This window comes from Anas platyrhynchos, chromosome 1 (assembly GCF_047663525.1).
Source record: "Anas platyrhynchos isolate ZD024472 breed Pekin duck chromosome 1, IASCAAS_PekinDuck_T2T, whole genome shotgun sequence".
NCBI classification, from domain to species: domain Eukaryota; kingdom Metazoa; phylum Chordata; class Aves; order Anseriformes; family Anatidae; genus Anas; species Anas platyrhynchos.
This window is the reverse complement of record NC_092587.1, coordinates 28,382,508-28,504,403: the sequence shown is the minus strand read 5'-3', so window position 1 is coordinate 28,504,403 and position 121,896 is coordinate 28,382,508. Positions and strand designations below refer to the sequence as shown.

Sequence of the window (121,896 nt, the reverse complement as noted above, 5' to 3'; positions counted from 1 at the left end):
GAGGGAAGTGGAGAAGTCGGAGAAACTGAGTTTATAGGGGAGAGAGGGCTGTTACCTCTGACTGTGTACCAGGATCCTGCAATTCCTGTCCTTCCGCAACATCTGAGATTAGACCTCTGTGCTAGGGGCCAAGAGAGCTGCTCAGCCTCCAACTTCCTCAGTCACCTTGTCCAAGACCCCATCTCGAGCTAGCTGAGGAGGGCATTAGACACCGCAAAGCAACCTTCAACTTTTGCCAGGCACTTTTTGTTTTGCCGGTAAGTAATAATGCTGGCAGGCCCCAGCTTCCTGCTTCCTCTGCAGGTGCTCGGCACAAAAGCAGGCAGCCAGCTGGGGGCTGGAGGCTTGGACCTGCCACTGAGATTCAGAGCTTGTTCTGTGCTCACCAAAGTTTGAGCTGTCATGCTACATTAGCCATTCTGGGAAAATTCCCTGTAATTTCATATTTGAGGGTATCCATTTTGTTTTGGCTGAGCCATTTCACTGGATACCATTAACGGCCTCACAAAAGTGTCTTGAAGACTACTTTACAAAACAGTTCAAGAACAGGGTATAGCAAATAAATGCTCAGAAGATCCATTCATCATTTTAAAATAGCTATTTTCCTGTGGCACTGCAGCAACTTCAATGAGATGACAACTCCAAAACTGAAGGTGCATCTTCACAGGGGTGTTTATTTTGCATTTAGCTTAGCTGCTGCTCATGAAAGCAGCTGCAATAACAATGCAATAATTAGAGTGCACTGACTGCCAAGACAGTGTTTGTTCCTCACTCTCTTTTGAAGGTGCTCTAAGTTCACTGCTTATTGATGCAGTACAGACAAAAATACACCTTTAAAGTATGGCAGTCCTTCAGTTTTGCTTCACACCAGGAACAAGCAGTCCTTTTGCCATCAGGTGTTATCCAGCTGTGAAGAAAATTACGGGCATTACTTGCACATTCCTGAAATCATCATCACCAGAATATGGCTGTGGTACTCTAGGACTCTGTCAGCCAAAGAAGGGGAAGGAAAGGTTCAGGATGGGCTCTAGAAGTATTCCTTGAAAGGTTAACTGAAACAAGATGCATCTGGCTAGCCAGCAATGTTTTATTAACACAATGAGCTAAAGGCAAATTATAGAAAACCCAAAGAAATTAAAACTGAGATGTTTCATGAGTTCAAAAAGGAAATGAGTTACCTGTGGATTTGAATTTCCTATTTGAAATCTCTGTTTTTTAATGACACTAGCTGGAATTCACACTCCAGCTATATGGGCATTCATGATGCATTTGCTCCTGTGTACGGTGAGGAGTACCCTTCATTGATCAGGGATGCACACATATGGGAGGTCTCTTTCCATCTCCTCTGCTTACTTCCATAAAACCTGTAGGAACCAAATATCTTTAGCATCTCTGCCTTGATACAAAATTAGATTTATATTGGCCACTGTGTTACTGGGAACATATGCAGGCACAGAAGGGGTTATTATATGTGTCATCTCCTTAGGAAACTGTCCAAAACCCAGAGCTCAGCAATATTTTTATTGTATTCCTGGTCTGACAAGCTGGATGGAATTTTGTCAGAGAGCACCCAGCAGAAACCTCTCCTAGCTGCCAACAAAGCTGAGGACAGCTTCTGGTTCACAAAGCTGGCAAGAGAGAAGTTCAAGAGAATTCTGGCATCAACAACCAACTTGTCTATCTTGGTGGTGTTTTTAGTGTGCACACACCTTAGATTTGAGTAATAAAACCTTAAAATAAATGAATTTCTGGAGCAGTCTAGAAGCAACGCAACAGTTAAAGTAGGTTGATTCAGTTTTATCCCTCAGTTGTTGAGATGATACTTATGGCAGATGACTCACAGAATTATGCCATGGTGATAAAGCATTTAATTGCCTAGCTCTACAAGGATTATTGCAACCGTCAAATGAACTTTGTACCTATCTTCAGGATAGGCTAAAGGTACAACTGTAACACTGCCAGACAGCCCTCCCTTCTCATCTGCTCCAGCACATGAAACTACATCTCTGCATGCCAACAGCATTTTGTGAGGGATCAATCTGCCTATGTCATGCTGAGTTCCCACTTACCTTAAATCATTTGTACTTTTTAATACTAGATACAGTCTGCCAATGGAAACCACTGCACAATTAGTACAGTTTACTTCCTGAAGGTATTCTTAGCATGAACTTTCTTCCATGACTTTCCCAAGTATTTCCTGGCCAACATCCTCTGAAAACTCTTCTTCCTTCCCCACTAGATGGGGATGATTGCTGCTGATAGCTCTTCTTGGTCAGAAGTCCACAGCAAAAAAAAATAAAAATTGCCCACCTGCCCGGTGGCCATGCATTGCAGGAGTATACAGCGAGTAATTCTGACCACAGGGTGTCAGATGTGGGGAGAACAAGGAGGGGAACCATTTATTGCCTGCAGTCTAGGGAAGAGGCAAACATCTCTTAACTGAAGGGGGTGGGGAAGTATATCCTTTAAGACACCAAAACAAGAAGTTCATCTTTGTCTTACTGCCTTTCATAGTAATCGAGCTTGATCCATTAGTGTTATCAAGGACTAATTCCTTCTTCCTTGCAAATCTGAATGAGAAAAGAAAAATCAGAGGATAACATGCTTGAACAATACCTAGTAGTTCAATATGCCTGATAGCAAGGATTTTTGGGACTGAATAGGATCTCAGGATTGGAAAGGGAAAGACGAGGAGTTAGCCATGTTATAACCAAAGATAACCACACTATCAGCAAGACTTTGGAAAACAGGGATAAGTGAGGATTCCTCCTGTAGATGAAGGCTTTCTCCCCCACAAGATCTTGGTCCTCAAGATACCTGAAACAAAGAGGGCAGCAAAATGTAAAACTGGAAACTTGTGATCTCTTGGACTTTGACAAATCCATGCAATAATTTCTATAAACATCAAAATTTGATGACTTACTGTTTTTAAGTTTACAAACTTCCCTTTTTAGTGCACTTCATTACAGCAAAATAATTTCTACTTACATTTTTGACAAGAACAAGTGATTTGCATCACATCTGCATAACTGAAAAAAGTTCTACTAACAAGCAACCTTCAGCCAAAGGAGTTCTGTTCTCATATTCATTTCATATTCAGTTTTTCTATGAACTATCTAAAGCGTTTAAAGGCTCCCTGATGTTTCCATGAAATATAGGTGCCAGTGTATAAAGAAAATAATTAAGATCTTAGTGAATTACACTGTATGTTGAAAAGACTCCAAGAGAACATACGCTCAGTTTTCATGAAATTGTATGTTGCATTTCATTAACTGTTCAGGCCCCATATTTTACAATATTAATTAAGTTTCATAGCAACATTCATGACATTTAATAGCAATGCTCATACAATATTAAACAAAGCATTAAAAAGAAATAACAGCCATGAGTTTAATAAATTACAGGAGTGAAAACTTCCTTCCGAAATTTAAGAGAACAGTCATCCTGCTTCATTTGTGTTATATTTCATTAAAGAAAGATAAGCAATGTTTCATGACAGATTTGCAAGATAGGTCTTAAAATTCTCACCAGCCATTCATAAGCCAGCCATTCAAAATTCCACAAAGCGTAAAGACAGCATAGCCACAGCTTAAGTGGAATTTATTTTAAATTATTAATAACAAAAAAATAGCCCCCTCCTGTCATAGCAGGAGTGCTGCTTTGACAGCCCTTGTCAGAGGCCACATAATGCTCTTCCCGTATCTTCCTAGCTGCTCAGAATTTCTACTTCCTTGTCTTGAAGTAGAAAATCTTACCCCTCAAAGACTTTTAAACAGAAATCTCTAGTCTGGCAAGTTGCCTTTCAGATTTCCAAATTCATACTTCATTGTTTCCTTGCAGCTTGTCAGTCAGTAATTCAGCAGTCATTCAGGAGAGGGCTCTGTTGATCAGGGGAGCTGGGGGAGGCAAGGTGGGGCTCCAGGGGGAGGGCCATGAGCTCTACCGAGTACAGTAGCTTCATGAAGAAATGGATACCTTCCAGCACAACACATTGGTGACAAATGGATCACTGTGATAAACCCCACTTTGGAGTACCAAATCTATCAACAAAGAAAGGCACATAGTGCAATAACAATGAGAAAGGTTCTTTAATCACTCCTACCCTATTAAAAACTGGTCACCTCCTACCTGCACCAGCTGTGTTGGCTTTACATCAGTGGAGCACAAGCACAAAACGCAGCTTAGAGCTACCCAGTGGAGGCAGCAGTTTTTGGGTGGTGCTGGTGACTGGCTTCTGCAGGCTGGTATTAGGGATCTGGTATTGGGGTGCTGCTTTGCAAGCAGCTTGTCTCTATGGATGTGATCTACTCAGAGCAAAGTTCTTCAAACAGGGTAGGTTATCCTGAATCTGATGAACCTGTTTCTCCCTTCTTGAGCCATGAAACACCTTTAAGGGGCAGCAAGGGTGTACAGGAAAATTCACTAGAGGATGCTGGCCCATGGCTCCTTGTCTGTCATCTGCTGGAACTGTTGGCAAAGCTGCTTCACTAGCAAAGTGGGGGCTGTAAGGAGCAGCAAATACAAGACCATGTGGGTATTAGCAGTGCTGTGGAGTGGATCACTGTGCCTGACACACACACTAATAATGACCTAGAAACAACTGGCAAGCTCAAGAGGAGGGAGGTCATGGAGAGGTGTTGGTAGTCTTATACCCCACAGCCATTCTGTGCACTCACTTCATCCCAGGGTACACTGTTAACTGGACCTTCATAAGCTCTACAATAAGCTCTAAAATAAGTAGGTAAGCATTACCTTCTCTTTTTTCCCTTTGTTTTTCAATATTTTGTTGTACTTGGCTATCAGTGCTTGTGGATGGTGATATAGTATGAAGCATATTATATAATGTAACTAGTATGGAGTATTTTAAATAATCCTACCATAATGTTAAAGCCCTCAGTCAGTAAGGTTTAATACTGAAGGAAAGTGTTGTGTGTGCTGGACAATAAGAATATCTTCCTTAGCTTATTAGTTGCTTAAGGAAAGCTTCTTCTAATGGGAATTTGTATGAGGCTAATTCGTAATTTGGCCATGATGAAGAAATTAGTACAGTAAAGGGAGTACTTAAAACTAATTTTTTGGTTCCTCCAAAGAGGAACATACTTATTCTTCGTGAGAGGCCTTCACATATCCTCAGATCCTCACGTGGACAAGTTAGGGCTGAACGAAGTCTGCTGTGATTCCTGTGAGCATGAAGCAATTGAATCCCACACTGTTTTACTATTTTCTGTGTATGAATGAGAGGTCTGCTGCTGACATTTGTGATTCAGACTCTAACACTGACCGCTTTCTCTATCAGCGACCGAACTGCTTTGCTATAAATATTTAATAGTAATGTTTAATATTTCCAGACATGACAGAGCTGAAGCACTGAAGTGACCTGATTCTTTTTTTCTTCATTTTTTTTTAATGTGTGTGGTGGTTGAGAGAGGAAATTCTCCTGCTTACTTCTTGGAAAAGAGTAGAACAAAATGACAACCACATAAATAAATAAATAAATAAAAAGATAATAAAAAAAATAGAGTTGTCATAAGGTACCACAAATGCCTGGAAAGCACTGCTGACTGTAGGATGTTCCTGTGAAACCATTTTGTGCCAGCTCATTAGAGGGCTTTGGCAAGGATATTTGGCATAAAATAGGTTTTATTTAGAATTAGGAACTCTGCTGCCCTGTTCTTGGCAAGAAATGAACTTGCAAATTAAACTGTCTTGTAATATAATGACATTACCTTGTGTTATGAATCATTGTAGAATTAGAAACGTTGATCTGAATAAGAAATAAAACTTCTTACAAAGTGGAGAAACATGGACAGCTAACATTCAGGGAAAGCACATAGATACAAGTGACGAATGCATTGCTTGCTGTCACAGATGAAAGCAGTTCTTGAGGTCTAAGCCTGTGTTCAACACTTAAATCCTTTTTTTGCTAAGGCTTTCAGTTACTCCAGTGGTTGCTTCAGTGGTTATATTTTTTCAGGTTCACTTTCTTAAAAAAAAAAATAAAAAGCTTTCTTCACTGGACATCTCAGGTGACATAATATTAAAATTTTATATTTGCCAGGGGCTTACTTTTCAATTATAGCAAGTTTGAAAAGTCTAGGTTAGGTGGAAGAAAGTTTCAAATGCAGGAGGACAGAGGCTGGGCATGTGATGCCTCTCTAAATGTTTGATGAAACATAGGGCTCAGTTCTGGCTACCCATGGGGAAAAAACCCACAGGGATGGTTGTGAATTTCTCGAGCAACTCACTGAGTATAGCTTTGCTTTAGTTTCTGAAGTGAATTCAATGCTTTTAAATCAAACGTGCAAAAAGCCTAAATCGGTCTTCAGGGTTTGTGCCCCCTTTATAAGAAATGGATGCATTTTAGGTGTGATAATCTCATCTCCCTCAGTGTGCCTGAGACTCATAGAGTTACAAGTGGAGAGAGTTTCCCTGATATTTTCTTGCAAATCTTTTTCTCAGATCAAAGACAGCATCCAGTGCCCTGAAGAAAGCCAGGTTACGGAGCACTACAGCTATTTTCCTCTAGCCTGAGCATACAGGAGCGCAGTATGCTTTCATGCAGTTGTTGTGCTTTAGCATTCATGAGCGTCCTTATGAAGTCAAGCTGTGAGTCACATGCTGTGTCACACTACAGGGAAGAAGAATATCAGTTGTATAGCATTCTTAATCATGAGGAGAAATGGATTTGCCTAAATGAATATGCAAATATCAATACAGAATAAAATTGAGTTCTTCCTGATGTGCAAAATGCCCTGGTGAAAAACATTTTACTGTATCGATGCTTGACTTCAGGAGATTGTCCCTTATGAAAGGAAGAAGAAGAAAGAAAGGGTAAAGAAAAGTAATTAAATTTCTTCTTACATTATGTTATTATTGAAACTGATGGTATTTTGCTAGTTTGGAGAAGTGTAGCTGACACGAAGCTTTTACAGCATACTTTGACATTTAAAACACAGCTTCCTGTGTTTGCATTCGTGCATGGTTTCCTGAGATGAAGGGTGGTAAATAAATACTTGCTGCTGTTTTCCTGCATACACCATGAGGATGTACCGGATGGGATTTGTTCTACAAAAAGGCAAGTTGCTTCTGGAGCCTTAAACACCCTTGCCCTAATAAATCAACAGGTGTTTGGCAAGGAGGCAGGAGTTTTCCTTCTGACCCCAAACTTGGCATTGAGAGCTATTTACCCATGGTGTGGGAGGTCACAGTTTGCTGCCTGCTACTACTCAGTGAGAATGGATGCCACCACCCCCAGATGTCAAAGTGCTTGCTGGAACATCTGTTCCATGCCTCATCTCGATATTTCACTTTGGCCTGGTAGCATGGGCTGGCTCAGGGAAAGATGCTGTGTGATGTCCTGAGTGGGGAAACCTCCTCCCAAACAGCTTTAAACACTGTGCTGAAGTAACTGGAATGCTGGCAGGTGAGGCCAGATTTCCAGCACCCTTAGTGAGCACTTGAGCCAGTTGTCTAGTCAAATGGCAACATCTTTCCTCTCTTACCAGCTCGTGTCTAGAGCACGTGTTTGAAGGTCTTGTCTGATCAGACTCATGAGGTCAGGTTTTCCAGGAGGAAACCCTTGGACCGAGAGGAGCTTGTAATGCTGGGCTGGGTGGTTTGGTACGCAGGCCCCTGTGGACTGGGGGCTTCCAGCCAGACACAGCAGAAGCATAGAGGGGATACAGAAGTTCCTTTGACAGCTGCAGGCATTGGCAGAGTTCAGACCTTGGGTCTCAGGATAGACGAGGTGTAAGCAGTGGCACTGCAGCAGGGATCTGAATGTGGTGCCCCTTCACAGCAAACTGCTCTGCCTGCTACCCCTGCATCCATAGCCACCTTACTGCCAGCAGTGCCACTGTATCTCTTGTCCTCTTCTCCTTCTCTTTCTCTCAGCATGTTTTCAAAATGCCATTTTAATGGTGAAACGGAGCTCCAGGCGCTAACTGAAATGTTTGGCTCCAGAACAGGCTTCAGAGATTCCGGTCTCAACCTGCTCACCTGCCTGTGGCTGGGCTTTCGGCACTTCCCCGTGCTCCGTGAGTGGTGTGCTTCTTGGCCTGGGGCCTGGGAGCCTGCCTGGGTGCCTTGTTTTCCTCACACATCTGTGACTTGAAGCCCTGGGATAGGGCAATGCTACACCTTCACATCACACACCAGGAGCGTGCAGAGGCCCTGGCCTGGCCCTCCTTCCATGTGAGCTTGGTGGGCAGCTCCTCTCCAGACCCATTGCACGATATCTTTGGGGCTGGCAAACAGCTCTGGTAGAGAAAGGTGCTGCTTCTGCACATGGAGGAAGGCCATAGTGGTGGATTTGCTTCAGTGGTGGAATGATGAAGTGAAGTGCTAGCTGTGTCCTGCTGCCTATCTCCTAAACACCCAGTCTTAAAGTATGTTACAGCTGCCATTTGATATGGCTTTTTGGTAAATATACCAATGTCCAGGTCTGTAGGATGCATAGTTGGCAGAAGCACCTGTGTGGCTCTACTGAACAGTGCTGATACAGGATGACCACACTCATGTGAGCAGCAGGGTGCTTCCACCTGCTGCAGGTCAGCTTGGAGGATGTTCCACTCCTGCTGGCGTTACCATTCCCTTCTTGATGTGGGAGGGTGTTTGGGGTAAGCCTAATGGCTTGAAAGAGGAATTGTAGCTGATCTAAGCACTCAAACCAAGACCTGTGGTTTGAAGATAACAAGATAAATATATGAAAAATGACAGATGGATGAGTTGGAATGTGCTGTGAACTGACAGCTTTGTGACCAGTTCTGACTTATTTCCCTTTTGTGGTCTGAAGCTGAGTGCCTCATAAATCCTAAAGACATCAAAACTGTAACTAACATAGCAGAAACTATTCAAGATCTCTGGAAATTTAAGGAGCAGTTACTGTAACTAGAAAAGAAGAGAGTGAATGTGTAATGACTTCCCTCACCAAAGTGATATTTTGGGTATTTATTTCAGTTTCGATGTTGTAGGTTGACTCAGCACACTGGCACAGTTGTGAGCACTGGCGGTCACACAGTGACTGTCTGAAAGTCTGACGTGGACCCGAAAATGAAAGTCATTTCACAGTTTATGGTTCTGTTTTACGGATGAATCTTAAAGACCCTGTTAACCTCCAGCAGATGGCTGATAATGCCCTCATGCTCTGCCAGCCATGAGGCACGTGGCTCCCCAGGCAGACCGGAGGGCTGCAGGCTCTTCAGGTGGGAGGAGAACCTGAACTGACAACAAGAGGAGTCCTGGCCTTGGGTTACCAGCTTGGTATTTCAGAGCCCTTGGTGCAGCTGCTGTCCATGAATCTGTCCCTTATCTCTTTAATTCAAGTATCTGCAACAGGCTCTGGTAGGACTAGCAGCCTAACTCCCTGTTAAGGTTACTCGGTGAGGAGCTGGGGAAAGAGTCACAAAATGAACTACAGTAATGCTGCCCAGCTGCAAATTAATATATAGCATCATGCAGTGACCAACAAACCTTCTCTCCAGGGTAAATGCTAACTTTTCAGTGGCAGTTCTTTGCTGTGCATAGCAATTTCCCAGTTGTCATCAACTCATTATTTATTTATTTTTTTCTCAGAAGAGCCACAGGGCACCTGCTGCTTAGCAATGAATTCCAGACAAGTACTAAGGTCTAGCTATTGAAAAGTGTTTTTATTGTTTGTTTTATAAAAACAAACAAAACCCACCAAAACTCCAAAATGGAATTAGAAACTTCAGAAGAGGTTCTTGGGAGTACCACACATGCTAAATTTAAGTTTGGCATCCCCGGCAGGGCAGTTTGCTTACCCAGAACTGAAGGTGCCTGAATACTCCGCATGTGTAACAAGTCTCCGTCAGCTAATTCTGGTGTGTGTGCACCCTTTTTTGTGCGTCAGGACCAGGCTGGTCTGCTTCCTCCTGTCTCTGGGTGGAACCTGTCTGCTCTGCCTTGTCCACACAGGAGCTCACCCCATTGTGCATTTTCTGTACTTGAGATGAGGTAGACGGTACGTCAGCCATCGGAATCCTTCCTGATAGTTATCTTAGCTATGCTGTTTTTATCCACCTATGCCACACAAGCAGACACTACAAAATATAATTTCACTTCCTGCCCTAAGCCAAGCCGTCTTCTGGTACGTCTGGGCGCGAGACAAACAGGATGCGGGGCACTTGCTGGACGTCCTGCCCCGCTTCCCGCCCGGCTTTCAATGGGGCTGTAGTTCATGTACCTCATGCGTGTAGGCCAGCGCTGCGCTCGCTCTATGTTCATAAAACCTCTTGTCAGAATGTGCTAGGCCTTTAGAGAATCTGTTTCTCTGAGGAATGTTAGGTATTAGAGACCTGGCTTGAACTCAGCAGGGAAGGACGCACCATTCAGGAGAGGTTCAGGTTGGAAATGAGGAGACATTTCTTCTCAGAAAGAGCAGTCAGGCACTGGGACGGGTTGCCCAGGGAGGTGGTGGTGTCACTGTCCCTGGGGGTGTTCAAGGAAAGGTTGGACGTGGTGTCCACTAAAGGGTTTAGTGGATGACATTGGTGGTAGGGGGATGTTTGACCAGATTTTCTCAGAGGTCTTTTCTCTTAATGATTCTGATTCCTTATCTAGAGAAGCACATGGAGCCTGAGAGTAAAAATGAGTCAGAGACCCGGCTTAAATAGACTGAGCCACCTTCCTTGCCAGTGATGGCAGGAAATGGGAAGGTTCCTTGGTGCTACAGCTGGCATTTTGTGCACAAACACTACTGTGCCTGAGGGTATGGGTCAGCCACTGTTGCCCTTGTACTACACAAACCCCACTAGCTAGGCCAGCTGTTGCTGTATAGCAATTACTGGTTTCAGGCACTGTATTTAAAAATAAAACTTATCTTTTTTTTTTAATAGAAACCTTCTCTATAGCAGTAAATAAACAGTGTCCGGACCCAGAAATGAAATGTGACCACCTATCCTGTTGGTGTGTAAGGCTGGGCCAAAACTGACCAGACCTGAAGCCTCTCTGTAGCTGTAGGTCTACGAAGTCTGTTCTAGCCACAGCTCTGGATCAGGCCCAACTGTTAGTATTTCTTTTCCTCCAGGTTTTCCTTTTTTCTTCTGCCATTTCCTTTCTGGAAAATAAGTAGCCTTTCTCTAAGGATAAAATCTTCATACTCTTTTGCAAGGCAGAATAAATCTTTAGGGCTTTCAGCTATATAAACCTGATCCGTCAGGTTCCCCCCCAAACCCCCCCATCTCTCTTAATGGATCTCATGCATTTATAATACACTCAGTACCATGGTATCTAGGGACCTTATGCACAATTTATAAAGCAAACATTATTTTATTTTTTTTGCAAAAACTTTCTACTTCTCTTCTGGCTCTTGCCAATCTCCAAATCAGGCTGTTCTCTTTGATTTGCAAAAGAAGTGAGTTGTCTGTTTTATGGTCTGATACAGACTGTTCTCCAGTATCCTGGCCTCGTGTTTGAGGGATGGCAAAGTCAGGTTCAGGTTGCTTTGTTTTACCAGCAGACATTAATTATAGAACTGTCTATCTTAAACAGAGCTTGATATGTTTCTCTGTCAGCTTCAGCATGGGCAAGTCAGTGCTGGCAGTCCCTAGCTCAGTTCAAAGCAGTAACTGAGGTAGGACCCCAAAATATTTCAATGTACCCTGAGATGGTGATACTATTACTACAGAGAAAACAGTGTTAATGAGGACTGAAATTTTAAATTGCCATATCATTGGTTGGAGGCAGCTGCATGCACGGATTTGGAGCAGCTTCCTACTTGGTAACCTAAGCAGTTTGTCACCTTGCAGGGTGACTGACCCTTCACAAGTGCCTGACGTGTGCATCTGGTTGTGTGCGGACATTGCACCCAGTTTGGACCTGAATCTCCAAAGGTGAGCTCTTTAACACTGAAGGCGTTTGTTTTTAGTTTTTTTTTTTTGGATCCAGCCTTTTAATCTCCTGGCTTATGAGAGCATGTTTGTATTTCACTTTGTAGTGACTGGTGCACAATGTATTCAAGAGCTGATGAAGCCCAGCTGTGGACAGCACTGGATCAGTAGGAACAGGGATCAGAGCCTTTGTATTTGTTCCAAATCAATGTGCTTGATTTTTACTTGCTAATTTATTTGCTACAAAATGTTGTGGGCTTTTCTTAATATTAGCATTTTTCATCCTACATACTAGTCAAGTGCAACTAAATACTGTATTATCGATGAGTCTGTTTTATCTTTCTTCCTAACCAACAATTGCAGGATTTCAACAACAGAAGGCTTTCTGAAAACAGGTCAGTGTTCAAGAGAGCTGAATTTAAAGAGCTTTTTAAAATTAAATTCTTATGCCACAGTAATGGCATAAATAAAATCTATTTACTAGGTGTTCTAGGTTACTTTATTTTCCAACAAAAATATGTAACAGCACCAAAGGAGAAACATGATTTGAACATTTTTAAGTTCATAAAAATCTTTGAGTCAAATTTGATTTATTTTTTTTTTTTGGTGTCTTAACACTGCTAATGGTGCGGTGACTGCCTCCACAGTTCTGCATACCAGCTGGGCACTGCTGTGCCCATCACCTGCACCTCACACTAGCAGCTCTGCTTCTCTGGCATTTCCCCCCGTAGTCTTCACTGAGAGGGTCACGGCCCAGCCCCAGCTTGTTATGAGTGACAGTAGGAGTGTTTTGTGAGGAGGGAGTGCAAGAACATCCCTAGCAGTAATTTAAGATTTGACCTCTTCAACACTGCACACCATCACAGTTTCCTTCTGCTTTGTTTTCCCAGGCTTGATCTAATTCAACAGGAACCCTCCATTAACTTTAGAGTCTGATCTTACCGGAGATGGCAAGTTTGAATAAATACAAATACATCAATGAAATCTTCAGTTAAGATTCTAAAAAGTAATACCTCAAAGCACAAGGAACACTTTTACTAGCTTGTTGACTAAATTATAAAAAATGAGAAGGTAAAGGGTATGTTAATAATTTAAGTTAATATTTATCATTTCTATCGAATTGTTAAGCTACAAATAATCCTTAGTGTTTTCAGAAAGCCCCATTGTACCTTCTATCTAAAAAAACAACCCTGAAACAAGATGTACACAAAAAAGAACAGACTTAATTCAAGATGGAGCACAGAAGTTTTGGAAGTGACAAATAAAAACATGAAATGGAAATGAGCATCCAAACCAGCAAAATATATTTAAGCAATATCACAAATACACAAAAAAATCTATTTACAGATTTAAAAACAGTATCTCCAATAAAAATCTTCCCAAAGAAAGGTATTTATACACAAGAAATTTAACCGTTACCTTGTCCACTGCTGGCACCATAGATGCTTACAGCTAGCACAACATTAATTATGTCTTTGCAAAATAAAGGGAACGCTTAATAAAACTGATGAAATTTCTAGGAAAAACTGAAGGCTAGACAACAACAATCACAAGGCATGCAAAGCATAATGAACAGCAAATACTTAACTCTCGTAGTGCAAAAATTAAGAAGATGGCTTTTATTCCCATACTTGTTCAGAGAAAAACAAAGACTAAAGTTTGTAGGACTTTGTGCATTTGCAGCAAGGTTGATAATGTATGGGAAGTAAATGAAAAAAAAGTCAACATAAAATTGATATAAATTTATAGCAACCTTTATAACAAAATTTCTGAATGTACAGTACAAACAAGCATCTTGGAAAAAAAAAGTTTAGACCTCAAGCTACCCTTCTTAATCCATATATATAAATCCATATAATAAATTCTTGAGCGTGTCACCAGTAGATAAAAATAACTTGCATGTCAATGATAATATTTGTAACATTCTTTGGAATTAAGTCTAAATTTCTCTTTCAGGCTTTGCCCCCGTATTTAATACTTAGCACAGCAGAGGGATAATCCCTCGCTGCCATGAGGAGCTTCTGGTGTGTTGTCTCTCACAGAGTGCACATGGGGCTGGGCTGGGGCTAGGCAGAGACCCATGGAATTCCTTGAGTACCAGGCACCAGAGGAGAGCTCTGCCTTCACCTGGTCCTTGCCTGGGAACATGGGCAGTGGTAGGATGTCTTGATATTAACTAGTATAGAAGTGGTGAATTAATACTGCTGAATTCCTGAGGCTCATCATCCTATACCCTGGATTTTGAAAGACAAAATACAGTCTCTTTGTCCAAAAAGGCCTCACAGTTTTCAATGGCTGTAAACATATATTTCAGATTAAAAAGGTATTTTCACCATGCCTTTGCTTTAAAAAATAAAATCAAAAGTAGGAATAACCTTAGTTAATGTTAATATTATTACAAATTCAGAAAACTAGAGTTAATTGTGAAAACTGAAACAAATCTAAAAACACATGATTGGTTTTGCAAATAATCTTTTTGCAGATTGAAGAGCTGACTCTTCGTTTAATTTCTAACAAACTGCTAAAGATCACACAGTCCATCCTACAGAAAAACCTAACAGTTTAATAAATATGCTGGAAACCATTTAATAAACTGAGGCAAAAGATCAGCACCAAATGTTGTGTTTGTTCTGTACAAAACTGTGTGTCACGACACTGCAGAGCAGATTTTCACTTTAGTCTACTTACAGTTCCCAGCACAGGGCAGAAATCCCACGCTTTTCAGTTCCTCTTGTTGTAGAAAGATACAGACAATGTTCATAAAGATGTAACAGCAGAAGAAAGAGAGCAAGATGTACCCGTTGTAGTTAACAAGAAGTGTTATGGTTGATGTTCCAAACTTTTTCAAAATAAAAAGGACTAATTTCTTGATTTTCAAATGTTTGGATTGTACACACATGTGCAACACCACAAAGCGTACTACAGTGCTGGCTTATGGGAATAATTTTCCTGACAAACTGCTTGCTCACAGATTTAATACTTTTGGGCGTGAACCCATTTGTCTAATCCCAGACTCAACATTTTACAGGACTGAGGTCTTAGGCACAGCAAAGACTTCAGATGTGGAAGCAAGGCAGCATTTGTATTTCTTATTTTTAATCTATAGACTAGTTTCTTACTTAAATTCCTTGTTTGTTTGTTTGTTTGTTTGTTTTTTTGTTGTTTTTTTTTTTTTTTTTACTTCAGAGTAGCTTTTCAAAAATACAAACAGGTAAGAGCCTGAAAAAGACAGAACCACCCTGACAAGTGAGGAAAAAACCTCTCAGTGCACTTTTAACTCCATCAGAACGTTACAAGATTGTCTGATTTCCTTGTTTTCTGTAGCAAATTTCCACTGATGGCAGTAGAGAATGATGCAAGAGCTGAAGATGCAAAAGCAAATAAAACAAGATTCTTGGTAGCTACTTATCTACAGTGACCATTCTTCTCTTTTAATTTTTGGCTCAGTGCTATTTCATAATAGCCTTGATCCCACCAAACAAATTCAGGAATATAAATATTGATTTTAAGATTAGCTTGTTTCCCTTCCCGTATTTGAACCTTACACAGGATATAAATGACAAGTAAGCATGCTCTCATATTCATAGGAGCTCCTGTCTGTCACACTGGTGGTTCTGAAAAAAGGCTGCTTAAAGTAACACATATGAACACGCAAACTGCCTCCAAAATGCATGGTCATATTAAATTTCTTACATATGTACATACAGTTCAGTAACAAAACGCAATTATTATAGTCCTAGCCTCTTCTGTTTAAGACTGCAGTTTTCTAACTGTTGCATATACTTTAGCTGTTTAAAGAGCTTAACAAAGTGAGTGTAGCAGATTTATTCAGAGAAAATAGTCATACAAAAAGTTGCAAATACTTTAAAGTGAGAAAGTTCCCAGAGCTCTCACTTCGTTTCCTCTTTGGTTCCTAATTAGGATTTGACGAGTTTGAAACCCTGTCCCGTGTCCAGCACTGCGGGAAGAAACCAACTCATTTTCAATCTTTTCAAGCACCTGAAACATGCTTTACAGACCCAGAACATATTGAGACCACAAAACCAGTTTGCCAAATGCACTAATGGATAGGTAATACGTGGGAAATAAATCATCCAGTGTTTGGCAATATCGCTTCCCGTTGGCAAATGCAAAGTGTAGTCACTCCAGTGTTTTGACACGCCATACAGGGCTTTCACTGTACGACCCTTTTCTGACCAGCTGATGTTGCTGTCAGGGTTACAGTTGTACTCAACCCATTGCCTGGTGAAGTCGCCAAGCTGTGGAGGGTCTGCTTCCTCAACGTCTACAACCTTGGCCAGTTCTGCTCCTTGCACTGCAATGTACTGGTCGTTTACTTTCCTTACTTCTTTAACCCAAGGCTGAGAGTTCTCGCAGTCTAGCACAATGATGAGTCGGGAACAGAAACTGCCGTTCTTTTCTCTCCACCACTCCAAAAGTGTGTCAAGCCGTAAAGCATCACCACCTGCAACAAGGAAATGTATTTAACATTAACATGAAGAAACTGAAAACTCGATAGAATTTTAACTATGACACTTGCAATTTGAGTGTCCAATTTCTCATGCTCCATCTCAGCTCATGCTCCAGCTATGCTGTGAAAGAGCACGTTTTTATTAAGCAAAGTTACCTATAGTGGGGATTCCTTCTGCCTAGTGTAGCGGATACTTCAGAATCTACGTAGCTTTGAAAAGCAGACTCAAGTGCCCAAGGAAAATATCTTGCAAACAAGTGAATAAAACTCCCCTGGCTCCACAGTGACTATTAATGTGAGGAAATTATGTCTGCGTTTTAGCAAGTTGGAGCTATGATACAGATTTACAGCAAAAACACTAGTTTGAAAATGTCAGCTTTAAAAAAAAAAAAAAAAAAAAGATGACTTTCAGAAGAGGTAGAAAAACATTATTTAAAATAACTGCATTTCAACTCCATAGTGATTTTCATTGTGTAGCATAAGTACATTTAGCAGTGTTTAAAATCTTGTTACTAGCAATTGAACTGCACAGATAAATCTCAAACAGAGTAGCTGCGTATTTCAGCACTCACATTTCTGTCTATAAGGGGTGACAAAAAAAGTGCTTCAAATTAATAGCTTGGAGTTAAGGCTTTGAGCACGATATTGCAGTTATAGTAAAAGCAAAATTACAGGGCTACAACTTTCTCCAAAACAAATGCAAACCTGCAAAAATAGCATCAAAGAAAATCATAATATACAAACGTACAGTAATGACAGTCTTGGTACACGATCCCCAGATTGCTGTACTTACAATATTTACAATAGAGGTTTGTATAGAAGCCAGTTTCCTTTTTTTTTCCTAGGTAAGCCTTCTGTGTCAATTATCAGTAAAATGGATTTGTTAACATTTGAAAGGCTTGTAAGTAAACTTTATTTTGGTGTAACTATGCAAGGGTAAACTGTCCAAAGAAAACCAACTCAGCCTTCATATGCACACAAACACACCCTCCTTTCTAACCCTACCGACATCAAACACATGCATTGATCAGCTGGCAAAAGATTCAGGCACCAAGCTGAGGAAGAAATCCATGTGTCTGGCCACATCTGGCTCTTAGGCAGGCTTCACAGGCAGTTAAGCTGACAATTCAGCAACAGAGACAACACTTCAGCAGCCCAGCTCTTGCCTTTGCATTAGCTGAGAATAACATGACCTCCCAGGTCGTCTGACTGCTCATGCTTTATGCATGACTAGTTAACAGTTTTCTTTTGTACACCGCTGTGTTACATCCCACCTTCCAACAACAGAGAAACATCATTAGTGAACTAAAGAATCCAGTAAGCCTCCTTTAAAAGGATGTCATTATAAAGGAAAGACTACTTGCTACTGCTGTGCTGTAGCAGTGCATAAGCCAGCAGTGAGATGCTCCTTTCTGTTAGATCCAAATGTTGTGTTTCCTGGTTGCCATCCCTCTTAACCCTCTCCAGAGGCCAGAGGACGGCACACATTGCAGGAGATAACGACCAGATGTTCCATCTGCCACAAAGCACCACTGCCCAACACACAGAACTTCATACAATCAAATATCCTTAGTCTTCTCAGTTTGTACTTCAGGTTATGTTCAGGAGCTGTGCTATCTGGCAGGATTATCAAGTTATGCTCCATAACACATCCAACTATCACAATGAAACTGAGCACAAAAAAGGATTCAAGACAAGCACCAAGTGCTTGTTCCTTTCCTTTCTGTGACTATAGATTATTTCAGAGTAGAAGCTGAAGATGTGCTTGGATAGAGAACTGAGAAAGAACTGCTGTGAAAGCTGAAAACCACCACATTTATACACTATATTGTTATCACAGTAACTCTTTTTATTGCAACTGGTACCTTCACCATTACCTGAAAAGTAAAGACAGAGCATAATACAGACTATAGCTCTCTGAACAGGTACACAGAGATCTCAGCTCCTCTGCCACACTCCAAGCTGGCCAGATGTAAGCCGTGATCTGGAAGCTGTTGAATTTCTGCATCAGCTTTCATCTGTACATAACCTAGCAGTGTATGCAGCCGGCTGGAGCCCTGGCAGGAGGCAGTCTTGCAGGTAGCAGGCTCCACACCTCGTGTGGACATGCCTGGCAATTGCACAGCTGCTCTCAGGAACAAGACCACCCTACTCTCAGAGAAGTAATTCAGCAATATTGGCACACACTGCATTACATCACTCCTGCTAACTGAGAACTGCTGTGGCTTTTTTAATCCGCTGATACAGATGAAGGCTTTGAGAAAAAAATATGCATTGCTCTTCAGCAGGTGTAGTACTTCAGGTCTGGAATTGCACCAAAACAGGTGTTGGGCCTCCAGATGAAGACTGACCTGTGGCCAAACAGCTCAGCACAACTGCATGCAAAGCTCCAATCTGTCTACACTGCTCCAGAGCACATGCTCCTGAAGAGAGATTGCTGACAAGCAGACAGCAGCTCACAGGCTGAGTGCTATCTGTGAAAGTGAATTCTGTCCCACGAAGAAAACAAGTTGCAAATTTTCAAAGTTATTACTAGAAGATTCACTTTTTGCACACAGAAGCATCAGAAGCCCCGTTCTGTACAGCAAGACAGCAAGGCTAAGCCCATCAGTATGTGAAAGCTTCACAGGTTTACCAAAGAACAATTTTTACACAGTTGGGGTAGAACTGCATTATTACAAAGAGATCAAAAATGGGCCAGAAAAGGGAAAAAGGGTGAAGTTTATACCAAACATATTTTTATGCATTGAATCAACCCTCTATATATGCATTTGTCGTCTTGAGGCTACATTGCACCCACAATGACTCCCAAACTCTAGGATGTCAGCAAACCATAGTTCCTACCATGATACAAGTTTGCTGTATGTTAGAAGTCCTGCTTTTCTAGCACGAGATTTACACCTGCTTCCTAACATTTTGATTAATTCTATCTTTTATAAAATACAGAGTACATCTTAAGGACGTACAGGCAGTCCTTCATGACAGACTAGCTGTCACAGCAATACAGAACATTGTATAATTCACTCATAAGGAAGTGTGCTTGTTCTACCACATCCAGGGAATGAGATTACTCTTGTTCAATACAGTGAACAAATATCCCTCAAAATACAGGGAAAATCTGTATTTAGAGAAAGAGGGGGTCATTTCCATATTACTTTTCCGGAATAGAAAAATGATCTTCAAAGGCAACTTTTTGAGCTGTAAGTGGAATAAGAAATCATGTTTAAACTTGTAAGCATACATTTGGGGTCAACAATAATCAGAGAATTTTGTGAACAACTATAAGAACAGCTAGTTTCAAAAGGATTTTTATCAAAGTGATTAAATACTAAAAAATGATACAGAGGTTCACACAGTAACACACCTGACTGTCATACAGAGAAAGGTAAGGAAAGGGCTGCTTCTTTAGATCGAGTTAACTGCATGGAACAGGGGCTTCTGCATTAATGCATTACTGCATTCTTTCCAGTAGTAGAAGTAGTCAGCCTGCAACATTACCTATTTTGATGATTCCTCATAGCCCCTGAATTTCTCAACAGTCATGCTCTGTATATTACACATTCCTTTCCTCCTTCCCTGCCAGGAGCTCATATGAACTTGTACTCCAAACACTGGTGTTTGTCATTCCAAACTATCAGATAGAAAGTGTGACCAAACCAGAAGTTTAGCAATACTTTTTCTTTCTTTTTACAAGAAAGAATTCAATAATTTGGAATGTTTATCAATGCCAAAGCTACTACTAAAAAAAATCACGAAACAGTTACCTGCTAGTGCCCATTCACCAGTGCCATGTGAGTGACCACTGTAATACAAAATGTAGGTATCATGTCTGGGTCCATCTGCAGTCCGAAGTTCAAGAAAAGACTTGATCTTGGAGTGAAGGGTATCAAAGGACAGCCCACTTGTAGAGTAGTCACAGCCGTATGTCTCAATCATGTGATACGCAAAAAATCTTTGGATGGCATTAAGCATGCCTGTAGACCTCAGGTTTAACTCTTGCACATGATCAGGTGGAAGAAGAGTTGGCTGGCCATCAGGACTAAAGAGAAGAAAACCAGTTATGATCAACAACAGTTTCATGTTTAGTGGACTTCTAGCAATTGGCATTTCCCCCCCCTCCCGTGGCATATTTTCTCCTCTATGAAGTAGCAATGTTGTATACTCAAATTGACTTGAAATGTGCAGCTTACAAACAATGCCAAATACTGCAGTTGAATGAGGAGCCACTATCTCCTCCTCCCACCACACTTGTTCCATTTCAGAATGTAGTCTTTACTCAACCCCATACAGGTAAGTGGCAGGGAGAGAGAGAGAGCATCTTTGGACTGAACACTTGCTCTGCTTGCACTCTGAACTTGCTGAACGAAGACGAGCAGTGATGTGAACATGCTGGGCTTCAACTATTTCATGGAGTCTTACTGTGAGTACACTGCCTTCAGACAGGCACTTGTTCACACACAATTGGAACCAAGTGCAGGAGAATGAATGCATATCTCCACAAAAAAACTCTTGCAAATGAGTTCCAACAATAGACTTTGAAAAATTCAAGTACTCATTTTCTTCAGATATTTTGAATTCATATATCTCTGCTCCAAAGTAGCTTTTATTCAATATGGAACTCACTTACACAGATAGAATAATTCTTACTTGTGTGTGTTGTTCAGATGCTGATCTTTCAGCATCAGAAGCAAGTTTCAGATAATGGCATTCAGTGCTTAGAAAATGATGAACTGGGCCTGGAACAAACCAGGTATATGCAGGTATGTGTGCATATATACCTCAACATCAATACATAATCAACGAGATTCAGGATTACAAAATGCATGCTTTTATATATGTTATATATATAAGTCTTCATAGATATTCGTTAGTCATGACAGTAAGAGATTTGGTTCTTCAAGATACCCAGTGGAATTAGTTACTCATTCTTTTTGAAAGGTGAAAGAAATGAAAGTACAAAATTTGTCTATTAATTAAAGGAGTATTTTCTTATTGAAAAACTACAAGCAGCAGCACTGGATTGCCTCTATTGGCTAACAGCTCACTTACACTACGGTGAGGTTGAAGTGCACAGTAACTATACCTGCAAAAGTTGGTGGGAATCACAACAGCATACCCAACACACGTTCCTCCCAGGCAGTTTCCCAATTCATGAAAAAGCCCATGAGCCATGGATTCCAGAGGCAAAACAATGAGAAATGCGCTCATGAAGATTCCATTGGTTGGCTAAAAAGAAAAAAAAAAAACACACATATATAGAGAGAGATTTAGGTACAGCATGAAAAACCCTTCCTGTATGCTGGGTATGGTTTTTAATAATAATTCCCTGTGTCTGATCAAATGTAATTGGGTCCTGAAACATGGAATGGGAGTTACTATATGAAATGTAGACTTATTTTTCCACATATGTTACACAGTGAAGTACTCTAAAGAGAAATGAAAGCTCAATTTGGATATCTGGGGAGAAAGTGGCTGGCAAGCAGGGATCACTCTTCTGAAAGGAATGCATTTGAAGTCACTGACAGCACAGGATTTAGGTTTGAAAACCCTGATCACAGCTCAGCTTTACCCATTTAAGCAGAGAAATCACATGCCACAAAATTATTTATGTGCATAAAATATGTACATTGGTAAATATCAGCAGGATCAGGACTTAATGCACTGAACAGAATATCATGTACCTAGCATAAGATGACAACATACTATATTGCATCATTAAAAATAAACATTTAACTATTCTTGCTTTTTAATGCCAAGAGATTTTAAAAATATCCCTAGTGCAGGCTATTTAATGTGTCACACAAAGGATGACTTATGTGAACATTGAGAACATTATTGCAATTAAAAATACAATTCTCTATCAGCTACACAAATATCAGATGAGGAAGAAAATCTACAATGGGACTTTGTAGGGCCCACACAGCTAATGCCCTACCTGAAGCTTTCCTTTTTGCAGACAGAAAATTGTTTTGGAAAAAATTACTTCAGTAACACTCACTGATACAAAAATGACTTCTGTGAAAAAAAGTTTCACAAGTCATGTTGCAACCACTAGCACTAGTAAATGGTATGGTTATTCACTGAACCATAGAATGGTTTGGGTTGGAAGGGACCTTAAAGCCCACCCAGCTCCAGCCCCCTGCCATGGGCAGGGACACCTCCCACCAGCCCAGGCTGCCCAAAGCCCCATCCAGCCTGGCCTTGAGCACCTCCAGGGATGGGGCATCCACAGCTGCTCTGGACAGCCTCTGCCAGGGCCTCACCACCCTAAGAGGAAAGAACATCTTCCTTATACCTAACCTAAACCTACCCTCATTTAGTTTAAAGCCCTCATCTTATCCTATACTCCCTGACAAAGAGCCCCTCCCCAGCTTTCTGGTGAGCCCCGTTTTGGGTACTGGAAGGCTGCTATAAGGAATACTAAGTATTCATGCTTATGTAGCAAAGGAAATAAATTCATACCTACAGCCTTCTGTCTTTAGAACAGTGTTATGACCTTCCAACCACACCTATTTTTGTGTCCTCGTTGCATAAATCTGCAATATTAATGGTTATTTATTTATTTATAAAAAAATGAAACTGGATACTCCCTTATTGTTTAACAGTCTCAGTGATTTGATGAGGGCTGGTAGTTCAGTTTCCGCACAGACAAAGCAATTTATAATTTGGAAAGTAAATGAGACTGAAAAAATGACACCTAAACGGAGTCAGTTCTTGTTGGCACACAGCACTAACTCCAAAATATTCAGTTTTTAAGGACTGAAATACTGCATGACCTTGCAAGCTTTCCTTACCTAATGTGCCTCCTGATCTAAGAAAGAGCTCTGTGCTTGCCGAGCGTCCCAGTTTTAAATAGTGCCCCATTGTACTCCTGACAGAAGGATGTCCTTGTGTGTCCTTGAAATGGTGACAGCAATACTTTTACCACAAATAAACACCAGAATCTGATATTACCTGATAACTAACTGATAACTGGTAGCACTTCTCTCAAGTAACCTGTAACTTAGCTGATAGCATCACTCTCAAATTGCACTACCTGAAGCCACTAGAAGATTATAGCCAGAACCAACGAAGCTTTATTGAATTTGCTACAAATGAGAAGTTTGTTTGTCTTGTTTCTAGTGATGAAAAGTGAGGCCATGACATTGGGCAGACATCAAATCAGAACAGCCAAGGAGACCTTCCCGATACCCACAGCCCTACACTCCTCAAATCTGCTAACTGCTTGGCTGCAAAACCAGCCCAGATACAGCAAGTCTGTAAAAGGTGGTAATGCTCCTGTTAATACTGCCATCAGATTTCGTGTGGTATAATGTCAACTGATTTGGTGCTAATAATTTCAATCCACAAGGAGTAAAGCGTGCCTATTAAGTGCACATACATTATAGGAGATTGCTAATCACTTTTATATACATCATTTTCTTAGCCATCTCGGGAGCTATCTTGCATCGCTCCAGATACATTCCTTTCCCATTCCCAATCTTGCCTACTACTCAGAGGGTCAGGATCAACGAGTGAGTTAGGTTAAGTCAGGTATTTGGGGCAAGGGCAGAGAAGCATTCAGCTAGTGATTCTCAAGTTGTGTCAGAGAATAAGGATTTTCAGAGTAACTTCCCCAAAACACAGTGTAACAATTATGGTGCAACCTGAACTTGTTCTGTTGTAAATTAGGAGAAAAACAAAACAAAATAAAAAGCCCCTATTTTTTTCCCAAATGCATCAGCAGAAAGTTTATTTTTGTTGCTCAGTTTCCTAAATATGCTCTGAAAATCAAAAGGACTCAATAAAAAAAAAATAATGTTAACGTTCATTCTACAGAAAGTTGTTAAAGTATAACGCATTGATGAAATTGTGGAGCTCTCTGACTAAACTCGTTTCGAGATTTGAAGACTTACTTTTGAAACTGCAGATGCCTGAAGGTAACTTGCCTTAAGTTATCATGCAGAAATTGAAGGGCTCATCTGAGAAAGCTTCCTATTTATGATCAGTCTGAGGATTTTCTAAACCTTGGAAAGACTGAATGCACGGACCGTGAAGTATTATAATCCATTTTTAGAACTACGGCAAATTCAGCTTCTCCATCATATGATGTATATGACTTTTTTGGATCTTGTTATAACAAACTGCTCTTACGTTGCATTAGTGTTTTGATCTGAGTGAACATATTAGAAAATAAAAAATACACCTGCCCATAAAAAGTACAGCTACCAGAATATCATAAAAATACTATTGTACTGGTACTTGCTCTGACTTTTTATTTTAAAAGTTTTATTTCAAATTGCTATGTTCTAAACACTCCCTGCACTCCCCAAGCTCCTAAAACATACACAAGTCAGTAAACCTATGGAGTATTCTGCAGTAACAGAACTTGAGATCATCCAAAATGTTAAGAGTTTTCACCAAATTCCTGACTGAGTCTGATTTCCAAAAAAAAAATATTTACTTTTAATTGCTGAAAGTATTCCTACTAATACGAAGATGCCAGCAGGAAAATAAAGGTCCTATACAGAAATGGTAAGGATCGCCTCCTATCACGGAATGGCTCGGGTTGGAAGGGACCTTAAAGAGCATCTAACTCCAACACCCCTGCCATGGGCAGGGATGCCACCCACTGGTGCTCAGGGACTCATACAAACTGGCCTTGAACACCTCCAGGGATGGGGCATCCACAGCTCCTCTGGGCAGCCTGTGCCAGGGCCTCACCACCCTCTGAGTGAAAAATTTCCTTCTAATATCTAATCCAAATAACCCCTTTTTAATTTAAAACCGTTCCCCCTTGTCTTATCATTATCTACCCCGGTAAAGAGTCCTCTATGTTTTTTTTTGTTTGTTTTGTTTTTTATAAGACCCTTTTTAAGTATTGAAAGGCTGCAAAGAGGTCTCCCCAGAGCCTTCTCTTCTCCAGGCTGAACATCCCCAGCTCTCCCAGCCTTTCTTCACAGGAGAGGTCTCCAGTCCTCTGATCATCATGATGATCCATCTCTCCCTGTATCCTGCTTTTAATTTGTACCACATACATGTATTAAAGAGGAAAGGGAAATGCATTCTATAGTGTTATGAGTCAACTCAGCTCTATCTGAAGTTTCAAATTCATCTTCATTTACTGGCCATCTTATGCTCTGAAGTAGAGAAGTATATTGGTAGGATGGATATGTCACACATACAGGCATTTATGTAATGTAAAGATGCTGGCATTTGCTGTCAGCACTTCTTCAACAATTTTGATTTAGAATAAATATATCACTAAGTAATATAAGAATGATTAATAGTGTTTAGAGCAGCACCATAGTAAGATAATAAAATATTTTAATTTAGTGCTGCAAAAAATGATGTAATTTTAAAACATCTAAACTTAACAACTTGCAAGAGCAGAAAAAAACAACCACTAATTAAGCTACTAATTACTGTAAATCTTAAGATAGGTCCCTCTTTTAAGATAGCAGATAAGATGCAAGGTGGAGACTTACTAAATCCAAATGATCTGATGACTGGTCCTTCATGCAGCAGATGGCTGTGCATGCATAGCCGGGGCCACAAAGGGATTCTGTTCTTTCATCTGTTCAACCCATTTTCACTCTGGTTTCAACTGCACTGGCAAACTTGGCCTACAGTAGCTCTCTCTACTCCGAGTGCCCACTGACCCCAGGCTGCACCAAAAGCAAACAGAACACAGGGACCCTCACAGCAACACCACTGAAAACATAACAAGCCATTTCATCTTTTTGTCTTTGGTGGTGGTTGTTTTTGTCTGTTTGCCTTTGCCTGTCTTCTAAATGAGTACTTCTGAAATATACAGTGTGTTCTCATTTCCAAGAACTTGGAAAAATAAAATGAAATAAAATAAAATACTTCTTGCCTTTGGCTACTGAAATGACAGACAATGAAAGATGGGTGAGATTCGCAAGCTGTACTATCTTTCCTCTTCCTTTAGCTTTTCAAGCAACATTTTATGGTTAAATGTTGCTTTGGTAAAACACCAGAAATTACAGGTACTTTGTACCCTAAATAAATAATTTTATATTAATAGATAGGACAACCCCATTCCCAAGGAGAAACCACTGCTGAAAGTGAAACACTTCTGATGGAGTATTTAAGGAGGGAACATTATGTGACAGATTAAAATAACTAGAAGGAAGAAAAAAATAAAGAAGCATTAATTTAAATTGGAAGCCAGTTACGAAGGCCTACAGAAAAGCCCTTCTGATTCAAATAGAAATAAATTCATAAGCAGATGTCAACTTAGATGATCACAGAACCTCTGGAGGTCACCCGGTCCTACCGTCACCCTGCTGAGGGACACCCAGGGCAGGCTGCCCAGGATTACAAACAACAGGCCAACACAGCTGAGGAGGCTTACACAGATGTTTTTGCCTGTTTGTGAGGAAAAATTCTGCCCTGCTTTCCATTATCCAAGCTGAATTTATCCAATTTCAGGTTTTATATATCCCTAAGTGCCTGCACACGCATATAAGTAAATACGAAACAAAGCTGTTTAGCTCCTCTGTAGTTATCAAGCAAAACTGAAGACGTAATACACTCCGTGAAGAAGAAATCTGAGGTGAAAAAGACTAACTTGATAACTAATCTACACACATTTGCAGAAAATAGCCATCACGTTCCCTGGCAGGCAGATTTAACAAGTTGTTTCCCATCCCTGACCCCTGCTCTAATCCCAGGAAAGCCCACACCATTGCATAGATGGAACAGCAGAAGCAGAAGAGGCGGTCAATTTACAAGCACATTAACTTGAATCCTGAATATTCAGAATACAGAAATTTGACTTCTGAAATTAATGAGGCTTACAGCAAGGCTGAGCACATTGGGCAGATTCTGCAGGCTTACAACAAATGCAAATGCTCTTGTCACAAAATAACACTGGTGCTGCCTCTCAGCATTTCGCCAAGGGGCTGTGAACAAGGCACGTTAACTTGCCTCTGAATTTCGGTCTGACGGCACTCATCGTGACGCAACGAACAGACCCAATCGCTCCTCATTACACCATGCCAAAGCCTGAGCCTACCTCAGCTACCAAAAGCACCCAGGCTCAGCTGAACTCTGTCCTCATCCATTCTTCTCAGGCAAAGCAGCACAAAGATGCAGCTAGGGCAGGAAGGAGGCTCCAGAGGTCCCCGTCAGCCTCAGATGGGGTGATGCTGTGATGTACTGACCGGGATGGGACCGGAGATGCAGGTAGCCAAGAAGGGCTTGAGAGCCTCTTCCAAGAGGGGAAGACAAAATAAGCAAAAATAAGGAGGGTAAGGGGTGAGTTTGAGAATGGTTCAGCAGGGCATGAGGGGGATTTAGGATCTAGCTGAAGAGATGTGAAACAGCAGGGAAAGGGGAAACGATGGTGTTGTGGAAGAAACAGAGCAGATGAGTCTGTAAAGAAATTGTGAGGCTGCTATGCAAGTCAAACAGCAAGCCCAACAACAAGCAAAGCCCAGTGAAGACCGGATTAAAAATACAAGTCAGAAAGAAAAGCAGGGGAAAACAAAGGAGGAGTAGATATGATTTGCATTTAAAACAGTTATTTAATCTGCAACAGTAACAAAAGTACGTGTAAGCAAATACAGACGGTACTTAGAAAACTTTTTACTATTCAGAAAGCAATCTCTTCTTATAGAGAAGTTAAAAAAAATCACCACCTTCAATTTTATTAAGGCATTGTAACCTGAGCTTTCAAAAACCTTCTGCGAGACAGTCACACTGCATAAAGAATACAAAATCACCAACTCTCCCCAAACAAGAACACACACACCATAAGCTGACTGTTCTTCCACGAACAATTGGAGTTCAACAGCACTGCTCATTTAAGCGCAAGTACTCATGCATATCATGAATACAATTACTTTACTAATCCATAAAATTCACTAAAACTAAGAATAATGTACTGAAAGCACTTCATTCCATTACTTTACCTGTCTCTGACATAGTTCATTTTTCTCCTGGTAATACTAAATACAGGTCTTCCAGGGATAATAATTCTCTTCAGGCAGTAATTAAGCAAAACTGCACTGCTACCTTGGCATATAGCACTTAACCAAATCTGATTTGAAGTTTCTCAGAAAAAGATTCCTCCAAACCTTTCCAAGAACTATGCTTGTGGATTCCAAGCCCTTCCTCTCCAAATTTTTCATCATTTTACTAGCTTCGAGAAGAGGTAATGCCTGAGTCATTTGCACGACTTCTGCTGGATCCTGTCCCAACCCAGAGCCTAATTACAGACATGAGTAATTGCTGAAATGAGTAAGTACTACAGGAGCTAAAGAGGCTATTGATCTGACTGGAATTACTCACACAAATGTAAAGGCAGCACAGAACGCTTCCTGCGGATTTCGCAAAGAAAATTTTCAACGGGTCTCTACTGAGGAGTCAAGGTGTTTTTCCTCTCCAGCTCAAGCAGGGATTAATCTCAGAAGCAGACCGTGTCACTCCTGAAACACGTCCCACTGAAAAGCTGTTACTCCATTTTTGAATGCAATCATCTTTGACAAATTGCTTCTACACTCCTCGCGCTTCCTCAGGTCATCCTCCAGCTTCAGACAGACCCGAGGGCTCTGCTCTTCACAGTTCAGTTTGATCTGTCGGAGAGGGATTCTCCTTTCAGGAGCTCCAACCCTTCCCAAGCACACCTACAGCCCCTGGCTTCTTGCAAAGGCTAGACCCCCTTTAAAGCAAGGTCCCCAGCTAACAGGCCTGCATCCGCAGCAGTTCTGCGTGAGTCACAGAAGCCCTACGTGCGCACCAGTGAGTTAATTCTCCCCATTTTAAAGGCTTTTCTACGAAACGAGATTTTATTTTCTTTTTTTCCTGGCAATTTTCGTCAATCAGCACACACTGTAGCGACCAATTAGCAGGCAACGTTCTCCTTAGGCCTTGACCTCTCATACACGTTACATTTACACGATGCATGGATATTGCAGTGGTTCAAAGGGCATACATAATGCTGCTGTAATGAACTTCTCCATGAAACAGAGCCCCTTCCATCCTCTACCCCATTTTTGGCTATAAGATAACACACACAACCGAGCCAGCTTTTTCATATGCTAGGGCTAGTTATTTATAGCTGACTGTTAGGAAGCAACTTTCCAAGGCGCAGACTTTTAGCCAATTCTGCTCATTATACGAGAGGCCAAATGGCAAACCATTAAGCGGTTCCAAGCCACCTCTCCTATCGAACGCAGTGTCATTAAACTGGCTTTCTGCACGTCCTCAGACTGAGGAAAGGTATAAACACAAAGCGCTTCATCTTCTAGGCTACGCTTAGCAGATTTCAAATACAATTAGCACTTACTAAGATGACATAAATCCCAAATTGGAAGTTGTAAAGTCTGGAAACAGTCCTGTTATTTTACACATGCAGAAAATGTTAAGAAGGAAACTTTAAAAAGAGCAAACACATTTTCAGAAGCTTCTGATTCTGGAGTGCTTTGCACTCCTAAGAACATAAAGAAAAAATATGTTGCAAATTTAACTAAAAAAATACATCCCTAACATGAAAATGTAAGGGTGACTGCACAAGGCTGCACCACAGATCCAACTAGGAGAATGTCTTGTCTCAAAGAGTCCAAATGGATACCTAGGAAAGACTGTAAGGACAGAATAAGCAGGCGTGTTTCCTGAGTACTCCAACAATTGGTGGCTCTTGAGCCAGACATTGGTTCTTTACAGAAAATAAACCTCAGTGAATTTGTCCCCAGGGACTGTGCAGTGTCCCCTTGAGCCTGTATGACTGCTTAGCGCACCGTGATGTCCACTTCTCAGGTAGCTTGGCTCAGTACGAGGAGCTGTCCCCACCTGCCTGTCTCATTCCTGCTTCCTGCCAACTCGATTCCCCTCAGCTCTGGGGCTGTTACTTTTCCACATCACATATAATATTTTATATTCCCACTCCGCTATCTCATTGCCATACTGAAGCATCCTTAGTCATTCCTTCCATGGAAACTGTGCTGGGTCTCTAATGAACTTCACCACCCCTCTCTGAACCGTCTCCTGTTTTCTGATCTCTCAGATGGCAAATAAGAATTGCACAATTATTTGACATATTGAAGCTATGGATTTATACTGTGGCATGATGATACCTTCAGTCCTTTCCCAATAATTCCCAATACTTTTTTTTTTTTGACCATATAAAAGCGTTTTCATAGAAAGGCATCTAAGAGCCTTAAGATCTTTTTCTATTACGTCCTAATGCCAGTAACTTTTTTTTTTTTAACAAACACAAACAAAATACAAATCCCAACCTAATAAGCATTTAGAAATAGCTTTTCTTTCTTTCCTTTTTTTTTTTTTTTTTTAAGAGGAAAACCAGAGAGAATTCTCTAACGGTTTGTCTCTGTTACAATATGTGTAAAACATCATAAGGAAAGTACATAGTAACTGCAGAAGCTTGTTTGCTGCATTACCATTGAGCTTGCTAGACCTTCAGAAACAACTCAAAAACCCTGCAAAGGACTCTAAAGGAAGAGTTTTGAGGCCTGCAATTCCCCCTATAAAGAAGAAAAAAAATCAAGTTTCCTTAAAGCCCCAGAAAAAAAAAAAAAAGAAAAAGTCCCACAAGAGGGTAAATCATATGCTCATACATCATTAATTTCTTATTTCTAATTAGTTTGAAAACTGACACTATCCAGAAAAACAGAGAAAAGGCCACAGCTCCTTGCAGTCACTATAATAAATGATGTATCCATTTATTAAGTCATGCTCTGACCAGGTCTGGTAAAGTATTTCATTTTCTGACAACAGATGAAATAGGCACAGTGATCTGTGTGGCAAACATCACACCTCTGAAATAGAAAGGATTTTTGTTGGAGACAACTGTATTTGTAGCCTTAAAGTAACTCGTTGATGTAAATACATAATGGAAGAACCACAAATACAGTAAAATTAATGCCAATATAATTATCTACTAAATTAATTATTATTATTATAATAAAAAAATGTATTCCCTGACAAGTAAAAGCACGTGGTCTCATTTTTGCCACCACCACTACTCCCCTTCCCACTGAACAGGGAACAAACAACCTATGGGACAGAGGCAGTGAGTAACAGCTTATCTTACGTACACACACGATGCCAGAAACTGAAGTTAGCCAATAACAAACACTAAGGTTTAGCTGAATTGCCAGCTTGCTCTTTGTGAACTGTCCTGCACGAGTCCTTCCAAAGTACAACAGGACTTCTCCAAAATTAGAGAGGCCTGGAAATTATCAAACCTGTTACTGCTGCAGTTATTTCTGGGCACACAACAGAGACAGAAAAAAGAAAAACAATGAATTATCAGCATGAAGAGGAAAATGTAACCTGATGAGTTTTAGTCCAAACCTCCCTGCTTGTGCACATAACCTGCACTCAGGAAGCAGCCCCCTGAAAGCAGCTCCTGTGTGCTTTCAGCAGACCAGCAGGGAGACGGAGCCCTGCCCAGGGTGATCCTGCAGGACCCCCATGATGCTATCTGGTGTCCAGCTGTGCGTGGACAGGCACTGGAAGCCACCAAAAGAAAATGTCCCTCTCCTGTGACTACCCAGCCAGCTGACATGCCTGGCTTCTTCTGACTGCTGTTGGGTATAACTAGGTGGAGTGACTCCACCCAGATCACTTCTGTAACTATTAACTAAGGTGTATCAAGGACGTTGAAGGAGTAGGGTAAAGACAGAGAAACTAGTAAGGCTATTTCAGACATGCTAAGAAATTTGCTTTTAATGAAGAAGTCACCCGGCACATCAAAATTAAAAATCTGCATTTTGATTGATAAAATCCCATAGTTCTCTGAAGGAAAAAAAAAATGAAATCAACAATATTAATCTGTGAAAGTTTACCTTGACTTCTTTCTGTTTCCCAAACTATTTTCCCATTTCTTTCAGTGCATTAGCACCTTCACCCCTAATAAACAGAATCGCAGAATAGCTTGGGTTGGACCTTAAAGCCCACCCAGCTCCAGCCCCCTGCCATGGGCAGGGACACCTCCTACCACACCACGCTGCCCAAAGTCCCATCCAGCTTGGCCTTGAGCACCTGCAGGGATGGGGCATCCACAGCTTCTCTGAGCAGCCTGTGCCAGGGCCATACCACTCTGATCAAAGAATTTCCTCCGTGTATCTAACCTAATCCATTCTCTTTTTTACCTCTTATTAAAAGAATGACTGTTGCTGTTTTTCAGATCAACATAAAAAAGAATACAGGCACCAAACTCCCTTTTCACCCTGCTGCACTAGTGATAACACACAATGTAGTTTAGTTTGAGCACTGAGCAAGCATTCTTAGAGAAATATTTGTTTTCTGACGAAGAACATGCATAGGCCTTATGTCAGGAGTGGAAAGAAAAGTCACAGATAAGAACACCATGTAATGTTAAGAACTGGTCTTTCTAGGAATGTATGAGATGCATAAACAGATTGCAATTTAAGAAACTGAGAGCACCTTATACCAACAACTTATCAGTTTATCAACTGACCTCTGACTTCACATCAAAACAGAAGTATTGAATAATGCATTCTTAAAATATAACTTTGCCTTGATTCCATTAAAATAGTCCCTAAGAAAAGCCCTCAATGTGATGCACATTACTAGATTCAATACAGTGCTTTCACCTGAAAAAAATAAATAAATTATGGCACAAAGAACTCAGAGGTAAGATTATTTTGTAAGTAGGTATGTTTAAAAAAATTTGCACACTTCTTTTGCCTGGAAGCATGAACTCTGCTCATTCTGACTATACGGGGAAACTGGCAAGTGCCAGTTGCCTTCCTAAGACACAGGCAGCACAAAGTGTTGAACTGGAAGAGTGTGCTTTTGAAGCCAAAGGCTCCAACTCTGAACTGCTGAGTCACAATACACCACCAAACGGCACAAGAACTTTTAGGAGTCAACAATTCTCAAGAGGGAGATCAAGATAAAGAGATTATTGTTTACCTGCCAAGAAACGGCCCCCAAAACAGCAGTTGCAACAAGGCTGAAAAATACTAGCTGTTCTGAAATTAAGCAGAAGTGACGCATTCCTTTGGATGCCATAACTCTGTCGAGGCTGTTGTTTTCTGCACGGTGGGTATAGTATATCTTGTGACAGTCATTTAGTTTTGTGTGAAATCCCCAAAGAGTTATAAAAAAAATCACGTGACAGATCATCCAAAAAATTCCAAAAATAGAAAAACCAGGTATCACAAAATACCAGAGATCCAAATCGCGCAGCTTAAAGGCGGCAAGGATGAAAAAGATCAGTTCAATGACTCCAACTGAGATGACAGAAAGCCTTCTGCAAATCTTACCACGGTACAGGTAAGGCTTCCATCGTTCAGTAACAGAAAGTCCACTGAAGTAAACGTCGAGAAGGGGATCTGAAATCAGGCAGCTGAAGAAACAGGCCAAGGCAAATGGGTTTGTGGGAATGTTCAGCGATGGAAAAAAAAGTAAGGATGTAATGGCTCCAAAAATTGCCAAATTTGGAATTGCCAAAAAAGACTTCATACGTAAGTCAATAATTAACACGGCCAAAGCCATAACCAAGAGAATGATACTCATAGATTCTTTCACCAGCATCGTTGTGCTGGCAATTGCAAACCCAACTAGCTCCAAGAACTCAACTGTTGTCAGCAGAGTTGGTCGATGATGGATACAACCACAAATCCTCTCAACCAAAGCACACAATACCCTTAAAACAATGGCAGAAAGGAGCAGATATTTAGTCGCTTCTTCTTTCACATCATCCTTGAAGGCAGAATTATTAAGAAAACAGAGAAGGCCAAGCAAAAAACCAAACCAAAGATTGGAGAGACTCAAACTTGCTGTTTCCATTGAAAAATAGTAGTAGAGTATGCTGGCAATTCCAAGAACAAAGAGTCCCAGAATAAATATTACCAAAATCAGTGCATCTGCAGTTTTTTCCCATCTGACATAAAGGCCCATGCAAATGGCAACCAATAAGTTGATTCTGGCAAGATAGCCCAGATATCTGACCGATGAATGCATGTTCACTTCTCTGTTTGCTTCTTCTAGCCTTGTCATTGCTGCGTAGAGACAATGACTAACACAGTAACGCAGTGACCTACACATGTAAACTGCAGTTAGGGGGTTTTACCCACTTGACCGAAAGAAAATATTTGGGTTTCATCCAACAAATGCAATGTAACAGCTGTCTTCTGTAATATCATTGCAGTAACAGTGGTCCAGAATCACTGAAGTCCTGGAAGAAGAATTAAAAGAAGCATTAGTGGCAATTAATTCAATTTAATCATACACAGCATAAACATGACACATTCACTTAACATCTAAATTAAAAAACACATAATGAATATCAGGGAAGTCTATTCTCAAGAGTCAGTCAAATTGGGGTCATTATTAAAATAAATTTATGTGAAAATCATATTATAATTTCATAATTTGAACATATGAAAAATTTAAACCAAACCTTGCCCATTCAGCTTTTCAGTAACACCCATTGAGTATCTATATCGGATATCTACAGGTATCCAAAATAGTCTTATGATACCCATTACCTTCTAAAACATTTCTCCATTGTTTTAAAGCATTGTTTTATTTCAGCACCACATTTTACAAGTTCTCACTTTACACTGAACATTTTTGGTATGTTTTGCAAGACTTCTTTTTAGTAGTTGAATAGCTACAAGGGTTTACAAAAAGAACTTCACAATCAGTTAATGAGCTTCAAAACACAATAGATCACAAAAAAAGCAATTATCATTATCTCCACTTCTGGGAAGGCGAATGGATACACAGTTTATCAACTTGTGTGGCATTCAACATATTCAGAGATAAAATCCAGCCTTTTTTTTTTTAACGTCAACTCAAAGCCTTTATTTGCACCCTTGCGAGACACTTTTTCCCTACCAAAAAGACACACAAATAAAATGAACAAGATAAATATTATATTTAGAATGTATGTGCTCCTACCCAGACCCATTTAACCACCGGTTTTCTTTTCAATATAGTATAGGAACACATAATATTTATTTTTTTTTGGGGGGGGGGAGGGGTTGCAAGAAAACGTGGCTATGGATATATCCCTTGAGATCATCAATAATTTACAGAAAATGTTTCTTCCTGGTCTGAACTGGATCTTGAAACACAAAGATTATTCTAATTCTACTGGTGTTTAATTTTATTGAGTTTACACATAAAGAATAGCATTCATTTCCATAATTAGAAACAAAAGTTCTTGAGGAAATTCTATTTCCACCAAAATCTGTATTTCACTGTATTTAATGATAGTTTTCTACTTCACACAATGTTGTCAGAGGCAAAGTTCAAAGTTCTCTTGTTAAAGGCAAAAAAGGTTTGTGCTTCAAAGCCATAACTGCTCTGTATGCAGAATGTGTTAGAAGCAACAAACTGGTAAGAGTTACTCCAAGAACAAGCTTTCTGAGAGCTTACAGGTAAAGGAAAACACACGTACTTCTGCTTTTTGAGCATTTTGCACCTAGAAAGTCTAAACCAGGAGTGACTGAATAAATAAAACAGAGCCTACACCTCCAGAGAAAGTAAGACAGAAACCAGCAGGTGGATCAGAAGAAAATAAAGAAACAATACAATCAGTATCAATATTTTCCCTTGCTAATTTTCCTAAGAAGCATCACAAATTCGAAAGGGCTCCAGAACAAATTCCCTTAGCTAAAACTTACTGAAATCCTGTGTAATAATTATATTTACATATAACGTTTGTTTCACAATGTATTAACAAAATGTTTATCTCAGAGTACAATTAGATAAGTTACTGGCAATCTCCAGCAAGTAAGAAGACTCATTTGTAGCCTCTATCATTTCTGAAGTAATTACCTAATTGCCCATCTTTCAAAGACTTCTGAAGAGTTAATGGTACGAGAGAGCAGATAATGCCTCGAGAACACTTAGAGCTAGTGTTATAGCTTACTGCTTTCATTTATAATGCTGAGGGAAGTATTAAAGGACACTTTGACTGAAACTCCTAAGACTTCGTTCTCTCTCTTCATTTTTATATTTATTATTTTTTTTAAGTCAGTGAACAACAAAAGTGTGGGACTGATTTGCCTATCTGCTTTGGCTTCTCTGAAGACTGACACGCCGTATCAAACCAGCTTACGTAACTGGTGCAGTGACAAACCAGGCCTAGGGAATCCTAGTTTTAAAATTTGAAAATATATATTATCAATATTAAGTAATTATCTTAAATACCTAAGATACATTACAAATATTATTTGGAAAGAACTGTACTTTAAAAGTCTGTTTAATTAAAACAGCATACATACGAACTACTCAAAAGGGATGGTTATTACACAGTGCCATTACAAGTTCAAGTTCTTTGAACTTCAGCAATGCTTTTTCTTAGCTCTCATTACTATTAATGTTTGATACATATCAATTTAATTCTGAACTGCCTAGACACTTAAGATCTTGTAATATTTCTCCCCTCACCTAGTGGAATACTTTCAACCTTTCCTTTATTTCCTACTTCATACAGACAGCACAGCTCAGTTTGCTATCATATTGCTGGTGGCACTATATCAGGTTATTACAGCACTGGTTTCGCTCTTGTATTCCTGTAATACAAACAACACTCACGTTACAGACAACCGGAGCCATTTATTTAAACTCCTGCGTGTCTTCTCCCCCCACACCAAAGTCACCAGTTAGCTCACATTGAAACTGTGAGTATGGAGGTGTGATTTCATGTTTTCTTCCCTCTCTCAGTACTGATACTTGACTGCTGCTATGTTGTCCCATTACCTCGCTCACTGAACCTTTCTGGAATCCCTCCGAGACGAGGGACTGCTGCTGCTGTAAGTGTGCGTGCAGACAACAGCCTCACACAACCCACCAGACCAGCCCACGTACAAAAGGCGTAAGCTCCCGACGAATATCCAGCTTAAAATTCTGCCGCTGTCACTAAATCCTTTTTGGGTAGGATCAGTGCAGAAGCAACACCACCACCCCCCAGCAGGCAAGCAGCCACTCTGAGGGGCAGAAACCCTCTGCCCAGTTCAGCGCGTTGCTGGCAGCAGGTCATGAGAAATGTGGCACAGACGCTGCTGGTGCTGCCATCGATGTGCCTGCACAGGGTGCCAGGGCAGGAAACACACGCGTGTTTGGAGCAGAAAGGCTCAGCAAGCGCTGAGTTATCTGCAAAGTGACAGCTCGGACCTTAAATTTGACCTCCTCTTCCTGGCTTTCCGCTGAATCTGCAAAAAGATGGGCTAGTAAACCCTGCTACTGACCGTGAATGTCCTCTGAACCAAATCATGTGGTCAACTTTTTGGTCAGAAGAAGAAAAAGTAGCGTTTTTGTGGTTTACATATCGCATCTCGCGGATATCACCAACCTGCAGTAACACAGCAACTCCAATGGGAAACTCCTGGAGCCGATTTATTCTTTACAATGCAACTCTTCGCTACTTTTGTCACTTGTTTGTGCTTATATTTTGAACAAAGACAGTTCAAAGTTTACTTATTTATTTATTTTTTCTTCAAAGTAAGGGCCTTAATGTTTCAGGTTGCATCATCCGCGTTAAATGTTTGAGCAAATCGAACTTAGACACAAAGCAAACAGAATGCGCGCCTTTCTTTTTGAACGCTCATCAATTTGTGCAAGCCTGCGGTTTTAAACTGAACCTAAACCCAGATCTAAACTTAAGCTCAACTATCCAAGAGCCTCTCTATAGATACTCAGGAACAGCGTTCCCAAAGCAGTTTTTAACGTGATTTGCAGGAATCACAAGGAAAGCCCAGGAAAGCAGCTTTGGTAGTGTACCAGCAGCTGGCTTCGAGTTGGGGTGAGACCTCTGGAAACTGGACAGTGACAGTCTCTTGGCTGGAGCTGGCCTCCTCTTTTATTCACCCACTTTCGCCCAAGTTTACAACAAAAGCAACTCCGGGAGACTTTATAAACCAAAAAAGCAGTATTTATGCAGAGCATCACCTGAGTGCCTCAGGCCGCCGCGGGCACCCGCCTCGGCCAGGGCAACGCGCCCGGGGGGTCCCGGCGGGGCACCACCACCCGCCCCGACCCCCAGCTCCCCAAATCCCCCTTCCCAGAGCCCAGCCCCCCCTGGGGCTCCCCGCCGAGCCGGTGCCGAGCCCCCCGCTGTGCCCCAGCCCCGCCGTGCGCCCCCTGCCCCCGCCGGCCCGGCCTCACCTCCGCGGGCGTCCCGGCCACTCCCCGCCCCCCCGCGCAGCGCCGCCGCCATCTTAGGGCTGCGGCGGCCCCGCTACGGGCAGCGCGGAGGCTCAAACGGCGCCGCCCGGGCGCTGCCCGAGCCCCGGGCCCGGCCCCTGAGAGGGCTGCGGGGGGATCCCGGGAGGCTGGGGCGAGGTGCTGGGGGGGGAGCGGGCACCCCCGCCGCTCCCCCGCGGTTAGAGGAGGTGGGGATGGGGGTGCTGAGCCCCCCCCCGCAGCCTCACGCAGGGAGAGTCGAGCAGCGGGGCGATAGGAGGGGGAAACGCGCCCTGCCCGGCACACAGGCACAAAATGGAAGGCGGGGGGGGGGGAGGCAGCCGGACACACGCCCAGCCTGCTCGGGGCACGCAAGAGGGAACGCAGATCCTGGACGGACTCGTTCCTCCCAAGCTAAAAGGCTTGTTTTACACAAAATGCCAGCCGTGTTTCATGCACAGCCCGCCTTGGCAAGCGCAGCCAGGTGGGTGCGAGGAGAAGCCCGTAGACCCTAACGGTGCCACTGCCCCCACTGCCCACACAGGCACAGCAGCGGGAGCGGAGCTGGAAGCGGAGACAGGCTGCAGGCTCCTGGCCCTCCTTCCTGGCACCCCTCCATGGCGGGTAACCCCCTGCTTCCCGCAGGCAGTGCTGCCTGGCAGCCGCTGGCCACGCCAAGAGCTGGAACTTGGTCACGCTTTCTCTTCTTCCCGAAGCTGCTGGGCAGCTGAGTCACAGGAACCCCTCCTAAACCCTCTTCAAAATTTAAATAAAACTACCCAATACTCTTAAAAATTATTATTTTAATCTGTTTCCTTTAGAAGCACCTGCTACAGATGCTGTGATAGCATCATGAAAAACTCCTACTTAACACTGTGTTTCTTTAACTTAGGGATACACTTCAAGCAACTACTGGTTGAGCTTCCTAGATGACACTTTATTTGAAACGTAAGAAAAAGCAACTAAGTTTCAATGCAAGTTTGCTAAATGCAACCCTTCTAAAAGTCTTCCTGCTGTTCCACAGGTATAAAACAATGAATTTAAAGTGAGAATAAAGGAGCAGGAACCTGAACAACCCAACTTTGCAAGGAATCAAAGATGCACTGTGCATTAATGGAGGTATGATTAAAAGTACTTTTAATAATCACTTCCAAAGGCAAGTCAGCAAGTCTCCCTGAAGCAGAAAAGGTTAGGAAAATTCTGTGAAACGATGCTTTTTAATCTTCACTGTTAAGCAAGGGATCCAGAATACATCAGCTAAGCTCCACAGTGCTAGGGGCACACTTAAGTTCTGCTGAAATTTAATTTTCTTACAATTTTGCCCTGATTACGAGCCTTGCATTTTCAGTTCTTTGGATTGCTTTTCCCACTGCCATCCTTTCACAGCACCTGCACAACTCAAAACCATCATGTGGAGGAATACAGGGATGACTTCAAAGGGCAAACTTACCGCAGCTGCTGCAAAGATATTTCAGAAGGACAGAGGGGAAATTAAGAACCTCTATAATGGAAAGAGGAACTCTATTACTAAGTGGTCACACTATAAGTAGGCAGAAAATAAATATGATACAAAATCAACTAGAGGAACTCCTGAAAGATGTCCATAAAGCTCATGTCACAACTAAGATGTAGAAATTTAGTACATGAGTTTCAACTTAACTTCTTTACTAGATTCCAGTTTATAAAACAAACCCAGACAAACCCAAGTGTTTTCTTGAAAATAAGAACTATGCATTGGTTTTATTGGGCTTCAGTGTAAACCAACTGCAAGAGAAAAAAAAAAAAAAACAGAACACCCACATATCAAAGAAACAGGTCTTTTTTTTTTTTTTTTTAATAAATGTGCTTTGTTCACAAAAAGTAGTGACATGAAGACAACAAAAATGCAAATACATTTTTTTTTTCTTCTCCAGCACCTTAAGAACGAGAGATTTGTGTCATCTCTTGCCCAGTCAAAATTTTCAAACATTTCATAACCTAGAAACATTCCTCTTGCACCAAAGCGAAATATCCAACAACTCCCACTATCACTAGTATTGTTCAGGGAGGTGTAAGTATTTATGCAAAACTGACTTTCATTCTCCACAATTCACTGTCCCTTGTAAAAAACAAAAACAAAACAAAAAAACACTTCAGGTATTTAGAATAAGCAGCAAGAAAACCAAGCTGTTACAAATCTCAGGTCCCTAAACCACAAATACAATGGTGTCAACAAGCTGCCAAGAAGGCCTAGAATTTAAATAATTATGTTTTAAACTCTTTAAAGATAAATCTTGGCTCATTTGTATGAATCACAAACCGATTTACATTGGCCAATGCCAACATTTCTGTCAGCTGGTACACAACTTTTTTTTTTTTAGAGGAATATAAATTAAAATGCTAGGCAGACTTCAAAGCATGTGCAGATTAGATTTCTAAAAAACAGATGAATTTATAGCACCAATAGTTTAACACTAGCATTGCTGGAGTCAGTGAAAGAAGAGAGGTTTTGACTGATGAATGTTTTAGTGAAATGGTAAAGCAGTAGATGCAAACACTGAATTACAGCTGGTTTTGAATCTGTTGTATATTTCATTAGGTATTTTCCATAAAAATTAAGTCAACCATAGTAACTTGTCCTTTTTTTTTTTTTCCTAAACACAAGCTGTATAGGTGTTTGGTTTGTATACAACTATATCATTCAGATTGAATAACAGTTTTGAATCAGATGTTTGGGTACACTTTAAATTTATGAAAAGAGACACAGAAAGCTTATGTTTAAGAATAAAGCATTGCAGTCCAGTTCGTGTTTGAGTGTAAGCAGGACCAATACAGTATGACTCTTTGTAGGAAATTGTATACAAGAAAAAACAGACAGGTCAAACTGGCACTTTCAGTGCAAAACTTCAATGGAAAGTTTCCATTTTTGTAGCAACTACTGTTAAATCCACACTAATACTTCAGTTTGCCTGGTAACATCTGTATTATAAAAACAACATGGCAGATTGAAATGGTGTAAGGTGTGTTTCCAACTATGAAACTTTACACTGTATTTTCTACCATGTTGCTGCTGTCAGTCTTAAATCCATGATGTAGCACCTAGTTCCAATCATTTGTGATAGGCACTCACTTACAGATTTTAAAGCCTAACATTCAAATTTGAAAATTCTGGTCATTTTTAAATAGAGGGCAATCTAAGCTAAAGTAATACTGAATCCTCTATTTTTAAATGCTGAACAGATTTTTTTTTCCTGCAAAGTACTCACAAATTTATTACACGATTTAAAAAACTTCATAAACATAAACCACTTGGTTTACCTTCTTACAGTGCAGACCAGTTTTCAGACAGCTATGGGGTTTTCATTTAACTAAAACAGAAGACTGGGGTCCAAATAAGCAAACAAAATAGTGTATGTTAACTTCACTTGTGTGGTCTGAATATGTCTTTTGTGCAAATACACATGTCCTTGAAAATCTTGTGAAAATGTTCCTTTTTTATTAAACAAAATCAGTCTGTAGTTATCATACAATTGTTCTTAATTGTAGACCACCCAACTTAAAGTTTGTTTTAAAACACATAAATAATTTACTTTAAAACATGACAAAAATCCCACCACCACTCCCCTCCCCCCAAAAAAAAAAATTGAAAAAAATACAGAACACATTGGGGAAATACTGATGTATGTTAGTGCTTGTACACTGAAAATTGCAAAAACATATTCCAGCTTTTAAGTGAAACAATTGTCTAGACGTACCATACTTCTCTGTGTCTGGGGGATAACCTCTTCAGCAATCTCACATCTATCTGCTCTTTATGCAATGAAATTACACAACATGTATAACTATGGATTAATATATTCCAGTGTTTTGGTGTTATCTCAAGAGGGCTGCAATTAAAGTAAAATTAAATGTGCATTATAGTTTCTCCAGCCCAGGCTTAACCAGAGCAAAAGAAATTTTGGAAAGAGAGCTTTGTTCCATAATTAAAAAGGGACATGTGTAACCAAGCATCTTAACCTATCTGCACATTTAATTAAAGTGCAAATTATTTCTTCCTACGTATACTTCTCAGAAGCCCACCAACTCCAGTGCCTTATGCTCAACCACATTAAGAGTTAAAATATTGAAACAACATTTAGCAAATTAAATAGTATTCACACTTCACAGCACTAAAGAAAAGAATGGTACCTTTCTGGAAGAAAATTAGTGATACATATTCTAAAGAAAGTAACAGCAATTTATGCTATGACAAGAGTCATTTGCATAAAACTTGTATTTTTTTCACTTTCATACAAGAATAGATTTTAAAATTCAAAAGTAGAAAAAAATAGCAAACTCTGTAAACTGTTGCATTTTCTTTATGCAAACCGTTGTTGTGTGTTGAGCCCACGTTAGTATAGCAAAATTAGTTAAGCAAGAGGTTTTTGACTTAGCATGTCAACTACTACATTAACTTAGAAGCAATATAGGATCTTCGAGCTCATAAAAAGGAATTGAACTAGACTGGCTTTCTCCAGAGTCTGAGTCATACGGAGCATCAGGTAGCTCCATAAAACCGTAAGCTAGCTGTTCATCTTCTGTATCTGATCGAACGTAGCAGGAAGTGTTGGAATACTCCTCATCCTCTATACTGTTGAAATCCTGCGGGATATACAACATTCCCGGATAGTTCCTGCTAACTAAGTCACTTGTTGTTTGAAGGGAGGTTTTCCTAAAAGCCATCAGGTGCATGTGAGAAAACTTGGAATACTTGAAGCGTTTAAAACCCAAGGACTCTATGGCAATCTTCCAGCTTTTCATCATCATAGCTCGGCGATTCTGGTGAGATGAATCAGGAGTTATTACAAGCAATAAGCCATTTAAGACGAGAAGTTCATGTGCCTTCTTGCAGCATATCCATCGTTGATACGGTGAAGGAAAGTAAGAAAGGAGGAGTGAGAAAACGACAACATGGAATAGTTCTCCAGGTAGAGAATCAATAGGATTTTTCAGTTGCTTAAGAAAGGCATCTATAGCATCTTGTGCCAGTTGGAGAGGTTGCTGAATTTGTAGATTCAAGAAGTCACATTTGTATACGCTCTGGTGGATTAAGAAAAACAGAAAAAACAAACAAACATCAAGGTTAGTTTAAAGAGCAAATACAACTCACACCCAGATAATGATCAATAACATCCTCTTCAATTCCTTGAGAGAATTTCAAGCCTGCTGAACATCCCTCTTGCTATTAAATCAAGCACTCTAAAACAGCAATTTAAAAGTAATGCATATTACTAGCTTTCACAGTTGCCAAGAATGATTTGAGATATGCAGCAATTTAGGGGAGATTTGATAGCTGAGAACTGTTCATTTAAAACAAAGAAATGAAATAGAAAGCCCTAATAGAACATATCAAATCAACTATCTCACAATTGATTTAAGAAGAATTCAGATGAGTGTACGTTGCTCGTTTCCCCCAAATCCCATGCTTTCATAGCATATCATGCATTGCCAATCAAATTCCATGTTAAGGTGTGGCAATAGAGTAAAACAGTGCAATTCTTAAAATTCCAATCTAGACTATATTGGGTTTCAATTTGTATCTTTTTATTTTTTAAACAAACAAACCTGAAATAAGTAAATAGGAAATAAATTCAACATCATCAGTATTTCCACCAGCTTTTTAAAGAATTCAAGAGGCTTAATAATTTGGTCACTTGGAAAAAAAAGAGACGTTCTTTACTGGTATAGAAAAGGGAAGAAACTATGGCAAGGCAAAATACATCAGAAAGTTACAGTACACTAACTAATTTGTAACAGAGATGAAGGTACAAGTTTTAACCTTGCTGCAAATGCAAAGCTTACCAGTAGACATTTGGGCAAGATAAGAGTTTTAAATTCATCTTTTAATCATTTGTGTGCTCAAGCTGTCAAAGATTGAAAGTGACACCCTGATATAACATACAAAAGAACAAATTCATAACACCCTTAATCACAGAGAACTCAAAAGATACAAATAGTAGGCTATTCACTAGGCTTAAGTTTTGACATTTTATACTCAAAGCCTAGTACTGACTTCTCTCATGAAAAGTTATTGAGACACAAGGCTGCAACTTGATAGAAACAAAAATTGTTATTAATGCTTACAGAACATGCAGTGAAAAAAAAAACAGACTGCTAAACAGCTATGTGAATATTAGAGCTGAGACAAAACATTCTCCAGGGCATATCAGAAAGGTGGAGGTAGACCTGCTGCATTTTCATATCCCCCTCCCCAAAGTATTTCTAACATATTTTATGAAGCAATATTAAACAAATCAACATTATTGAAAAGGTATTCATAAAGCAACTGATATGCGCCATTGTTCCCAAGTAGAAGATAACATTTCTGTACATATAAAATCACATTCTCTCCAGAGAACATGCAGAAAACTAGAAAGAGTAAATCAATCTTCAAAAAATTTGTAATTTACTTTTCAATAGCTTTAATCTTGGCCTCTGATGCAGATGAAAAAATAATTCAAGAAAGACTGTAATTAAAATTCCTTGATCATCGTGAAATAATTACAATCATCATATTTGCAGGGTTATACTCCGCTTCCTTGTACTATTTAGAACAGGAAATCAACAGTAGTAACTTCAGGATATATAGTAACAACTACAGAAGAAAAGTGCTTTGGAATATAATATTCCAGGGCAACATGCTAACTTTGCTTGGAAGGAGGACTTAAAGGCTACACATACACAACTGAAAAAAAATTTACACTGCAAGCATTTCTCTGCAGTAGGAAGATACTAATAAAACAGTTATGCAGAAGAAAATTTCGTGATTAAAATATGTTTCAAGTGGAATCTGAACTCTGCAATGCAGTTTTATGACAAAAAAGTTGCTCTGCTGCTAAAGTGGGGATTGCTACTCTAGATGGACAAGTCTTGAACTGATCTTACAGTCTTTCTAGACACTGAAACAGCCAACTCATATTTTAGTGCATACATTGACATTTAAGAACTCAATCCAACTTGTCTTTTGTCTTTCTTAACTTCAGTACCATTGCAGACTTTTTTGTCTCAGGCTGTATTTACTCCAATACAACATCTGCTGCATATTCAGCTTGTTTCCCAGCACTATAAAATCGTATTGGGACTTTCACCAAATTGAGATTTGCCGTTCATTTCAATTACAGTGTTCTCCCTTCCCCTGACAAGTAAACAAGATAAACTCCTGTAGGAAAATTACAGCTGCTAATTATTCTCTGGAATATTTGTGCCACCGAGTGTTTGAAGGAGTGACCAACAAAAGCACCACTCAAGAAGAAACCTGTTCTGCTTGCCTTAGCCTCTCTTCCCCTTGAGCAGCCCCCCCACCACACAAAGCACACACCCAGAATGTTTAACAGAAATGTGTTTGCATTCATATCACACAGTTGCATTTTCTGTATAAAAACATAGATTCTAAACATTGTGAAGACATTTATTCTTTTGTTTATGATTTTATGATTCTCTTATTAAATAAACATTTTAGTTCCTCTGACAATATTTCAATTACATCCTCAAAATTCCTCAAATTATCTGAAGTATTTTACTCAACTGCTACTTCTATATCTAAAATATTTATATACAGATAGTGGATTAGCCTATTCTTATCAATACATAATTATTTAACTATTTATTCAACAATATTTAACAAACTGACTTCCTAAAAAGCCTCTGTGTTTCAATTTGTTTCAAAAAACATTTTAGTATCTTACCTAAAAGATCAGCTAAGTGAGGAGGTTCTTCTATTTTCAACTTCAACCACTAAGTTACTGCATTGATTTTTTAGGTCAGAAGGCAACATCAACTCCCACAAGAACCCTCTGGCTGTTATTCTGAAATCTTACAATCAGTGCAGCCAACTGCTGGCCAAGAGATAAATTAATTCAGGTTACGCTGCTGATGCAGCTCAAAGCGGAGTCATCCCAAACACACCAGCGCTTATTAATTCCAGTTTGGAGGTGGGCCTGAACTTACTACAGCAGTAGCATTTGAGTGCACCAGTTGTGCTCCTTTTTACTCCAAGAATACTAGCTAAGATGCAAGGTGCCCTGAATACACCAAGGTACCAAGAGAATGGCAGTAAGAGAAGCTGGTGAACCTGAGGCAGGTCTCACAGTAACCATGCTGATCTGTATGGCAGTGCTCCAGTGAGTGCCTGTCATCAAGGCATGTTGCTATGTCGGAATGCAGGAAATCAATTATCTTATCGTTTGACTGTACTGGGAGAGAGCCTGAAGAACTGGTTAGTACACAGATTACACAAATGCTGACTATCCCCTCTCTTCTGTTGTCTGGCCTGGATTACTTGTATTCCTCAATTACATTCACAGAAGTAGCCTTTCTAGAATTTTTTCAATAATGATATTGGTCACTGTAAATTTAAACTTATTTTCTTAAGATTTATTTATTTTTTTAAAGAAAATAGCATGACTGAATACATAGTAAACTATTACTTATTTATAACCTCAAATTAATGGTTAGACTTGTGTCATGTAACTTCAGGTGTCCAGGCTTCTATTACAGTCACTGTAGAGCTAGTCAATAAAGGATCAGAGATCATGAGATCAGAACACAATTCACCTCACCGTGAAAGAGATTTTTAAGTTTAACCGATTCTAGTTTTAACAGACCTGCACTGACCAATTTGAACACAGAACCATGGATGTAGACACCCAGGCTGCACACATCTCAGCTTGAAATTTACTTGCCATGTATGGTTATTTTAAATGCCTTAGGCTGCCACTTCACAATGGCGTGTTATCTTCTTCACATCCCACGTCATGAGCAAGAAACAACCCTATGCTGATATCCTACAGCATATCAAGTGGCAGCAAGCAACTGTGTTTGGGCAACTGATGTCTATTCCTAAAATTAGGCAAGATGAAGTCCATTATTAGTTGCTTTGCATTTTAGCTGAAACTAGCACTGAGTTACTTTAAAAAGCAATTTATATGATTCAAGTATTTCTAAAGAACTATAATTTTTAAAAAATTTATTTTTATATATGTGCTTGGAGATAAATTAGGTGTTAGGGAACTAAACCTGGTGACCACAACAAAATGCCAATTATTTTGCATGTAAACCATGCTGCAGCAAACAACAGAACACTCACTATTTTCAAGTTAACTGTATTACTGGTTCTTGTACCTCTCAACACCTAAAGAGGGTTACCTTAAGCTGCTGATTTTCATTTTAAGCTATTATAAAAATTCAACTTTGTAGAAGTTAGCAAGATATGTGTGGTCAAAGGTCTCGCGTTTTCTGACAGAAATTCATTCCTTTATGTCTCTTTTCTTTTTTCTACTTTGTCATTTTGCCTGGTTAATAAATACTGTGTGCCTGGTTAATAAATACTACTAGGACTGACAAAAAAAAAAGTCAGATCAAGAGTGAAAGACAGAAGAAACATGATTACAGCAAAGTTAATGCAGTTGGAAATCTTACTACATAGGGAAAGTGAAACAATTGTATTGTTTGCATTACCCCAAATGTATTACTCACCTTACAAAGTTCCCTAAACAGTAATCTTGTACTCAGAATTACGGTTTAGTATCTGTAGCAATAAACTGAAAATCCCCTTTATAGAGCACTTCTGGTTACTAAAATTCCCCATAAAAAATACATCAAGTAGAGGCAGTGATTATTTCTTTCTGTCAGCAAATGCACCTTACCAGAGGTTCAAGCCTAAGCACAAGCCTACTCAATTTTCATTTATGGCTTTTAAGATGCAAGAACTCACCTGAGACTGCAATAAAAGATGGCTGCTAAAGTTTTTCCAGTTTTAAGATGCACAACAGCATTATAAAGGCACAACTCTTGAACAAAAAGGTATTTTAAAATCAAAACTACAGGCTCCAAAATAATAGCTAACTGTTCATGGGAATGGATGTAATAGAAGGACCACAGTTCCTTTTAAAACAAAGGCATTTAGGATACATACTGATTAAGCATTAAATACAGCCATTTTGAAGTATTCTAAAATATCGGTGAGCCAAATTTATATCAAACATAGTAAATGTTACATACCTCAACAGCTGGAACAATATCTATGCCAACTGTCAGAAATTCTTCAAACTTCAAAAATGGATTAAAGCAGCTACCAACGTCAAGTAATCTGATCTTTCCCAAGGAGTGAAGCAACCTAAGAAGCAGCAAGAATTCAGTTTTATGAAGTGTTATTTTTGAAGCTATATTCTGAATTACAATTTCAGATAATTAATGCAAAAGAAATTCTTGTTGAATACTATGGTAGTGACTAATATAAGTGAATGCCTTAATTGAACTGCTGAGACGTCTAAAGAACCAAAAGAACAGTAAAGCAGATGATCCCCCAAGATGAAAAATTAACCTTAAGCGCACCTGTAATACTTTAACTTCATAGAAGGGCTCAGGTTGGAAGGGACCTTAAAGACAATGTAGTTTCACACCCCCCCCGCCATATGCAGGGACACCTCCCACCAGACCAGGTTGCCCACAGCCCCATCCAGCCTGGCCTTGAACACCTCCAGGGATGGGGCACCCACAGCTTCTCTGGGCAGCCTGTTCTGGTGCCTTCCCAGCCTCTGAGTGAAGAATTTCCTCATAACTTGGGTACTTAAAGTAACAAAGTAAAATGGCAACCAGTGTGCCCGCTCATCATGCTGATCAGTGATTTCTCTACCACTTTATGTTTCCCCACTTACCTTTTTGTGGTACTTATTGACGTTTAAGTGACACAAGTCGTTAGAGTTGAAGTTTCAGGAGTACACAAGAGAAAATGACAGAACTCCATGACCTACCTACTCATCAGCCCCATTTTAAAGGGCATCCAAAGTCAAGTGTCATAACCGGTTTAAGCAGAGGACATCCACTTGTATTCCAAAGTAAACAAAAATATCCCTGAATGTGAAAACATTTTAGATATTTTGCAGGGAATAGCTAAAATATTCTATTAGCTTTTTTTTTTTGAAAATGGACGACTGCTTGAGCTTCGCTCCAATTTTATTTTCAATGGATGCTACGAAAGTTGGATCAATCCGTACAGAACCACAAACTCAAAAACTGGCGAGTGAAGTTGGAGCAGTAACCACTTGGACCACTAGTGCTCAAGAGTTTGAATTCCTTCTATTGGACCGTTTACAGGGCTATAGCTAAGAATTTCCCGTTATGTTTTGTAAGAACCTAGAACACCCAAAATCCATTAAGGGAGGCAAACAGAAGTGAACTCATAGCTTTCACAGAGAAGAGACTGATAACTTTCCAGTAAGTGAGTGTTGCTTTTTGCTTCAAGTTTCTGTAGCCAATTCTAAATTGGCACCTTCCAAATAGCATTTGTTGCCTTTCTGGGAAAGATTCAGCCCTGGAGAAATGTAACTGTAAAAACTTTCAGAAACAGATCTACAAGCTAATGGAGTCCAAAAAAGCCATGGCTGTATTCACATCAAAAATAAAGCTGTGAGCAATACCGCAGAAGAAGTTTTTTAAGAAGCAGCATCAAAGTTCTCTACGTTCCTCCCAAAGCTCTTCCTTAACTTTCAATGACCTACCATGAAGATGTTAGAGAAGCAAGAGAAGATTCCTTGTTGCCTTCAGCTGAGTAACACTACCAATCTTATGGATTTTCCTTCTACATAGCAGATATCCAGGGAATTCTTCTGTCCAACTACCAGCACCACCAAGACAAACAGCACAACGATTACCTCTAACAATCAGTTAAAACCACATGTATTATCAAGCTACCCTGTAAGGCAGCTGACACCGAGTGGGATTTCAAAATGAAGATGATTGCAACAATTTTTCCCCAACTTGGATGCCAATGACAACGTAATCTGTGCAATGGATTGAATTACACAGGAGGACCATTCAGCCTAGTGGCAACAAATCACAAACGTGGGCTGAAGTCAAGCAGTGTCTTTTTCCATGTAAGGTCAGCACTTCTCAGAGCAGCACTCCTCCTTGTCTAGCAAATACAGACTAATGGCTCAGTGTCTTTTTCATGCCAAGTCTAATGGCTTTTTCACTCAAATACATGTCTATACGTACCCTAGTGTTCTACATTAGTCTAACAGTAACAGCAAAATAACTGAAGATTCATTTTGCTTCCTGTGATCCCATGCGAGTTGATTCTATAGTCCAGCTTGGAGAAAACTTCCCATAAAGAAGAGCAACAGCCTCTTGAGTTCTCAACATTTTCCATCTAAAGCATTAGATGAAATACTTAAACAGACTTAATTTTAAGTAACACAGTATAGAACCCTCTGATTTCCAGGAGAACCCACTGCACGTATGGTGAAATAAAAAAATCACTGTGATGCATTCTGTTTCCCTCTTATAAAACCTACTTTTGACTCAGTGAAGAGGTTACACCCCCTCAGACTACTTCTGAAAGCATTAAGGCATGCTTCTGGATAGCTACACCTCTGTATCCCAAGCTGAGCAGAAGCCATCTCTTCTACACTGATGGACAACAGATCCCAAGACATTTGATACAGGACAAAGATAAGTTTCTTCTTTCACTTTAATAGGTGTTCTTTCAATGACAGGTTTCTCTTTCATTCTGGTAAGACTACCACAATCCAAATTCAATGTGAGTACACTTTGAAACCTTAGCAGTAGCAGAGATTCAGCTGCTCACTTGTGTTTTGACTTTCCTGCTGCTTGTCAGGTTGTGCTGCCCCTCTGAACACAGGTGCAATGAGTAACTTAACAGCAGTTTCCTGGCTGCCAATTCCATCTATTCAATCAGTAAGAACAGGATCCTAGTTAGGTGCTTCAATTAATTTTAGAGGTCTTCAGACCACTGGTGCAGACCTGCCTTTTTAAAAAACAACAAAACAAACAAACAAACAAAAACCACTACAACTCTCAAGTCAGATTCCTCAGTGAAAACGTAACTGTCAACTAGATGACAGCCACTGATCCGGTGAGCCAATTACTGTGTTACAAAGGTAGTCTTGCTGAATTCACTGATAATCACCCTTCAACCCCATTTCCTAATGATTTTCACTCAAAGCAACTATATGGACAGTCAGAGAAATGCTTTGCACTGTAGGTAATCTCCAAGCACATCTTGAATTCACAGTTCTCCAAAGCACTAATATAGTGGCAGAAAACGTGAATAAAGATCAGGAACTGGTGAAGAAGTGTCTGTAACCTGGAAATGAGTCCATTTTAAACTTATCCTACACTTGTTTATTTCAAGAACTTTATTAAATGGACTACAGTTCTTGTTGTTTATTTCAAGAACTTTATTAAATGGACTACAGTTCTTGATTATTAGCCCCTTAAAAATGTACATATTTTTAAGTAGGTGTCTTACAGGTAGGTGACATTTTCTCTTGGAAGTAGATGGAAGCTAGAAATTAGGGTAAGTTATATAACCACCAGGAAAGTCATTGTATTTCCGTCATTAATCACTTCAAATGCTGACCTTCTAGTTTACAATTTTCAATTATCAGGCTACTATTTATCCAAGGATGGGAGGGGAATAAAAAAAAAATCAGAGGCCTATGCTGTTGTCAGAAGAGCAGAATGAAGCTGTACAACTGGTTGCAAGTGCCAACACTGGCATATCTCAACTCTTCAGTGACATCCACACATGCACTCCATGGGAAGGACTAGCTTGCTGAAAGAAGGAATGATGGCTGGACTGTCTCTTAAGGTACAACCTAACACCGGAGAAGAATCTATACAAGGTTAAGATTTTTACCATTAAGGATAAAAATCAAGACTTTAACCTGATAGAAAAAGATGACAATACTCAAACAGAACAAAGGGAGAAGCTAGTAAACAGCAGGTAACAGCCACTTTTATATTTCAAGACTGAACCACTTTGAAGTCCAGCTTCACAGCAGGTGAAGATGCAATGTTAGGCACAAAGAACTGTTCTTGGGATGGCAATAGGTACTGGGGACTACATGTTACTAGTCCTTTTTTTGCTTTACCCAGGAAACTCTTTGTCAACCCATGAGTTCTCACACTTTTACCTTTCTCTCCCCCATAGCAAGCAAGTGGCTGTGTGGGGCTGAGCTGCCTGCCAGGGTTAAACCACAACAGCCTTACAAACAAAAATTAGTACTTGACTTTTATGGGCAGTGATTTATAACAGATATTCCCCGTTTCTATAAGGTATGTACAACTACTAAAAATCTTACCATCATTTGTTGCTTACTCCAGCAACATTGCTTATTCCAGACATGTTACAGTAATGAGAAACCCTCCTCACAGAACAGAGAAAACTGGACCAGTTCTTACAACTGTCCGCAGAGTATGAAACAAGTCAAATATAACATTTAATGGAAATGTGTTTATGCATTCTTATTCCTTTAAACTTAAGTTATTCACATCACACAAGGAATAGTCACAAACATGAGCCTTGTTTTTTAGGAAAAAAACAGCATGGACTGTAAGTGAAATAGAAAAGCTACTCATGAATATGAAAAATAAAACTCTTACTTGAGTGAAGGTTAAAAACAAAAGTTAAAACTGTTGTTAGGGAAATACTTCAAGGATAGTGCAACTTCTGCAGAGCCAGTCGTCAGAACGCTAGCATATTTAAAATTAAGGGCTGTAATTCAAAATTGCTTTTGAAGTATGTAATTGGAATCAAGAGTTTCTCTGCAATTATTTATGAACAGAAAGTTTTAAGTACTCTGATATTTACATTTGCCACTCGGTACTTACATAAGCAATTGACTTTTCAACAATACTGAATAGCCATTAGGTTCTAACTTAATTAACGTCTCCCTTATTTCACCTCAAGCTTTAATATAAATTGCACTGCACAACAATGACATACAAAAGCAAAATTACTCTAACACTTAAATGGCGATGACTAAGATGTCATTCACAAGCAATCTTTACTGCATCCACCAAAACTTATACTACAGCTCAACTATTTCTTTAAGCATGGAAATATTCACATGAAAATGCCCTTAGAAAAACAAATGTATCAGACTTTTCTAATATATTATGGGGAAAAAAAAATCTCATCACACAAAGAGGAAAATAAGTCTGGAAAACAAGTAAAACTTACTCTTCTGGTATAGCCTCATGATTTGTCAAGCCAAGGCTCGGTAAGGGTTCTTCAATCTTGGGAGGCTGGGAAACATTTAAGGCTGGAGTGGTCTTTGAAGCAAGAAGTGCTCTTTTTTCATCTTTCTCAAGTGCTTTTCTTTTCCCGCCATTCTGAAAATATTCTCGGCATACACTGAAAAGACAAAAAAAAATTTCACCAGAAAAATAAAATGGTGTTTTTGGTCATTACTGTAGACAGAACGCAAGACAGAGGTTTAAAAGATACAAATTCTGTTATCTTTTGAACAAATTTCAGTTTTACTGCAACTTTGGAAAGTCAGCTTTAGGAACGATGTGACACACCCCCAAAGACAGATAGGTGTTTTATTTCCAAATATCAGGCTGTGAGTCACAGTTGCGTAAACAGACTCAAATTAACTTTATCTGGATAGGCTTTCAATGCAAGACAACAGATGCCTTGTCAGAACATCACCAGTGGGTAATTTCAACTATCACCTGAACTCAGCTCTCTATCAATGCACGCTTGCATACACGCACAGGTTTAACTAAGCTCCTCCTAAATGCAGGGACTTCTGAAACATCCGTGTCCTGCAGTGCACTTAGGGAATGTGGAAAAAAGTGAATATAACCCAGGCTTATGGCCTTATTTACACCTTTTTCTAATTCAGAGTCCCCTACCCCCCTTTTTTTCCTTTTTAAAATAGCATCTGCAGTAGCTATATTATTGCAGAAAGCTTATTCTAGCTTTCGTTTTTTTCCGTTTAAGCATTTTGCTAATTAGGAAACTGAACAAAATATTCAGTCACGCATGAACTGAAAGGTTAACCAGTTCAAAGGAATGAATGTTATCAAGAGTTAAATTGCACCTGCATACTTCAGCCAGTAGTCAGCATTACTGTAAGAGGCACGAGCGTATGTTCCAGAGAATAACCGAATTGTTTTGTCCACAAAATACAACTAGAAATGGAAACAATTTGTTGCTGTGAAATTAAAAAGCCTGACTCACCCTGCACAAAGCAGTATTTTTAATTAGATGCACCAGCCAAGCATTTGCATGAGAAGTTTAACAAAAATAGTACTTGTTCAAATTATGTGTTCATAACAACACATTTTTACGATACTTTCTTGAAACACATTTGATCTTCCTCTAAAAAAAGCTGCAGAGGTTTGAGGTAATGTTCCAGAAGACAAATCCAAATTTAATTTAGTAACACTTTATATTGTCTTTATATTATCACCTTATATAAAACACCTTATATTATCTTTATTGTGCTTTGTATTTCACGTCCCAGATTCAGGGAAAAGACATGTTGGTATAATATGGCAGGTTAAATCACAAATAGAGACAAGGCCTTGGAATACAAAGCCTTATCTAAGCAATGGTGACATTACAGGTAACAAATATATCCAGCCTCTCCACCATAGACAACGCGAAGGAAAAAGTTAAGTGTCATTACTGTTCCGTTTCATAAAGAGAAACATATATAATCGAACAGGTACAGATTGAAGCCACTTTACTCCAAACTGTCAGGAAATGACCACCCTGAATCTGTACACACAATTACAGTAGCACGTTACGTCCACGTTATTAATTGCTGCTGTGAAGGAAAGAACGAAGCTACCTTGTACACATCTCTGTGCTGACACGCTTAAATGGCCTCAAGATCAAAACTGACCCGTGCCTAACAAAATCAAAGTACAAGCAAGTTTTACTTGCTTAAGCAGGCCCTAGGCATTCTTGCACTAAATATGAGAAGTTTAAAATGCAGACAGTAACCTTACGGTAGTAAACAGCTATATGAGAAACAAACATAGTGAAAATTATATTAATAGTCAACAAGTTTATAGTTACAATTCCTCAGTAACCAAAGCTATTTTCAGACCAAAGAGAAGCTGGGTGGAAAAGACACTAAAGAAATCATAAGATCCATGTCTTGGCAGTATTAAGCAAGGTCACACAGAAGCAAGACCAGCAGTCCAGGCTACAATACTCCCAAATACATAAACTGTGAAATCACACCAACTCCATTAGAGACTGTATATATACAATTCTAAAATCAACAACGTTAAAGTAGAAATCTGAACTTAGGGGAAAAAAAATTAAACCCCAGAAAGACTTGGATTTATTGCTGTTATGCTAATGAAAGTTGTATTTTACACTATATTGAATTATTTGTTCGCAAGCATATAATCAATTTAGAGATAACGTCTTTCGTAACTATTTAGCTGTGTGTCATTTAGTCAAAAGAAAACACAAAACTCTGGAAAATCCATTTCCTCACCCTGTTACAGCTACCTTACCACTTCGTAAGCATTTTGCAGTGTCTTAACTTTACTCTAAAAGTCTTTTTTCTTGTTACCTCTTCTTAAACGTTCAAAAGCAACAGATGACCAAATACTGTCATACAGCTGCCAACACCAACAGGTGAATCAGAACAAAACAAAAAAAATCCACAAACTTGGGAGGAATGTATTGTTTCTTCTGCTCAACTATTGATGTTATCAACTTCTTCCATCGCCACAAGCTGTCATGCTGCCCAGGTTAACACTGGTGAGCTGTTGTGCAGGAGAATAATCTACTTGCAAAATGTAGCCTAACTTCTCCTGTCATTATGAAGAAGCTATTTCTTCCTCGTTGTTGGTACTGCTGTCATTCAGTATTTCTTCCCCATTATTTTAAAGCTCTCTCTCACGTCAGCTGAGTTCTGATGTCATGAAACACCAAAATCAACTATGGTGAGAGGCATCGTCTACTCCTGAGTTTTCACTGCTAGACAAGAGGGGCTAGAGTCAAAAGGCAGCTGGAGAGTGGGTAAAACTCTTCATGTTCAGATCCCTGTCTGCATACTTGTGCCGTGCCACAAGGAAGCACAAGATACCAAATCCACCCATCCGAACAAATACCCCCCCAACAACAACCAACCAAACAAAAAAACACAAAAAAAAAACAAACAAGATGGCAATTCATAACCACTGAGGGTTTTCTCCTCAAGGCCTCACAGGAGCTGTCTCTGTACCTCACACGTATGATGGCGTAGCACTGATCACACTGGCACATGCTTCTCAGTAGTTAATAAAATGTAAGGCACTCAGCAGGTTACCCTTATGGTGACTTGTTGATGTAGCCACAGGTTTAACTTTACAGTTATTAAAACCCCATCACCAATCACACTGTGGTTTTGACTATGCAGTTACTTAAGACTCTGCATTTAACAACTGTCTTAAGTAATGAATAGACTAACCCTTAATTATCTACAAAGAGAAATAAAATGAAGGAATCTATTTTATAACTCTGAGACCTGCCACAGCTCCATTTTAACTGACATTTAGGCTTCCACTCTTTGATGATATATTAGCTCTACAATTAACACACTTGTTTTTGAAGAATTGTGCAATTCAAATGCTACCTGAACTAACACTTGCTACAGTTTACACAAACCAGCAGAATAAACTTTTCAGTTCTAAACTGTTTTAAGCTTGCTGGCAGATATTGGTAAAGTGTGCAGTTCGTATCTTTGCTTATACAAAAATTCCAGGTATTTTCTCAGTGAAATGTTTTCGATCACAGAATCACAGAATCTCTAGGTTGGAAGAGACCTCAAGATCATCGAGTCCAACCTCTAACCTAACACTAACAGTCCCCACTAAACCATATCCCTAAGCTCTACATCTAAACGTCTTTTGAAGACTTCCAGGGATGGTGACACCACCACCTCCCTGGGCAGCCCGTTCCAGTGCCTCACAACCCTTTCAGTAAAGAAATTCTTCCTAACATCTAACCTAAAACTCCCCTGGCGTAACTTTAGCCCATTCCCCCTCGTCCTGTCACCAGGCACATGGGAGAACAGGCCAACCCCCACCTCGCTACAGCCTCCTTTAATGTACTTATACAGAGCAATAAGGTCACCCCTGAGCCTCCTCTTCTCTAGGCTGAACAAGCCCAGCTCCTTCAGCCGCTCCTCAGAGGACTTGCTCTCCAGGCCCCTCACCAGCTTCGTCGCCCTTCTTTGGACCCGCTCAAGCACCTCGATGTCCTTCTTGTAGCAAGGGGCCCAAAACTGAACACAGTACTCGAGGTGCGGCCTCACCAGAGCCGAGTACAGGGGGACGATCACCTCCCTAGCCCTGCTGGTCACAGTGTTTCTGATACAAGCCAGGATGCCGTTGGCCTTCTTGGCCACCTGAGCACACTGCTGACTCATATTCAGCCGACTGTCCACCATCACTCCCAGGTCCTTCTCTGCCTGGCAGCTCTCCAACCATTCCTCTCCCAGCCTGTAGTTCTGCTTGGGGTTATTGCGCCCCAGGTGCAGGACCCGGCACTTGGCCTTGTTGAACTTCATACAGTTGACCTCAGCCCATCGGTGCAGCCTATCCAGATCCTCCTGCAGAGCCTTCCTACCCTCGAGCAGATCGACACACGCACCTAGCTTGGTGTCATCGATACTTCAAATCTAAAATTATAACCAATTTGTTCATGGTGAACAGTCTCCTCTCTGCACCCTCTCCCCCCCCAATCCCATCTGGGCTGGACATATATAGAAAGTTCCAGTTAGAGAATATGATACACATTCATCAGATAAATCGTTTGTTCACACTCTTCAGCTGTGAAAGAAAAGCTTTGTTGTAGAATACAGTAACCAAAACCACATGCTTCAATAGAATATAAAAAACTGAGGAGAGGGTCATGTTTCAAATCCTTGATTGCCAAAGAAACACCATATGAAATTTGAAATATGTCAAAAGAATCAGCAGTTATTCTTCTTGCCAAGTAATAACTAACAACTAAATTAATGCTGGTCACTTTTTATCTTGGCAAAGAGCAGTTTCTGATGCTGAGCTTTTCATGAATGCTCAAGATTTTCAAGGAGACAGCTTTGCAGGCTAAGAACTGACACAGTTCATCTTCTCTGCTTTTCAAAGAAAAGGTGAGCCTTAGTTACGTTCTTTACACTGTTTACTAACCAGAATCTAATATTGAAAGATCAAGCTCAGTGAGGGTATAGAGAAATAATATACTTCCCAGAGCTGAAGAAAAGTCTAGACTTCTCGACGTGTCTACAAAAACTTTTCTTTCCCGCTCCCACACATTTACAAAGAAGCATACTAAACTCAACTGAAAGAACTGCTGGCCTGAAAAAAAAAAAAAAGGTTGAACTCTTCTACAGGTTTAACCTCTCCTACCTCATCCTGAAGAAAATCAAGAAGAAATGGAGAGTTCTTAAGGTCCCTTGGAGATGTTAATCATGCAGGATGGCTGGAAAACATTCTGCTGTTGTCATAAGCATCCAGATTTAGGTTAAGAAAATCCTACATTCAGCCTGTATGACAGCACCGTAGCACTATGCATTACAAGTTATCTTAATTATATTTTGTTAAAGTTCAAGATGAGAAACTTGTATACAACCCATTTTCCCAATTTATTTTTCATACTTGTCTCAGTTCTAGGTATTTGGGACATTATCCTTTTGAAAAACACAGCCAGGTCTGTAATCAGACATTTCTCCCGTGTTGTGGCCACCCCCCCACCACAAACCAAGTTCTGGAGGCACTATCCTTCACTACCTGAGGATTCCAAGAATTTGAAAATAGCTAGCAGTTATTGTATGATCAACGCTCTAATTAGCTCTAACACTCAGATACGGTTTTGTCAGAACAAAGTATTTAAAAGGAAAAATAAAGGCTGTCATACAAACACACACAATGAGCATTAAATCCTTTTTCTATTTTAAATAGTTTCCCTTCTCCTCTTTACCCCACCTCCCTTCTAACTAATTCTATTGAAAGTGAATTGCTCAACTAAGTGCATTCATCAAAAAAGCTACAAAATGGCACTATAAAGACTTCAAACATTAATTTATTCTATCCTCCAATCCCAAACAGACCTAGTAGTCATTTTCAAAGATCTTATAAGATCTCCTATGACTAAACAGCCTAGGTGATAGAAAAAAAAAAAAAAACACAAAAGCAAACAAACAAAAAAAACACTTTGCTTTTGTGGGAAAAAAGCATCCCATGGGTGTTTCATATTCAGCTTGTGGTCTGCTACAGAATCCAAATGCTTTTCTAAAAGACTAACAGATAACCAATGACACCCTGGCCTGTATTTGCATAGTTGACAGTATTTGGTATAGTTAACATCATTATTAATCTTAGTCCTGCCCTCAGAGTGAGGATTTTTATTTGGTCCCATTTGCAAATTTTATGAACAGACTGTATTCTAGCAGATCATTAACAAAAATATTGATTAGCAATAGATGTAGGGACAGATGCTTACTAAGCCCATCTCAGTGAAACAAATATTTAAGATAAGGTTCTAACATCTGTTCTCCAGAAGTTTTTCCAAGCAGTTCTGCATTCCCCAAAAAGTAACTTCATCAAGACCATATTTCTTCAGTTTACTCATAAAACTGTCAAAAGACTTTAAAAAATGCAGGTCTAGATAATGTTTTGTCATGTTAGCTATTTCTAGCTAGTTAGAATTGCAGATTCTGCTTTTTGTTATTTAAAAAAATAGCCAAGTCAACACAAGTCTTAACAGTGATGCAAAAGCAACAGAAAGAAGCAAACCTGCTAGTCTAGCTCATTTTGGTTTAACTAGAACCAGAACAGGCTGGCATTCACTGTCCATACAAAGGTGCACCAGGCTACCTATGACAGCAAAAATTAAGAGTTAGGACAATTTTTCAGGGTAAACGCAATCTTATCCCATTTCAGTTTAAGTTTTTTGTTGTAACAAAACTGAAATGAAAGAGAAACAGAAATGTTAGTTTCCAAATATCATTTGCTACTTTGCATTTGATTACTAAAGATATACAAAGAAATCGAGGGAAAGACAGCTCAGTGCAGTTCAGGCTTTTTACAACACCACTAGGCTGCATCTAGAAGGGGACAAGGTTTTGAGCACTCTTCCCCCATGCTAGAAATTGCATAGTATTGCTGGGGAACGATAAATGAAAGAAAACTGGCCCTACACAATGCAGCAGATGGTCAACAGCACAGCCTACCCCTTACTGCTTTATCTTTTACAGTTTCTAGAATCTCAATATGTGCAGTTATAAATAAAAAATAATGAAGTAAAATTGTAAGTTTTAGGTCACCTGGTATAAGAACTAACTTCACAACATGCATTTTGCCAGTATCTTCAACTAAACAACTAGAAAGACTTTCAAAATGATAACCTGGCAGGAAAATTATTCTTGATGCTGAGAAATACACACGGCTTCTCTGATGGTTATTCTGCATCCGCTGGTTTACTTTATCAGGTATCTGGTTATACAAGAACACAAGAAAAATGAAGGAAAGATTACCAAAAAAAAAGTATTTTTTTCATCTAGTGGAAAAAAATACACTTTTCTGTTTCATATGTCTAAAAAGATCTTCCTTAAAAGGAAAACCAAGAAAACCCACGCTATCCTTTCTTCAGCAGAGATACACCAGTGGTTCCCAAGTACTTTCAGCATTCCACTCACAAATTAAATTTCATCTAATACATCAGCTACCTTCCTGCTGTCATGATGACAGACAGTTAAAGAACCAAACAAAAACTTTCCGTGAAGTCTCATGCATGTGAAGTTCTCTTGCGTGCAATTAAGCAATTAGACACAAGGAGGAGTAAGGAAAATGGGGCCTGCCATCTGTCTGGCACACCTCCTGGTCCTTTGATAAGGAGCAAAAAAATTGCAGAACACAAAGCCAATCTGCTGTGTTTTGGTACATAGCCATCCAGGCCTCAGTTTTCAAAAAATTGATTTTTTTTTTTCTCTTCCCTGATGTAGATTTCCTGACCCCTGGACTTTACAGGCTGAAAAGGTCCATGTTTTAGAAGCAGCTTTATACTGAGAAAGAACATTTTAGTGTCTCCTACCAGGTGGATTTTCTTCTTAGTTCATGCTGCAAGGCCCAAACATGTTTACTCTGTAGGTCTTGTGGGAACTACCAAAAAAAAACCCAACCACCCAACTACCAAACAAGCAAGAGTGACAAAATGCCTCAGGACAAAGGACATCAACTGTTCCTCCACTGTCAAGAAGGAACATTATCCTGTCCTACAGGGAAACAGGCAAGCTTACCACAAGCTAGGGGAATACTACTTAGCAGATATTACTTTAGATAATGCACATATAACTTGACTGAAAAAGTTTCACATATCACTTGACAATCAAGGTGTAAAAAATATCGAGCAATGTAGCATGGGAATCAGTCCTGGGTTCAGTACAATCTGTACTTGTACAGATAACCAGGACAGTCAGTATTCCTCTCAACTGCTCTGCAAATGATGCCAAGATGGACAGAGGAGAAGCTGCAAGAAATCTCAGTATTAGAACTCAGTATAATTTAAGAGTGTAATTTAGTAAAGAGACAAAGATCAACATTTCTACAGAAGTAATGAATAACATAAATACCAGAAAACAACTCGCAACTGAGAAAGCCCATAAAAAAGAAACTCTCAGTTGCAGATCAGAAGTGAGCATAAGTCATTGACACAAAACCAACACAACTGAAAACAAAACAAAACAAAAAAAAAACAACAGAAAACCCATCAAACAAGGCAGCTGCATAACAAGAGTTTAATCGATAAATAAATTGAAGAAATACTATCTCTAATGATGCCAGTGGAACACTGCGTCCAGTTTTGGGCACAGTTGTTTCAAACTGATTCACCTCTCTTGAAAATGAGACAAGGTAACACAAAAAATGCCCAGGAAAGGGTAAGAAATACTTGAATGTTTTCTTAACCTAAAGAATCAACAATTGATAAATAAAGGAATGGTTTTCAAATATTTAAAAGTGTTGTAGAGAGAAAGAAAATGAGCTTGTTATCACTTGCTCCATTTCCTGCAGGCACAGAACATCTCAGTTTGCCACCAAGACGATGGCAACTACACCAACTGTTTCACAGTCTGTGCCCCCCAATTTTTTTGTTCGTTCATTAGGCTCAAAAGACCTGTGTTACAAGTTTAAGTTTTTGTGATACCATGCCTGCTTTACCTCACTGTCTTTCGCTTATTACTTTGTAACACTCACCTCCCTGGTGGCTATTCCAGAACTGGAGCAGAATGGTACTTTGTTAATATTTATTTATTTTCAAACTTCAGTGATTTCAAAGATTGTAGGGAAGCTGGAGAGCTCCATCACTGCACCATTCTAAGAACAAACTAAGAGATGCCTACAAAGACTTAATGACATGTAGTTGATATAGCTCCTCTAGGTCACATCATTTAAAAGAACTGTAATACGATGATGGGAAGGAAATAAGAAGGTGTTCTAAACATCTAGATGACTGAAGTCACTCACTGTATGTCTGTCTCTCAGATGTACAGCATCTTCATCTGTCTGAAGACAGTCCCAAAGGCAGGACCACAGATAAATTCTTCTCCAGGTCGGATTTCCAAACTATTTTTTTTTTTTCCCCTGTGGTACAGATTCTATGGTATGCCTCAACTTTATGTAAGAATCCTGAGTGACTGACATTTATCCCCTTGAAGTTTCCTCAGAGATTGAAATACTTTATTTGAACTTGTTCCATGATTTTGTTATCAGGACATGTAAGAAGTTTAAAATCCATGCACTTATATGCACAAATCAAACCCGAACTCCGTACATTAAACTTGAACTACACTTGTTCCATTAGTTCAGTTTAGGTTCAGACAAAATTACTTCATTGGTATTTGCAAACACCTTCAGCATTTGAAGGAAAAATAACATTGTTGAAGATGCATTTGAGGTCTCACATTAGAAGAAACTATTCCATAAGCTATATATCCCTAACAAGCTAGAACAGTAAGACAGTTATTTGTTTCAGCAACCAATAAACCATTAACATTTTATGGAACAAATCTTAAAAATTGAAAAACAAACAAAAAAACCTTAAATCATCTATTATAAAGAATTGCAAATAGAAATGTGCAATTACATCTTTCAAATACATTAAGGTTTACCTGCAACACCACTCAATCCGGCCTTCTCCTTCGCAAGTTTTTGCCCAGTGATTATCTGCGAGGTTTTTCATTGCCACAGCATATTCACAGAGAGTTTCCTCATCCTCACAGTGCTCACGCCAGATCTTATCAAAGTCTCCCACTAAAGAAAACAACAACAAAAAATTGCATGTTAGATACAACGCACACGTATCTAATTGCACATGAGATACGACAATTGCTGCTTTATTGTAGATGGCAAAATTCCCATCTTCCAATTAAAAGGAGTTATATAATGCAGTAAGAGATTACTTTACCTGCATTTAACAACAAAAAACAAGGTCCTCTTTCTCTAGTTAAAAACAAAATTCCAGGTTTGGGAGATGGAAGGGACTATCAGCTAGCAATATTCTCAGTATATGGATTTTGCTCAGTTTGTTCTGTGAAATTAAAGTTCCCAGGAAGTTCTGCTTTCAGGTTTCTGTGCATAACTATTAAACTTGACAAACAGTTTTAGAAATTAAAGACTGAAAGGCTTTGTAGTCACATTCCTGTTCACAGCAACTACCCTGGGTGATGTTACATGTAAAACTGCCTAACTGAAGGTTTATTCAAGGCTATAGATTTCTCTGGATACATTGGAAAAGGAATTCAAGCCTTCACGAATGTCTGCCTATGCAGTCAGTCTTACCCAATTCGCGTCTAGGTGACAGTGCAGAAGAATCAAACTGACTACAGTCAAAAAATCAGATAAATTTGCCTGCCAACATCCAGGGACAGGCTTATTTTCACTTTCCTCACCTTGCTGAAAAAGAAGACTTGCAGGTAAAATTCTGACACTTCAAAGTAATTAAACATCATGATTTTCCCACTTTTGCTGGGAAGCACCTACTTCTTCAAGCTTGCTTTACATAATGTACTGTCAAACAAAAACAAGGTAAATGCCACTGGTAGCAAGCCACAATTCCTGCTGAGGTTTCTACAGCGTGAAAACTCTTGGTATACTTTTAGTAAAGGACACTTCTACACTACAAAGGAGAAGAAAAACATGCTCACTAGTACAGTCCTCACTAATTCATTTTGTGTTTCTTAATCAGGAATGTGTGCACACACCTGGTATAAATTTATGTAGATCTGCAGAATATTTATCTGCCAATTTTGCATCTATAAGCTGATGCAGATAACAGCAAGTTATTAAGAGTAGAGCTATATTTTAAGATTCGACTGACAAGCAACATGCTTTTAACAACACGGTTCCAAAACCAGTTTTCATAGCACCTTACTATGAGAAAGAAATATTTACAAAGTGTATCCAAGCATAAGCCAGCTGTGTCTGCTACAGACTGAAAGTAGCTTACAGTATGACTTGTCCTCATATCAGTAAGAGATTTGTTTTTCACCCATTTACGAGAACTCCTTTGATGTGCTTTGTTCTAATTAGCAGCAATAGATTTCTTCCTGTCCCAACTTTTATTTTCTTTTTGCGTTTGTACAAAGCAGTAATAACTGCTCTCCCCATCTGTCCTCCAGTTCCAGCACAACTGGGTATGACAGACAGCTGCACACTCAGAAGATCTAAGGCAGACATCCAGGTTTCTGCCTGTGTAAGTTTGGTTTAGGGATGTCACAACTATTTTCTCTTCTTCAAAAATAATCATCAGCACACTCATGCAATCATCAAAATGAGTCATCCTTCAAATTAGCTGTTTACATCGCCTTGGATGAGATGGCAGTCAAGATGGAAGGCTAGGAGTAGACGTGATACTGTTTTATTTAACAGGATAGGTGAGAGGAAACCCTCATATTTCCCAAACAATGCAAATCTGGGGAGAGCTGCTCTATAGGAAAGGGCCTCGTGTGGAATCAGTCAGGCAGGACAGGACAAACTCTAGCACTGAGAGCAAGAAATGGTACAGACAGCATCCTCCCAGCAAAGAGGGCAAAACGAGCACGACTCTAGGGCACTTGATTTCTTACATCAGAAGTGCTGAATATACACAGCATCGAGGCAGAAAGCACCAGCCCAGTCCAAAGTATACTCTTAATAGCTGCTTAATTGGGATGCAATTTAGATAGTTCCATGGGTTTTCTGCCACAAGGCACTGAACCTTACTGCATGAGCCAGGTAACTGTAAAATGCCTGAATGACACACAGTTGAGAGAGCTTTGTTCGAGGAAAACAGGCTAAACAGAAACAAAAAAGTTTGAGTCTACAGATAAGGAGTCTTGAATTTAGGTATACAGAGCAGACCTGAAGCTGACTACCAGCACCCCACGATGTGAACTTTGGGTTACAATAAAATTGCCTATGGCAGTAACAAGTTTTAGCACTGAGAGAAGAAAATAAAACTGAAAGATACAGACTATTAGAAGAGACATGGAGAACCAACATGAAAAATTCATCACAAAATAATTCCATCACACATCCTATATCAAATCAATTCCGTGAGCACTTCTGGTTTGTCTTCATCTGTCAGTAAAGTATCTCTGAAGGTAGGGAAAATGGCAACACAGGATAGATACGGCACGGTTTCTGCGTGTGCAACACCTTGCAGCCACAGGAAAGGGATGAATGAAAGCAGAATAGGACTCCTCATGATCATGAGCAAAATGGAAAAGTTCAATATAAAACAAGGCTTTGTTGTTCCAAGATGAGGAGACATCCGCGTAACGCATAAAAGGGCAGCTTCTATGCATAAAGTTGTTTCCTCATAAAATGCATAATTTAGCTTAAAGTTCGCATAGCTTGGCAAACTAAGGGAAAAAAAAATCCATGACAAACTTCAAAGATGTGGCTTCCTAGAGTTCCTAGACCATGAAATCACTGAACAACAGCACAGTGAGCAAGTGCAGGGAGATACTTCTGCAGCACTTGTCCTATATTCTTGTCTAAGCACCTGCCTTTGACTCACCGGGTTTGATATGACGACCATTTGTCTGCCCTTTTCCAGAACAACCGCAGACAAAAGGTTTTCTGAAGAGACTGACATCACTGTGCAGTGCCTTTCAAAGAAGCATTTGAGGTTCAGCTTCCCTTGAGCAAGTACCCTGGCAGGGAGTTATTTCGGCTTGTTTTCCACATTCTTCTCCAGCCCAAGTTTTGAGAAAGCGCAGACAGGCACATTAGGCAAATTTACAGGAACTCGAATTCCAGCATCATGCTCCAATCCTGCCTGAGTTGGAAATGCAAACAGCGATTCCTATCTGCTGACAGATTTTAAGGTAGTGACTACAACAGGTCTTGCAATATCTGATTTTCAAGTGGTACCCAGAACACAGCAGAGCTGTGTATTAATATTTTCAAACAGCTTTATAATCCATGTGGAAATACGGCATTAAATGTGGTGCAGTTAAACATTTATTTGTGAATCATTGCTTGTGTAACCAAAAAGACTGTAAAATGTACAGGAAGGTTCCACAGCAAAACTAATGCTTACTAAAAAAAAAAATAAAAAAGTCTTCTGTTAAGCAATCACTAAGTCCATAAATTAAATTTAAGTCCGTGGTAGCTGATCTAAAGGATCAAAAAAAAAAAAAGCCTCACATCTTTTGTCACATCTTAATATTTGGCTTAGTGCATTAGACTTTTCATCTCAAGTTCTCATGACCATACCATGACAAGGTTTAAGGCTACTCAACATATTTAGTAGGCACTTGATGATTACTTTTTATGCAATTTAAAACCTGTTTTGAGCACTGGCTCTTCAGAGATCTTTATGCATCTCAGATCTCCATAAAGGAACCAGTTAAGCCAAAATCCATCTGAAAAGCCTCTGATTTATAAGGCCAGTGCATAACAGAAGTTTCACATACCTATCAAATCACCACAGTGCAATTACTTTGAAGGTATTTAATGTCTGCTCTCCTCTCTATCCAAAATCTCTTCACCTAAAAGATTAACTCCTCCTTTAAAAACAAAACAAGGCCAAGCCCACCTCTTTCTAGCAATTCAGTCAATGAAGAAATGAGTGACCAACTCGGAAGTTCTTCACAGCCTGACCTTTTCGAGAAGAAAACCAAAAAACCAGTGGTGTTTACCTAGGGCAGACGAACCCCTCAAATCCACCCACACAACTCCTGCATGCGGAGCAGCCACTCACGCCCCCAAAGGCAGCACTCACTGAAGCCTGTCTCAGAGAAGAAACCCATCACGTATGAGTTATTTTTTAAATAACCCTAATTACGAGAGAGTTTTAATTGTGGGGAACAGCAATAGACAGCTAATGTTAGCTGTAAGTTTTAACAACTGAAGACATTTTTAATAAAGAAGAAAGAATTATACAATTATACGGTAAGGACTCCCCAAAATTCAGCTTCCTTCCACCCTAGATTTTATTGTTTTTGTTGTTGGTTTTGTTAAACTTTTAAAAGATGTTTCTTATAGAAAAATTAGTCAATTCTTCTTATTCAGCTAAGACTTCTGACAGAATAAATCAAATCAATTTGTCTTTTCAAGACAGTTCTCTATAGAAGAGAGATCAGTTTCGCTAAAAACAGTATTTATCACTTTGGCATGGGATAAAAACAAAAACAACTGATCTGAATCATTCTGTTTTATCCAGTGATAAAATAGTTATGCCATATGAAGCTAAATGCACAATCTGCACCCAGGGGGTAGCTTTTGTAGTTACAATTTTCCTTAATTCCCTCACTGCACTTCAGAAAAACTGCCAGATAGAGATGGCTGCAGTACCTCAAAAGCAAATGCAAGATACTTCATCCACCACCAAACTAGAATGTATCACCTGCATTCCTTGATTTAACTGATACCACACACTTAAGATTCAGCTAGATGCAATGTCATTTTACATCTTAATCAACCTCCCTTACTCCCCAAAATATTTTTTTTTAGGACTTGAAAATAATGGCCCTTCTAATTCCAGTTTTCTTTGTTTGGAAAGTTATAATTTTAATTAGTAGCTGCAATAAAGCAAAAGAAAAAAAGACAAAAACAAGGGTTTGAAGTCTTGACCACCTGCATCCTAGTATCAACTGGTAATGCAAAACCCAGAGGTAAATGCAAAGGGGGTGGATTGCATCTATTTAACAGCACAAAACCTTCCTGCACACACCTTTGTTGGCTCCTCCAGGAGGGAAAAAAAATAAGCTTAAAGCATTGACTAACAATGAGAGACAGAAACAAAAGTGACACGCTCATATTTGTATAGTTGTGTTAATAAAACTCTTTGAATTGCTCATTGTTAAAAGAAAACCCATGCCCACATTTAACAAGTGTCCATGACAATGCTGGATAACTTGAGATGACAGGCTGCTAGCCATAGCAACGCCTAGCAAGATCTCTGAGCTTTCTTTTTTGTTGTTGTTGATGGCAATGCTCTGTGGAATGAAAAAAATCCATCTCATTTTAGCCTCTTAGAGGCTCTCGTAAACCCTCTGCCTCTCACGTACTTGCTGGAAACAGTAAAGAAGCTTCTAAATCATGCCAACTGGTAAATGGGAGAAATCCTACACTGTCCACTAGGCAAAAACTGAAATCAGATTCCTATGAATACTTCACGGGACATTATTTCTTTATTAACAGAGACTCACCAGTTGGAATTTAGTTGTACTACTACATCTCTGGATGCTATGGCAGTGATTAATTACACGAGGAATGTTAGCTAATGCTCTGCTATTTACTACTTTCAGAATATACGAGATAAACCAGAAACCTACTAACATCTGTCTTACTAAAACAACATCTGAAAGACATTAGGTATTTTTGGCTTCGACGTTGTCCAGTTTTACATGTCTAGATACTGAGCATGAACTTCAACTCGGACAAAGTTCAGGCAATTTAAGCTAGTATTTCTTCTCTTGTCTGACTAGCGTTTACTTTACATTTCTTAGGACTTACCTGAAATATTTCACAATTAAATCTTCTTTTAAAGTGTAGAAATCTTGCATATGTATATACACACACACATTTACAAAACAATATATTGATATCTATCTATATAAATATGAAATCTACCTGACAAGGTATCTGCAGCTGGTAAAAATCTTGTGTGTGAACCTACTAGCTATCTGTTCACTCTAAGCAGACGTCTAGGGTACAACTCACCTGCTATTTAAAGCACCTCTTGTGGGCCAGCTCACATCACCCTGAAGAATGATTTGTGTCTCCAACCTGCTACAAATCACTTTAAAGACTGATGGCTGTCACACAGCCAGCGGGGAGCCCGTTCATGATAGCTGAAGCAGTTACTGCCCCCAGGTGTTGAATCGACTCTGCTTGGCAGGATCACCCCCTCTCCTCCCCAAACCTGGCTTTGAGGGATGACTGTGTGCTGCACCCTAAGGACACCAACAAGGAGGCAAACACATTAATGTAAAAACGATTTCGGGGGACTTATGTAAACGTGGGAGCAAAAAACTGAAGCAGCTGAGGCACAGGTACGGATTTCATCATGCTGACCCTGCAACAGGAACGTTGTTTTCCCTGCAAAAGCAATAAAAGGAGCTGGGGAGGAGGTTACACATAACTGTTTGTGCAGTGAGTGCAAGTCTGTGCTGTAGCCAGTGGGCATTCAAGATAGGCAGGCTAGCCAAATGATACCAGGAATTTTACTGAATTCCCCATCAGCCTGTAAAATAAGATGGGATTTTTAATGAAATGTTCGCTCAAACTGTGGTGTGCAAACTGTGAGGACAATCATATCTTAATACCTACATCGTAAAACGCCATCAATTTTCATTTATAATAAAATGAAATGTAGTTTGTTTGAAAATGTAACGGTATTTCCAAATGTTTCCCTTCTCCAGGACATTAATGCAAGGGGGGAAAAGCAAATGGACCTTACTATATATACAACTGGTTTACTGTAGAAATAAACATAAGTTTTCATTAGAGAGGAGTAACAACTGTTAGCATACCATGTAGAGCTCAGTAAAAAGGTTTTCCTGCCCTGTGAAAAATGTCACTATTTCAAAATGTTTCCTGTTTCAGATCAGGAAGAACTTCAGCTCTCTCAAGGTTTTTCATGAAAAACAGGAGAGGAAGAGACCATAAAGCAGCTAGCTGACTTCAGAACAACATTTCTCACATCAGTGTCTACGCCACTTACCTACTCAGGCTACCTACTATTGTAGGGCATGGCTGTCAAAAGTCTTCCACATTTTCTGGAGTTCTAAAACCTCTTAATAAAGTTATAACCTATTCCTTCAAAGCCTCATTTATATATATAAGGAATCACACTACCACCTTGAAATGTTGCTATCAGCTTCTGTGATGCAGTAAATAATACTTAGCAAGACTAGTATCAATACTGTGTGATTCAAAGACTAAACAGCCTCAAGAGGTGTAAAGATAAATAAAACACTTATGAAACGTTTTCCTGGGTGTTCACTAAACACCTTTAAAGATACCTCAAAGTTTTTCCACTTACATTAAATACAGGGTTTCCAGTGAGAAGCAGAGGCTGTTGCAAAACATTTTTCCAAACTATATATAAAACCCTCTGTAACCAAGTGTCAGGCTGTACAGAAAATGTTTACTTGATAAATAGAGGCCTGCACGATTACAGAGGTAATAAACAACTCACAGAAAAAAACAGGCTGCTTCTGTACAAGGAAGGGATTTTTATACCACAGTAAAAATTAACCCTACTTGGCTATTAGGAGCAACGGTAAACAAAAACCAAAAGCACACTGCACACGTTCAATAAATCATGTTTAGTTCCCTACAAACTACTAAGTCTGCTTTAACAACCTGACTGTTGGGCTTGACAGACACCAATGTACTGCAGCCAATGCATGCTCTAGCTCAGGGCTGCAGGTGCCTAAAACGTGCATACTGGGAAACCCTACACAAATTTGGGGTCACCTGTGGTACCAGGCAACTGAGCCAAGAGCAAGAGACTAACCCCAAAACTGCTCTGCCATACCCATTCTGCAAGAGGCTAGTATGAGAAGACCAAATTCAGGTTTCATGAAAAACCCTAATTTCTGTACTTTCTAAGTGCTCGTGTCAAGTGTCCAGAAACCCAAAGTTTCTTGTAAGTGATGAACAAAACGCTGGAGAGCTGTTGTTTCGGCTTGTGGATCTCACCCTGGTGTGTAGAGCAATTAGGGCTCAGCGAATCCGGTCGGGTAGGAAACAGGACTCCAGAAAAACGTGAGCTCTACACTAATGAGACATATTCCTAAGTGAACACTTCACACCTCAGCGTGTTTGTTCTCACTTCAGAATGTTTTCTTTACCAAGACAATGCTTATAGGCTAACCTGAAGAATGAGGTATTTTTAGGAACCACTAGACGGGCTTTGTCTGTGCCTACTGCTGCCTTAAAGGAGTCTGACAACTTATTAATGATTAGCTAATTTAGTTGACACATTTACTTACCGTGGAAAAGGTCCTTCAGTAATTCAAATACTTATTTTGTCTCCACACTAAGAAAACCCATACTGTTTTGTAAAACTTCATGAAACCATCTAAAAATACAGAAGACACACAATAGTGCCTTAGGATCCACAGTAAGAGTATCCTGCAATCCCAAAATACCAAGTCTGCCATGGTACTTATGTTTACAAGCTTCCCCTTCTTTATTTACTCATTAACATCAGAGAGAGTGTAAGGGAAAGGGAAGGAAATTGAAAAAGATGAAAAGAAACGGAGATGAAAGAAAAGAAAGAATCAGTATTTCCACTCGAAGTCACACTAGATTAGTAATACCCAGAAAACAGGAAAAGGTAAGTACTGGTCACACAGCACAAAAGTTAAAATTGTTCAAGAAAGAAAACACACTTTTACACAAGCTTAAAAGAATTTAAGCTGAACCACTTCAAACATGGAAAATTCTTGGTCATGAATAGACTGGCATGGTCTGGGACCAAGACATTGCATTAGCCACGGTACAGAAGCACATACAAAACCCATCCACCAAACATAAGGGTAAAGATAGTTCAAAGAAAGGCAGAAATTAAAAAAGAAGCCAAGATTCAGCTTTGATAAACTTCAAGAGTTCACGGTTTTTCCTAAAGAAAAAATCTGTCGATCAACATTTCTCATAAACTTTTCTCTAGTGATTCCTTAGAAATAGCAGTAAGACGTCGTGATGAGTTCCTGGTTAAAAAGCACTGCTCTTGCACTTTGACAAGTTTGTGACTTCTTCAGAGAAGCGTTAGCTTGCAGTTTTGAAGCTCACTGCTCTCAGTTTTGTACCGGCTCATTTTCCAGAAAAAGAAAGGGGAACTATTGTGGGAAATAAACCACGAGTAAAGATGCCAGTTATAAGCAAGTCAGGTAATACATGGACTTATAGTTACAGAAACACAGGCCATGCTAACACCAGAAAGGCAAATGAATTCTCAAAGTAATCAGCTATTAAAAATCAAGCCTATATAACTTCTATCCACAAACATCTCTGCATCTCAAGGATGCATCTACTCCTCTCCAACACTTCTAACAGAACACAGTAACTTATGACCATATTACAGCTTCAAGTGGTTTCCTAGACCCTATGCAACATAATCATATACCTTGCAGAAAGGCATTCAGCATGTTTTTTTCCATCAACAAAATTAATACAAAGCACTGAAGTCCATGCAACAGCAATTCTAGCGCTGTTTGCTTATTTAGATGAAATAGAAACCAGCTTCACAGAACTCCAGTAAATGTGAGAGTAGTCAGCATAAATTAAAAAGACAATGTGAGACCCTGGAATAACACAGATAGCTCTGTTACTGCTTCATACAGACGTGGGAGCACTGTACTGGGGAGTCAAGAGACTTTCCTTGTGGACATAACCATGGATACTGCTTTTTAACCTTGTTTCTTTCATACACTCAAGTTACCACTCAAATTTTACCAAGAAATTACAGCTGATTTACTGCTTTTTTGCTTCTTTAGCAATCTGACAACTTTGATTTTGTCACAGTAATGCACTTGCCAGTCAGCGCAGCAGAGTTTTAGAAAATAAAACAAAGGCATTTCAGAAGGAAATTCTCAAGTCTGCTTTTAGAAGCAGAGAGAAACACGGGGAGAAAGACTCAGAACCTCCTTCCAAAAATAAAACTCTGGAATTGAACTAACCTAACGTATGAAGTACAGCTACTATTAATCACAGGTTACTTGTAAAGACTACCTAACCATCGGATAAGCACGTAATGGGCGGAAATCTCCTTGCTGTACAGAAGTGACATGATTAACTACTTGTTTTTAAAGCTTCTCTTTAAAGATACAAACAACATTGCTAAATTAGCATGACTAGAAGATTACTGTAAAGTTTCTAACGTGACTTACACGGCCTATGAAGTAAATTAAAGTACTGTTTTTCCCCTTTCTGTTAACCAGTTACATTCATCTGAAGACAAAACCCAACTCAGCTTTGCATACTAAGTTGCTCTTTGCTGAGCTGTGTGCTTACGCTGACTTCCATGTGATTTCGGCTTCCATCTGAAGCAATTCAGGTATTACAGAGGCTGCTTGCATTTCTTAGAGTTCACAGTGACAATGTTTGCCTTTTTTAACCTGCAGGCGCTGTGAAGTAACAGAGAAATGCGACCTGCTAGAAGCTGGACCCCTCTGCCAGGGCTGCAAGGTCTGAACGCGCCGTGTTCCCTCACCCAAATGGCACGGGAACACGGGAGAGCCTCCCTTCGGTTTTGGCTCACACTAAGGCCAAAATAAACAGCAACTCTTGACCAGTGCCTACACAGGTAGATATCTGCGCCCAAGTCCCACGGTCGGGGTCCTGTGGAGACTCCTAGCACCCAGCAAGCAGCCTGACCTTGTTGCTTTAACAGGAGTGCCACACACAGACCTCAAAGGGACACGAGGACCAGTGCCAGGAGAGGAAACGTCCCTGTTTTACAGGTGTCCTCCTGGAGGAACGCAACCAGCTGTTTGCCAGTCACTGGAGTGTGGTGGACGCCCTGACAGAATGAATGAATGAATTTCTTGTAACCTGCGCTACAAGGAAGGTCGGAGAGATCACTGAAGTCATCCTGAAGAGGCTGCAAATCCCAGAAAAATAAATCTCAACTCTTGACGCTCATCTCCAGACGTTCCTGCGATGTTTGAGGCACCCCAAAGCCACCACCACAACCCCGCCGCCCGGGCAGATCCCCAAGGGCCGGCACCACCCCCGCCACAACGCCGTGCCCCAACCCGACCCCCTCCCCGGGGCTGAAGGAGGCAGCCGGGATAACAAAGAGCGGGGCCCCCCGGGGCACCAGGGGCTCCCCAAGCACCCAGGACCTGCCGACAGCCCCAAATCCTCCCCACAGACCGCCCCAGCCCGCAGCAAGCCCCCCTTTTGGGGCTACCACCCCCCAGGACACCAAGCTCCGCGGCCGGGCGCGCCCCCTTCACCTGGCAGCATTACCGGCGCTGCCCACCGAGGCCGAAGGCGCCCTCCTCCTCCTCCTCCTCATTGCCGGGGAGGAGCAGGAAGCCAGCGGGAGCCGCTCCGGGCCGCCGCCGCCCCCCGCTCCCCGCCACACCCCCTCGGGCAGCGGGGGACGAGGGGGGCGCCGGGCTGCCAGCGGGGACCCCCCCCCCCTTGTCCTTCATCTTCCTCCTCCTCTTCCTCCTCCTCCTCCTCCTCCTCCTCCTCCTGCTGCTGCCCCGCGGTTACCTTCCCGGTACTTCTTGCGCAGCCTGCGGTGGACGCTCTTCACCACCCCGGACAGCTTCTCCTGCTCCAGCTTGCGCTCCTGCTCCGGGGGCTGCGGGGCCGGGAGGGCAGCGGCGGCGGCGGCCCCGCCGGGCTGGGGCTGGGGCTGTGGCCGGGGCCGGGGCGCGGCCTCCATGGTGGTCCCGCTGCTCCGCGGCGCGCAGCCCGGCCGAGCGAGGGCTGAGCCGGCAGCTGCCGCCCGCCCCGCATGCGCTGCCCCGCCCCGGCCCGCTCGGCATGCCGGGGGTTGGAGTCCTCCTGGGGGGATCCACAGCCTCCTCCTGGGCTGGGAGGGTCGGGACATGTCGCGACATGTCGCCGCGTATCGTGACGTGTCGTGGTGTATCGTCGCGTCACGTCACGTAGCCACCGAGGCGCCTGCCTCTTCCGATGATCCTGTGAAAACGCATCCTGGGGTGTGTCAGGGATAGTGCAGCCAGCAGGAGCGGGGAGGTGATCGTCCCCCTGTGCTCTGCTCTGGTGAGGGCGCACCTCGGGTGCTGTGCTCAGCTTTGGGCCCCTCACTGCAAGAAGGACATCGACCATGTCCAGAGCAGGGCTACGAAGCTGGTGAAGGGCCTGGAGCACAAGTCCTATGGGGAGCAGCTGAGGGAACTGGGGGTGTTTGGTCCGGAGAAGAGGAGGCTCAGGGGAGACCTCATTGCTGTCTACAGCTACCTGAAAGGAAGGTGTGCAGAGCTGGGGTCAGCTTCTTCTTACAGATAACTAGTGATAAAATGGCCTCAAGATGCACCAGGGGAGGTTCAGGTTGGAAATGAGGAGACATTTCTTCCCACAAAGAGCAGTCAGGCACTGGGACGGGTTGCCCAGGGAGGTGGTGGAGTCTACGTCCCTGGGGGTGTTCAGGGAAAGGTTGGACGTGGTGCTTAGGGACGTGGTTCAGTGGGTGACATTGGTGGTACAGGGATGGTTGGACCAGATAGTCTTGGAGGGCTTTTCCAGCCTTAATGATTCTATGATAAATGGATGCCAGCAGGCCAGTGTCCACTGGAAGCATGCGGCCCTACAAAGCCTTTATTCTGCCTTCCTGGGGCTGCTCATCCCGCCTCCATGCTGAGCGTGGTTTCCGGCATTTTGGGAGGGAAATGCATCACCAGGGCAGGACAGAACCTGCCAGCAGCAGAGCTGATGGAGCCAGGTTTTTGGGGTTTTTGTCTCCTGCTGAAGAGCTGGGGACGCAGTGTCAGGACACCGTTATTCCCTCCTGCCTCACCTGCAAGTCTGGCCAAAGGGTCACCTCCAAGGAGGGGCAGTGCTGGTGGGGCAGTGGCAGAGCATTGCCCTGTGACTCTGCCCGAGCGCTGCACAACACCCGAAGCGCTTTGATTCTCTCCTCTAAGCGCAGTTGGAACCAACAGAGGCAAAACCACTCCTCCCACACTCGTAGCAGGGACATCTGCAGTAAAGCTGTTTCCTTGTTTGACTTGGCTAGAAGCAGCTAATTGTGATCTCTGAGGATGTTCATAAACGCTAAGAAGGTAATTGCGGCTGCAGTTAAACCAGTGACAAATCACACGGACTTGGGCAGGGTCAAGATTTCATCCTAATGAGAATTCGGTGACATGTGCCACTTTGTCCAGCAGGGCATGTAACAGGTTCTTATCAGCACTCTGTCAATCCTGCCAAAAAGATTATTTCATAGCTAATCACGGAGCATGGCATCAGTCTGCCTTTCTGATAAAGTTCTTTATAAAGCTGCAATTATCAAGACAAAACAGAAAAGTCCAAACAAAAGCCTGCCATTATTATTGACTGTAAAAACATCCCTTTTTAACTTTACTCTTAGCTATGCAGTCAGATACCGCATTGCACACATCTCGCAAGTGGGTTGCAGATTGCAAGCAAAGGTCCAGCTTTTTCAGTATTGTTATTTTTCAGTAAGTGCATAAAAGAACTGCAGTCTAGTTCAGATCTTCCATTGCTAGATTTACATGCCAGTGGGTATTTTATTGTCAAAATGTTGCAGATTTTTTTATTTATTTTTTACTTAAAATACAGGAGTATTACGAAAGGAGAATTTTAATTTTTTTCTTAAAGTAAAGAGAAGCCTGGTGATATAGTTATGTTTTTCATTCAATTTTCAAACTGCAAAGAAAATGAGCACAGGTTAATTAGAAAAATATATTAATTTCACTTTACCTTGGAAAGCATCCGGAAATCTGCTTCCCATAGAGGTGATTACATTTCATATTCACAGGAAGCTAAATTTGAATTATAAAGAAGGCTTAGTGCTGGGACTCTATTTTAGCTTTCTGAAATGCTTCTGGTTTTATATGCAGGTCCACATAAGAACAATTAAGACAGTTTAAATAGAGGAGAATAAATTGATAGCTACTGGGAACTTCTTGCAAGAGGGGCAGCCTACACAGTGGTTAATGCTCCATCCACTTTTACGCTGTGTAGGATTTGTGGAAGCACAGAATTAAGAGGAAAAGCATGAGCCAGTCTTCTGTGTGTGGCGTGATTCTAGGAGGGCACTGAGGGAGCCTCTTCAGCAGACTGGGAGTATTGGAGCAACATAAGGCTGGGGGCATTTGGAGAATGCCTGACGGATACTGCTGTGGCATCAACCCCGCTGTCCCCAGCCCTGAGTCTATGGATGCAGCAGTGTAGGATACACAGTCAAAACATAAGTGTATATGTGATCCAGAAATCTGTAGAATTGGAAAACTGGAGAAAAAATTGCAGAGTTCTTATTTGAAATATATTCCCTCTGAACAATAATTTAAAGTTACTATTTGAATAATGTTATCACTGATGCTTGCTGGTTCTTAGGAATTCTTTCTATAACTGATGTCCTGGGTGGGGGCAACCCCAGACAGGAGCACAGACTGGGAGAACTCACTGAGAGCAGCCCTGCTGAGAAGGACTTGGGGGTTCTGGTGGGTGAAAAGCTGGACATGAGCCAGCAGTGTGTGCCTGCAGCCCAGAAGGTCAATTGCAGCCTGGGCTGCATCAACAGAGGGGTGGCCAGCAGGGCAAGGGAGAGGATTGTGCCCCTTTGCTCTGCCCTCGTGAGGCCCCACCTGGAGCACTGCGTCCAGGTCTGGGGCCCCCAGCACACGAAGGATGTGGGTCTGTTAGAGTGAGTCCAGAGGAGGGCTGCAAAGATGGTCAGAGGCTGGAGAACCTCTCCTATGAAGAGAGTCTGAGACAGCTGGGGCTGTTCAGCCTGGAGAAGAGAGAATGAGGGAGACCTCATTGCAGCCTTTCAGTACTGAAAGGGGGCTTAGAAAAAGATGGAGAGTAACTTTGTGCTCATTCAGATAATGACAGGACAAGGGAGAATGGTCTTAAACTAAAAGAGGGTAGATTTAGACTAGACATCAGGAGAAAATTCATCACTCAGAGGGTGGTGAGGCACTAGAACAGGTTGCCCAGAGAGGCTGTGGATGACCCATCCCTGGAGGTGTTTGAGACCAGGTTAGATGAGGTAACCTCATCTAGTGGGTGGTGTCCCTGCCTGTGGCAGAGGGGGTGGGGCTAGATGATCTTTAAGGTCCCTTCCTGAGCCATTCCATGATTCTAATAAAGTGGGTTCATGTGATCACAATTATATATAAATTTACAGTATAAATATTTTTATTTTAATACTACATTACACCGTACAATTTTTAAATCTGATTTTCCCTTTTTATTAAAGTTAGTGATGGTGTTGCTTTTTATTGTCAGTGTATTAATTATTTTCTGTGCTTCAGAAATGTGTTAACAACCAAAAAATCTACTTTAATGTACTTTGGCTTTACACTGGCTACATTTATACCTAGGTGTACAAGCTATTTTTTAAAAAAGGGAATAGAGAAGAGTAACATTAGTAACATATGGGTCTATTTTCTATAGTAAAATAGACCACAGTAAAATTACATTCTTCATTCTTAAAGAAGTAAATTAGAAGTTTAGCTTCCGTAGGCAAGTAAAAGGGAATTGCTGGATTTCATTTTATTTATTTATTTATTTATTTTCTGGGGAAAAAAAAAAAAAAAAAAAAAAGAATACTAAAACATGAGGCTTTATACTTTCAGGATACACAGATACTTACCTTGGTTTGGCAATGGAGACACTCTGTAAAAGTCCCTACAGAATGTGCGTTGAGAATTAGCTTCCAGCAATGGAATCTGAATGCAAAGCTATCAAAGGAGGAACCTCCACCAGGTGCTGCATGAAGATACCAGAGGGTGATGGCAAGCAGGTGATTAAAGGAGGACTGGTTCTAGCAGGCCTGGAGCTGATGGCCCACTGCTCTGGCGAGGCAGAGAAAAACACTTGTGCTGAATACATTTCTTGAACTCAGTACAGGAAGAGTCAAGGAACAAACAGAGATGACTGCAAGTCTTGTAATTGTCTCTGAGGCATGACAGCAGTACTACTGATAAGGACGTGTGCACTTACTCCAAAGGAATGTGACAATAAACTACTTGTGCCCTGATGGGGACAGTGGGGTTTCACCATCTGGGAAAGAATCATTTTGAGCAGCTGGACTTGCTATCTTGAATATAGAAAATGGCCAAAAGATCCTCTGTGCATTACTTCTTAAAACAAAACAAAACGAAACAACAACAAAAAAAGCAGACGTAGGGCAGACTAAGACAGCTTCTTTTGACATTTCTGAAATATTTCAGCACCTCTCACTTTTCGTGAATAATTTTAGAAACAAAAGTCTAGATTCACAGACCAGGAGGAGAAATTACCCCTCTCTACCCAGTGCTCAGGTGGATGGGATATTGACTGAGGATGTGGGAGAACCAGTTCACATCCCTGCTCTGCCTGAAGCATTCTGAACCCACATCTTCACTAGGGGATGATACAGAGTGGAAGAGCTCTTCCTTCCTTCCTGAGGGAAGGGTGGCAGCAGTCTGTATTTTCTGTCTTTCTCCCCAGGAAAACCATGGAAGAAAAGTAACATAAAAACTTTCTGAAATGAGCAAATTAGCAGCGCTCTTCTTCCATCTCTGTTTCAGTGGCATTTTTGACAATCAAGTCTTCTCAGCCTGTTCATCCCTTCTATCTTCTAGTTGCTAGTTGTATGAAAAGGAACAAAAAAAAAAAAAAGACACATCATCAAAGAGAAGTAACCTTTCTAGATAACACTCTCCAGTGTGATGACATCATCGTAAAAGTCTCTAATGCAATGTAATCTGTAAAAATATTACCAAAAGCATGTAATGATTTTAATGGAATATTGAGACGCTGCAGTAATTTAAAAGGAATAAAAGGCTTCTTTGTTGATGGGGAACTGTTTTTGCTATGTGTACCCAAAGGGAAGACAAAGAGGCACCAACAGTATATTTGGTTTGCATTTAAGATTTTACTTATTAATTGTGGTGTCCTATAAGCCATGAAAAGCAGGTAATTTGATTTAAAAAGTGGAAATCACATCTCTGTTTTTGCACTGAGGCAATTATTAAGAGCTAGTCCATTATTACATTTCTCCAGACTACACATTTTGGCAATTTAGTAATTAGAATTACGTGGTAATTAAAACTGCTACCCCATAACAATAATTTTTGAACTATAGATCTGTGACTCCATTCCTGGAGACTGACACCTCTAAAAGTAAGTTTACATCAGCAGTTCCATTACTTAGTCCCCTGTGCTTTTTTAGTGGCAAACATAGGTTTGATAATGACTTCAGTTTGGATCTGAAGTCCCAATATTTACTGAAATCAAATTTTGCTTCTGGAAAACTGAGGGTTCTTCTATTAACGGACCAATTAAAGTTGCTCCCCAAGTAGCTGGAGACACCCTACTTAGAGAAGAAGACTGAAAAATCTGTCACATCTGCAGTCTCCTTATGGAGTCTAATTATCTGTTCTCAAGGCCACTAGAATTTGATACTGATAGGAGATTTCATTTAGATTTTATTTATTGAAATCACATCTTTTGCTTGCTAGCCTGTGTTGCAATAAGACAAGGATAATTTTAATAGCAGCCATCATTTCTGCATTCAGTGCCATTCCAGTCGGCAGACACCAAGCGTGTGTATGCATGGAAGGCAGCTGTTTCTTTGGACACAGGAAGGAAGAAGTTACGAATGCTTTAATCGCTTCAGTCTGACACTTGTTTAATAATACAGTGGGAATTAAATTCTGTGGAACTACTCAATTGCGTACTGAAAATGCAGCAAAGTACTTTATACCTCAGTTATTTTCAGTTTTATGTATAATGTAGAAGGGAAAACGATCCTTTAATACTGAGAATGGACTATGTGTTTTTCAAATAAAAGCTGTACTTTATCGTACAACTTCTTTGCGACATGAGCATTGCAAACATACGTAACACTCTATTAAAGATCATTAAATATAAACATAACTTATTGAAAAGGAATTCCAAATTCCTTTAAAAATCTGTGTTGTTGTTGTTTTTCATTGATTTTAGTCTAAGCACATTCTCCTATTATTTGGAAAGTATAAATTATTAAATGAAGACAGTCAATACAACGATTGCTTTAACAAAGACTACTAGCTACTCTTTCTAGACGGAGTTTCTTCCTAGCTGATTTCTTGCTGCCATGAAAGATTAACTCATAAAATCACTTTGATTTAGCAAGAGATGTCAAAACATCCAGCAGGTCTAACTGGTTTTCTTCCGATGTCAGTCAAAATAGTATGTGGTTTTAGCACTGATTCATGTTTCTGTCAGTTGCTCTGCATAAACTTGCTGAGTAATCAATTCAAACACAGCGACTTTACGAAAAGTTGGAGCTAGCAGGAAGGCTTTTATGTCTGATTATTGCTGTATCTAGGGAACCTGATAGCATTAAGTTCAGTTCCCGGCATACAAACCCCAATCTTCCCGTATGGGTCAGGTATGTACAGCTCCAGTTCAGTTCGCTGTACGTTGGGTCATTCTCAGCTTGGGAAATCCTGCGCTATCCCTGTAATCTTGTACTGCAGGTATGATAGCCTGACTCATAAACTAAGATGACCTCACTGTCTGATGGGAGTTGCAGGTGTTCAAAAGCACCCTGAGAAAGACTAAGGTCTGAGTGAATTTCTGAGACTCGGAAAAAAAAAAATCCATGAGGAGCTTCTGTGATGCTGCGGATAGGTCTGGGTATGCTGCGTCATTTCACTTTTCTCTTTCTTTTTCTTCCTGAGGGGGTGTGTGAGAAGATATTTTGGGTATCATTAGATATGACCTATAAAGGAAATATATTTCTGGTATGCGTAAACTATTCTTATCTATCCCAAAGATGGCCCAACTCCTTTTCATCTCTTCTGTCTCCTGAATACCGTCACATGGTTCATCTGGGCCCTTACTGAAGTTCAAGTCAGGTTTTCAGAAGGTGAGAGAACAACAACAAATTCTATTCATAGACCATCAAACAGAGCTGTATCTTCAGGATGGTATACTGCAGGTGGCATAAAGCACTTCGGGAGGAGCAAGGAATGCTAAAGCTCCTACTCTGTACAGCTTGGATATAGCTCATGCTTTAGTAGGGTAAGTCTGTCTTCAGTGACACTAATGTCTAAGGTATTGTCAATAAAATCTAAAGGGTTAGTACTTTACTAAAGGATCAGGAAAGGATTGGGACTTGGGAACCAAAAGAAAAATGGTAGAACAAATGAAACCACAAATAATAATGCTTTTCAGAAATTTAGGCAGTAAGTACATGAAGACTCGCAACAGTTTTCCCACATAAGCACCACAACTAAAGATTAGTTAGAAGAATGATTTCTCACTTCTTCTCCAGAACAGCTAATAAGCCAACTGTGACACAAGTACCATGAAGTGAGCATTCTCCACACTATGTTGTTGTGTTTTTTTTTTTTTTTTATGCAATTTTATCTCCTATTGTTATGGATTAAGAATGATCTGATAGCAGCTGCCCTGAGGTATGAACAAGATGACAGTCTGCCAAAGAGAGAGCAGTTTTGGAATGCTTATTTAAAGGTATGTAGAGTTGTGATAAAATTAAATAACTGTTTCAATTTGTTGAGCATGCACTGATAAAGTATTTTATTCAAAAACCAGGAAATTGGACAGCAAGGTGCTATAGCAGTTAATGGAAAGCATACATTTCATATCGATGTTCACATTGTAGTTAAGGAAATATTTCAGATTTCTTGCTAATAAACATTTCTGTAACCACTCTCTACATGTAAGGGTGTTCTTTGACATTAACCACCTTGTTAACTCCTAGAAAAACTTTATAAAAAATAAAATTCCATTGTTGAGTGCTATAATTATTGTTGGAATTTTCAGTGTTGTTAAAAGAATGAATTCTCACACATTGAAAACACTTCAAAAATAATTTAAACTGTGTGTTTGAACTATGTATAAATCATTACATTAAATGCAGGTTAAAAGTAGAATTTTCAAGTAGCAAGGAAGTATATAGGTATCTTCAAAAGCTCCTTCTTTCCCTTCCTACTGGACTTTGCATGTAGCTGGGACCACAGCAGAACCTATTCCTCAGCATCGCATGAGACCAGGGGTTGTGATGCTGAGATTTTTCAAACATCTTTCTCATTAGAGAAAGATGATACAACCAATGTTTTTATAATAAAAATATATATTTGGACTACTAACCTTTCTGTACCGGTCACCAATAAAAAGACATAATTTTAGAAGCCATAATGCCAACATGCTACAAGATGGGGAAGATTATTTGACAGCACACTGTAATGTAAGGAGGGTGTAAGAACCAGGGACAGAACTTCTACTTGCTGGATGTAAAAGGTGGATTTTGCTGAATGGCTCTTGGAAATCCAAATGAAATGGCTGCCAGCTCCTGGATCACATACTCAGTAGGTATGTAATTTCACATTATAAAGTTTAATATTTGCCTCTTGTGGAGTGTGACGAGATCAGCAAAATGCAGCATGAGCCTTATTGCAGGGCTTGACAGGTACTTGAAGCATCTATGTCCTTGATTTTTCAGAAGAATGGTCTCCTGAAGGCTTTTCTACATAAATAGAAACAGCCTTTTCGTAGAAGACATAGAAATAGTTTTGAAGCATCAAAAAAGGTAATTGTGGCCAATTTTCTTACATTACTCATGACCTTTCAAGCTCTAGAATTCATAAAGGTGAATTTTATCCATCATTACTTAAAGGTCCATGAACCAGAAAAAAAAATCGTGACCAAAATGCACTTTTAAAATAATTTTGAAGTGCTCTTTTTTTCTTTTCTTTTCTTTTCTTTTCTTTTCTTTTCTTTTCTTTTCTTTTCTTTTCTCTTCTCTTCTCTTCTCTTCTCTTCTCTTCTCTTCTCTTCTCTTCTCTTCTCTTCTCTTCTCTTCTCTTCTCTTCTCTTCTTCTTTTCTTGTTCTGAACAATACTTAAACTTGTCTGAAAAGGTACGAAGAAATCTTCAGTTTTAAAGTATTTCAGGTTATACTTCCCTTTAGTAAAAGGTTGCCTCCATTCTTTTGTCCTTCAAGCTGAAGTCAAAAGACCGATAGACAAATAGAAAGATCTAGCTGACCTTGCAATTGCTGGAAGGTTGTCTGTGTGTATTTTCACATGATTCACTTTTTCAGAAGAAGTTGCCTATAAACGTACCTGGATAAGACAAACAGAATTTTGTCAGTCCATGAAGGCTTATTCATAAGAGAAGTGGCCCAAATGAAAAAATGTGGAATAAATACTTTGACTTTGTTGGTAGTGTGGATACTGGTTATATTTAAATATAGCACTGGGAATTTCATCTTGTTCCCACTCCAGCACAAGGCATCCCATGGTTGCTTCTTGACAGATTCTTTTTCAGGCTACCCAGAAATCTCATTTATTAACATTGCTTAAGATGCCTGGGAATTACCTGGGATTCTCATGTGTTCATGTCTTCTACATGATGTTTTTCTGTAACTTTAGCCTGTAATTTTTGGCAGACCAGCAGTTACTGCCATAGCTGAATTAGCCTTACTGTGGAGACAGAAACCTCTGAACTAGGGGCACAAGTCCAGCTGTGAACTGCAGCTTCTGTAGCCACCCCAGCTTAACATGCCAGAGCCGTAAGAGAAGAATAAACATCCACAAAGAGAAAGAAGACAAATGGCTATTGTACTTTACATTCACACCTGGCTTATTTTGCAACGGCTTCTTCATACAGATGAATGGGACCCTGGCCAAATTTCTTTTGCTGGAGGAAGGAACCTTTTACTGCTGGCGATAGAATGGGTCTGTCTCCTTTAGTAGTTAAAAGGACTACATAAATGTTTCTGTGATGTGAATCTCCTCTGCCTGTGACTCTTCTGCGCTCGATGTTCTTTAAGTTACATCATTTAAAGCCTTTGGAGGACAGGAACTGGATTTCTTCCTGAAGAAGTTTAACTGGAAATTGCACACCGGTGATTTTTCTAACACACCCCAGAGGTAATTGGAACATGTAATCTTTGGGCTGTTGAGAAAGAATACAGAGGTTGATCCTGTTATTATTTTGAATTGTGCTCCAGCATCATTTCCTCTTTTATCCTGAATAAGAGAAATACTAACACAAAGGTGAGCTTTTAAAGCTCTCAATTGCTGAGACTTCTATAGAGGTGCTAGGGTTTACTTTTTTGCGGTCTGAAAAACTTGATGAGGTTTTTGAAACTGTAAAGAGAAAGACCTTCCAAAATACCTATGTCATTAGTATGGTGTAAAGGACTTCTAAAAGAGCTACCTAAATCTCAGTGAGTCATTTTTAAAGGGAATTTATTTTTAACAGAATTACCCTTTACATTCTCTCTACTCTAGGGTATATGCTTAGCAACTGTAATACTTGCTTTTCTGATATTTCAACTTACTATGCCATCTGTAAATGTCAGGAGACTCCTCTTCCTATAGAACCTGGCACCAAAATTAAGGCAACAAGCAAATGGATGTAGTCTGACGTCTTCTTGAGCTATTGCAGATTACTGAATTCACATGTGCTTGCTGGGATGTCTGTCATAATCAGCTATCACTTCTGACAGCAAATGCTTACAAGTCTAAATTTGAATCTCTTCAACTTCATGGTAAGGCTTGGGACAATAAGCTTAGTAAGTGGTTTGAGTTCACTACTACTCTGCATATACTCTTTTTACAATAGTTTTACAAACACTCAGTTGGCTCCAAACCAGTGTAATCTGTCGTTCCTCTAATATAAAAACAGTAATGGCCATTGGATCACATGTTGGCACCTGCTGTGTAAACATGCAAATCTTGCTTGATAAATGGGCAAAATAGCTGTGTAGTTTTGGAACTGGCTGTAATTCTAGCTGTAGGAATAGCAGTCAGTGTGATCAGAAGAATTACTTTCTCACATTAGTCCTTCACTGTTTCTTGTGTGATTTTATAATTTCACACAAGTTGAAGTCTGATGTAAATTTCTTCCTTAAACGTACACTTGCTGAATCCTTAAATAACAAGACCAGAACAGATTGAGAACAGAAGAGATTTGTATACCAAACAAAGCTGAAAATAAGCAGTTTTTCAATCTTATTAATTGGCACAATACTCCTTTTTTTTTTTTTTTTTGTCATTAATGGAATTGTGTTCAATGTGGTTATGTCTGCTATATAAACAATTCCCAAAGCTCAAAATGTGCATTACAGCCAATGTGCAAGACCCCACATTCAGGATCACGTAGTGGTGACAATGATGTATGGGAGGTATTCAACATTACAGTGGGCCCTACCTGGCTCCATCGCCTCTTATACTGGCACAGCATGTAAATCTTGCCTAGCTCTGTCTAGCATGTAGGTAGGTTATCAGCGTGGAATGGTAGCACTGTGCTGTAAATTAATAAAATTTGGACACCAATGCAAGGAAACATGAGACAAAGATCCATTAAGTGACTGTCACACACAATCTAGAAAATCTGACAGGTCTGTGCATAAACTGAGGATCACAGCTACAGCTGGATTGGGGCAGACTGGGCTCTAGGTAGACTATAACCCTAGGTCAAGTGCAATTCCCCTCTTCAGAACAGTCCTTTGGGATTATTTTTGGGGAAAAATCAATTCATTAATTTTACCTGGTTCAGACTTTAAATAATTTCTTAATAAAGAGCAAGACTGTGTTTTAGATGGTATATTCTTGGAGAACGTATGATATAATGCATCACCTCATGCCACAGGTAAACTGTCCTGTAAAACTGTCCTGTAGCAACTGTGCCTTAACCTAGTCCTGAACAGAACATCGCTTTTAAGAAAGGAGATTTCTTTAACAATATTCAAGTGGGAATTGAGTCTAACTACATCACTTTTTTTTTTTTTTTTTTTTTTTTTTTTTTTTAACTCAAGCAAATTGAGACATCTGTTTTCTGTCAAGTCACACACTTGTAGTCACTTGTGCACAGTTTACATGCTAAGGAAAAAAAATTACCCTTTGCATCATACGTGTGTTCTACTTTTTCAGAGGATCATTTATTGAAATCCGCAAATTCCTCTTGCCAGATGGTTTTAATGTAGACAAAAAACAAAGACACTTGTCTTTCAGCCACTCTGACACAGAGTAGCCTCTACTGCAGTGCCACAGAGATCCTGTAATTCCCACGAGACCATGCAAAATGTTGAGACAGCTCATTTCTGAATAGTGGAGAAAAATGCTACTGCCTGATGAGAGACCCTTAAGGCAGAGTAAGGTAATGAAGAACTGGACTGTAAGTCAGTTTTTTGTTCTTCACAGAATCACAGAATGGTTGAGGTTGGAAGAACCCTGTGGAGGCCATCTGGTTCAACACCCCTGCTCAGTCAGGACCACCTAAAGCCACTTGCCCACAAAAATGTCCAGTTGTGTCTTGAATATTTCCACAGATGGAGACTCCACAACTTGTCTTGGCAATCTGTTCCATTGCTCAGTCATCAGCACAGTAAAAAATATGAAAATAAAAAAAGCATTTCCTGATGTTCAGATGGAACCTCCTGTGTTTCAGTTTGTGCCCATTGCCTCTTGTTCTGTCACTGGGCACCACTGGAAAGAGCCTGGCTCCATCCTCTTTGCACCTTCCCTTCAAGTGTTCATATACGTTGATCAGATCCCTCTGAGCATCCTCTTGTCTAGGCTAAAAAGTCGCAGCTTTCTCAGCCTTTCCTCCCAGGAGAGGTGCTCCTGTACCTTCATCATCTTTGTGGCCCTTCACTGCACTCTCTCTGGTATGCCTGTGTCTGTCTTGTACTGGGTGTCCCAGAATTGGGCCCAGCACTACAGATGTGACTTCTTTAGTGACCAGTAGAGGGGAAGAATCATTTCCCTTGACCTGTGGGCAACACTTTGCCAGATGCATCCAAGAATGCTGTTAGCCTTCTTTGTGACAAGGGTGCACGAGCACTGGCTCATGCTCAACACGGTGTCCACCAAGATCCTAGGCCCTTTTCTGCCAGGCTGTTACTGTATGGTTCCTGGCTCCCAGTTCAAAATTTTAACTGCGAAATAATGCTTCCTAAATGAAGGCTGCATACCTTGAAATGGTAACTTTAGCCAAATATTGATTTTTTTTTTTTTAATTGACACGTTTTCTTATACATGATGGTACATGATCTGATGAATCACAGAAGAAAATATAAAATTAAAGCTTACACTAAATATGTCTTCTTGGATTTCACCAGATTGATTTTAAGTCTATAGGCTAAATAAAGATAATATCTATGAGACTGCTGTTTCACAAACATTGCTCGATTTATAATACTGAAACTGAATTGTAGCACTTGCAAATTTCCGGCAAGCAAAAAATGTAGATTTCTTGCAGGAGCCAATTACCAGTAAATGGGAAGTGACAAAGTAAATGCAGCACTTAGAGACAGAAAACATAACAGAGGAATAGAACATTGCTTTAAAGCTCACAATGTGTTTAAAATATGAAGAGATACTAGAAGCCTGGTCTGCATTCAGAAAAAGAGAGTACTGTAAACTGATTTTTAATATTTTCTAAGAATTTAAAAAATAGAAACTGAGAGGAGGAAAGGGGAACATTCCCCCGAGAGGGGAAATGCCAGGAATACATTTTAATCCAAGCAGCCAGTTAAGTGATCAATTAGACAACATAGCAAGGGCAAACGGATCAATGGTTCTATCCTCCAATGAAAACAAATGTGCTTACTTACCAGCATTTGCATCTTTGATTAGGATAAGCACAATATCCTTTCATATTGGTCAAAACCCAAAGTCTTGTTGATGTTGCCTCTTTTTTCCCCTAAACAATTACTTCTGTATTCACCTTTTTTCTCTTTACCTGACTTCTCGTAGAGACTAGATGTCAGAAAGGAGTCAACGGTTGACACCATGCAGCTCTCCTCAGAACATCTTGCAGTAGGAGATTCACTCACAGAACTCACTCTCCTTGACCCTGAAGTCACAGATTCAAATCTATTCTAATTGGAATTAAAAATAATTAATTTCTTGTGAATACAGTTCAGTAGCTTCTTGTGTGGTGAGGACAGTTCCTGGTGGACAAGTGCCTGTATAGCAGCAGCTCAAGCGCTAACAGCACCTGCAGGTTGATTTAGGAGTGGGAGGAGCCACCACATCCACTAGGACTAATCCACCACAGTCACAGGAAATCCTGTGATACACCTGTACCTCAGGAGGTTCTGCAAATCATCTCACTTCATGTGCAACAGTAAAAGTTTGCTACATGTAAAATAAAACTGAACTAGGTGTGAAGTAGAAAGTCAGAAAGCATAAAAAAAGATCAGACTTCTTAGGAAGGACGGTTTCAGCATGCAATAGAAGTATCTCTTGCATTATCAAAGGACTTAATTCTCTGAAATAAAGGAGGAAGACCTCAGGAAAAGGGAATTGCACTGCCACTTGCTGAACCACTTCCATAATGTGGTCAAAAAGGATCCATTCTCAGGGTATGAACCTGGAAGCTTCCACCAACCCTACATGTAATATTAAGTCACCTGCTTCTTTTTCTGGTGAATTCCACAGGAAACTCTCAGTCATAAAGCCTGTGCAGTGTAGAAATCTTTTTAGCCTTGAGCTGTGGAAAGCAGGATTGAGCTGTGCAAAGTAGGCATAAAATGCTCTCATTCTGCCTGGTGTACAAGTAGGCAGTAACATGCTGTATTCAATAACGACAAGAAAAAACAGGTATGTTGCTCCCAAGCTTGAGAAATCGTGGGAATGCTTCTTAAATTATACTTCTTGTGAAACAGAACTTGTTTCAAAAACAAGCTGGTGTGATTGGTGATGATGATGATATACCCTACAACACATTAACCCCCCTCAGAATCTTATTGGGCCATTAGTTTACCCCAGGGAAGAAAACCAGCTGGAGCCACAGCTGCACTGGCAGCAGATGTCACATCCATAATGCTCATTGCCGTTAGGTGTAAGACCTATGAAAAAAAGTATCTATTCACATGGAGTAGCAAGACGGTAGTATAGGGCTGTCTGAGCTACAGAGGCCAGCTTTTGGTCTCTCTAGCTGAAGGCCATATTAAATGCAACTCAGCTTCCTGGGCCTAATAAAAGTAATGGTAACTTTAGCTGAGGCATAAAACCATTGGTTTTGCATAACACAAGTCAAAGTTTCAAAAAATAAAGTAAAAAAAAAATATTCATTTTCAAGATTTTGTCTTCCTATTAGTTTGGAAGAGCATAAACAGCATTCTTTGGGCATACAGCATTGTGAAAATGCATGCCACTCCAAGTGAAAAATGCTGTCAGTCAGTGCCTCAGCGCTGGCATGCAGTTGCAATATATAGTCATTGGACAAAAATAAGCTTATTGCAAAATCATCCTAAATTCCATGTTCTGCTCCTCACATGAAAAAAAAAAAAGAAAGAAAAAGAAAAAAGAAAAAAAAAAAAGTGTTTGTTTAATCTTTAGCTTTGGTTTGCAAATTAGAAGTCACAAAGAAAACTACATTTTTTATTTTGTGTGTGTGTGTGTGTGTGGAACTTACCTGGCAGAGAAGTGCAAGAGTACATATCATAAATTTTCTTGCTGGAAATATGTGGGTGTAAAGGTTAATGGCATGCAGCAGCACTCTGAGTTCTGGGAAGAAAGGTCTGAGACTCAGCTCGCTGCAATTCAGAGCAGCTGTGGGGTGTGAGTGCTGGCATTCCCTCAACCTGCTTTCACGTCTCAGGGTTTTTAGCTGCTTTGCAAACTCACAGTTTCAGTGATCGCTGTCCTCAGCTGTCCTTAGCTTTATGTCTTATTGACAAAGCAGCTAGGAAGAAACCAGGCTCCCTGTTTCTGTCCGCAGCCGTATGGCCCAGGTCAGGGCTCAGAAGGCAAATCGGCTCGGCACTGACAGGAGCAGTATGCGAAGAGTTCATCACTCGCTGTGAGTCACCCGCCCAAGCTGCCAGAGAGAAAAAGATCTTTTGTATTTTCTGCCTGCTCCTGGCTCTTGTTGCTGTTGGGAGACAGGAAAAACAAGGCATTCATTGACTCTATTTTTATTTTTAGACGTGTTTTCTCCTCTTCCGTTATTCAGTACTTGATGTCTAAAAAGCAGTGAGATGCAACTGACTTTCCTGCTAATTTCAGACAAAGTAGTGTGTGAAAAGAACTTGTGGTCATCATCTGCCCCATCTTCTGCTTCAAGGAAAACTCTTCTGATACTAAATGAGACCAGCAATGGCTTTGTCTAGGCCAGTCTGGAAAGCCTCTGAAGATGAAGGTCCCGTTGCCTCTCAGTAGTAACTGCGAGGTAACACAACTAGGAAGAGGAGCTGACCATTGGCTTTCCTTTTTCACAAGTTTACTGCTTGGTAGGACTGCAAACTTCAAAAGTGAGACTTGAGTAAACTGTCTTTCAAATCATGGAGCCAATTTTGCAGCAGTTAACCTTGTTGATGCAAAATAAATAACGCTGTAGCGTGTTGTGTGGTTTTTGTTTTATGTTGATGATTTTCATGGAGCATAAAGTTTTAGAATGATATCAACTAAGAATCTCATCCTGCTCTGCTTTATGCAGAAGTTTCTAGAGGTCTTGACTGCAGAGATGTAATTTAAAATGTAACTTCAGCATGCTCCCACATTCTGAATTAAGTATCTTAGAACTAGACCTTGACATGGACAAGAAAATGCCCACTTGCCACCAACAAAGGGTTTTCCAGCTTTCAGTGGATATTCAAGGAGAAGATGGAGATTGTAGAGTAGTGCTTCAGAGAGGTGTTTAAAAAGGAAAGGCGCTAGAGCAGATGGGATTATAACAAAGAAGCAACTCTTGGTTCCACCCTCAGGTTTAATGAGTGGTAGATATACACCAAGTGTGTACACCTACCTTTCTATAATAGGTCTGGAGCCTCTGACACAGTTTTTTGTTTTCTTCTCATTTTCTTCTCAGCCCACAGCAAAGCTTTTTTTGAAAAGTCATTATAGTAGGATTGGTGTGAGGTGGGAGTAAATATGCTTGTTTGCAGTGTGACTAGGGAGGATGGAGTTAGGAAAGTAGAAGAATTTTCTGTTGGATTGTCTGAATTCTCAAAATTCTGGGTAAGGTCTCACTGAGAGAGTTATTTTTATTTAAGGTCAGTTTGTTAATCATAAATTTTAAAATGCAGTAATGCAGAGAAAGACCTGAGGGTGATGGACAAATGAGACAGGAGTTCACAATGTGATGAAGTGGCAAAAAATGTGTACCTTACCATATGTATAAAAACAGTATGCCTTTTTGGGATAGGAAAATAATTCTGCTTCATGCAGCTTCCCTTACACTTGGGAATACCGTGTCCAGGTCTGAAAATTTGATGGAATCCTAGACAGCTGACAGCAATCCTAAGGTTTTAGGAAATCACTCCTGTGGAGCTAACAAAGGAATTTAAGTCCAGAAGGAAAAAGCTGAGGCTTTGAGCAACTCCTCAGCCTGGAATAACCAATGTTACTTCAGTCATGAGACAATTGCTGTTATAAAGAAAAGGGCATGTCCTGAACTCAAAATAGGTGCCCTACTATTTAATTCCAATTGAGCTTTTTGTGATTTACCCTGTTTCATGAATGACCTATGTACCACTATGGGCCAGTGACATATTTACTGCATCACAGAAAATTGTCAGATGCATCAAAATCAGGTTGGTGGCAGGCACTAGGCTCCTCTATATAAGCTTGTCTGCCAGCACTTTTTAAAAGTACAAGTTACCCTGTCTTTTCCAGAATTTTACTGTCTATGTGTTACTCCTGTAAATGGAAGATACATGTTTCTTTCCATGTATAGCCATGCACAGAAATATCAGTCAGAAATATTTGTGATTTATCTAAAACGTTGGATCTAAAACAAGTGTTAGTAGACTGGTAGGTTACTACAGACCAACTATGCTATTGCAAGGTATCTGTTCATTATCTTAGTTTGGTAAGACATGAGTATATATGATATAATTAATTAGGAGTTCCCGGTTTGGATGTATCTACTAACTGCCATTGCAAACAGCTTTAAAGTTTTCACAAGTCACTTGTTTTTTACAGTGCTTTTAGTACGTAGTGCATAAAAATGCTGGATTTGTTGATAAAGTGAGCTACTCCCAGCCCCGAACATAATTCTTTTATTTAAGTATGTGTATGAGTTATTTAATCTCCATATTTTTCCAACTACCTTGCAACTATATTACAAATTTGGGAAAAGCAGACTCTTAACCTAGCCCGATCTCTATCCTTGGATATTACATCTCTAACTTATCTCCTGTAGATAGCAACATCTTGGATGTCAAATACCACCAGCATGTCAGGTACCTTTTGATGCTGTTTTAATGCATGAGTAGAGGCTGAGTGGCTAATGCCAAGAAAAAATGACGTTCTTTAATTTGCTTGGTATGATAACCCAAGAGGAGACAAAATGGCTGAAAGAGTTGATAAGTGAAAATAAAATCTTCTGCTTCTAGGCATAAGTAGTTACTAAGTAATTATCTTTTATTATATATCCAATGCCAGAGTTAAAAGACAATATTATACAGGTGATGATATTATACAATATATATATATGACAAAAGCAGCATGTTTCTACAAAGCTGAAAAAAAAAGTTGAAAAGCTGAACAAATTTTCAGTAGCTGACTGCTTCTTCTTCGGAGGTATTTTTTCATAGAAAACAAATATTTGTGAACATGATTCTAAACTTTCTTTTATATTATTTGTAGAGAGAAGAAACATTAAGTTAGGCTAGATGTATCTGAGCTTTACTGCCATCCTTTTCCCAGCATTTCATCTGTTGCACACAAGGTACAATAAAGCCAGGGATAATGTCATGACATCCATTTCTAGTGATGTGAGTGGGAGCTTGCAAAAAATGAAGAGTGCTGCTGCTGTTCAGTGTTTTGTGCCCTTGAGGTGCCTTTCTATCTCTGCTGATGAGACCCAGACAGTGGTGCCTTTTATAATGCAAGTTGGGCTGATCTCCTGACTTCTTCAGTGCTGTCACAAATATGTCTCATCAAGTAAAGAAATTTCCATGAACCCATGTGACCTGTCCTACCTTCACAGTCCTACCTCTCACTGCAAAATAAATATAATATTATGTTCAAGATCACCTTCCTCTTCATTAATGGACATTTTATGGTATGCATCTGGGTTAAGACAGCAGCTGTCATCTCAGGTACAATGAACCTGACTATCTCACCTGAAGAGTTGATGCGTGAGGCAGAGCTCTTCTGGAGACTGATTCAGGATCACTTCTGATCTCATTACTTTCTGTGCCAGGTAAAAGAAGAACTCGAGGCCTGTCTTCATGTATAAAAATACACGTACTTGATGATGAACGAACGCATATGCAATTCTCAGGTAAAGTAGGATGGGCTCTGTATGTGACAAATACTGTTTTCCTTCCTTCCTTCCTTCCTTCCTTCCTTCCTTCCTTCCTTCCTTCCTTCCTTCCTTCCTTCCTTCCTTCCTTCCTTCCTTCCTTCCTTCCTTCCTTCCTTCCTTCCTTCCTTCCTTCCTTCCTTCCTTCCTTCCTTCCTTCCTTCCTTCCTTCCTTCCTTCTTTCCTTCCCTCTCTGCCTCCCTCCCTCCTTCCCTCCCTCCTTCCTTCCCTTCTTCCCTCCTTTCTTTGGTTTGAAAGCATTCATTGTGTGGCATGAAAATTGGCATAGAAACCTGAATGGTGCTGCACAGCTAGGACTAACGTTAATGCAAATTATTTTTTTAAAAGCCTGGTTCAGGCCTGAAGTAAAGGTTTTATACATGCGTATGTACAAAGATCTTCTATATATGTAGATGTATTTTTTCCCTTTTCAATATTTGCATCAGGAGAGAGAAGACCTTGTGAGATCCCTGTGCCCTAGAAGGCCAATTCACATCAGTACTGTGTGAGGAATGCAAGGTTCTACTTCTTTGGCTTGGTGCCTTTTCTGATGTATTTTTTTCCTGAACATTAGCCCAATAGTAATTTGTTGTCCTTTGGCACAAATGGTTTGCCAATAATTGGAGCTTCTGTCTTCTCCCTATTGACAGCAGAATTTGATCTTCCTTGGGTGTTTATTTGTTGCAACTTCGCTTATTTCCTGCAACACACCATAGAAATGGACTCCCATGACCAACTTTTTAGCTGATTATTGCCAAGTCTGACTTTCGCACTGGTCCTGCACAACAGCAAGCATTTTATCTGCTCAGTACAATTTGTGACACTTGCTGAGTTGCTTTTAGCCCTTTCAGTTCTCTCCGCCTCTAATAACAGAGCAAAAAACACATTTACCTCAGCCCATGGCCTTGCAATCAAATGAGGAATCAGAGAAGACTATTGACCTAACTGGCTTAACTGCTTACTGTACAGGCTTTAACCTTGGGCAGGAGTTTCTGTTTCAGGTGTCATCACACATGGGAATAGTTAATTACTCCTTCCTTCAGTCTGAATGAGAGGTACTTACCAGACCTGTGTGAGTAATGGATTTTGTTGTGGGGCAAGCATAAAAATCAGATGTAAAATTGTTTGGATTTATTCCACATTAAATGTATCATTCTGACTTGAAAAGAAAATTTAATTTTGGAATGGAATGTTTTAATTAAAAAAGCATTAAAATTGTTCACTTAATTCAATCTAATTGTAATTCCTTCCAGATTTGTATTTGCTCAGCATAAATTCTGATCTCTGAAAATGTCTTCCACCTCTAGTGTTCAATATATCTGTTTACTTTAACTGTACTGGTAAATTAGTAGCAGCCTTTTATATTAAGACTAACAGTAGACTTTGGGGGACCATAGCTTGGAAGTGTCTTTTTCTGTTGGAGGTTAATTTTCAAAGCCATTTTTATTATGGGGGTTTGTTTTCAGGTTTCTCTTTTCATGGACTGCTCTCTCAAAATACTGAACAGAGCAGAAAGCTGTCTAATGCTCTTTTCCCAACACTTTATCCAAATGTGAAGGTCCTCATGTTTTCCTTTACTTCTATTTATCTGCTTACATTAGCGGCTCATCTTCTCTTACCACATGCTCAGACTTACTCCAGACCATGTTCAATATCATAGTCATTTTTGAATCATTGTTAATTTCTGCCCCGGTCCTAGACCTACTTTTACATATATGTATTTAGTAAAGCTCTTCATAATCCTCTTACCCATTTGCCCAGCATTGCTAACACAGAATACTTTTTTGATGTTCTTGCTCTTCCTGAAGTCCTTGAAATTCACTTCCTGAAATATAGGCATTTACAGCTGAAAAGAGATCTCATCTTATGCCAAGAAAACTATGATAATTGTTTCTTTAATTGTTTCTTTAATTCTTCAGCAAGGTGGATTCTCCTGTCCTTGAAATCTTTGACTTCAGGATCATAAAACTGTAGCCTAAGTAATTTAGTCTTTTCAAAGCTTTATGCCATCTTTGACTCATGACTCCGGAAAAACACGCAGTTGGAGGACTGATGTCTAGTGCCAACTTTCACAAATTTTCATGGAAAGATATGATTTTTAGATGTCTTGATAGATTATAGGGCTGTCTTGTGCAGTTAGGGCCTGTGATGATTTGGTTATGTTTACTGTTTTCTGTTTTCTGTTGATGGCTTATCAAGGGAGCCACAAAGATTTTTGATATGCTGGTGAACTTCCTGTATTTTGCTTTTTGAAGCTTTACATTGTTTCTCTTTTTGTGAATGGTATGGCTATATACTCTGAAGATTTAACTGGTACCTCTGCTTATGCACTCAGCAAGATAGGGTTTGGGTCACTTTGCATGTTAAATTCTGTATAATCTTAATGTACTCTATAAACAACTCATAATCTAAAAAGAATTGAGATGTATAACATTGATGTATAATTCATGCTTTCGTTTATACAGGGTGCAATATGCACATACTAGCAGCTTCCTCTGGGGCCTGCAAGCTGAACTGAAAATTGTTTTGACTTGTGTTCAGTGTAGTGTATAGAATAGTAATTTTACAAGATATATCTTAATTGTCAGAGGAAGAAGTGAATTACTATCCAAAGTAGAAAGTAGGACAAGAAATCTGTGTCATGTCACAGTCATTAGTCCAATCAGAATATGAGCAAAGGGGAGGAACCATGTAAGTGTTAACCTTGTCAGACATAAAGGAGAACAACCTCAAAATCGAGATTAATCTCATAGCGATTATTTAAATATTATGAATATCTTCTTTCATCAAGTGTTGTCAAATCTTAAGAGTGCTGTCTTACAAAATACATTAAAAGGAGGGATTCTAATGGATGACTGGTTGGCAAAAAGAAGGAATAAAATTGTTTTGTATTGAAATCCTAATAATTTAGTCCTCAATTCCATGGAGCTAATGTGAGAAACAAATTACAATCCTTTCCTAGACTATGTGATACTTTTCCTAGGTTGCTTAGCATGAAGGATGCCTATATTATACCCATATTTGATTAATCAGGTCTTATGATTTTGAAAGTACATTAGGAGTGGGCACAAAGAGTTAACAGGAAGAATAAATGGTACTGTTGTAGGAAAAAACAAAAATGAAAATAAAAACAAAAAACTTGTAAATGCTTTGGGGACTTTTTATTTCTGGTTTATTTCTGGTTTATCTGTGTGTGTGGATTTTATTTATTTGTGTTGATTTTCCTTCCCATCTTCCCCTCCCTTTTTTTTTAATAATCTCCTTTCTGAAAAGGATTTCATTTTCTTGGCTCTTTTCCTTTCTTAATTAATTTTGCAAACTTTTTCTTCTTGTCCTCTTTTTGGTTTTGCCTTTCCACTGTAGTTACTTTAACTTGAAATGCCCTTGTCTCTGTTGTGTTGCCCCTTCAAGGTTGGACATTACCGTGATTTCTTTCTTTCCACTGCTCAATATTTGTAACAATTTAGAAATACTTCACTGATTTCCACTATGATTCACACCTTATCCATCAATGCTAAAGTCAGTGGAACTGTATAGGGTATGTATGACAGGGATTTACTCTATTTACACTGTGCTGTAATTATCACATCAGCACGATGCGGGCAGATACCTGTTTTATAGATGAGGACAGTAGGACAGGAATTTCATTGCTTCAAGTCAGGGGCAGGATCCAGCCAGAACTGGGCTTGGCACACAGCTCCCCATTATTTATCTATCAGTCTTTATTCCTTTAGTCTGAATGGTGTCTTACCCTCTCCTGGCCATGACAGAGGTTGTATACAGTTGCAAGCAGCTCCTGGCAGCTTTAGCAGGGAGCATGTGGTGGCACTAACAGCCCTGGAAATTTCCACATTTGGTTAAAGCTGCATCCAAGAAAGCAGAGAAGCTGTAGCCATCCAGATACCCTTCCAGCCCTGCCAGGTTGCGTGCAAGAAAAATAAAATGACAAATTTTCCAGAGTTGAAATGTCTTTGTTGAATACAGAACATTATGAAGATACAATAGTGTGCTTGAAGGGAATTTCAACATTTCCAGCAACTCAACAGCACGAGAGCAATTGGATCCCAAGGACGAGCTCTGGAAGGGGCTGTGTGGCTTGGGGAGGCTTTAAGACATCAACCTCCTCTTGTGCGTGTATGGATGCAGCCGTGCTAATGCCACAGGCAGCAGCCAGGTTTCCTACGTTGAGCAACGGAGAGCAAAAGAACGTATCTGAGTGCTTTGGAGATGCGTCTCCGGGGAGGTTTTGTCCCAGTTCTGCTTCTTGTCATTCTGGGTCATGTGAGCACAACCATTACAGTGAGCAAGGTGATAGTGTTTAAGAAAAAAGATCCCCTTGTATACTTTTCAAAAGGGTTTCTTTTGACCACACGCTTTCTTCCTCCTGCTCACGACAGCACTGGCAGCATGAGACTACTGGTATTAGATAGATACGTTAGTACCGTGCATTAATTTTAATGAGATGGTGAATTTAGGGCAGCATATGACTACAGTAATTTAGATGAATTTTGAGATCTGAACCTCCTTGCTGGAGCCCTCTTTGAGGCTGTCACTGTGCCCGTGTTAGTCAAACGCACCCAGACTAAACCCAGACCTGTGCTGGCTCCTGTCCAGCCATGTCAGCTCTGTGTCCTACACACTTCTGCCTCTGGGGCAAGCACGGGGGAGGTAAATGCAGATCTGCCCATGCTTGTCAAAGCAGGAACAGTCTAAGTGAGCCCCTTGTTGGACAAACTGTCCTTTAAAACCTACGCTGAGACTGATCCACAAACTGGTCCAAAGGGGGCATCTGAGTCATCTCCCCTTGATGGTGGATTGTAAAAACATGCATTTCATAGCTATAAATAAAATTCAAACAAAATAAATTCACCCCCCTGTCTCATAAAGGAAACAGTTTCTGTGTAAAATGAGGCACAGCACAGCAATAAAACAAAAGAGAGCAGGGAGCACTACTTGGCGTGATGGACATAGATGCTACGATCAGTCAGATCAGCTGCTCATCTGGGTCCTGCGGGCACCACTGAGGAGGAGATGTTGTAGGAGGTTTTAGAAATCTTTGAAACTTTTATCCTGAAATGTGTTTTCAGAGGATTTCTGAAGACTTGGCAGACTTTTATACTGAAATCCACTTGTGCATGAAGGAGGCAGGGAAAAAAAAAAGCTACATGAACGTGAGACAGAACCATAGAAACACTGCTCACAGAGTTAGGAAAGGGGAGGAAATAAACCCTAGGAGCAGTGATAGAGCAGAGGGGTTCAAGAATTTAGCATGGGAAGAATGCTAAATAGGGGTAGAGCTGGTATTAAATCATCACTTGTCATCTGCCTCTGTCACCAGGAGGGCAGCAGGATGCCAGCCCTTGGCTGCCCAAGGTGCCCTGCAGGGATGCTGCGGACCAGTGGAGGAGTGGGCAGGTGGCAGAGTGCCACGTTTCTTCCCTCTCCTCCCCTGTGCTGCCTGTGATCTCTGCAGTGAGGGCTCAGCCAGCCCTGCACAGTGCTCACACCCCGACTTGGCTTTTGTCATGGTCTGCAGCCAGGATAAGGACCCCAGCACCTGGGGAGGCTTTGGTATGGTATTTTTCCACTGTTTGCAGCTCTGTCTCCAGTTGCAGTTTTTGGGCACTCTCTTGCCCCTTTCGTGATCCCTCGTTCCTCCCCGCAGAGTGATGTGAAATACTGTCAAGCAGAAAAGCACTTTATACCCACTTTACCCAGATGTAGTGACTGCACGAAGTCCACAGAAGCAGAGAACAAGTACACCGTGTTCTGAAAAGTAATTAGTCACTGTATGCGAAATATCAGTGAAGCCTTTGAGGGAGAAATTGCTAAATGAATCAGTCTTGAAAAAGTACACCCTTTTAATCAAGTGGATTTAAAAATCAATCTGGTTCATCTGGTGCAAATCTCTAATGTAGATTTCTGTTAATCCTTTTAACCCTTGTCTATATCAATTTTGCTTGTGTCAGTAAGTTACTGACTGAGAGCAGATATAATAAAGGGCTTAGCACCCATGTATTAAGTGCTCCAGTGCCCAAATCCTGAGTGTTTGGTACCTACAGTAAAATGCAGACAAACAGTAAATCATACAGGCTCCCTAGACAGAGAATGGGATGAATTAATGGCCTGAGAGAGGTTTTGGACCAGCCCTTGCACAACAGGAATCTCCTCCATGTTAGAGGCAGGGATGTTGAGCACAAGGGTGTATTTGGGTGTTTGTCCCTTTTGGGAGCTTTTGTGCCACCTCTGTGAAAGTGCAGGACTCACATAGTGCAGGTCCATCTCTGTGAACCTGCATCAAAAGCTCAACCTTTTTTTGTATGTCTTCATTAAGTTTTCAGGGAATAGGGTGTCTGGATGGTGCTTTGGAGACACCTGCATTTCGCCATGTACTACACTGATGTCCCTGTGCCTTATCCTACACTGCCTTTTGGAGGCAAAGAGGCTAAGAATTTTGTTTTAATGTGGCCTCGAGTTTCTTTCTTGGACAGAGCCTTGTCCATGCAGATTTTTGGAGCTGCCCTTTCACACATCTTTTCATGTTGTGTTTCCTATATGTGAAGTCAAGCCCCATCCCTGTTTCTGGCAGCCAAGAGGAATAGAGTGTGCAGGAAAGGAAACACAGATTGCTGCTACCTGATCTCTTGTTCTTCATGGATGTGTCTGAAGTGCACTGTCAGGAAAAAGAGGTAGGGTTGAAAGGAAAGAAGACAAGAACAAGGTCAAACTCACACTACATGAGGCAGATCTGCAGAATTTCTGGGTCAGAATGGGTGCAGCATCCAAGTGCCGAGCTGAGCAGTTTATGGGATAAACAATTACACAGCGTTTGGCCTTCGAGGAGAAAGTATAATTCGTTTGGTAGTAGGCATGCACTACCTGACCTCAACAAAGCAGTCCGAATTGTGTTTTCGTCAATCTCACGATGGGTTTTGCTAAGAAGCCTGCTTGGAGAAAGCTAGGTTAGGCTGATGTCTAATTGAGTTACCTGAGTCTAATTCTGTTGTCATAATTGCCCAGGGGAAGCAGAAAGGGCTGGTTACCAATTAAGATTTTAATGTTTTTAATTTAAGAGAGTTTGAAGGGTATATGTTGTCTAAGAAATCTATCTAATTGATAGGAAAACAAGTTAAATATTGTACTGCCTCAAACTCTAGCTGTGTTCTCTGTCCAGGGAGTTCAGTTTCCTATTTTTACATTTGAAAGGTCAGGTCTTCACAGCCTGCGGGAGGTCTGGAATAGCCATGTCATGTGAAGCTGAAATCCTAGCTGCAGCTCTGCCTCCCTACAATGAGGGCCCAAGTGATGAATGGGGAGACACCCTTTTCTGCAGAAGAACAGCTGTAACTCATGTTTCAGACTGGTGTGACATCAGTGTTTCGGTCTTCCAAAGATCTGGCTGAAGTCTTCTGGCACAAAGGTTAACAGCAAAAGAAAACAACCTACCAGAAATGAACAGTAAGGACCAAAAGATTGGGTTTTGCTTCACTGCTCCTTGCTGATCTGAGATCCTAGCAATCCAATGAGAAATACTATGCAAAATGCTTGCTACGAGCCTGCATCCTGTTCGTCTTTGTGAACAGCAGCTCACAACAGAACTGAAATACAGAGAACTGCGTAGTTACACAGAGCACAGCTAAAATCTGGCAACCCTCTCCCCTCTGACAGATGCAGGCTGGTAATGAACTCAATGGTTGCTCTAAGATAACACCCACGATGTAAGCAATAATGGAAAAAAATAATTAAATATTAAGCAATCTCCTATTAATTCTTTTTAAAAATTCTCTTAAACTTTTTACGTGAGAGAGAGCATTTTGAACATTTTGAATGACTGCTGAGGTTGTAAACTTATCTCTGAAGTTATATAAGGTGCAATTAGCCTATTAGATTGTTTGCTGCCTGCGCTAGCTTTCCAGATGCTAAGGCTCACTCCAGTAAGCTAGCATTGACTTCCTAAGGAGCAAAATGGCAATTTAGAAGAGAAGCTATGGAGTTCAGTTTCCCAGAGTCTTACATAGTGCAGGTTCATCTTTGTGATCCAGAGGACTCTGCTCGTGTGACCCGAAGGGCAGACCGTCATCTACCCATCTTCAAGAGCAAGGCCATGGTATCAAAGCAGAACTCCGCTTCCTTGATGGGATCTTTGAAGCCTCAGTGGAGGAGAAGGTGAAGCTTCCTTCTCTCCTTCTGAAGAAAATCCAGCACAGCATGGCTCTCTAGAAGTGACATATATAAACATAGAGAAATGAAACATGATTTTATGGAATGTGCTGCCCTTGGGGAGTTCCTGTTTCTGCTGAGTGACCTTATTTGTCACTGAAGTTTTAATTGTAAAGCTGCGCTCTGCTTTTGATGATGCTTTCCTTGACTGCAGGTGGAGAAGTCTTGTGCCGCCTCCTCTGCCACTTCAGTCCTGCTGTAGTAACTTGTACAAGCAGAAATTGGTACCTCCTTGATGTTCATGTAAAAGCATACACAACATGAAAACAATTGAGAAAACAGTGAGTAAAGATGGGATGAGGCTTTAGCTCTCCAATTTGTTATGAAGCTCATTTAGGCTATATTTGTACTGTTTTGGTGGTCACATTCTGCAAAGATAACAAATTAGCTAGTACGAGTGGCTGTCAAAATAGAGATTAACTGAATATTGCAAAATATTGGTGAAACAATACTAAATCCTTGTCTTGACGTAGGCAAATTTGTTGTCTGATTTATGACAGTGCAATCAAGTTGAAAAAAAGCCCAATAATGACATAACCAACCTACTGAAACAATTCAATACTGGTTTAATGTAGAAATACTTTGATTGTTCAAAATAATTCTTTGGGTTACATTTACACCTGCAGACTTAAGGCTGTTTGAGCTATGTTTGCTTGTGCATAGTGGTGCAAGTTTTATACAGGTCTGGAAAACAGATCCTAGTTTGACCTGGATCCAGACTTCAGAGGCTATCCTTTCAATTAACAGCCAAAGCACATTAACAGCCTTTGGAAATTCAACTAGCTGCCCACTGCAATCATAAGCACTCAAAGTTTGCTTTGAATAGGATATTTATACACCAATAAGATACATATTATTTCTGTGCTTTTCATAGCTTCGTACAGGAGGAGAGTGATGCAGCAGGATACTCTGTTCAGACTGGAGTGCTAATGTTCATGACAATGTAGCACATGCTTAGAAAATACTGAAATCTGACGATTAGAGTGGTAGCAGGTAAGTACCTTGGAGTCACTTGCTTTGTGGGGATTCACTTTCATTTAAGCACCAAGGTTTCTTGCACAGTTGCCTCAGGAGAGATACACAAGAGACAGGCCTAAATCTTCCAGTTAAAAAAACACTTTTTTTTTTTTTTTTTCTTTTTTCTTTCATCTTTGTCTTGGAGGACTTCATGTCATTCAGTTCTTTTCTGGTGAGAGGGTCCTGCATCTCCAATCTGTGCAGCAGGGTAAAAAGAAGCTTTGGGGTCTCTCAGCCAGCACAAGCCTGCCTTAATCACGATTTTGGCCTCTTCCTTGGCTTCCTCTGTCATTGCTCCAGGAGCCATAAGTGCTGTCTGTACCACCCCACCAGAGACAGAGCAGCTGTCATTGCTGCCTGCAGTCTGGGTCCTGTGGCAGGACATCCCCAAGGTCGGAGCAGGGATGACAGGGCATGGGGAAGCATGGTGGGACATGCATACTCTTTCTCCAACGTGGGGGCTGTTGGCTCAAACCCTGTAAGATCTTTTGGCTCATGTTTTTAGACCATCTCTGTGATTCGAGTAATTTAATATATTTTGATATGGCATTAGAAATCCTTAAGCCAGCTTGATCAGTAAGCTGCAGCCTAACTTTGCCCACCTGTACAGAGCCTGGGCACAGACTGCAGGGCCATTAACAGAGCAAGAAACCCAGCTCATGACCCAACACCTAAAAATAAGGTGCTGTCTTATCTATCCTTTTGTGGATTCAGTGCCCTAGAGTCCTAGCTTTTCTTTTTTCTTTTCTTCATTCAGCCAATGAAGACTGAATGTAAAATAAACCTACTCTAATTATTTGGTAATGTTACGCTTTTTTTTTTTTTTTTTCCTTTTAATATATCTAATTGTGAACTGAAAACCAAACCTACTTGTAATTTTCTTGGGCTTTTGTAATTTGTTATTGGCTTTTATAGATTATTCAGTAAACTCAAATTGCTTTTTGTCTTAATTGGGTCTTGTCTGCATTCTGCACTGGCCAATTTTCAGCCTATCATCTAAATTGCTTTGTGCCCTAATAAGATTGACTAGTTGATACAAGGTAGTATGACATTTATTTTACACCTCATATTCCCCTCAGCTTGTGTAGAAAAATCATTTTAGAATTAACATATTTTGCAGTTGATTCTTGTGAATGCCAGTTTTCCAGAGCTAAATATAATGGGGAGAACATCTTTTGGTCAGAGCGTTCCTTCTAAAGTTTATCTTTTTAGCTATCACCCATGTCACAGAGAACTTCTCTGAAAACAGCTTTTGGAATTTTAAAGCTTTTCCCATGCTTGAATTGAGCTTGCCCCTTTTGCAGACAGGGGTGGGTTTTGTTGGCATAGAAATCAGAGGTTGCAGGTGTTTAATGTTTCTGTTTACTGAGCACTTAAACAAGTGTTCAAATACATCTTCAGCTCAGTCCTCTCCCAGTCCTAGGTCTGTGTTGCTGGTTTATGATGCAGTTAATTAATTTCATATATTATATTAAAAGTGAATGTTATATAGTGGGTGATGGACGTTTTAGATAGTCCTTTTCAACGGTGATAAACCTGCTGATCCTTTTTCTAGAATGGCTGTACTCTCATTTCTACCTTCTTACAGTTCATAAGAAGTATTAATGTGAAACTCAAAAAGATGTCAGTTTCCGTATATGATTTTTTTCTGGTTCCATTTGATTTCCATAGAAAATATCCAGAGATAATTTGTGTGCATGACACATAAGAGGTAAGGCATTATACTAAAATTATGATTTATTTGCTCTCAGTCATCCTAAAAATATTGTGAAAGTTGGTGTTTGTTTGTTTTGCAATGAAGTAAAACTGTAAGTTTACATTGCAAATGAATGTTAAAAATAATATCTATATTTATGGGAAGAGAGGGGGGTGAGAGGTGGATTACACATTGTGGCTCCGAAGAAGTTGCTTACCTGTTCTGCTTGGTTGCCTCCAGACAAGTTCAGGTTGTCTCCATAGGCACTATGTGCATAAAGGGCTGGTTTTAAATAGGCAGGGTGGGTTTCTCCAGCACCAGTCAGCTGAAGTTCAGAGCAGCTTAAGCCATGCTGATACCTACAACACCCCCCCATTCCAATTATACTGTGCATGAAGAGCCCCATACAGCAGGTCCTGCTGCCTGGGACAGAGCACAGCACATCTTGCTGCCCACCACCCCAATGTCACGGCACAAAAAAACAGCTGTCTTTTCAGAGTTCCAAACACATGATCGTATGGGGGATCTGGAGACTATGCTGAAATTTTCTGTTGTTTCCTGTTTAGCAGCAATTCTGTTCCAGAGGGTAGGATAATCAATGTCACCTGTGGTTTCTACCTCCTGACACATCCCATTAGCTGGGTGTGATCTGAGCCTTTACTGGGTCTTTCAGTTCAATAGAAATCTACATGTGATTTTTTTTTTTATTTTTTTTTTTTTTGCCAGCTGTGATTACATGGTCATGATCAGATATCTGTCCTGACATCACCTTTCCTGCTTACTTATGGGTGTCAGGATCTCCTTTCTCACTTTGTTTCAGCTATTAAACTGTCAGAAAAAGCTAGTGCTTTGTTACTGTAATGAAGTCGTATTGGGGATTTTGTGTGAATGTGTTTGTCTTTTGTTTAACTGTTAAAATTGCAACATTTATCTTTTGATTTCCTTTGCAGTATCTTTTACTACAAATTAATTGGTGGTTGCATGGCTGCATTCTTCCACAACCTTGTTAGGAAACATGAAAAATTGCAAATCTTGCAGTAATAGTTCATTAAATCTAGACTCTAATTAAGAGTGAGAAATAAATACATAATATTCATAGAAGTACTATCAGCACCGCACATGCATGAACTAAGAATATATACATTTTGAAATTGGTGCACACAATGTACATTTTTTTCCTGTTTATATATCCCTACAGTAACAAAATGAAGCATGGAAAGTATCATTATTAATGACCTGTAGGCAAGTATAAAGGTTATATTTGTATGGCCCAGAAATAGGATTAAAAAGGAGACCTAATTTTATAGTGCTGATATGGAAGAAACTCTCATCTATTTTTCTATGGCAGTATACCATCTTTATGTAGATTCATTATGAAGTTATTAAAACAACGCTATCTTATCGAAAAACCTTCAAACTAAGGAAATGTCTAGGCTTTATAATTACTACCAGCCACTTTAATAGAATATAAATATCATATACAATGTCATCATGGTACACAAAGCCAACCATCCTATAAACCAAGGTAATATACCAGGGAATTACATCTGTGTATTTTATAGGAATTGTCATATGAAAGCTTAGATTAAAACAACTTGTCTTTCTACAATTAATATGTCAAAGTATGTGAGAAACTGAAGTGCAACTGTAAGAGCAGAATTTAAAATACTATTCTAAATTTCTGTTACTGTTCTGAGAAAAAATACTTAATGAGAACGTTGTTTTTAAGTCTCTCCACATCCCTTATTTTCCATTTTTCCATTCCAGGCCTAGAAGGAAATGCTATTTTTGAATTTATTTCTTGTGTTATTATGGATTTTTTGTAAATATGGATTCATCTTCTTCCACGCTGTAGGAAATTTACACTAGTGTAGTATGGAGAGATTCGAAGAGCATAAGGATTGGCTGATGGTGTTTTCCTTACCCTTTTATGCAAGTACTAGGCACATATATAAAAACGAGATACCCTGACCTGGAAGAAGTGTTGATTAGATGATGAAAAGCAATGGGCCATATTTCTCCTTCTAGTTCAAACTAATTCTAAAAATTCATGTAAGAACATACTGAAAATATGGTTTTCCCTTTGAGGAAGGAGAGATTAGATAGGGTGCTGAAAAGGCTATTATGTGACCTTGAAATTACAAGAAGCTTCAGTATCCCTGGGGAAAATGTGCTTTTACCCCTGTTTGTGTTGCACCTGCGAAGGGGATTTTCCTAGCCTGTACTTCTAAAATCCTTTTTCAGACAGTTGTGTTATGGAGTTAAAGCTGGTAGCACTATGCAGAACCTTCCTGTTAACAACAAGCTATGCAACGTCTCTGCGTGAGATGGTGAACCTATTTGAACAGCTTAAATTGCAGCTATTTTTTACCCTTCAGATTTTGCAGAAAAGCCTGCTGTTTTCACCAGACCTGTGTTTCTGCTTGGTTCCTGTGCATGTGAGAGAGGCCCCCATACTGTGGCTTCTCCCATTTCCACTTTCCAGCTTTAGCTCATGTGGTTACAATGCCTTGCTTCATACATCAGACACGAAACAGCATAGCACGTAACTATCTGGTATTTTAATCCCAGATTTAGCTGTGTGTTCCAGATCCATCAAGTGACAGCAGCACACACTCAAGCCTGTTTTGGCCCTGCCTTCTCAGCATGTATACTCTTGCCTGGACACTCTTGTTTTTGAGATTAATCTAGTTTTGAAGTTGATTTGCAGCTTTTGCAAGTATGTCTGTCTTTTCTGTTACTTTGCTTGTCCAGTTTTCCTCTGGTATTGTTGGCCTATGCTACATAAGGAAGACTAGTTTTGAGCTATTTCATTAACTGTTGATCACTAATGGTAAGATAATTTTGTTTGGCTAATCGTTACCTCTTGCTAAATATTCTTTGTTTTCCAAGTGTGAAGGTAGGTGCTGTGTTGTTTTTTTTTTTTTTTTTTTTTTTTTTTTTTTTTTTTTTAATTTTATTTTTATTATTTAAAAAGAAAGATGAAATCTTTTCTGTGGGTAAAGTAACACCTGTTAGTGTCTTACTCTGGGACTTATCATTACAAATAAGTAGAACACTTATTCCCCTGTTCCCTGTTAGCAAATTTCAGCTTTGTCACCCATCTTCCTTAATCGTATAATACTTGCTTGGTACAAAATGAGTGTGGCTCTACTACTGAAGCCATGCAAAAAATCTGCCCTATTTAATAGCTGTTCTGTGGATATTAATTTTTCTGTGCGCTGAATGAAGAGGCACTCCCTTGCTGCTTATTCACATCATTCTTTATTTCTGATTGAATTGCTTCTGTCCTCTGAGCTTCATAAAGGATTGAAAAAAATTTAAATATCAATTGCATCTAAAGTGTATATAAAGTATTTGAATAAAAACAAACAAACAAAAAGTGTAGAAATAAATACTGTAGGAGTTACCAGATTTCTGTAGGGAATTTTTGTAAAGGATCTATTTTTCAATTGAAGATTACAGTACAGTTTTAGCTAATTATCCTCAGACATCTTTTCTATTATCTCCTCTACTTAATAACAGCAAGTGCAGCTGTGTGTGACAGTGTTAATTCTCCCTTTATTCCTGTGACTCTCAAGCTTACTGACTTTTTCTGGCTTTCATCCATTTTTTTGGTATTCTGGAACTTCTTCAGTCCAAGCTCTCAAACGAAAGGTTGTTCATCGGCTCCTGAGGATGGCAATATAATAAATACTGGGCATGGAGGCTGTGAAAGCCTGACAGATCCTGTTCTTTGATCTGCTCAAACTTCTATTGACTTCTCGTCCTTCCCCTGCCTGACAAACAGCTGAGGGTAGAGAGAAGCCACTGAAACAGAAGTAGGAAGGCAGGAGTTTATACTGCCCTAAACTGAAATGTACAGAAGTATAAGGGTACACTTTTTTTTTTAGAGGTAGCAATTAAGGAAAGAAAATAACTTTCAGAAAAATAAAAGGAAAGGCTAAATAACTGATCAACGGGGAAACCTGTTAAGTGACTGATGTGCTGCAAACAGCAGAGGTCTTTGAAGGAAGTTACAAGAATGCTTGCTTGTCTTGCTTGAGGTTTTGTGCTTGTACACCTTGTTGTAGCATGTTGAATTCCAATAAAATTGTTTTGTTCAATTGATTTTTTTTTTTATTTTTTTTGCACTGTTATGTCTTTCTTTACCAATAAATTAAACAGAAAATAGCTGGGATTTTAAGAAGTGCACATCTCTCTGCGAGCAACTAGAGCAGAAAATCTTTGTAGTAATTGACCTGCTGAGACTAATTCAAATATTCAGTGGCTCTAATGTGATCTGCCTTACTTCACCAAAGCCTGAATACAGCACTCTTCAGGAGTAACTACAGGAACTTCTCCTTTTTCCAGGCAATTATTTTTGGGTGAAGGTAGGGAGGGAGGAATAAGAGAGGCAGGAAAAATGTTGTACTTGAGTAGAAAGAACCCATTTTCAAGCTTGTTTTTGTTACAGAGCTCTGGGGCAAATCTGTTTTGTGTTGAAGAGTGGCTGTTACATTTGCGTTACCACAACTTCCTTTGTAAGAGAAAAAACCGTGCTGGAGCGCTTCATCTGGGATGGTGTGTTTTTGGCTGCTGCTATAAATTGTTTCTCTACCTGCTTTTATGACTTTTTGCAAACCCTGAATAGAGCAAGATTTTTAACTGTTTCTTAAGGCCTAAAGCCAGGTATATTTTTCTCCATGAACAACTTCTCCTTCTACGGAAACAGCAATTTAACATACTCACTGCCATCTCTCCTGACATGGTCGATGGTCAAACTGGGGGCCCTGCATCCATTGGGAACTGGTCTCCCAGAGGTAGGCATGGAGGCCTAGAGGCCTCTCCTACTGGCATGTCACCCCCTGAGCTGCAAGGCACCACAGTCCCTCAGGAGGGAGGTGGCGGAGAAGGAGTGATGCAGAGGAGAGTTCTGCCTGCCGTGTGTCACCTGAAAAACCCCGCGGAGAAGCCCTCGGCTGTCCCCACAGGGCCATCTGTGGCTTCATGTCAGTGTCCCATCAGCACAACACTGTCACTGGTGATAGCAGGGGCTGACTGCCATCTCCAAAAGTGTGTGTGAAGCATTTATGACAAGAGCAGCTGACAAGACCTTCATTAGCTCTTGTCAGTGGCCTCATTATGCTAAGCTCAGTGAGCGCTGGACCTGTCCCTGAGCACAGACCCCTGTCCTGCTTATCCCAGGGTGCTGCTGTTAGGCAAACCGAGTGTATCACTGAGTGGTTTGGTATATCTTGTGGGTGTGTTGGCCCAGTACTGAGGCCACAGGCCCCCAAACTGCCCCTTGTTGCAGCCATAGTGTGTGTGGGACCTGAGAGTGTGCTGTCCAGCCCATGTGGGGTCCCCCGACAGTCTTTCAGGCTGCCTCCAACATGCACTGGCCTTGGCTTCTGCCCTGTGGGTTTTCTGCGCTTGCCTGAACCCCTGCTTCCCTCCTATCCTGTCTGCAGCCATTTCTAACATCGTTCCGTAGTCTCTGACCTCCAAATTGTTCAGTTTTAGGTCTTATCAGCCACTGAATGCACAGGCCACGTTTGGAAGTGTGACTCAGACCCTTTAAATGCAGACAGAGCCTGAACCAATCTTCATCTTCACATGCCCCTTCAAGATTCAATTTTTGAAGGTTTAGGTTCAAGGCACTGGTTTGATGGGGCCTGCAAGGCAGAGGAGCTGTTGCTAAGGTTGCCAGATACCAGAGAACAAGTAAGATTTCTTGTACTGCATGTTTGAATACCATGCACTGGGTGAGAAGCATATGGGACATGGGATATTTCCCTTTACTTCTGTAGTTGCAAGGCAGAAAAGGAGCTTTTGTACAAGTGCAGCTAGGTGACCTTGTACTACATGCACAAGGATGTAGTACATTAGTTAGTTAGGCAAAACTACGTTAGTAGTTTTCACTGATCCAACAGATTACAGACAAAACAACCTTTGGTAAGTAATGTACAAATTTATACTATTCACCACAAGCTTTCTTTGAGATCTCCAAATTCCAACTTGTGTCCAAGACAAATCTGGACACTGGGAGGCACATGGTCCTGACAAATTTCAGGTGGGATTTTCGAAATTCTTCCTGCTTGATATCAGACACTACACAAAGAGCAAGTGTTTTCAGCATGCAAAGGACCGTGAAGTGAATGGAAGAAAGAATAGAGGTGATGTAGTTACACAGGTGACATTAGCCATACTTGACAGTGTGGTAGTTTTACAGGATTTAAAGTTCCTAGAGTGGGCCAGCATACAATATGCTTTGCTTGAAAAATTTTCGCCTTCCTAGTCTGAGCAGAGCAGAGCAGTTCTTCTTGTCTCATGTTGGACACACAGGGACAGAAGGTCCTCACTGTCTTGGTATCCATACACCCCCAGTCATCCCACCCTCCATCATATTGAAGTGTTGCAAGTGAGAGGTTTAATCACAGAATCGCAGAGTGGCTGAGGTTGTAAGGGACCTCTGGAGATCATGTAGTCCAACCCCAATGCCAAGCAGGATCACCTAGAGCACGTTGCACAGAGCACTTGTTCCAGTGCTCTGTCACCCTCACAGCAAAGAAATGTTTTCTCATACTCAGCTGGAACTTCCTGTGTTTCAGTTTGTGTCCTTTGCCTCTTGTCCTGTTGCTGGGCACCACTGAAAATAGTCTGGGCCCAGCTTCTTTATACCCTACCTTTAGATATTTAACAGAGAAGACACACAAAGAAGCTAATAGGATTCAGTTGTGAGACAAAAAGAAAAAAATGAAAAAGAAAAAAAAAAAAAGACAGCCATTCATTCTGCTGCTTATAAATGGTTTCTTTTCATTTCCCCTTATAAAAAAAAACTCACTTCATTTTTTATTGTCTTCCCCAGCTCCTTGTGAAACTCACAGACACAGTAATCGTTCCTTGTTTCCTCCTGTCAAACAGAAGGTGACATACTGAACAGTTGAGGGATTTTGTTCATAATAAGCTGCAATGTCTGAAATAGGAGAAAAAGACTCAATTTTAAAGTAGTCTGGAGAGTAAGAGGACAGTTTTCTGTCTCAGAGAAACCAGGTCTTAATTTGTGTTAAAGTAGAAGCTTTTTTGTTAGGACTATGAAATAAATTGTACCACACGTGGTTTCTGATTTTCAGTATTAACAGGTGCTGTGGGATCTAATCTACTTTCTATTGTCCCAACCTAAAATGATTAGTGATATATCATTAGCTAAGACTTTTTTTTTTTTTTTTTTTTTTTTTTTTTTTGATATTGAAAAACCCATCCTCAATGAATACAACCCTTTTTCAATGAACTCAGTCTCAATAGCACCCTGGTTCAGGCTGCCTGCACCTTGTGCCACTCTAAAACCAATTACAAAGCTGTCATCAGGAGACAGGCTGTGAAACAAATCTACACGTGTGCTGGTAATTTTCTGCACCTTGATACATCTTGTAGCACTGACTGCTTCAAAAACTCCCATGCCTGACCTGAAAAGGCAATTTTGCTTATTGTTCACTTGTCTTCAAGTTTTAAACTGCTCAACACAGTAGTAACAACTTAAATGAAATTATAATAATATACAGAAAATAATATTCCATTGAATAGCTTAGTTATAATATGTTTTTGAACTGCATTATGGATATTTTGAGGCATTTTTTTTTCTCAATTTGAGCATGAAAGGTGAAAAATCACTAAACTTGAAGTAACCTTGTGTGAATGGCAGATGAGATGCAAGTTAAACTTGTTGCAATAAATAAATATACACTTTAGGTTCTATAATTTTCCATTGCATTAATTTGCCTGAATATATTTAGATCAGTAATTTAGACTGGAAATTAAGGCTGTTTATGGCAACTGCTGTATGTCGATGGAAATGTCGTTTGATGTGCTATATTTTAAAACCATGTCATTGACTTTTGAAAAGTGCTTCAAAGTTAAATACACAAAATTACTTTGACAAAACACTATTTTACCATACAATTAAAACATAAAAGATTAAAAGCTAAAGGTCTTGCATATTTTATGCATAATATTTAATTTTTCTAAGAGCTGTTTAACTGACCTGGAATTACTTCTATGGAAAGACATTGTCTGCTGTAGTCAGACTATCTTATACAAATCTTCCTCTCTTTAGTTTTTAATTCTGCATTTATTAATGTATGTACTAACTTAATGTTTGGCTTTTTAATTTTTCAGAGCCTAGTTGAACTGTCATTTGATGATGGAATAAAAGCGGAAATCTCAGGAAAGTCAACAGTGTTTCTTTCCTAGAACATGATGAAACTGCAGGTTTTCCTTCATAGTATTCATAGGCAACTGATGAATGAGAGCATCCTTTGCCTGTGTGCCTGTAGTTGGCTGTCCTTCGTTCTCCCAACTAGCTGCCCAGTTTTTGGTGAGCAAGCCCAAAACCTACACAAAGTCTTTACTTTCCAGAGAAGCCAGTGTTAGTGCCAGAAATAACATCAAGGATATGAGTCAAGCTTTGCCAATGTTGGGTGTCCAGAGCAACCAAAAGAAACAAGTGAGAACTTTCTACCAAGATATCTTACTTCAAGAATGATTGACCAACTTCAGGAGAAGAAATACATGTTTTGCATGCTTTTAGAGATGTTTACTGGTGATGGGGGGGAGTGAGGAGGCAGGTAGCAGGGATGATTATCCTACTGCTCTTTGTGCTGGAAACCAGCAGGCTCCAAACATTGCCTACAGTGGCAAAAGGATGATTCTGGCAGGGAGGATGGACTGTCTTTAAAGGGAAGAACAAGAGGATGGGTATATAAGAATAGGGAAGAAAATTTAGCACAGGTAGTTGGGAAAGAAGGCCAATAATAGGAATAATAAAACACTCGAAATGAAACTATAATAGTTGTAAAATTGAATGCAGTTTTTAAATTAACAAGTAAAGCTTTGACACACATAAAAATTCCATTTCACTCAGAAAGAAAAGAAGAATGGAGAAAGTAAACTTCTATTAAATACAGAGAGCCCTTTCATTCTGTATTTTCTATTGTAGTTTCTGAAGGGGTGCTTGGATGAAAATGAAAACCTGGATGACTATGTGAATACTTACTGAATCCACCTCTCCTCTTTCTAATTGAAAATCATGCATGGCAAAGTCCCTGTCTGACTGGCAACATTTTGAGAAGCAGACACTGACTCTGCGTGTCCCTGTTTTTGATTGTCTATTCTGATATGCTTTACACTGTGCAATGACAATAAGTAAGTAAACAGGCATGACTGGTAACTTGCTTGTGGATCCATAAGCTGCAATTGCATGACCGTTGCACTGTTTGTAGACAGTGCCTTTCAACATTTCAATCCAGTTCAAGCTTAACAGAGATATTCCTCATCCTAAATGTTTCATCATTTTTTATTTTTTTTTTGACAGTGAGAAGTGAGAACTCTTTTTCCCCTCTTTTTACATTTAAAGGCACTTGAAAATGAGTTGAGCCTGTTTAAAATATAGCTTGTTTGTAATAAAATGGAGATCCTACAGTAATTCTTTGAAAATCTTTAGGAATTAAAGGCCTTTGAACAGATTAAACTGTCAGATTCTGTCCACTGTGCTTAAAAGCACCCATATTATACAGTTCCTTCCTTGAACTGCATTTTAAAAGCTTCCTTAAGCCATGATATTCCAGTGGAAAGATTGTTCCAAAACTTCAGTTTGGTTTAGGTCTTCCTTCCAGTCCTTAGATGTGTGTCTACATCTTCTTTCTAATTTCAAGGGTGTGAGCAAGTACTACTCACTTGTTTCTGTGTCAGTTTGTTTTGTGGCTTGGTATTTCTTTTCCCTTCCTGTTGTTTATCCCTGAGTCATATCCTTTGGTCTAATTACCAAACCAATTTTTTCTGATATGATAAACTGGGCTTCTCTCATCATCCAGGCACTCTGCAGACACACATCCATCTGGTGGTGCTGGGGACCCAGTACCCATCCATTCAGGAGGTTTTCATTTGGATTTAATTTAGTCTTTTTCTATGAACTGAATGCCCATGAGCAGTCAGTGCACTCTAAATGTGCCTCTGGAGCTCATTTTCCAGTTTAGACTTTCCTGAAATGAATCTGGCATGTATGCTCTGTGACCAGTGTATGGTGTGAATCAAGGCATCATGAGCAGTGAGTGATTCACCTAAAAAGCACCCTCCTTATCTGGACTAAAATGCTTCTATGGACAAACCCTGATAAACTCCACACTTCCTCGCTTCCTTTAGGAACTGGGATTTATTCCAATGTCCTTTTCCAAAATTCTTTTCATTCTTTTTATACCAAGTGTCATGCAGGACAATTGGTTGATGTCCTCCATTGTTGTCCATTAAAATAAACAATACAATTTTTTAAGAAAGCTAAAACAGAGAGTACTGTAGTCAATTAACAGATATGCTACTTCTTTCTATTCCAAATGTCTTGGTATGATTTTTTTTCCCTGTAGGATAAGACAATTAAAAGAAAATATATTTTTATTATGAAATAATTTTAAAATGCAAGTACTAAAAATAGTGATCATTTATACACTTCAAAAAAATGTGCCTCTGTTTTGTTTTAATGGCTTCTTTGTATATATATATATATTTTGGCTATTCCAAAATGGCATGATTTTACTAGGATCTAAATGTGTTGAAAGGCACATTAACCAAGAGAGGGGAAAAAAAGGAGCTATATATAGTTTTACTGTCCCTTTAGGGAACCATTGCTTGAGCTTCATTAATATGCATTTTAGCACAATCTAATTTACTCATATGGCTGGCCCCAGGTGTTTGGAAAGGCAACCAGAGGAAAATCAGATCATACTAAAATTAGAGACAAGAAATATTGAATGCCTTCCCTTTTAGGTCCTTGAAAGGCACATATTAATTATAACTGGATGAATTTATGAAAACTAATACTATGAACAGCTCCAATAGTAATTATTTTTGAAAAATGATATCTACCAATATGTGTATTCAGATCAAAGTGCAGAGAAAATGCTCTGTTAAAGAAAATATATATATACTGCCCCCTCAAAACATTAAATATTAAGTGCAGTGCCCCCATGTCACTCTTTTGATGTAGATTTATTCACTGAAAACCACAACACAGAGCCTCATATCTTATGTGCTGTCTCTTGCACAGCTTTCAACAGGACAGAGCATTAGATCTTGATGGATTTGCCCAGTCTTCCTAAGGAATGTATCTCTGCTGGGTTGCAGAAAAACAAGGCCAGTGACACTGGTAAGCAAAAAGCCACTAGGTGTGGGGAAAAAAGGGTAAAAAAATGTGCTCCGCGCTGTCACTGTGTCAATAGGAGGGTTTGGCAAGCAAGCGTTCACAGCTGGTCTCTGAACTGCTAACAGGATGTAGTGGTGCGATAAAGGGGCTTTATATATTAATTTCCTAAGTGTCTTCTTGATTTGCAGCAGGAAGCATAAGCAAAACAATGTCAAACAAATTAGCCCTGAAGGTGCCTTTGGAGCAGCGCTCAGCGATCTGCCCTTGCCCGGGCACTCTGAACTCTTCAACCGGGGAGGTGCTTGCCCAGGGAAAAGACTATTTCAGAATACATCTTTAGGGCTGAAACAGCCTGAATTGCAGCAGTGGCAAGAAACTGAAGACTGCATATGCTATGGAAACACTTAGTCATCTCCAGTGAGATTCTAATTTGAAATATCTGACCTTCCTAGGCTTCAAAAATAGTGAGACTTTGGCACAGGAAAGGTAACAACCCATGTAGTAGGACAGGGGCTTGTATTGCCTGGGCTTGGATAAATTCTTGGGTCTTTCCAGGCTTCGTGAAGACTGTGCAAAAGAACCAGGAGGGTATCTCCCACTCAAGAGCTCGAAATAATTTTAGTCTTACCAGAAATTTAGTGAGAAATCTTGCTATTTCAGCTTGGAGCCAAATCTACTTCTTCCTAAAGAAGCCAAGTTAATTCTGCTTCAGAAGGGTTTAATTTCAGAAGAAACCACACTGAAGCATACTCACATGCAAATCATCTGATGTTTGTCAGATATACTCTTCATTATACCTCAGTGAAGCACCACAGACAAACATTACTTTGATGTGATAAGGAGGGTGATATTAAAGGTGAATACTAGAGTGTGCTATTAAGATGGAGTTTTAAAAATGTACTTACTGAAAGGAATAAAGTCTCCACAGTGGGTGCCATTTAAGAATAGTCCATCTAAAGAATATTCTCCTAAAGCAAAACATCAAAGAGAGGATAGAAAACATGTTTTAGGCCAGGATTCTTGAAAGAAATCAAAGACATACGAATTTCATTAAATCGCCAAGGAGTTTAGGAGAAGTGGATTCAAAATCTACATGAAAAATATTGCATCAAGTGAAGATGGAAAATAAAATATCCAGCAATCTGAGAAAAGAAAACAATCTGAGAAAAAAAATGGAAATAGAATAATTCAGAAATACACGTACCTTAGATAAAGTTACACTGGTAGATGGAAAAACATATGGGAAGCAGATTTTGATTGGACCATAAAACAAAATAAAACAAATAAAACAAAACAAAACAAAATACACAAGCAAAGACCGTTTCCAGAACCAACCTGTACATAAATATGATCCTTCAACCTTGACAAACTGATTATGAAAGCTTCTAAAAAAAAAAAAGATGGTTGAAGCCTTCTTCTCTATATACTCATTGTATCTTCCAGACTGAAACAACGAGCAATTCATAGGAATGAAAATATTGCCTTTAATCATTTAACTACCTGTTAGCAAAAGTACATGCTTTTGCAATATGGCAGTAAATCCTCCTCCTCTGAGTGTCTCAATAACATTGCCACATGGGCAGGAATGACCATGGACCTTAATGAGAAGATGTTTTGCTCTGCCCTGGCAGTCCAGAAACCATTGTGACCATGTGTGCAGGAGCAGCTGAGGCTCATGGAGAATCAGCAGCAAAAACGATCAGAGGCAACAAAACAAGTGCCTCATAAACATTTTTCAACTCATGGGCTTCCAGCAAGCAGTAACTTGAGCAGCTGCATTGTAACATGGTCTCCACTGTATCTCCTGTTCAGTTCATCCCTTTATCATTTAAATTACTTTCTTTATATCACAGGTTTGAATGCTTATTTTTCTGTTCTTTGAGTCAGAACTTCATTTCACCTTGGTTGAAAGTGGGGAGTATTTTGTACTGCCAGTGCTCTAGCTAATGCTCCTGCAAGGCTCCTCAGAGGTATGGGGGGACCCCATGGAGAGAGGAAGAGCCAAGCTGCTGCTTCCTGGCTAAGCTGTTCAGGCTCCTTCTGTGCCTTTCTGTTAAACAGTGCCAGTTAAGGTGCTGTGAATGCTGTACAAAAATACATGAGCAATGTTAATTATATCTATTCCACATGACATTTTGATGAATGAAATCATAGAAAAGCAAGGGTATCATCCAAATGATATTCTATGTGTCTTCATTACAGTTAGTTATACAGTGCCACTGATAAATGTGTTTCTGTACATAAAATTAGATCCACTAATAAGTAGTTTTACCCAAGAGTGTGTCAGCAGCTAATGGGTCAGGGACTTGTGTACATAAAAACCCCGATGAATTGGACTGTGGATCTATGCTTATGCTGGACAGTTAAGTGTGTGTAATCCTGATACTGTAGTTTAGCTAAGGATGTAATCAAAGCATGCTGTGATTAAAAATAGGGATATTTAAGGAAGTCATGATATGAACAGTACAGAGGGAGAGTTTCAATTCATTCAGACAGCTACATTCAGAGACAACTTAAGAAAGGAGCTGCCTCTGAAACAGGGTAGAAGAGCAGACTGGGAAGATAAGGTAAAACAGATAGGATTTGAATATTTGTATTATTCAAATGTGGAAAAGAGATTGTGCCTGAATTATACCATATTTAAACCTGAGTTTTTCAGGTTTAAATTGTTGTGCAGGCTTGGGTAAGACATTATCTGTTTATAATTAACTGTGTTTCTTGGCATACGTAACTGCACAATTTCACTGCAGAGCTGGGAAAAGAAAATGTGTTGAGTTCTTGACCTTACTGACCCTGAGGAACCTATGCAAATTTATGCCCATAAATAAACTGTGCAATTGTTATTATTAGCTAGTTGCACTTCACTGGTCTAAAATTCCCTGCTTGTCACATGCCAATATGCTGTGAATGGATATTACCATGCTCTCCTGTAAACTCTGTGTCCAACACACCTTTGCAGAAGTGTCTCTGCCCTTGTCTTATCCTGAAGATGTTTGTGAGGTCTTTCTGAAAGTTCCTTGGGCATCTAAATACAAGCAACATCTTCACTCAGGCACATGCAGAACCTATTTCTTGATGAGCAGCTGTTGCAACCCAGAATTTGAATGCTTTTCCACCTCGGAGGTACGCCCCTTATGTGTGCTCTGAGAAACCTAACATCTAGAAAAACAGCACTAAAAGTGAGAGCTGAGTCATCTAACCCTCTGCTAGGCTGGGTGAGTGTGTGGCTGCATTCCACCTGTCACTTAAGGCTTCTGGTGATGGAGTTTTTACCATCTCCTCAGGTGGGCTGCAAGAGAATGCACCTTAATATCTAGCTTAGATATTCTTTGATTAAAGGCTACTATTTTTTGTCTTATCACCACAGGCATGGATAACAGATCGTTCTTTCTTAGCAAGAGTCAGTCTTTTAGCTGCACATGTTTCTGATCATGTCCTCCACCAACACCCCTGACTCTTCCATTGCACTCCTTGTAAGTTATGGGTTTTAGACCTTGCATTATTCCCACTGATACGTCATTTTCTCTCTCTGGTTCATGTCATCCATACATGTAGAGTGTGGTGTCAGCAACTTGACACTGCATGGAGTAGCCTGAGATTTAATCCAGAGGCCTTGCAAACAACATTGCTGTTTAATTCATTAACTAACGTGGTTCTACTTACAGCTGACATTTGGGAGCATCTACTCAGGAACAGGACACTGATGTCTAGCCTTTCCTGAGCCTCCGAGTGTTTGGATCCACACTGCCCTGTGCCACGAGAGTGTCCTGGTTTGTAGCTGGTGTGGGGAGCTCTGCCATCAGCTCCAGTTGATCTGCTCTGCAGCTAGAAAAAGATTTGCTTAGGCAGAGAAAAAAAAATATCGGGAGGGAGAAATGCAACCAAATGGTTATGGCATTGAGATGGGAATGGCCTCTGGTGTTAATTATTTTTTATGCTTGATAATCCTCACTCTTTTATATTTTCATTGCCACCCTACTCGAAGGAGCTTTAATATAGGGCAAACCTAAACAGAAGAATAAAATAAAAAATGTAAGGGTTTGCTCTTCTTTGACAGACAGAGACAAGATTGTCGTGTTTAGGTTCAATCTGCACCATTATTCTTATTCCACATCACTGAGATGATGCCTCCATTTCCTAGAACCCACAATAGGTATGGTTCATGTATAAAAATAAAATTCAAGCACAAAAAAAAACATGCATAAGTACTTACAGGATAAAGACCTGAGCCTTGCCATAATGAATTCACTAGGAACTACTTTTCTGCAGAAGAACAGCCTTGGAATAACAAATCACCAAATAAAAATGTCTGTTAAAAGCAATGGAAAATTATGTCACCTATACAGTGTACATATATACAGGCAGGAAGGCGTGTATGTCTGAAGGAGAGACCTGGATTCTAACCTGAATTAAAATGTTAAAAATAGTAGGATCCTGTTTAGCAGAGGTGACATAAGAGGCCTTCTTATTCTCCTAGGCACCCAGCAGTGCACATCATTCTTTATTGGAAGACTCCTCTATGTTGATCACCAATACATCATCATACATTACTGTGCTTCATATCTGAATCTTCCTTGATTCCTCAGACACCCCACTGCATTATTGTACATTCTGGGACGGTCATGCTGCTTTGGCACATCATCTGTAGATACTCAGCTAAGATGATTTATTCATGCCAAGATAAGGAATTGCATGTTCAAGGTGAGCATGGAGTGTGACTTACCAATACAGTGCCCTTGTGCAACTTGGTGTTACTCATCTGTGTAATGTAACAAATAAATCACAGTCAATCTGATGTCAGGACAAACAGAAATTTTCATCTTTCTTTCATCTCAAAAGTTTGCTGATGATTAGTTTTTCTTTAAAATCTGTGATTTCTCTTGCTTGATATTTTAGCTAGGATGGCATTGTGTGATGAAAGCGAGGTCAGGTGTGCTTAAGAAAGGACAAACCATGCATGAAAAAAAAAAAAAAAGCTCATGTTGAAGCTTAACCATCACTAAAGTGTCTGAAGTATGTGAGATACTTTTGGTGCCAACCAGGTCTCATAGAGTTAGGTGATTGGAGCACAGTGCTCTGGGGGCCTTCTATCATCAAATTCCTACGCATTTGCCAGGAT

The 121,896-nt window shown here is 40.0% G+C and overlaps 2 protein-coding genes and 4 long non-coding RNA genes across 11 annotated transcripts; 3 read left to right on the top strand and 3 right to left on the bottom strand.

The window, feature by feature from the left end:
• The first annotated feature begins 4,150 nt into the window (after positions 1 to 4,150).
• LOC113843654 (uncharacterized) lies at positions 4,151 to 12,438 on the top strand. The gene is made up of 3 exons (XR_003497311.2): positions 4,151 to 4,332; positions 11,769 to 11,852; positions 11,957 to 12,438. It is a non-coding gene; the product is annotated as an uncharacterized lncRNA (long non-coding RNA).
• Positions 12,439 to 13,130: 692 nt separating this feature from the next.
• Positions 13,131 to 38,613, bottom strand: TMEM168 (transmembrane protein 168). 4 transcript variants are annotated; one of them, XM_027457397.3, is made up of 5 exons: positions 38,437 to 38,613; positions 33,229 to 34,495; positions 21,404 to 21,546; positions 20,085 to 20,359; positions 13,131 to 16,314 (listed from the first exon to the last, which is right to left on the bottom strand). In XM_027457397.3, the coding sequence occupies exons 2-5, from the start codon at positions 34,363 to 34,365 to the stop codon at positions 15,767 to 15,769; spliced, it is 2,103 nt and encodes a 700-aa protein (XP_027313198.3). In that variant the 5' UTR covers positions 34,366 to 34,495; positions 38,437 to 38,613; the 3' UTR covers positions 13,131 to 15,766. The 4 variants fall into 4 exon arrangements, with proteins under 4 accessions (XP_027313198.3, XP_038043433.2, XP_038043416.2 ...); XM_038187505.2 differs by lacking the exon at positions 38,437 to 38,613 and adding an exon at positions 38,221 to 38,323; XM_038187488.2 differs by lacking the exon at positions 38,437 to 38,613 and adding an exon at positions 38,053 to 38,164.
• LOC140001608 (uncharacterized) lies at positions 38,613 to 70,542 on the top strand. 3 transcript variants are annotated; one of them, XR_011807011.1, is made up of 4 exons: positions 38,613 to 38,938; positions 39,347 to 39,402; positions 39,479 to 39,573; positions 44,995 to 45,133. It is a non-coding gene; the product is annotated as an uncharacterized lncRNA (long non-coding RNA). The 3 variants fall into 3 exon arrangements; XR_011807013.1 differs by lacking the exon at positions 44,995 to 45,133 and adding an exon at positions 70,330 to 70,542 and having other exon boundaries at positions 38,782 to 38,938; XR_011807012.1 differs by lacking the exon at positions 44,995 to 45,133 and adding an exon at positions 39,803 to 40,589 and having other exon boundaries at positions 38,782 to 38,938.
• On the bottom strand, positions 40,258 to 75,316 carry SAMTOR (S-adenosylmethionine sensor upstream of mTORC1). The gene is made up of 5 exons (XM_027457409.3): positions 74,959 to 75,316; positions 63,402 to 63,543; positions 53,459 to 53,632; positions 48,472 to 48,586; positions 40,258 to 43,512 (listed from the first exon to the last, which is right to left on the bottom strand). Exons 1-5 carry the CDS (start codon positions 75,299 to 75,301, stop codon positions 42,883 to 42,885), a joined length of 1,404 nt encoding a protein of 467 aa, XP_027313210.1. The 5' UTR covers positions 75,302 to 75,316; the 3' UTR covers positions 40,258 to 42,882.
• Positions 75,317 to 84,136: 8,820 nt separating this feature from the next.
• Positions 84,137 to 90,789, bottom strand: LOC140001610 (uncharacterized). The gene is made up of 2 exons (XR_011807015.1): positions 89,027 to 90,789; positions 84,137 to 85,359 (listed from the first exon to the last, which is right to left on the bottom strand). It is a non-coding gene; the product is annotated as an uncharacterized lncRNA (long non-coding RNA).
• A 159-nt stretch (positions 90,790 to 90,948) lies between these two features.
• Positions 90,949 to 91,763, top strand: LOC110354835 (uncharacterized). Its single transcript, XR_002407059.4, has 2 exons — positions 90,949 to 91,221; positions 91,347 to 91,763. It is a non-coding gene; the product is annotated as an uncharacterized lncRNA (long non-coding RNA).
• Positions 91,764 to 121,896: the final 30,133 nt, after the last annotated feature.

Coding starts and splice junctions, on each gene's coding strand:
- SAMTOR (XM_027457409.3), bottom strand. CDS start 75,301: ATGTCCCGACCCTCCCAGCCCAGGAGGAGGCTGTGGATCCCCCCAGGA. Junction 53,633..63,401: donor CGGATTGAGTGGTGTTGCAG/GTAAACCTTAAT, acceptor TTGTCTTTTCAG/TGTATGCCGAGAATATTTTC. Junction 48,587..53,458: donor CATGAGGCTATACCAGAAGA/GTAAGTTTTACT, acceptor GCTGCTTCTTAG/GTTGCTTCACTCCTTGGGAA.
- TMEM168 (XM_027457397.3), bottom strand. CDS start 34,365: ATGTGTAGGTCACTGCGTTACTGTGTTAGTCATTGTCTCTACGCAGCA. Junction 21,547..33,228: donor TGGGGGCCGTTTCTTGGCAG/GTAAACAATAAT, acceptor TTTTCTTTTTAG/CCAACCAATGGAATCTTCAT. Junction 16,315..20,084: donor TGGTGAATGGGCACTAGCAG/GTAACTGTTTCG, acceptor TCCTTGTTGCAG/GTGGTGATGCTTTACGGCTT.